Below are 144179 nucleotides of genomic sequence, written 5' to 3'. Positions count from 1 at the left end.
TTAATTTAATTGTAGTGTAGTGTTAGGTGTAATTGTAACTTAGGTTAGGTTTTATTTTACAGGTAAATTTGTCTTTATTTTAACTAGGTAGTTATTAAATAGTTAATAACTATTTAATAACTATTCTACCTAGTTAAAATAAATACAAAGTTGCCTGTAAAATAAGAATAAACCCTAAGATAGCTACAATGTAACTATTAGTTATATTGTAGCTAGCTTAGGGTTTATTTTATAGGTAAGTATTTAGATTTAAATAGGAATTATTTAGTTAATTGTAGTAATTTTATTTTGATTTATTTAAATTATATTTAAGTTAGGGGGTGTTAGGGTTAGACTTAGGTTTAGGGGTTAATAACTTTATTATAGTGGCGGTGACATTGGGGGCGGCAGATTAGGGGTTAATAAATGTAGTTAGGTTGCGGCGACATTGGGGACGGCAGAGTAGGGGTTAATAAATATAATGTAGGCGTCGGCAATGTTGGGGGCGGCAGATAAGGGTTTCATAAGTATAATGTAGGTGGCGGCGGTGTCCGGAGTGGCAGATTAAGGGTTAATAACATTATGCAGGTGTCGGCGATTTCGGGGGCGGCAGATTAGGGGTTAATAAGTGTAAGATTAAGGCTGTTTAGACTTGGGGTTCATGTTAGGGTGTTAGGTGTAGACATAAATGTATTTTCCCCATAGGAATCAATGGGGCTGCGTTAGGAGCTTTACGCTGCTTTTTTGCAGGTGTTAGTTTTTTTTTCAGCCGGCTCACGTTTTACCAGCTCACTGCTAATGTAAGCAGCGCTGGTATTGAGGTGAGATGTGGAGCAAAATTTTGCTCTACGCTCACTTTTTTGCGGCTAACGCCGGGTTTGTAAAAACACGTAATACCAGCGCTTTCTGTAAGTGAGTGGTGAGCATAAACTGCTCATTAGCACCGCACCCCTGTTAACGCAAAACTCGTAATCTAGGCGTTAATTTACCACTGCTCCATTACTCCATTTACTAAATCCAGATTATCAATACATACTGGAAGTCAATGCCTCTGATATAGGTTTTGGTGCCATTCTTTTACAACGCACTGATATATGATCCACCACACACCCTGTAGCATATTACTCAAGATCATTAAATGCTGCAGAAAAGAATTATTCCATGGGGAGAAATAATTACTGGCAATAAAATTTGCTTTGGAGACTTGGAGACATTTACTGGAAGGAACTAACAAACCATTCATTATATATACCGAACATAAAAATTTAGAGTATCTTAAAAAAAACAAAAAACCTTGTCTTCCAGACAAGTCAAATGGAGCTTGTTCTTTGATTGATTTGATTATATCATTACCTACAGGCCTGGAGCAAAAAACATTAAGGCAGACTCTCTTTCAAGACAGCAAGAACAGCTTCAGGATATTCAACCCTCAACCACCATTATACCCAGAGAACGTATAATCGGCTTTATTTCTTCTCGTGAAAAAGAAATATTATGTGCACTAGAATTTGATTAAAATACTCCATTACCTAAACTTACCCATGGGAACCGAATGTACATATCACCTTCACTCAGGATTGAGTTACTCAAACACTATCATGATGCTCCTTTATCTGGACACATCGATATTACTAAAACATTGGACTTAATCAAGAGGAATTACTGGTGGCTTAACCTAGTTAATTCAATCTATCAGTATGTAAAAACTTCTGATGTTTGTCAGTGGCGTATTTAGGTTTTGTGCTCTCCTAGGCACTCAAAATTCTGCTGCCCCTACCCCCTTAACTCCCAAGGTTTAAGGCCTTTTTTTACCTAAATATTTTTTGCTCAGTAATGTGAATTTTTGTTTTCATTGCATTTCCAAAGTAAATGTTCACCAGGGCTTGCAGAACACTTGCATACACATGCATATAGACACACACACAAACATAAACACACACAGAAACAGATATACACACACATATCTATCTAATCTATCTATTGCTGCAAAAAACTAATTTTTCTTGAAACAATACTTCCCCAAACACAAGTGCTGAGTGCTAAAAGCCAATATAACAAAAGGAAATAGCTAGCTAAATAAAAGCTTAATAAATGAAAGCTTCAGAGTAACTTTTACATAAACTGTAAGGTCATTAGGAAAATCTCCCATTATATACCTGTATAATACTTCTAAAATAACTGTAAGCTTCTTACAAATACAGGCACAAAAAATGTGCTGCACCCCTCCCATCTGCTGCCCTAGGCAAGTGCCTGGTTTGCCTAGGCCAAAATACGCCTCTGATGTTTGTACAAGAAATAAACTGGATCACAAAAAACCTTTAAGTTACCTTATTCCAATGCCAATCCCAGATATCCCATTGACAGTTATTTTGATGGACTTTATAGTGGAAATTCTACCCTCCAACTCTCATAACACCATATTGGTGGTCGTGGATCACTTTACAAAATTCACTTATTTCATTCCTCTCCAACAACTTCCTACAGCTACAAAAAACTGCTGAAGTTTTTCTCTCCAATATCGTTAGACTACACGGTCTACCTTCTACCATAATATCCGATAGTGGGACACAATTTTCCTCCAAATTCTGGAAAGAATTATGCAAAACAGTTAAAATTAACTTCAAGCTAACTAGTACCTACCATCCACAAACTAATGGTTTGACAGAAAGAGTAACTTAAACCTTTGAACAATACCTTCGCTGTTACACCTCTCATCTTCAAGAAGATTGGTTCCATTTACTTACCGTGGCCTGAGTTTGCATTTAACAATTCCATTAGCATATCCACTAAAACCACTCCATTCTTCGCAACTTATGGATATCATCCTACTACTCGTCCACCTCTTACCACTAGTATGAATTCACCCTCTTTTTCGACTTTATTGGAAAATATCACTGATGGATTCACCATATTAAAGAACCACTTATCAAAAGCCCAAACAAAACAAAAACACTACTATGATCAACATTGTAGGCCTGCACCTGCATATAAACCAGGTGATCTTGTTTAGCTTTCCACAAAAAAATCTGAAAATGGAGGTGCAATCTAAAAAACTGGCTAATCAGTTTGTTGGACCATTTCCTACTAAGCAAATTATTAACCCAAATGCTGTTGTTCTTGAATTACCCAGCTCCTTCAAAATTCATCCAACTTTTCACGTCTTTCTAGTTAAATCCTGTTTTAAGGATGATAACCCAAACCAACAGAAAATGCCTCAACCTCTTCTACTTATTGATAATCAACTTGAATTTGAAGTAGCTAAAATACTCAACTCTCGGATCCGATATGGGAAATTACAGTATCTGGTACATTGGCATGGTTACGGAACAGAAGCCGACTCTTAGATCCCACACACTGACGTGCATGCCACACGACTCACCTTGGCTTTTCATAGACTACATGCCAAGGCTGGAATCCTCTTAGATGATTCATGAAGGGAAGCATACTGTCATATTCCTGAATTCTAAGCCTATACCTTTAAATTATAAAAACCCCTTCCTACTCAAGTCTGGCTATTTAAGCTTCAACAAGCACCTGTTACTGTTGCTTGTTGATTGCAAGTTGTATGCTGTCCCTCAGTCTGAAGTTGCAGATACTCAGTAAACTACTGCTGCTTGGTTTTTCATCTACAACCTTCCTAATTACCTCTTACTGCTTGCAGTCATTCTGAGCTGCTGTCTTTAACTCAGAAACTCTCAGTATAACTTTTGGCATATTTTCCTCTTCTGTAAACACAGATAATTTCTCCTGTTTCAAGTTTCTCTCAGTTGGATATAGTTCCAGCCATTTTGCCTTTGGATCCCTCCGCCTCACTCCCTCTCTGGATAACAGATTTAATCCTTCTTCTCTTTGTGATCAGGCTGCTTGTTTTGTGTAACACTCTGTTCACAGCAAAACACAGAAACTTCTAACAGAACCTAAAAAGGTATTTAAGCATTGCACTATGTCACAGCCCAGCCAAAAGAGGGAATGAAGAGGGGGCCGAAGAACAGAAGTTGTAGGATTATAAATCTTTTATTATAAAATATATATACACTTTTGCTTGTACCCTAATATATTTTTCATTGCACCATTCTTAAAGTCTGAAATTTACCATGACTTTAACTCACCACTTGTAAAATGAGTGAAATGAGGGCACCAATAGTGCTGTCTGTGCTATCCATTAAGGATATGCATTTGTAATATTTGGCCTGATCCAAATGCCAAAGATGGCGGCCGCAAGCTGCATTTGCCAGTTTTCATAGCCAGATTTATTTTTGTGAAAATGCAACACACTAAGATCTGGATTTGCATGTAATGTGTAAAAATCAACTATCATCTGTCACATGACTCACTACAGAGTTCCAAACTGCCTCTGGAAGCAACGGGAACTGTGCATTGGGAGATTCCATGGCTGAGCAGCTTTACACAAGCCTCACATTAACATGCACAATGTGTAAAATCCGCTGCCACTGGACTTTTAAGTGATGAATCTTGCTTCACTTTCTGGCAGTCTGATGAAAGAATATGTGTGTGGCAATTGCCAGGAGAATGCTTCCTACCGGGGTGCATAGTCCCTACTGTATGATGAAGGGATAATGGTCTGTGGCTGTTTATCGGGGTTTGGGCTAGGACCCTTAGTTTCAGTGAAAGGTCATCTTAATACTAAAGGATACAAAGATATTTTAGACAATTGGGTGCTCCCAGCTTTGTGGCAACAGTTTGGGGAAGACCCTTTCCTGTTCCAGCATGACTATACCCCTGTGCACAAAGTAAGGTCAATGAAGACAGGGTTTGACAAGTTTGGGGTGGGGAAATTTGAGCAAAATGCACAGAACCCTGAACTCATGCCCCCTGAACACATCTGGGATAAATTGGAATGCCAATTGCAAGCCAGACCTTCTCATTCAACATCAGTGACCTGACCTCACAAATGGTCTTTTTCCTGAATAGGCAAAAATTCCAACACCTTCCCAGAAGAGTAGTGGCTGTTATAGCCACAAAGGAGGGCCAACTTCATATTAATGTTGGAATGGGATGTCGAACAAGCTCATATAGGTGTGATAATCAGGTGCTTACATACTTCTGCCCATAAAAAATACTGATATAAGCACCTATTAAACTTAATATTTGTATCCATTATTTAATTTTTTATATGAAAATATTTACATTTTAGCATTGGTTATTCATTGTAATGCATGATCATAAATCATTCAGAAAAGTATGCCAAAAATTATGGTTTGAAACCCTAATGTTTTAATTTTCTATATAAAAGTACTTTTTTTTGCCACCAATTTTCCTACTATCTTGATTTTAACTTTGATAGAGAGTTTCTCCCTCAAAGAAAGAATAGAATGCATGTGTTTTGGGTAAAGCACCTCATTCTGTAGGATTATGTCCTTTTTTGCTTTCTATGTAAAGCCTCTGTTACTTTTCTGCTAATTGTCCCACTTATTTTGCCACCAATTCTCTCGCTTTCTTTCTTATCAATTTTCCTGCTTTCTTTCTTATAAAGGAACTTTTCCCCAGCAAGGTCTCTAGCAAACCTTCCCTGTTTACAACAAATAAAAATGCTAACATTACTAATACAAAAACATGTAAATTAGACACTGTATTCAAGAGCAAATTGTTGACATGTCCCTATCTGGTTGAACGACATAAGCTTCTGAATTCTAAAAACATATTGGTGTATATATTAATTCATTGTTGTCCTCAGATGTTGTAATTGATAAATGTAATGCATTAATAAATGCTTAACAGATAAATAAATCTTCCTCAGAATTTCATTTTAACCTTTCAAATCAAGACAATGACAATAGCCCACAGAGGAATAATATTGCAGACAAGTAAATTCCCTAAAAATGTGAATATTTTAATTATTCATGCCCGATACTGAGGAAGAACATTTAGAAAATTCTTTGGGGATGAAAGACAAGGGACCAAAATAAAGACAATACAGCTTTTAACTATAATATCAAGCAAAGATTGTTGTTCTATAAATCAACATTTATGATTCTCAGCTGCTACAGATTACAGTCTGACATTTCAAGCTACATAATTCAAATTTACTTCATTGCAGGCTATCAATTCACATACATCATTCTCAAAGTCAAAGAAAGCACGAGTTTAAATGCCACCAGTACTTTTTACTCTCCATGCAATATTGATCTGCAGACAGTTGATGCAAACAATTACTAGTATATCAGTATAAAAGCAAAACTAAAGAATATCTTAAAGTACCATTAAATATAGTAGACGTGCATACGTATTAGCAAGTGCATAATAAAAAGACAATGCAATAACACTTAGGGGTCAATTTAACACGGGCCAAATGGCCCTGCTTCCCCTTGTTCCCGCGCGAGCCTTCAGGTCTAAAGACCGCTGCTTCATAACTTGTCCACTGCCTCTGAGGCTGCAGTCTTCAATCCGCCCTATCCTATAGGATGTTAATGACTTGTTAGTTGCTAAAGATGGCATATAGTGATGTTGCGAACCTAAAATTTTCGGTTCACGAATGGCGGACTCGAACTTCCGGTATTGTTCGCGAACCCGCGAACCGCGCGAACCGCGCGAACCGCCATTGAATTCAATAGGCAGGTGAACTTTAAAACCTACAAGGACTCTTTCTGGCCACAATAGTGATGGAAAAGTTGTTTCAAGGGTACTAACACCAGGACTGTCGCATGCTGGAGGGGGATCCCTGGCAAAACTCCCATGGAAAATTACATAGTTTATGCAAAGTCTGCTTTTAAGCCATAATGGGCCTAAATCAACTAACATTCCCAAAGTGGCTGTCTCAAAACATCCCGGACAGAAGATAGATTGATAGATAGGATAGATAGATATACATAGATTTATAGTTAGATAGAATCGATAGAAGAGAAATAGATAGATTTGTTAGATATATAATTACCCTAATAAAGTCTAATAATTAAACATGCGTTCTTGGACCCAACTAGCTTGTGTTAATTAGTACTTTTCTTAGCACTTTAATCCCTGTTCCCCCCCCCCCCTATCGGGGGTGTTCTATATGGCCTGCCTGATTACCCTGAAACAATATAATAATAAGACATGCGGTCTGGTACCTATTTTAACTAGGTTGTGTTTTAAGTACTACCATTCTTAGCACTTTAATCTCTGTAACTCCCCCTATTTGGTGAGGTCTATACGGCCTGGATGATTACCCATACAAAATATAATAATAAGACATCTGCTCTTGGTCTGCGACCCATGGTAACTATGTTGTGTTAATTAGTAATGTCCTTCGCATTTTAATAGCTGTTACTCATACTCACCCTATCAGTGGAGGTCTATATGGCCTGCATGATTACCCTTACAAAATATAATAACCAAACATATGCTCTGGGACCCATGGTAAGTAGGTTGTGTTAAGTAGTACTGTTCTTTGCAGTTTAATACCTGTTACAACACCAAATGGTGGCAGGTCTATCTGGCCTTCATGATTAGCTGCACCCAAACCCAAAAAAAAGCTGAGTGGTCTTAGACTAACACCCATGGCTAACTCGGTTGTTTCAATTAGTACTATTCTTAGCACTTTCATCCCTGTTACGGGTGGTCTACATGGCCATCATGATTAGCCGAACAAAATACTACAATCCAACCTTTGCTCAGTCTTCATAGGCCCTTGATTGGCTGTATTTTGATAGTACAGTTCTTATTATTTTTATAGCTGATACAACACTGAATGGTGGCAGCTCTATATACCCATGGCTAACTCTGTTGTTTCAAGTTCTACTATTCTTAGCTCTTTCATCTCATCCCTGTTACTTTCAGGACTCTCAGTGGTGGTGGTCTACATGGCCATCATGATTACCCTCAACAAAAATATAACAACAATACGTGCATGCAGGGAACCATGGTAAGGTTACTTCCTTTCGCAAAATCGAGTATAACAGTTGCAGGCAGAGGTTCTGACCCTGCATTATGGCTGCACCTCTCCCTAAAAGAGGCATGCGTTACAGAGTCTGTGGGCATGTATGCAAAGAGCTGGCCTGCCTAAAAAGAGGAGCAAGGCTGTACAGGTTGTTCTCCTTCAGCCGTTTTATACGCTGTCCCACGGCCACGACCCTCAACAACCACAACAGAATGAAGCACCACATATGCCATCCTTTTGAACAACAGAGTACAGGTATGGCATTGATTTTAGTGCAATTCAAGGACACTAGGAGACTGAATACTGACAGTATTTAGTAACTATACTGTGACAACAATTAGGATTGGTGTAAATAGTTGGCAAGACGGCCTGGCACAAAAGGCTGGCAGGCAAGAGGTAGATGCAATTCAAGGACACTAGGAGACTGATTACTGACAGTCAAAACAGTGATGATTGACCATTTTGGCAATACTGTTAAAAGAAATAGTATTGCTGGCAATAATTGGCTAGGTGGGCCTGGCACACAGCAGGCTGCAAGGCAGGAGGAAAGTGCAATTCACTGGCACCAGCAAACTGAGGATTCCCAACAAATATTAACCAAAATTTAAATTTTTAATTAATAAGAATACTGTGACAACAAATATGATTGGTGTAAATATTTTTCAAGTAGGCCTGGCACACAGGCTTGGAAGGCAGTAGAAAAGTGCAATTCTAGGGCACGAGCAAACTGAGGATTAAGATCAACAATCAAATTTTTTTTAATTTTAATTAGTAACTATACTGTGACAACAATTAGGATTGGTATAAATAGTTGGCAAGACAGCCTGGCACAAAAGGCTGGCAGGCAGGAGGTAAATGCAATTCAAGGACACTAGGAGACTGAATATTTGCAGTCCAAAAAATTATGATTTTTATTTTTTTATATACTGTTACAAGAATTATGATTGGTGCCACTAATTGGCTAGTTGGGCCTGGCACACAGGCTGGCAGATATGAGTCGTGGATGGTAGGTAGGGCAGCAATTTAACACAGTATGCTGTGTAAGTGACAAAAACACAGGCCTGATAGAAAATTAAGTTAGATTACACTAGCAAAATATTTTAAAATTTTAGATTTTAATATTAAAATAATGTTAAGAAGTGCAATGCACATATGAGTGGTCGCACTGGCTGGCTGCTACGTAGGGCAGCAATTAACAACAGTATGCTTTGTAAGTCAGATAGACAGTTAGACACAGGCCTGATAGAAAATAAAATTAGATTACACTAGCATAATGATTTAAAGACTTTTTTTGGCAATTTAAAGAAAAAAGTTAAGCACATAAATATGAGTCGTGGCTGTCTAGCCTTGGAAGGGCAGCTATTAAAAACAGTAGGCTCTGTAAGTCAGATACACACACGCCTGATAGAAAATACTATTAGATTACACTAGAAAAATGATTTAAATTATTTTTTTTGGGGGGGAATTAAAAAAAGGTTAAACACATATGAGTCGTGGCTCATAGACTAGGGAGGGCAGCAAGTAAACACTATCAAACAAATTTAAAAATTTATTTTTTTAAATTTAAATTAAGGTGAAGAAGATATGAGTGCTGGGTGGATGCCTGGCACAGACCAATTAACCAAAAAACTGAAAAAAAAATGAGGTATATTAATGCTGAGTGAGCCTGACAGACACAGGCCTGATAGTAAATGTAATTAGATTACACTAGCAAATTTTTTTATTTTTTTTAAAATTTAAAATAATGTTATAAACGGATATTAACACTGGTGGCTGGCACAGAGCAATGAACCAGAGTATATGCTGTGTGACACAGGCCTGATAGAAAATGAAAAAAAAATGACACTAGCAAAATAATTAAATTTTTTGGTTAGTTAAATTTAAACTAATGTTGTTAGGGAGATATCAGTGGTGGCAGTAATCCCAGCAGCATATGCTGTGAGCCTTAAACACACAGCCTGAAAGCCAGGCAAATGCTAATAAAAAAAAAAACGAAAAAAACAAACAAACAAAAAAACGGCACGAAATATAGCCCAAAAAAGGGCTTTTTGGGGTGCTGTGCTTGCAGCAGAGATGAGTGGAGTCCTTCTGGACTGTAAATACACTAGCCTAGCTATGTTTTTCCTATTAATGTCAGGAGCAAAAACACAACACGTCCTCTCATTAAGAAAGCAAGGTCGTTATGAGTCTAAAATGGCGGATTCCGAGTAGTTGGGAGGGTCTGTGAGGGAGTGTCTGATGTTGATTAGCTCTAATGTGTCAGACGGCTGTGACATAAAGGGTCAAAGTTTCCTCAATGATGACACATAGGGGCGGATCGAACATCGCCATGTGTTCACCCACAAACGCGAACGCGAACAAGCTATGTTCGCTGTGAACCGTTCGCGGGAGAACAGTTCGGGACATCACTAATGGCATACACTTGCAGGGAAGAAGATAACAGTCATCTCACACAGGAGGAACTCCAACTCATCAGATGTTAAACACTTTATATAAAATCTAGAGCCTAGTCTCATCTTGGCAGGAACAGTCCAGGTTCAACACTGTGAAGATACTCAAAACTGAACAAAACTTTCAGTCTGCATCTATCTCTGCCTGCATGGTGTCAGAGAGACAGTACTTGTGACTTGCCCGCAGCTCTTTGCCCCCTTCAAAGAACTAATTTTCTATTAAGAGACTGTGCATAATATATTAACAAGCAGAGATGTTCCTACTTTTCTGCAAATTATTTATTGAATTAGTCATAATAAAGTTAGTGTCTCGTAGTGCTATACAATACTGCAATCCTGCAATTAAATGTGTTCTCTAAAAGCAAAGTTTTAATATGAAGTGCTAATACATTAACTGTTTGTTTGAATAATTATGCATCAGTAGAGGAAGCAGACATATATCTACATACAAACACTATATACATATACATATGTATTTATGACATATATAGAAGTGCATTGGAGCCCTTTGCAGATAAAGGGCCATAATACTCATATGCTAAATCACTTGAAACTGATGCAGTATAACTGTAAAAATCTCACCTGAGCATCTCTATGTAAAAAAGGATGATATTTTACCTCACAATTTCCTCAGCTCAGCAGAGTAAGTTCTGTGTAAAAAGTTATACTCAGCTGCAACCCAGCTGCAGGTAAAAAATAAATAAAAAAGGAAGAAATGAACAGCAGCCAATCAGCATCAGCAGTGCTGAGGTCATGAACTCTTTTACTGTGATCTCATGAGATTTGACTTAACTCTCATGAGATTTCATTGTAAATTCCTTACACTGAATAGGGAAATAACATGAGAGTGCACGAGGCTCATCCCTTCGGCTGTCCCGGGACAGACATACTGATATGCTGCTTAGAAATCCTTTACAACGGGATGTGGCTACTGAGGAACTTTTGAGGTAAAATATCTTTCTTTTTTACATAGAGATGTTCAGGTGATATTTTCAGGAAGCCTGATGAAACAGCCATTGGCTGAGAAACACGTCGCCTTTGTTTTAATATTTTAATAAAGTAATTTTTACTTTGAACACTTGATGCCTCTTTCTGGGATCTGGTTCCTGAGCTGGGGGTCCCTTTGGATTTTTCCTGACTGAGTTCTGATCTTTGGACCACTGCTGTATCCTGAGTGCCTATAACTAAGTCTATTGGGTGGGTGAATGCATTGACGCCAGTCTGCTCCTATAGCATCAATGGAGATGCTATCAATATTGTGAGTACCATTCTCATTTTTTGGTTTTGATTAATCATTGCCCTTACAATACTAGGCCATATAGGCACCTGTGTCTCTCTTATCTTTTTAATATAGACAACACATCTTATGCGGGAGGCTTGGTCTTCTGGGTGACTGTAATAGATCCCAGACTGTCTCTACAGCACTGAGTGAGGTGCTTTCTCAAATGTGAGTTTATTTCTTGCATCAACTACTTTATTTTGGATCAAACAATATTGGGCCATGTGGCGCATCTGTCTCCTCTTGTCTTTGTAGATTGCTGCTCCTGGATCCCGGCCTGGATCTCCACAGATAGCTGCCTATTATTCCCAACTAGAGACTCTCTTTATTTATTTAAATATCATGTCAATTTTAACTCTGTTATATATTATTACTATTGCTGATCTGACTAATATTACCATATCACATTTTTCAGGGGTTTCATTTGATGATTTACATTTGTTGATCTTTAGCTATATGAAGGAGATATACATATTGTCTTTTGTATATTATATACTTTTTTACACTTATATCTGAGATTGCCTTAATAATAATTATCACACATGCTCTATTGCTCATACTGCACCAACTCCTCTCCATCTCTTAGTGGTGCTTTAAAAGATATTAAGGATTGATAGACCTTTATCATTCCCCACCTTATCCCCTGTCTCTTACACTCTAGTTATCAATTACTGATATTTATAGGGTGCCCCCTCTTCTGTATGTTGTTGTTTTGTTCATGTGGTTAAATCTGTTATTTTAAATGAGCAAAATGCTTTTTGCGGCAAGCAGGAAAGACTTCTAAATGTAAAGTTTTACACTGTTTAATAGCAATGCAGCAATGTCATTGTCAGCTGATTGATTCCTGTGTCAGCCAATAAGTATGTCAGCTTCACTTTTGTTCTTGACAATCCTGACCCAATTTAAAAATGTTTATTTGGCTAGTAGCAGTAGCACTAACTTATACTTTAACTTTATTTAAGTGCAAGCTGCTTTCCACCAGATCATCAGCTTTTTGTTAAATTCCGAATGACTCATGACTAGACATACAGTGAAACCCCTTTTTTCATGATGTATGATTTGTCTAAAACACATTTTTTTGTCTGTACACATCTCTTACAGGTAATATTCCATCAATTAATGAACACTACTGAAAATATATTATAAAAATATGTTTATAAAAATGTGTTAATAAAAGGTTATTGAATATATATTTGGTGATACCTTGTATTTCATTAATAGTATGATTTTTCAGTGCCTGGCTTGGAGAATTCTTCAAAATTAATTGTAGCTGAACATGTCAAATGCAATTCTTTTCAGTCTCTTAACTTACTAATATAATTAAAAATACATATTGAAATTGTATTTCTATTGTAACTTGTTTAACTTCCAGAGAAAGTATTAACATATTGCCTCAAAATGTGCCGCAACTCTTTCTGGCAGCCAGTAGGTTAAAAAAATCAATTGTGAAATCTCTTCTCTTGTAAGTTCTCTAATGAGGCACTAATTGAAATGTAATTAAAGAACCTTGGCTTATAAGGTTACAAATTAGATTTGCATTGGAGAGCTGTCAACTTCGAGGCAAAGAAAACAAGGAGACTGGGCATTAAATGAATACAAAAAACTGGTTGCTTATTGCCATCATGGTGTGCTGAAAGCATTTTATCGATTAAAAGAATATTTTTTCTCACTAGGTAAAAAACGAAGAAACAAAAAAAAAACACGTATCAAGGAAACACAGCTTTTTTTGGTAGTGTTTATTTAGAATACAGTTTATTTTAGCTGTGTTCATAAAAGGGAACTGATATATCTTAAAACAATCCACATTAGACAAACCAATTATTATATACTGTGTAATTCTTGTCTGACTGATTGAACAACTACATACATGTTTTGGACAGATCTTTTCCTTGCACTTAATTTTATTGTGAATTTTTTCTAATATACAAAATCAACATAACAATAAAATAAGTATAAAAATCAAATGCAAATTACAGTAATCCGTATCCAAAATCCAAACATTATCTTATAAGATTAATATATGAGTTATCTTGAAAAAAAACCCTAATATTTGATCTAGCGCAAACGTCCAAAACCAGGAGAGTCCACCAAGCGTGTCAGGAATCTGAAGATTTTGTATCTCTAAAAAGAAGCTGACAGAATCATACAGTTCACAAATCAACTTCATCAAGTATTAGGATAGTTTTGTTGTTTAACCACATGTATCCAGTTATATTTCTTCCAATAGGGGAGGGAAGATATGATTCAAGTAAAATTCCATTTGCCTAGACAACGATAGTTAAAATAGAAGTACAGCTGTATTTTTCTAGACAGATTAAAAAAAAGATACAAGTATTTGTTAGTGTAAGCACAATATAGCTTCTAGTTTCGCTTTTATTTATTCAGGGAATCAATTGTTACATAGGTACAGAGAAAGCATCATATCACACATAATGCTGTCATTCCAATTAACAGTGATAACGACATTTGGTAAGAGAAAGATCCATTTTTATGTTCTTTTTGATCCAAAAATGTAAACAAATAACCGAAAATACAAACTAAAGTTCACACAGTTATGAAGTTTAAAGCTTGTTCCGTATTGTTATGAATAGAATACCCACTTGTGAAGAGGGTGAGACAAAAACTACTCACATTAAGGTGAAGAGGCAAAGCAGGGAAGAAGGGGAGGGGGAGAAGGGGAGCTAGGAGGGATAGGGGTTGAGGAGAGGAGGAAACCAGACCTTCAGTTCGCTATTAGAACCACATCCACCGTGTTGAGTTTATATATATGGCATGGGTACAATAATTTCGGGCCTTTCTATCTGGAAGAATTCACTCTAATTGGTTTGTAGGGATTACTCCCAGATAAACTTAATCTCAGGGAAAGGGGTTCTTTTATTGAGTTTATGATGTCCGTATTCTTCCAAACCTAAGAGCTCCTGCATTCTATCTTTCCACATCCTCACTGTAGGGGTCAGATCTGTTTTCCAATGTCTGCCTATAAAGGATTTAGCTGCATTCAGCCCTATTTATAATACGTAGGTCCTCAGCTTACATGAGATTTTTGGTAAGTCATTTAGTAAAACTGTTCTTGGGGATAGTTCAAAGTCGGAGTTGAGAATTGACTCCACACTCCACAAAAAAGGCTTTATTTTAGGGCACTGCCACCATATATGTATTAAAGAACCACAGCCTCCACAGCCCCTCCAACATATCCTGGAGGCTCCCAGGTTAATGGAAGTTAGACGGTATGGAGTCAGGTACCATTGGAGAAGTAATTTGTAGTTCATCTCGAGTAGCTGTGGAAAGGTCAAGGACCTACGGGTCTGATTGAATATTTAATCCCACTCTTTACCCTCGATATTTACGCCCAAGTCACGTTGCCATTTGTATGTGTAATCTGGCAATGAGGCTTTCTTAGGGACTAATAGTAGGTTCCTTGCTAAGGATAGAGGGTGTTTGTTTGCTGTGTTATTCACACACAGGGACTCATATGGAGTCAGTGGGCGAAGGAGGTCATATTTATGGGAACTCGTGTTGATATAATGATTAATTTGGGCATATTTGAGCCAGTTAGTGAACTTTCCACCACCAATTTCTCTAAGGTTCTCTCTCTCCCTTAATTTCCCACCCTCCAGGAATCTGAATAGGAAATGTGTATGATCCCACTCCTGTAATCTCTTATATCCCCTGTCAAAGCCGTCTACCATTTCAGCATTAAGGGGGATGGGGAAGAGGGGTGGAGCGTTTGGTTGTGATATTGCGGCCTAAGGCCGCTATTTGGTCCCAAATCGAGAAAAGATGCTTATGTATTTCTAATTGAGAACACTGGGGAGGTCGCAGATCTCTCAGCACCCAGCACAATGCTCCCACTTAAGGCACCCGCCACAGGTGTGAGTCTATAGCTACCCAGGCCTTGGAATCATCAGACCCATGCCTGTCAAAGACCCTCTGAAAAGTCACTGCTACGTAGTAGTCCTTGATATTAGGGAGACCCACTGTCAGGGTGCCAGGAATCAGACTGAGACGAGAAGTGCAAAAATAATCACACCTTTATTAATAGCAAAAAATAATAAAAAGTCCACAAGTCAAATAACAAGCCAGGAGTCAAAACCAGAGCTGGTAGTCAGACGAGCCGAGTCGGGAGCCAAAGCGAATAGTTAGACGAGCCGGAATCAGGAACAAGGAAAACAGCAGAGTCAGGAACAAGCCAGGTATCAGGAACCAGGAAGAATGTCAGGCAGCCAGGTAATACACAGGAACTCTCACAAACAGGTCTGAGACAATGCAAAGGCAAAGCATACTGAACAGAGGCCCTTTAAATAATAAGTGATGATATCACAATTCTGAGACTGCATCCTGTCTCACATGGATGATGCACACCAGTCTGGCCATAAAAGGAAGTTCAGGAATTGAGCAGCATCCCCCACAATGCACCATAGTCAGGAAGAGAGGTGAGTAAAATGGCTTCCAGTAGCACATGGCAAACACAACTGGGAAAAACCCTGACACCCACCCCGCACCAGTCCGTTGGTCTGTATAGTGTTTTCTTATTTATACAAGGTTTGTGTTTGCCCCAAATATAGGAATTAATTGTTTTTTTTTTTGTAGCTGGACAATATGCCTGTTGGGAAGATGTACTGGAAGAACCTGTAAGGGATAAAGAAGCTTCTAGTTTTTCAGTTACATAGACCTTTAGGTACTAATATGATTGCTCTAATCTTATGTCTGTATATGAAAGGTCACCAGTTTCTACATATACTAATTTAAGAGACTCTAGACCCCATTTATGAAGCTTTGTATGCAGCTTGGGGGCCATTTTGGAGCAGCCTTACCCATATAAGCCTGCAAGTGAAAGTTAAAGGGATATGAAACACAGAAAATGTATTTTGTAATTCGGAAAGAGCATACCATTTAAAAAAAGCTTTCAATTTACTTCTATTATCAAATTTGCTTAATTTCCATGATATTCTATGTTGAAGAGACACCTCGGTAGGCATTTGGAGCACTACATGTCAGGAAATAGTGCTGCCCATAGTGCTCTTGCAAAACTTACAAAACGTCTTACAAAATTGTTGCCATATATTGCTTCAGAAATGAGCCGGCTTCTTAACATACGTCCCTGCTTTTCAAAAAAGATACCAAAAGAACAAACATAGAAAAATTGATAATAGAAGTAAATTAGAAAGTTGTTTAAAATTGCATGCTCTATCGGAATCATAAAAGAAACATTGTGGGCTTCATATCCCTTTAAGAGTTAAAGGGACAGTCAAGTCCAAAAAAAAACTTTCATGATTCAGATAGGGCATGTAATTTTAAACAACTTTCCAATTTACTTTTATCACCAATTTTGCTTTGTTCTCTTGGTATTCTTAGTTGAAAGCTAAACCTAGGAGGTTCATATGCTAATTTCTTAAGCCTTGAAGGCCGCCTCTAATCTAAATGCATTTTGATAGTTTTTCACCACTAGAGGGCATTAGTTCACGTGTTTCATATTACCATGGAGACAGCTTTGATTGGCTAAAATGCAAGTCTGTCAAAAGAACTGAAATAAGGGGTCACTCTGCTGAGGCTTAGATACAAGGTAATTACAGAGGTAAAACGTGTATAATTATAACTGTGTTGGTTATGCAAAACTGGGGAATTGGTAATTAAGGGATTATCTATCTTTTAAAACAACAAAAACTCTGGTTTTGACTGTCCCTTTAATAAGCACTGGTTGTATAACCAATGCTTCTCGGAGATTGTGGACATCAGACAATTTGGACTTGTTCATCCAGAATGACTGACAAGCTCTGCTCTTGTGCAATTGGTTACACAAGAGCAGGTGGCGGGGTTGCACTAGCGATTGCTTGTTCAATCTTAAATTCCAGAAGCCAATGCTGCTTAGAAGGCCCTGAAGACATGTGAACAGGTTCTCTCCTTTAGAACCTTGTCCTTACACAGTATACTAAATCTGGACCTGTGTACTTATAAAGAAACAAACCTGATGTCTTACTTATTATCCACTGATTACATCCAAGTCCAAAGCAAAAGTGCTATTAAGATTCACACTGACCAATTTATGTATCATGTTCATATGTTTTGGATCATTGTTTGACCATTTTTAAAGGTATATAATTATCTTTACCCTTAATATATTTATACCCTAAGATGAGCAAACAAAAAGCAATTCCCATCAAAGATCCATCACACGATTAAAAACACAATTAGCAGTTACTGTTTAACTAACAAATTATAGTATCTTTTGCACAAAAGAAGTCATTTTACTTTCCTTTATTGTTACTATTCTGACTTCAGTATAAAAAAATAAAAAGTACAAAGGTGAAGTCTTTATTCACTTGTCATAGAAAAGTTTTTGGTGATAAATAGCTAAATCAGACTAATGATGTTATTGTTTCTAAATCTAACAAACTGTGTTAAAGAAAGATTTGAATTCAAGCATTATTAGGGTGACCATATTGCCGCTTTTAAAAGGGGCACATAGGAAAAATACATCTGTCAGGGTTCTTATACAAAACATTTCTTTAAACAGCCCTGAAAACAGCTCTGACATATGTATTTTTCATACGTGTCCCTTTTAAAAGCAGCAATATGGTCACCCTAAGCAATATGGTAGCAAAGTTTCTAATTGGTAAAACCACCAAATTTCTTTCTATAGCAAGAAGCTACGGTAATCACCACTCTCCTCAGTCTTGGTACAGAATCAGTGGGTAAACATCTCAATAAGCTAACTGGATTTTCTACTTTAGCATTCTCTATAGCAGAAGTATATATCCTTGTTTTGCTGCTATGAACACCTTTGGCAGTTTGGGGAGTTCCATGGTTCCCTTCTGAGATTGACATCAACACACATATTAATGTTACAAAAGGCCGCACTGCTTTACAGATAGTTAAGAATTTGTTGTAAGCATTGCCACAATAGCAGTATGTTTTAAAGGTGTCTACATTGCTTCTGAGATTGCATCCAAAATGTTCTATAGAAATTAAATCCCTGTTAGACGGCATTCTCACCAAGAGGCATTTTACTATACTTCACTGTGGAAGGTTTTGGTCATCGGACACTGGTGGAATGTTATAAGCAGTATCCCGATGTACAGCAATGTGTGAACCAAAACTTAACCTTTTTTGTTACAATAAAATAGTAAAACTAGTACATGGAGTAGTAACCCATATGAGCAGAGCAAATGTCTATATATTGTACATGTGTATATAGTTGGATGCATATATATATATATATATATATATATATATATATATATATATGTATTATACTGTAAAATACTATATTCTGTATTTTTACTATGTTCTTTATATAGATAAACTGTTTATTTATGTTTTTTAACTTTTTTTTAATAGTCACTACAATTGTACACTGCACTAAACATGTTTAGTTTAGACTGCTATATTATACTATATTATTCAGTGCTGAGTAAATTTACTTTGATACATTTCTGATATGGAGATTGCACTGTTCCAAATGTGTTCTATTTAACAACATGATTGGTGCAGAGTGATTATAATAGAAATCTATCAAAGTAAGTTTATACAGCACCAAATGTGTTGTAACAAACAACGTGTTTCATACAGTGCAATAACGATATTGAAACAAAATCACATACAGTACAGTGTGAACCTCATAGCTGCTACACAAATACAATATAAAAAATGTGGTCAATACCAAACAAAACAAAAAAGTTTCACATAGTGCAAAGCTGAAAAAAAAGTACTTTAGTAAAATGAAAAAGCTGAAGATGATGGCATGTATTTATCAAGCCGTCAACCGCAAATATGCTGGAATTCCGCAGCGTATTTGTGGCTAGCCTGATTCGCCTTAGTTATCAAACCCTACAGACCGCCAAAAGTAGAATTTGGTGACGTAACATATGATCCGCCGGACTCAGTCCGACACAGATCAATGCTTACGTCAATATAGATGTTCCGAACGCAAGTTCGGCACAATCTGACTACTTTTGGAAGTTATCAAATATCTGCCAGGTACGCTCGGCACTATTCCGGTGCAACGTACCTGGTTTTCAATCCGCTGCCCTGGAGGCGGCGGATGCCATAGGAATCAATGGGAGTCGGAAAGCAGCGAGAGCTTATGTTCGCTGCTGCCCGATATCCCATTGATTCCTATGGGAACGTTTACACCTAACACCCTAACATGTACCCCGAGTCTAAACACCCCTAATCTGCCCCCCCCTACACCGCCCCCACCTATATTATACTTATTAACCCCTAATCTGCCACCCGACACCGCTGCCACCTAAATAAAAGTTATTAACCCCTATCCCGCCGCTCACGGTCCCCGCCGCAACTAAATAAACATATTAACCCCTATCCTGCTGCTCCCGGACCCCGCCGCAACTAAATAAACATATTAACCCCTAAACCGCCGCTCCCAGAGTCCACCGCCACCTACATTATACTTATTAACCCCTAATCTTCCACCCCCTACACCGCCGCAACCTACATTATATTTATTAACCCCTAATCTGCCCCCCCTACACCGCCACCACTATATTAAATTTATTAACCCCTAAACCTAAGTCTAACCCTAACCCTAACACCCCCTAACTTAAATATAATTTATATAAATCTAAATAAATATTACTATCATTAAATAAATTATTCCTATTTAAAACTAAATACTTACCTATAAAACAAACCCTAAGCTAGCTACAATATAACTAATAATTACATTGTAGCTAGTTTAGGGTTTATTTTTATTTTACAGGCAACTTTGTATTTATTTTAACTAGTTAAAATATACATGTAAAATAAAACCTAACCTAAGTTACAATTACACCTAACACTACACTATAATTAAATGAATTCCCTAAACTAATTACAATTAAAAAAAATTATCTAAAGTACAAAAAAACCCAAACATTAAATTACAGAAAATAATAAAATAATTAAAAGTTTTTTAAACTAATTACACCTAATCTAACCCCCCTAATAAAATAAAAAAGCTTCCAAAATAATAAAAAGCCCTACCCTATACTAAATTACAAATAGCCCTTAAAAGGGCCTTTTGCGAGGCATTGCCCCAAAGTAATCAGCTCTTTTACCTGTAAAAAAAGTACAATACCCCCCCAACATTAAAACCCACCACCCATACACCCAACCCTACTCTAAAACCCACCCAATACCCCCTTAATAAAACCTAACACTAACCCCTTGAAGATCACCCTACCTTGAGAAGTCTTCACCCAACAGGGCCGAAGTCCTCAAAGAAGTGGTCCTCCAGACGGGGCAGAAGTCTTCATCCAAGTCGGGAAGAAGAGGTCCTCCAGACGGGCAGAAGTCTTCATCCAGGCGGCATGTTCTATCTTCATCCATCCGGCGCGGAGCGGCTCCATCTTCAAGACATCCGACGCGGAGCATCCTCTTCAAACGACGTCCAACTGAAGAATGAAGGTTCCTTTAAATGACGGCATCCAAGAAGGTGTCCCTTCAATTCCGATTGGCTGATAGAATTCTATCAGCCAATCGGAATTAAGGTAGAAAAAATCCTATTGGCTGATCCAATCAGCCAATAAGATTGAGCTTGCATTCTATTGGCTGTTCCAATCAGCCAATAGAATGCAAGCTCAATCCTATTGGCTGATTGGATCAGCCAATAGGATTAAAGTTCAATCCTATTGGCTGATTGGATCAGCCAATAGGATTTTTTCTACCTTAATTCCGATTGGCTTAATTCTATCAGCCAATCAGAATTGAAGGGACGCCATCTTGGATGACGTCACTTAAAGGTACCGTCATTTAGTGTTAGTCATCGGAAGGAAGAGGATGCTCCGCATCGGATGGCTTGAAGATGGATCCGCTCCGCTCCGGATGGATGAAGATAGAAGATGCCGCCTGGATGAAGACTTCTGCCCGTCTGGAGGACCTCTTCTGCCCGGATAGGATGAAGACTTCGGACTCTCTGGAGGACCACTTCTGCCCGGTTGGGTGAAGACGTCTCAAGGTAGGGTGATCTTCAAGGGGGTAGTGTTAGGTTTTATTAAGGGGGGATTGGGTGGGTTTTAGAGTAGGGTTGGGTGTGTGGGTGGTGGGTTGTAATGTTGGGGGGGTATTGTCTTTTTTTTTACAGGTGATTACTTTGGGGCAATGCCCCGCAAAAGGCCCTTTTAAGGGATATTTGTAATTTAGTATAGGGTAGGGATTTTTATTATTTTGGGGGGCTTTTTAATTTTATTAGGGGGATTAGATTAGGTGTAATTAGTTTAAAAAATTTTTTTTCTGTAATTTAGTGTTTACTTTAATTTATTTAATTTAATTGTAATTAATTGTAGTTAGTTTAGGTAATTTATTTAATGATAGTGTAGTGTTTGGTGTAATTGTAACTTAGGTTTGGGTTTATTTTACAGGTAAATTTGTAATTATTTTAACTAGATAGTTATTAAATAGTTAATAACTATTTAATAACTATTGTACCTAGTTAAAATAAATACAAACTTGCTTGTAAAATAAAAATAAATCCTAAAATGGTTACAATGTAACTATTAGTTATAATTGTAGATATTTTAGGGTTTATTTTATAGGTAAGTATTTAGTTTTAAATAGGAATAATTTATTTAATTGTAGTAATTTATTTTGATTTATTTAAATGATATTTAAGTTAGGGGGGTGTTAGGGTTAGACTTAGATTTTGGGGTTAATACATTTAATATAGTTGCAGCGACGTTGGGGGCGGCAGATTAGGGGTTAATAAATGTAGGTAGGTGTCGGCGATGTTAGGGACGGCAGATTAGGGGTTAATAAAATGTAACTAATGTTTGCGAGGTGGGAGTGCGGCGGTTTAGGGGTTAATATATTTATTATAGTGGCGGCGATGTCCGGTCGGCAGATTAGGGGTTAAAAAATGTGTTTGCGATGTGTGTGTGTGTGGGGGGGTCAGTTTAGGGGTTAATAGGTAGTTTATGGGTGTTAGTGTACTTTTTATCACTTTAGTTAAGAGTTTTATGTTACGGCGTTAGCCCATAAAACTCTTAACTACTGACTTTTAAATGCGGTAGGAGTCTTGACAGGAGAGGGTGTACCTCTCACTTTTTCCAAAACTCGTAATACCGGTGTTAGGCAAATCCCATCAAAAAGATAGGATACGCAATTGATGTAAGGGGATTTGCGGTATACTCGAGTCGCGGAAAAAAAGTGAGCGGTACACCTGTACCTTCAAGACTCGTAATACCAGCGGGCGTTAAAAAGCAGTGTTGGGACCTCTCAATGCTGCTTTTTAAGGCTAAAGCAAGACTCGTAATCTAGGCGAAGATATTTAAACTAATTACACCTAATCTAATAGCCCTATCAAAAAAAAAAAGCCCCCCCAAAATAAAAAAAACCCTAGCCTAAACTAAACTACCAATAGCCCTTAAAAGGGCCTTTTGCGGGGCATTGCCCCAAAGAAATCAGCTCTTTTACCTGAAAAAAAAATACAAACAACCCCCCCAACAGTAAAACCCACCACCCACACAACCAACCCCCCAAATAAAACCCTGACTAAAAAAACCTAACCTACCTTGTTAAAATAAATACAAACTTGCCTGTAAAATATTTTGTTTATTTTATAGGTAAGTATTTAGTTTTAATAGGAATTATTTAGTTATTAATAGTAGGTTTTCTTTAGATTTATTTTAATTATATTTAAGTTAGTGGGTGTTAGGGTTAGGGTTAGACTTAGGTTTAGGGGTTAATAACTTTAGTATAGTGGCGGCGATGTTGGGGGCGGCAGATTAGAGGTTAATAATATTTAACTAGTGTTTGCTATGCGGGAGAGCAGCGGTTTAGGGGTTAATATATTTATTATAGTGACGGCGACGTTGGGGGCAGCAGATTAGGGGTTCATAAGTATAATGTAGGTGTCGGCGATGACGGGAGCGGCAGATTAGGGGTTAATAAATATAATGTAGGTGTCAGCGATGTCAGGGGAAGCAGATTAGGGGTTAATAAGTGTAAGATTAGGGGTGTTTAGACTCAGGGTTCATGTTAGGGTGTTAGGTGTAAACATAAATTTAGTTTCCCCATAGGAATCAATGGGGCTGCGTTATGGAGCTTTACGCTGCTTTATTGCAGGTGTTGGGCTTTTTTGCAGCCGGCTGGCCCCATTAATGTCCATGGGGAAATCATGCACGAGCACGTACAACCAGCTCACCGCTGATTTAAGCAGTGCTGGTATTGGAGTGCGGTATGGAGCACAATTTTGCTCTACGCTCACTTCTTGCCTTTTAACACCGGGTTTCTGAAAACCTGTAATACCAGCGCTGTAGGTAAGTGAGCGGTGACAATAACGTGCAAGCTAGCACCGCACCCCTCATAACGCAAAACTCGTAAACTCGCCGATAGTAATTGCTATTAAAACTTAAAAACTCAAAAAGCCATTATATTATGAGTAATGGTAAATATTTTGGTACCCCCATTGTGTAAATAGAAAAAAAACCTTTTAAACATACATCAAATGACATTGTATTTTTTCAGGTCTTTTTCTTTTTTGATAAATCACTGATGAAACAAAATACTTTTGTCTGCTGATAGATCACTTTTTATGATGGCTGAAAGATGGTTTTGCTTTTTATTTTTTATCAAACACATAAAATAAAAATGAAAAGATTTTGAATTTATGATGTGTACACAATATTCCTTAGTTAGTATAAATTAGGTTAGGTTTTTCTTTACATGTAAATTTGTATTTATTTTAGCTAGGTAGTTATTAAATAGTTAATAACTATTTAGTAACTATTCTACCTAGTTAAAATAAATACAAACTTGCCTGTAAAATAAAAATAAACCCTAAGCTAGATACAATGTAACTATTAGTTATATTGTAGCTAGCTTAGGGTTTATTTTATAGGTAAGTATTTAGTTTTAAATAGGAATTATTTAGTTATTAATTGTAGGTTTTATTTAGATTTATTTTAATTATATTTGTTAGGGGGTGTTAGGGTTAGGGTTAGACCTAGGTTTAGGGGTTAATACATTTAGTATAGTGGTGGTGACGTTTGGGGCGGCAGATTAGGGGTTAATAATTGTAGGTAGGTGGCGGCGATGTTAGGGGCGGCAGATTAGGGGTTAATAATATTTAACTAATGTTTGTGAGGCGGAAATGCGGCGGTTTAGGGATTAATATGTTTATTATAGTGGCGGCGACGTTGGGTGCGGCAGATTAGGAGTTAATAGATGTAGGTAGGTTGCGGCGACATTGGGGGAGGGAGATTAGGGGTTAATAAATATAATGTAGGTGTCGGCGATGTTGGGGGAAGCAGATTAGGGGTTCATAAGTATAATGTAGGTGGTGGCGATGTCCGGAGCGGCAGATTAGGGGTTAATAAGTATAATATAGGTGTCGGCGATGTTGGGGCAGCAGATTAGGGGTTAATAAGTGTAAGATTAGGGGTGTTTAGACTCAGGGTTCATATTAGGGTGTTAGGTGTAAACATAAATTTAGTTTCCCCATAGAAATCAATGGGGCTGCATTACAGAGCTTTACGCTGCTTTTTTGCAGGTGTTAGGCTTTTTTTCAGCCGGCTCTCCCCATTGATGTCCATGGGGAAATCGTGCACGAGCACGTACAACCAGCTCACCGCTGACTTAAGCAGCAATGGTATTGGAGTGCGGTATGGAGCACAATTTTGCTCTATGCTCACTTCTTGCCTGTTAACGCAGGGTTTATAAAAACCTGTAATACCAGCGCTGTAGGTAAGTGAGCGGTGACAATAACGTGCAAGTTAGTACTGAACCCCTCATAACGCAAAACTCGCAATCTAGCCGATAGTATTTTACAGTTTAATTCATACATATAGGAAGCTAAATACAGATTTATTCATGTCCTAGTTTTACTACTGTATAAAAGAGGTTGTGTTTGGGTTGACATATGTATATTGTATTGTCATTCAATAATGTCTAAAACGATCATTTACATCTTCAGTGCAGGTGTCAATGCTGCTTTTAAAATTCCACCAGCGTCACAGAAGCATCGCCTGCCACAGAGAAGTATAGTAAAACGCCTCTTGGCGAGATGGCCTCAAACACTGATTTTAACCCTTTCTAAAATATCACTATTATCAGAATGCTTTTATAATCAGGCCCAATGTGTGAAGATTGCGTTCATAAAAACATTTCTGAAAGTTACTCATCTATTACATTTATACAGCCTGGTGAATCTGAGATAACAGAAAGTATGGGATTTACTTGATATTGTGCATTTGTAGCTTGTCTTTGTAGGTAAAATAGAATATTTCATATATTTGGTTACAGAAAATTAGTTATAACCTCTGCTACTGGATTGTTTAAAGGGACACTGAACCCAAATTTATTCTTTTGTGATTCAGATAGAGCATGACATTTTAAGCAACTTTCTAATTGACTCCTATTATCAAATGTTGTTTATTCTCTTGGTATCTTTATTTGAAATGCAAGAATGTAAGTTTAGATGCCGGCCCATTTTTGGTGAACAACCTAGGTTGTCCTTGCTGATTGGTGGATAAATTCATCCACCAATCAAAAACTCCTGTCCAGAGTTCTGAACCAAGAAAAAAAAGCTTAGATGCCTTCTTTTTCATATAAATATAACAAGAGAACGAAGAAAAATTAATAATAGGAGTAAATTAGAAAATTGCTTAAAATTGCATGCTCTATCTGAATCGCGAAATAATTTTTTTGGGTCCAGTGTCCCTTTAACAGTGATTTGTGTAGGCATAATATATCAATGAGCTTACTGAATATCCACTTGCATAAAAATTTTCAGACTCACATATTCACTCTATTTGTATCGTAGAGTACGGTCATATTCTATTTTAACTAGCATCATAGTCATGGTGATTGGATATTTATTTGCTCACATGTATCTTGTGAAAGGTCATATCAGGGGGGCAACACATTTGAAATCAAACAATAAAGAATATGGCAGATTGATCATTTTGAGTTTATTGGTGTTGTTTGTCTTAGTAATATAAATTTTGTAAAATGTAAAATTGTGTTTCTATGCTACCTGTGCAATCCAAAAATTCAGTGGCATTTGGATTAAACAGTGTGGGTCAGCATATGCTATATAGATTAAAGTGCTAATGCCTCAAATACCCATTAGACCATTACACCATTACACTATTTAGCCATAGGGGCAACAATGCTTAAAACAAAAAACAAACAAAAAAAAACCAAAGACTAATTCCTTTATTAATAAGACAGTGACAGTATCAAGTGACACTATTTTTTCCAATTTGTTGTGAAAATGTATAATTTCTGATAGACCAATTTTGCTTACAATCTACTAGACATGTACGTGGGTAAAAATTTAGTCTCACCTGAAAGATTTGTTTCAGACAAAACTTTTCACAATGCAATCAGTTTGGAGTAACATTGGATTTGGATTTGTTACCTTTATTTCCAATGGGAACATCTAAAAAAAAAGACGATTAATATTAAAACAAAATCTTACATTATAGGATTCGAACAATTAAAATAACTTATTTTTCAATGTTAAAAAGAACATACAATTGTATGACTAAAACTCAGCATTTAGTGCTTGACTGCCTGTCCCTAACGTCACTCATTAGTAATACTATGGCAGGATTGGACAGGGGACAATGGATAAATGATTGGTATGACCCCCTGTACACCATTACAAAACAAAGGTGCTTATTAACCAAACAATATAACTCCTTCCCCCCATTCCTGCACTTTTTTTTGTTGCCAAATGACATGAACGAATGAACTAATTGATTTTGTCACACAATTATTTGTTTTTCGTCCAAAAAATTATTTGGCTATTCATATATCAAATACTCAACGAATCTGCAAAATTCAGAGGGATTTGCATTCCATTGAAGACCGAATGCTCATCTCTGCAATCTACCTTTAATGTAAATTAGGATGATACAATCTGTGTTTATGGGATATATGCACATAGGGCCCAATTTTTTAAATCTCTCTGGTAGTCTGGGAAGATTATCTAAGAGGTCTCATCAGTACTGTAAGGTTAATAATAAAATTAAAAAAAAAGACAGGTAAATTTTAGATTGTGAGCTGTTTATCTTGCTAAGTAGGCTTTTGGATGTGAAGGTGAGAGAATATAATGCTCTTTCTCCATAAATGAATGGGAAAGAATGTTGTGTTAAAAACATAAATTTGTTTCTTAAATTTGTAAGTTTCTTTTTTTGTGTACAATATTCAATTTAGAACTGAATTGCTTGTCTCTGCAACAGCTAAATAGAAAAATAACTGATAGAAATGAGGTGACAGACATACACTAAAACTATTACCATTATGTCAGCCAGTATTAATCTTAGTCTTCATGAATAGTCTTCTTTATTTATTTTAGTAGATTTCACAATAGTAATGACAAGATTATCAATCTTTTGTTCCCTGCTTGAGCATTTTTCCCTTCGTAAACAATGGAGACGTATGACAGCAGTTTTTTTTTTTTTGCAAACCAATATAGAAAAAAGCCTGAGGTAATTCAATCTCAAAAATTAATGATAAGAATTATATTATTTATATAGTTCTTTTCTCCCCATGGGAACTCAAAACACTTATTTAATGGACAGCCTCAGATGTAACTTATTATCGCTAGCTGATAAATAATTGCTGATATTATTACTTAACTTAATGGTACTCAATTTACTGCTATTGGAAGATTAACTACCAGGAAAGGAAAAAAAAAAAGAAACAAGAAAAAAAAGAAAGGAAAATTATTTTGTTAGTATTCTAAGCTTTATTAACCTTAAATTGACATTAAACCCCAAAACATCAATCATGGTTCAGATAGAGCATACAATTGCAAACAACTTTCTGATTTACTTTTATTCAGCTTCATATATTGTTTATAGCACTTGCACTATCATTAGCACGCCACTTGTAATTTGTCCCTTTAACTTTTAAAAACTTTAGGGAAGTTTATTTACAAAGGGAGCTTGTTTATGGGCCTATTTTCCAAACTTGTCCTCCTAGGATGCACCTAATGACTTATTAAAGGGACAGTCAAAACCAGAATTGTTTTTGTTTTTAAAAAATAGATAATCCCTTAATTACCCATTCCCCAGTTTTGCATAACCAACACAGTTTTAATAATACACTTTTTTACCTTGTATCTAAGCCTCTGCAAACTGCCCCTTATTTCAATTCTTTTGACAGACTTGCATTTTAGCAAATCAGTGCTCACTCCTCAGTAAATGCTTGTGCATGAGCTCAATGTTATCTATATGAAACACATGAACTAACGCCCTCTAGTGGTGAAAACTGTCAAAATGCATTTATATTAGGGGCGACCTTCAAGGTCTAAGAAATAAGCATATGAATCTCCTAGGTTTAGCTTTCAACTAAGAATACCAAGAGAACAAACCAAAATTGGTGACAAAAGTAAATGGGAAAGTTGTTTACAATGACATGCCCTATTTGAATCATGAAAGTTTTTTTTGGACTTGACTGTCTCTTTAATTCAGTAAATTTATAAGTTAATAGAAAACAATTAGAAAGATTGTCATAAGGCAGAATGTTCTGACAGAAGATCAACTGACTTGAATTATAAATGGTGTGTATTTGAATCTCATAGAATTGATAATTAGAATTATCAAAAAATATGTTTGTTAAAAATAGCATATGCACTAATTTTGCCATAATAATGAGCATATCTCAATCATATAATGAAACTAATCATTGTATAGCAGATGAGCAAAGGCTTCCACAGAAAATCACACCTATTGGCATTTCCTCTAAAGCACGGGATTATGGGTGAGGATATGTGAATAATCTTCACAGTGCGTATTACTATATTGATGGCAGAGTTTTTTTTCTAATCATGTTCCTCACCATTAATTATTTTAAGAATGCCACAAAATTGAACGGCGATAGCGCAACGGACTCTGCCAACCTAGCTTTGGCGGTCACAGTGTAAGCACAATAGAAAGTGGTTGGAGCGTCATTCGGTGCTAGGTAACGGCATTCCGTCTCACACACCAATATAATAACAATGTAACAACATGTTGCCGCACCTCCAAGGCGTCCCAGCAGCAGATAAATTCAACCCAAAGCAGGAGAAAGATAAAACCTAGGGTGAGATTACATGTATGGCGTAGGTTTCAGCGGAACTGCTAAAACCCCCGCCGCCCATAAATTCACCTTGCACATCGGGTGAATCACATATATGATGCCGTCAGATGATAAACTGCCTTAAGTCAGATAAACTGGCGATGTTCAGAATTGTGCAGAAAATACACATTTCAAAATGTTGTATTGCGCGTAAAAGTCTAACCCGCCTCCCAAAAATAAACATAATAAACAAATAAACAACATGTCAAAACCCCTATATCCGCCATCCCTCCCACATCACAACTAATAATAAAGGCCCAGATCACGAGTTTTGCGTTATAGGCTGTGCGGTGCTAACGAGCAGTTTTCCCTTACCGCTCACTTACCTACAGCGCTGGTATTACGAGTTTTCAGAAACCCGTTGTTAAAAAGCAAGAAGTGAGAGTTGAGCAAAATCTTGCTCATTACCGCACTCCAATACCAGCGCTGCTTAAGTCAGCGGTGAGCTGGTGTAATGTGCTCTAGCACGATTTCCCCATAGGAATCAACGGGGAGAGCTGGCTTAAAAAACACCTGCAAAAAAGCAGCGTAAAGCTCCTTAACGCAGCCCCATTGATTCCTATGGGGAAATACATTTTATGTCTACACCTAACACCCTAACATGAACCCTGAGTCTAAACACCCCTAATCTTACACTTATTAACCCCTAATCTGCTGCCCCCGACATTGCCGACACCTAAATTATAATTATTAACCCCTAATCTGCCGCTCCGGACACCATCGCCACCTAAATTATTCATATGAACCCCTAATCTAGTGCCCCCAACATCGCCGAACCCTACATTATATTTATTAACCCCTACTCTGCTGCCCCCAATGTCGCCGCCACCTACCTGCACTTATTAACCCCTAATCTGCTGCCCCCAATTTCGCCGCCACTATATTAAAGTTATTAACCCCTAAACCTAAGTCTAACCCTAAACCTAACACCCCCTAACTTAAATATAATTAAAACAAATCGAAATAAATATTCCTATCATTAACTAAATTATTCCTATTTAAAACTAAATATTTACCTGTAAAATAAACCCTAAGATAGCTACAACATAACTAATAGTTACATTGTATCTAGCTTAGGGTTTATTTTTATTTTACAGATAAGTTTCTATTTATTTTAACTAGGTAGAATAGTTATTAAATAGTTATTAACTATTTAATAACTACCTAGTTAAAATAAAGACAAATGTATCTGTAAAATAAAACCTAACCTAAGTTACACTAACACCTAACACTACACTATAATTAAATAAATTAACTAAATTAAATACAATTACATAAATTAAATTAGCTAAAGTACAAAAAAAACAAAACACTAAATTACAGAAAATAATAAACAAATTACAGAAATTTAAACTAATTACACCTAATCTAATAACCCTATTAATATAAAAAAGCTCCCCCAAAATAAAAAAAACCCTAGCCTAAACTAAACTACCAATAGCCCTTAAAAGGGCCTTTTGCTGGGCATTGCCCCAAAGTAATCAGCTCTTTTACCCTTAAAAATAAAATACAAACAACCCCCCCAACAGTAAAACTCACCACCCACACAACCAACCCCCCAAATAAAATACTAGCTAAAAAAAACTAAGCTCCCCATTGCACTGAAAAGGACATTTGGATGGGAATTGCCCTTAAAAGGGCAGTTAGCTCTTTTGCAAGCCCAAACCCCTAATCTAAAAAATAAACCCACCCAATACACCCTTAAAAAAAACCTAACACTAATCCCCTGAAGATCGACTTACCGGGAGACGTCTTCATCCAAGCCGGGCGAAGTGGTCCTCCAGACGGGCAGAAGTCTTCATCCAAGCCGGCCGAAGTGGTCCTCCAGAGGGGCAGAAGTCTTCATCCAAGCCAGGCAGAAGTGGTTCTCAAGACGGGCAGAAGTCTTCATCCTGACGGCATCTTCTATCTTCATCGATCCGGCGCGGAGCAGGTCCATCTTCTAGAGCATTCTCTTCATCCGACGACTAACACAGAATGAAGGTACCTTTAAGTGACGTCATCCAAGATGGCGTCCCTTAGATTCCGATTGGCTGATAGGAGTAGAAAAAAATCCTATTGGCTGATCCAATCAGCCAATAGGATTGAGCTTGCATTCTATTGGCTGTTCCAATCAGCCAATAGAATGCAAGCTCAATCCTATTGGCTGATAGGATTGAAGTTCAATCCTATTGGCTAATCCTATCAGCCAATAGGATTAAGCTCGCATTCTAATTGCTGATTGGAACAGCCTATAGAATGCGAGCTCAATCCTATTGGCTGATAGGATTTTTTCTACCTTAATTGCTTGTCTCTGCAACAGCTAAATAGAAAAATAACTGATAGAAATGACGTGACATAAACTAAAACTATTACCATTATGTCAGCCAGTATTAATCTTAGTCTTCATGAATAGTCTTCTTTATTTATTTTAGTAGATTTCACAATAGTAATGACAAGATTATCAATCTTTTGTTCCCTGCTTGAGCATTTTTCCCTTCGTAAACAATGGAGACGTATGACAGCAGTTTTTTTTTTTGCAAACCAATATAGAAAAAAGCCTGAGGTAATTCAATCTCAAAAATTAATGATAAGAATTATATTATTTATATAGTTCTTTTCTCCCCATGGGAACTCAAAACACTTATTTAATGGACAGCCTCAGATGTAACTTATTATCGCTAGCTGATAAATAATTGCTGATATTATTACTTAACTTAATGGTACTCAATTTACTGCTATTGGGAGATTAACTACCAGAAGGAAAAAAAAAAGAAACAAGAAAAAAAAAAAAAAAGGAAAATGATTTTGTTAGTATTCTAAGCTTTATTAACCTTAAATTGACATTAAACCCCAAAACATCAATCATCGTTCAGATAGAGCATACAATTGCAAACAACTTTCTGATTTACTTTTATTCAGATTCAGATATTGTTTATAGCACTTGCACTATCATTAGCACGCCACTTGTAATTTGTCCCTTTAACTTTTAAAAACTTTAGGGAAGTTTATTTACAAAGGGAGCTTGTTTATGGGCCTATTTTCCCAATTTGTCCATCTAGGATGCACCTAATGACTTATTAAAGGGACAGTCAAAACCAGAATTGCTTTTGTTTTAAAACATAGATAATCCCTATAATTACCCATTCCCCAGTTTTGCATAACCAACACAGTTTTAATAATACACTTTTTTGCCTTGTATATAAGCCTCTGCAAACTGCCCCTTATTTCAATTCTTTTGACAGACTTGCATTTTAGCCAATCAGTGCTCACTCCCCAGTAAATGCTTGTGCATGAGCTCAATGTTATCCATATGAAACACACGAACTAACGCCCTCTAGTGGTGAAAAACTGTCAAAATGCATTTATATTAGGGGCGGCCTTCAAGGTCTAAGAAATAAGCATATGAATCTCCTAGGTTTAGCTTTCAACTAAGAATACCAAGAGAACAAACCAAAATTGGTGACAAAAGTAAATGGGAAAGTTGTTTACAATGACATGCCCTATTTGAATCATGAAAGTTTTTTTTGGACTTGACTGTCTCTTTAATTCAGTAAATTTATAAGTTAATAGAAAACAATTAGAAAGATTGTCATAAGGCAGAATGTTCTGACAGAAGATCCACTGACTTGAATTATAAATGGTGTGTATTTGAATCTCATAGAATTGATAATTAGAATTATCAAAAAATATGTTTGTTAAAAATAGCATATGCACTAATTTTGCCATAATAATGAGCATATCTCAATCATATAATGAAACTAATCATTGTATAGCAGATGAGCAAAGGCTTCCACAGAAAATCACACCTATTGGCATTTCCTCTAAAGCACGGGATTATGGGTGAGGATATGTGAATAATCTTCAGAGTGCCTTACCTTTTTGCTTCCAGTTCCGATTTACATTTTTTCCCCTCATGCCAGAACAATGCTACTCTAGGAAGCTTTAAATCATAGAAAATGTAGAAAAAAACAAAACAGCACAAGAAGTCTTGTTAGACTCAAAATAAGTTATGATAAGTGAAACTGACAAAAAACCCTCCTTTGTGCATAAAGTTTTATACAACAGATCACTGCGTATTACTATATTGATGGCAGAGTTTTTTTTCTAATCATGTTCCTCACCATTAATTATTTTAAGAATGCCACAAAATTGAGCGGCGATAGCGCAACAGACTCTGCCAACCTAGCTTTGGCGGTCACAGTGTAAGCACAATAGAAAGTGGTTGGAGCGTCATTCGGTGCTAGGTAACGGCATTCCGTCTCACACACCAATATAATAACAATGTAACAACATGTTGCCGCACCTCCAAGGCGTCCCAGCAGCAGATAAATTCAACCCAAAGCAGGAGAAAGATAAAACCTAGGGTGAGATTACATGTATGGCGTAGGTTTCAGCGGAACTGCTAAAACCCCCGCCGCCCATAAATTCACCTTGCACATCGGGTGAATCACATATATGATGCCGTCAGATGATAAACTGCCTTAAGTCAGATAAACTGGCGATGTTCAGAATTGTGCAGAAAATACACATTTCAAAATGTTGTATTGCGCGTAAAAGTCTAACCCGCCTCCCAAAAATAAACATAATAAACAAATAAACAACATGTCAAAACCCCTATATCCGCCATCCCTCCCACATCACAACTAATAATAAAGGCCCAGATCACGAGTTTTGCGTTATAGGCTGTGCGGTGCTAACGAGCAGTTTTCCCTTACCGCTCACTTACCTACAGCGCTGGTATTACGAGTTTTCAGAAACCCGTTGTTAAAAAGCAAGAAGTGAGAGTTGAGCAAAATCTTGCTCATTACCGCACTCCAATACCAGCGCTGCTTAAGTCAGCAGTGAGCTGGTGTAATGTGCTCTAGCACGATTTCCCCATAGGAATCAACGGGGAGAGCTGGCTTAAAAAACACCTGCAAAAAAGCAGCGTAAAGCTCCTTAACGCAGCCCCATTGATTCCTATGGGGAAATACATTTTATGTCTACACCTAACACCCTAACATGAACCCTGAGTCTAAACACCCCTAATCTTACACTTATTAACCCCTAATCTGCTGCCCCCGACATTGCCGACACCTAAATTATAATTATTAACCCCTAATCTGCCGCTCCGGACACCATCGCCACCTAAATTATTCATATGAACCCCTAATCTAGTGCCCCCAACATCGCCAAACCCTACATTATATTTATTAACCCCTACTCTGCTGCCCCCAATGTCGCCGCCACCTACCTACACTTATTAACCCCTAATCTGCTGCCCCCAATTTCGCCGCCACTATATTAAAGTTATTAACCCCTAAACCTAAGTCTAACCCTAAACCTAACACCCCCTAACTTAAATATAATTAAAACAAATCGAAATAAATATTCCTATCATTAACTAAATTATTCCTATTTAAAACTAAATATTTACCTGTAAAATAAACCCTAAGCTAGCTACAACATAACTAATAGTTACATTGTATCTAGTTTAGGGTTTATTTTTATTTTACAGACAAGTTTCTATTTATTTTAACTAGGTAGAATAGTTATTAAATAGTTAATAACTATTTAATAACTACCTAGTTAAAATAAAGACAAATGTATCTGTAAAATAAAACCTAACCTAAGTTACACTAACACCTAACACTACACTATAATTAAATAAATTAACTAAATTAAATACAATTACATAAATTAAATTAGCTAAAGTACAAAAAAAACAAAACACTAAATTACAGAAAATAATAAACAAATTACAGAAATTTAAACTAATTACACCTAATCTAATAACCCTATTAATATAAAAAAGCTCCCCCAAAATAAAAAAAACCCTAGCCTAAACTAAACTACCAATAGCCCTTAAAAGGGCCTTTTGCTGGGCATTGCCCCAAAGTAATCAGCTCTTTTACCCTTAAAAATAAAATACAAACAACCCCCCCAACAGTAAAACTCACCACCCACACAACCAACCCCCCAAATAAAATACTAGCTAAAAAAAACTAAGCTCCCCATTGCACTGAAAAGGGCATTTGGATGGGAATTGCCCTTAAAAGGGCAGTTAGCTCTTTTGCAAGCCCAAACCCCTAATCTAAAAAATAAACCCACCCAATACACCCTTAAAAAAAACCTAACACTAATCCCCTGAAGATCGACTTACCGGGAGACGTCTTCATCCAAGCCGGGCGAAGTGGTCCTCCAGACGGGCAGAAGTCTTCATCCAAGCCGGCCGAAGTGGTCCTCCAGAGGGGCAGAAGTCTTCATCCAAGCCAGGCAGAAGTGGTTCTCAAGACGGGCAGAAGTCTTCATCCTGACGGCATCTTCTATCTTCATCGATCCGGCGCGGAGCAGGTCCATCTTCTAGAGCATTCTCTTCATCCGACGACTAACACAGAATGAAGGTACCTTTAAGTGACGTCATCCAAGATGGCGTCCCTTAGATTCCGATTGGCTGATAGGAGTAGAAAAAAATCCTATTGGCTGATCCAATCAGCCAATAGGATTGAGCTTGCATTCTATTGGCTGTTCCAATCAGCCAATAGAATGCAAGCTCAATTCTATTGGCTGATAGGATTGAAGTTCAATCCTATTGGCTAATCCTATCAGCCAATAGGATTAAGCTCGCATTCTAATTGCTGATTGGAACAGCCTATAGAATGCGAGCTCAATCCTATTGGCTGATAGGATTTTTTCTACCTTAATTCCGATTGGCTGATAGAGTTCTATCAGCCAATCGGTATCTAAGGGACACCATCTTGGATGTTAGTCGTCGTGTGAAGGGACGTGTCGGAATCTAAGGGACGTGTTAGTCGTCGGATGAAGAGGATGCTCCGCGTCGGATGTCTTGAAGATGGACCCGCTCCGCGCCGGATGGATGAAGATAGAAGATGCCATCTGGATGAAGACTTCTGCCCATCTGGAGGACCACTTCGCCCGGCTTGGATGAAGACGTCTCCCGGTAAGTCGATCTTCAGGGGGTTAGTGTTAGGTTTTTTTAAGGGTGTATTGGGTGGGTTTTATTTTTAGGTTAGGGACTTTGGGCGGCAAAAGAGAGAACTGCCCTTTTAAGGACAATGCACATCCAAATGCCCTTTTCAGGGCAATGGGGAGCTTAGGTTTTTTAGATAGGTTTTTATTTGGGAGGTTGGTTGTGTGGGAGGTGGGTTTTACTGTTGGGGGGGTTATTTGTAATTTATTTTTTACAGGTAAAAGAGCTGATTACTTTGGGGCAATGCCCCGCAAAAGGCCCTTTTAAGGGCTATTGGTAGTTTAGTTTAGGCTATGTTTTTTTTTATTTTAATAGGGCTATTAGATTAGGTGTAATTAGTTTAAATTTCTGTAATTTGTTTATTATTTTCTGTAATTTGTTTATTATTTTCTGTAATTTAGTGGTTTTTTTTTTGTACTTTAGCTAATTTAATTTAATTTAATTTAGGTAATTGTGTATAATTTATTTAATTTAGTTAATTTATTTGATTATAGTGTAGTGTTAGGTGTTAGTGTAACTTAGGTTAGGTTTTATTTTACAGGTACTTTTGTATTTATTTTAGCTACGTAGTTATTAAATAGTTAAGTTAATAACTATTTAATAACCATTCTACCTAGTTAAAATAAATACAAACTTGCCTGTAAAATAAAAATAAATCCTAAAATAGCTACAATGTAACTATTAGTTATATAATAGCTAGCTTAGGGTTTATTTTACAGGTAAGTTTTTAGTTTTAAATAGGAATAATTTAGTTAATGATAGGCATTTTCTTTTAATTATATTTAAGTTAGGGGGTGTTAGGGTTAGATTTAGATTTAGGAGTTAATAACTTTAATATATTGGCGGCGACGTTGGGGGCGGCAGATTAGGGGTTAATAAATGTAGGTAGGTGGCGGCAATGTTAGGGACGGCAGATTAGGGGTCAATAATATTTAACTAATGTTTGCGAGGCAGGAGTGCAGCGGTTTAGGGGTTAAAGGGACACTAAACCCAAAAATGTTCTTTCATGATTAGAGAATACAATTTTACACAAAATTCCAATTTACTTCTATTATCTAATTTGCTTCATTCTTTAGATATCCATAGTTGAAAAAATAGCAATGCACATGGGTGGGCCAATCACACGAGGCATCTATATGCAGCAACCAATCAGCAGCTACGAAGCCTATCTAGATATGGTTTTCAGCAAAGTATATCAAGAGAATGAAGCAAATTAGATAATAGAAGTAAATTAGAAAGTTGTTTAAAATTGCATGCTCTTTCTAAATCATTAAAGAAAAAAATTTGGTTTTCATGTCCCTTTAATATATTTATTATAGTGGCGGCAATGTCCGGTTCGGCAGATTAGGGGTTAAAATTTTTCTTTTAGTGTTTGCGATGTGGGAGGGCCTCGGTTTAGGGGTTAATAGGTAGTTTATGGGTGTTAGTGTACTTTTTAGCACTTTAGTTAAGAGTTTTATGCTACGGCGTTGTAGTGTAAAACTCACTTTTTGGCAGACTCGTAATACCGGCGCTATGCAAGTCCCATTGAAAAAAGAGGATACACAATTTACGTAAGTGGCCAAAAAAGTGAGCTGTACACCTGTACCTGCAAGACTCGTAATACGTTAAAAAGCAGCATTAGGACCGGCTAACGCTGCTTTTTAAGCCTAACGCAAAACTCGTAATCTAGCTGTATATGATTAATCCCTAATCCGCCATTCACCCACAACGCAAATAAGATAATTAAAGTAGTAACCCCTAAATTGCCAACCCCCACAATGCCAACTACCTAATTACACTATTAACCCCTAAACTGCCAACCCCCCACAACGCAAAGTATCAATATAATCACTTAGCCCCCAACCTAATACCCCCTAATTTAACCCCAAATAAACTACCATTACCAAAAATAAAAAAAGACTATTTTCCTAAAAAAAATAATTAGCAAAATAAAAAATTCTTACTTCCTATTAAAATAAAAAACCTAACATTACAGTAAAAATAAAAAAGATACCTAAGATTACATAAAAATTTAAAATCTAATATTACCAAAAATAAAAAAATCTAAGATAACAAAATAATAAACCAAATTTTTCAAAATAAAAAAATAAAACCTCATCTAATACCCCTATAAAAACAAAAAAGCCACCCCAAAATAAAAACACCCCTTAATCTAGCACTAAACTACCAATAGCCCTTGAAAGGGCCTTTTGTAGGGCATTGCTCTAAAGCAAACAGCTATTTTACCTAAATAAAGTACAAAGTACCCCCTATTTTAATTGGCAGCAAAATAGCTGATTTTCCTTTTAAGGGCATTGCCCATACAAATGCCCCTTTGGGGCAATGGGTAACTTAGGTTTTTTTTATTTTTGGGGGTTGGGTGGGGGTTAAAAGTGTTTACTTTTAGGGGGTAATTTTTACTTTATTTAGGTAAAAGAGCTGTTTGCTTTAGGGCAATGCACCACAAAAGGCCCTTTAAGGGCAATTTGTAGTTCAGTGTTAGATTAGGGGGTGTTTTTATTTTGGGGAGGCTTTTTTGTTTTTATAGGGGTATTAGATGAGGTTTTATTTTTTTATTTTGTATATTTTGGTTTATTATTCTTTGTAATATTAGATTTATTTTAATGAAAGTTTTTAATGAAGGTTTCTTTTTTAAATTTTTACTGTAATGTTAGGTTTTTTATTTTAATAGGAAGTAAGGATTTTTTTATTTTGCTAATTATTTTTTTAGGGAGATAGTCTTTTTTATGTTTGGTAATGGTAGTTTATTTGGGGTCAGGGGGTGTTAGGTTAGGGGGTTTAGTGATTAGATTGATACATTGCGTTGTGGGGGTTGGTAGTTTAGGGGTAAATAGTGTAATTAGGTAGCTGGCGTTCTGGGGGTTTGGCAGTTTAGGGATTAATATTTTAATTATCTTATTTGTGTTGTGTGTAAATGGTGAATTAGGGGTTAATACTTTAATTAGCTTACCCCATTGATGTCGATGGGGGAAAGATTTTTTTTTTAACCCTAACACCCTAACATAAACCCCTAGTCTAAACACCACTAATCCGCTGCCCCCATTATCGCCAATACTAAATAAAGTGATTAACCTCTAATCTGCCGCTCCCTGACATCGCCGACACTAAATAAAGTGATTGACCCCTAACCCGCCACTCCCTGACAACGCCAACACTAAATAAAGTGATTAACCCCTAATCCATCGCTCCCCGACATCGGCGACACGAAATATAAGTTATTAATCCCTAAATCACTGCTTCCTGTCATCACCGCCACTAAATAAACCTATTAACCCCTAAACCTCCGGCTTTCCACATCGCAGCCACTAAATAAACCTATTAACCCCTAAACCTCTGACCCCCACATCGCAAAACACTAAATTAAACTATTAACCCCTTAACCTAATACCCCCCTAACTTTAAATTAAAATTACATTATATATTGTATTTAAATAAATAAAAACTTACCTGCGAAATAAAAACAAACCTAACATTAAACTATAAATTAACCTAACCTTACTATTCTAATAAAATTAAAAAAAATCACAATTAAAAATCCTAAATTACAAATTAGAAGAAAACTAATCCTATGAAAAAATAAAAAAAAATCTAACATTACAAAAAAATAAACACTTAAATTACAAAAAATAAAAAAACACTAAGAAAAATACAAAAATAATAAACAAAATGATCAAAAATAAAAAAATTACACCTAATCTAATAGCCCTAAAAAAATATAAAAGCCCCACCAAAATAAAAACACCCCCTAGATTTTTGTAGGTCATTGCTACCTAGATGAAGATGGATATTCGAACTTCAGGAACCGTGAGTTGATTTTATAGGATTCGTGTTAGTTTTTTTTTTTTTTTTTTTTTTGGGTGTTTTTTTTTTAGATTAGGGCTTTGGGCAATTGTAAAAGAGCTGAATGCCCTTTTAAGGGCAATGTCCATACAAATGCCCCTTTATGGGCAATCAGTAGTTTAGGTTTTTTTTTAAAGTTAGTTTTTTTTATTTTGGGGGGTTGGTTGGGTGGTGGGTTTTACTGTTGGGGGGGACTTTGTATTTTTTTCAGGTAAAAGAGCAGTTTAATTTAGGGCAATGCCCTACAAAATGCTCATTTAAGGGCTATTGGTAGTTTATTGTAGGCTAGGGGGTGTTTTTATTTTGGGGGGCTTTTTATTTTTTTATGGCTATTAGATTAGGTGTAATTGTTTTTATTTTCTATAATTTTGTTTATTATTTCTTGTAATCTTAGTGTTTTTTATTTTTCGTAATTTTAGTATTTATTTTTTGTTAGATTTTTTAATTTTCGTGGGATTATTTTTTTTTTTAAATTTGTAATTTAGGATTTTTAATTAGTATTTTTTTTTTATTTTATTTTAATAGTAAGGTTAGGTTAATTTATAGTTTAATGCTAGTTCTTTTTATTTCATAGGTAAGTTTTTATTTATTTAGTTATATTGTAATTTTAATTTAAAGTTAGGGGGTGTTAGGTTTAGGGGTTAATAGTTTAATTTAGTTGCGGCGATATGGGAGGCCGGAGGTTTAGGGGTTAATAGGTTTATTTAGTGGCGGCGATGTCGGGGAGCGGAGGTTTAGGGGGTTAATAACTTTATTATAGTGGCGGCGATGTCTGGAACCGGCGGTTTAAGGGTTAATAACTTTATTATAGTGTTGGCGATGTTGGGGAGCGGCAGTTTAGGGGTTAATATATTTAAATAGTGTTGGTGATGTGGGTGGGAGGCAGATTAGGGGTTAATAAATTTATTTAATAGTCACGATGTGGCTGGGCAGCCGATTTAGGCGTTAATAGGTAGTTTATGGGTGTTAGTGTACTTTGTAACATTTTTGTTATGAGTTTTGTGAAACATTTTTGTTACACAAAATCCATAACTACTGGTCTCAGATGGCGGTGTGGATTGTGTCGGCATAGGCTGTAATGCAATAATTTTAGCCAGACCGCACAACCTGTAATATCGGCACTATGGACATCCCACACTCAAACGTAATTTTTTTGAGTGCAGAATGGACGTTGCGTTACAGGCTAAAATGCTTGATGTATAGCTATACCGACACGACTCGCAATATGCGTTCCTGGCCATTCCAGTGTAATGACAATTTTTCAGTGTTAAAGTTGTAACGCAAAACTTGTAATCTAGGTGTTTATTAGTTAGATTGCGATGTGGATGAATGGCGGATTAGGGGTTAATCCCTTTATTATGTACTTTGCGATGTGGGGTTGGCAGATTAGGGGTTAATATATTTTATTTAGTTATTTCGGTGGGGGGATGGCGGATGAGACATACATATTGCGCATGCGTTAGGTGTTTGTTAAGACTTTCAGGGAGTCACGGTGCATAAATATTCAGCGCAAGGCTTGTTGTGCCTGCCTATGTGTGGCGAGGTGAAAATTAAGTAAAATTTCTCAATTTTTGCTGCGTAAGTCCTTGCGCTAAATATGTGATACCTACTTGCGATGCCGGTTCTATGTTAGTTTATGGGAGTAAAAATAGCGGGCGACGGGTGAAATATACGTGCCACATTTATATGCGGCACCGTATATGTAATAGCAATAAACAACTAAAAACTGCTAAGGCCAGATTTTGCAGGTGACACCGCATTTGTAATCCCACCCCTAACCTTTTATTCATCCATTAACCCTTTGAGTGCTAAGCACTTTCCCATCTGGGTGCTAAGCTGTTTTAAGTTTTTGTTTTTTTATGATTTTTAATTTTTTCCTTCCCCCCGATCCTCAAGACTTACATAGTTCGAAAAGTTAGGCGATTACCTTTCCAACGGTGGGACTTGGGGTCTAACTGCTTAGATGCCTGAGATACAGGCTTCTAAGCAGCATGCCCCCTGCTCCTATATTAACATTGTGAATTTTGCCCGTGACATCACCACACATATCGGGAAGCCCAGGCGATGCCTGTCCATATGCAGGCCCGATTGCCAGGGTAGGAGCAGGTGGGAACCCCCAGATATCCCTCAAGGTGGGAGAGTGCTAGCGATGTCTCTGAGTCGCCGTTAACACCAGAGTGGGAAACTTTCTGCGACAGCTCAGAGCCGTCGTTAGCATAGCAATATATATCCGGCATAAAACCATAATAAGTCAAAATGCAGTAGGGAAGAATGAGACTCCAGCCATGAGCACTTGTTCACTGCCCTACAGAGTCACAGTCTCTCATGCCTTTTATATGGCAGATATAAAGAAACATGTTAGAATTTGATAAATGTTTATATATACATAATATTCCGTAAAAATGCACAAAAAGAATGCACAAAGGAATTGCAAAGCAATAACAATTAAGAAACTGAGTGTGTGTAAACAATACGTTAGTCAACTAAATATAACTATGGGATGGGTTTAGGTTTAAAGGGATCTTTTTTGTAAACGAGCGTGAATCTTGATTGTGCTCGAGCGAACACGTTTAATTTCAACTCGTAATACACACAATATTTCTGTTGCACGCAACAAGCTGAGAAAAACCTGATATCGCTTGCGTGCTGCAGTTAGTGTGCCACTCGTAATCTAGTCCATATTTTGGTTGTGGTGTCAGAGAACAAAACCAGATATTTCATATACAATAGTAAACCTAAAAAATCATTTGCTGGTGTAACAATTAATTGGAAGCACATTAAGGGAAAAACAATTGTACTGTGTACTGCCCCTTTAAGTACATTTATAGGGTGACACATTTTCATAATTATATTGGGCCCAAAAAGACTGGGACAAATAACTTTTGTATCCCTGTAAACTTAGTAAATATCAGTGCTATCTTTATTGTGGCTGTACATCCTCAGATATTCTCAAAGAGATCATATCAGGTTCAATTGGAAAGCAATTGGGAAATAAGTTATTAATGAACACAACGTTGTTTGAGATGATCCTTAAACATCAGGATCATAAAGGCATGGAATATCAAGAGCATGGCAATCTATAGTCTCTTTAAGTTCATCCCGTTTAAAATTTTATTTCAGGGTTATCGAATGAATGATATCTCATCAGCAGTTAAGAATCCTTAAAGGGACAGTACACTGTAAAATTGTTTTTATGTTAATGTATTTCCAATGACTTGTTATACCAGCTGCAGAGTATAAAATGTATGAGAAATTGCATTTTCAGGTTTATTTGTGTATATGAAGTAGCTGGTTTTGTGCTTTTAAACCACAGCCTATTACAATGGGCTGAGATTCAGGTAATATCATATATCATTATGTTATCACTTTGTGTACACACACTTGCTTCCTTATCTAATATTTGCCTGGAAAGCTAAAGCTCAATACATAGAGAGAGCAATGGAAAATTATCATATTATTACTTAACTATCCTGCACCCCACTGGGAGTGTCATTTTCTATGCTGGCTATGTTTACTTAGGCTATTCAATAGCTGAGTCTCCAGTATCAAAACTTTCAGTATAGGTTGGGATACTACAAGCTAAATCAGCTATTTCAAATAAAGTAAAGGAGCTACTTGTAAACAATTTAATACACTTCAACAGATAAAATGGATCATTGGGAACAATTTAAATGGGAGAAAATTTGGGGGTGAACTGTCCCTTTAATGCTTGGGGCTTAGTATTCATACACTACAGTGCCACAGCTAAGTCGATAAGGGACTTACACAGAAAAATTATAGCAGATATTTAAAGGAAGAATCAAATGTGTAGTGTTTATAAGGTCAGGAGCAATAAAACTAAATGTCTTCATTTTGAAAAATAAAAATGAAATACCTCTTCTTGACTACCACTTCAGGAAAGAAGAATACCCTCAAAACCTATTATTTAAAGGAGATTATACCTGAAAGTTTTCTAAAATATTTTTGTGTTTAAAAATTGAAACAAAAAGATGCTTAATTTATTTTGAAATAAATCTAGCAGTTTTAGTTTTCCCTTCATACTGATGCTGATTGGTTGATGTGTACTTCCTGCAAATGCTGAAGAAAATATTTGTATGTACAGTGTTCCTTTAAGTTCATTGGATGGTCCAGTGTTAAAACCTGTTTTTGTAGGTGCTTGTAGCTTGGACTGTAAACACATTACTTTTGTGGGTACCCTCTGTGACTACAACATTTTGAAATTAAATTGGTTGAGCATTTAAGTGTTAAGTGTTAAAAATGTTTTCAATAGTGATGTTGCAAACCTGAAACGTCATATCAGGGGTAGTGATGTCGCGAACATAAAAATTTGGGTTCGCGAACAGGTGAACCGGGCGAACCGCCATAGACTTCAATAGGCAGGCGGATTTTAAAACCCACAGGGACTCTTTCTGGCCACAATAGTAATGGAAAAGTTGTTTCAAGGGGACTAACACCTGTACTGTGGCATGCCGGAGGGGGATCCATGGCAAAACTCCCATGGAAAATTACATAGTTGATGCAGAGTCTGGTTTTAATCCATAAAGGGCATAAATCACCTAACATTCCTAAATTGTTTGGAATAACGTGCTTTAAAACATCAGGTATGATGTTGTATCGATCAGGTAGTGTAAGGGTTACGCCCGCTTCACAGTGCACAGTGTACGTGATATACCTGCCCTGACCATGCTTTGCAGACCAGGTATCAGTGGTCAGATGGACCCTTGCCCCAACACTGTGTGCCAGACATGCCATTATAGCAGACTTATATGGCTTTGGCGTTGCTTTTTGGTAATTAGAAGGCTGCTAAATGCCACTGCGCACCACACGTGTTTTATGCCCAGCAGTGAAGGGGTTAATTAGGGAGCATGTAGGCAGCTTGTAGAGTTAATTTTAGCTTAAGTATAGTGTAGTAGACAACCCAAAGTATTGATCTAGGCCCATTTTTGTATATTTAATGCCACCATTTCACCGCCAAATGCGATCAAATAAAAAAAAATTGTTCATTTTTTCAAAAACTTTAGGTTTCTCACAGAAATTATTTACAAACAACTTATGCAATTATGGCATAAATGGTTGTAAATGCTTCTCTGGGATCCCCTTTGTTCAGAAATAGCAGACTTATATGGCTTTGGCGTTGCTTTTTGGTAATTAGAAGGCTGCTAAATGCCACTGCGCACAACACATGTTTTATGCCCAGCAGTGAAGGGGTTAATTAGGGAGCATGTAGGGAGCTTGTAGAGTTAATTTTAGCTTAAGTGTAGTGTAGTAGACAACCCAAAGTATTGATCTAGGCCCATTTTGGTATATTTCATGCCACCATTTCACCGCCAAATGCGATCAAATTTAAAAAAAACTTAAATTTTTTCGCAATTTTAGGTTTCTCACTGAAATTATTTACAAACAGCTTGTGCAATTATGGCACAAATGGTTGTAAATGCTTCTCTGGGATCCCCTTTGTTCAGAAATAGCAGACATATATGACTTTGGCGTTGCTTTCTGGTAATTAGAAGGCCGCTAAATGCTGCTGCGCATCACACGTGTATTATGGCTAGCAGTGAAGGGGTTAATTAGGTAGTTTGTAGGGAGCTTGCAGGGTTAATTTTAGCTTTAGTGTAGAGATCAGCCTCCCACCTGACACATCAGACCCCCTGATCCCTCCCAAACAGCTCCCTTCCCTCCCCCACCCCACAATTGTCCCCGCCATCTTAAGTACTGGCAGAAAGTCTGCCAGTACTAAAATAAAAGTTTTTTTATTTTTTTATTAGCATATTTACATATGCTGTGGTGTAGCATCCCCCCTTAGCCCCCAACCCTGATCCCCCCCCCCCCAAAACAGCTCTCTAACCCTCCCCATCTGCCTTATTGGCGGCCATCTTGGGTACTGGCAGCTGTCTGCTATTATTTCACAGTCAAAAAAGTGTTGTTTTTTTTTAAATGTACACTACTGTTACACCAGATATGAGTGGTGGCACTGGGAAAGTGGGCACAGTATACGCTGTGAGCCTGACACACACGCTGGCAGGCAGGCAACTGCAATTAGATTACACAGGAAAAAAAAAAAAAAGCAGACTGATGTTCTAGCCCTAAAAAGGGCTTTTTGGGGTGCTGTCCTTACAGCAGAGATCAGATGAGTCCTTCAGGACTGTAGTGGACACTGAATACACTAGCCTAGCTATCGATTTCCCTATTAAATCAGCAGCAGCTACACTGTCCCTCCTCTCACTAAGAATGCAGCTTCCGAATGAATCTAAAATGGATCCTGTCCAGGAGGTGGGAGGGTCTGGGAGGGAGGGTCTGCTGCTGATTGGCTGGAATGTGTCTTCTGACTGTGAGGTATAGGGTCAAAGTTTACTCAATGATGAGGAATAGGGGGCGGACCGAACATCGCATATGTTCGCCGTCCGCGGCGAACGCGAACATGCTATGTTCACGGGAACTATTCGCTGGCGAACTATTCGCGACATCACTAGTTTTCAATGTTAAAAGGTCATGAAACCCAATTTTTTTCCTTCATGTTTCAGATAGAGAATACAATTTTAAACAACTTTCTAATTTACTTCTATTATCTCATTTTTTCATCCTCTTAGTATCATTTGTTGAAGGAGCAGCAATGCACTACTGGTTTCTAACTGAACACACAGTGAGCCAATGACAATCGGTATATATATATATATGCAGCCACCAATCAGCAGCTAGAACATAGATTCTTTGCTGCTTCTGAGCTTGCATAGATTAAGCTCTTCAGCAAAGGCTAACAAGAGAAGGAAGCTAATTAAATAATAGAAGTACATTGGAAAGTTGTTTAAAATTGTATGTTCTATCTGAATCATGAAACAAAAATTTTGGGTTTCATGTCCCTTTAACCCCTTAACGACTGAGGACGTGCAGGGTACGTCCTCAGAAAAAAGGCAGTTAATGCCTGAGAACGTACCCTGCACGTCCTCAGTGTGGAAAGCAGCTGGAAGCGATCCTGCTCGCTTCCAGCTGCTTTCCGGTTATTGCAGTGATGCCTCGATATGGAGGCATCCTGCAATAACCTTTTTAAGTCATCCGGTGCAGAGAGAGCCACTCTGTGGCCCTCTCTGCACCGGAGATCGGTGGCTACCTGCGTTGGTGGGTGGGAGCCGGACCGGGAGGCGGGTGGCGGCCATCGATGGCCATGTGGATGTGAAGGGGGGCGGGATCGTGGGCGGGGGTGGCTGGGGGCGCGCACGGGCGCGCGCGCGTTCACGGGAGGGTGGGGGCGGGCGCGTGCACGGGGAGGGAGCGGGTGGGAACCGCTACACTGCAGAAAATGGGAAATAAAAAATATATCAAAAAATAAAATTTTAAACAATCAGCAAGGTGGTGGGGGTTTGTCTGTGGGGGGTGGGTGGGGGGGAAGCTACACTACAGAAAAAACAACCCAAGATGGCCCCCAATAAGGCAGAGGGGAGGGTTAGAGAGCGGTTTTGGGGGGGATCAGGGAGGTTGGGGGCTAAGGGGGGGATCCTACACAGTAGCATATGTAAATATGCTAAAAAAAATTTCATTTTTTTTTAAAAAACCCTTTTATTTTAGTACTGGCAGACTTTCTGCCAGTACTTAAGATGGCGGGGACAATTGTGGGGTGGGGGAGGGAAGGGAGCTGTTTGGGAGGGATCAGGGGGTGGGATGTGTCAGATGGGAGGCTGATCTCTACACTAAAGCTAAAATTAACCCTGCAAGCTCACTACAAACTCCCTAATTAACCCTTTCACTGCTAGCCATAATACACGTGTGAGGCGCAACAGGATTTAGTGGCCTTCTAATTACCAGAAAGCAACGCCAAAGTCATATATGTCTGCTATTTCTGAACAAAGGGGATCCCAGACAAGCATTTACAACCATTTGTGCCATAATTGCACAAGCTGTTTGTAAATGATTTCAGTGAGAAACCTAAAATTGTGAAAAATTTTACGTTTTTTTTAATTTGATCGCATTTGGCGGTGAAATGGTGGCATGAAATATACCAAAATGTGCCTAGATCAATACTTGGGGTTGTCTACTACACTACACTAAAGCTAAAATTAACCCTACAAGCTCCCTAAAAGCTCCCTAATTAACCCCTTAACTGCTGGGCATGATACACTTGTGGTGCGCAGTGGCATTTAGCGGCCTTCTAATTACCAAAAAGCAACGCCAAAGCCATATATGTGTGCTATTTCTGAACAAAGGGGATCCCAGAGAAGAATTTACAACCATTTATGCCATAATTGCACAAGCTGTTTGTAAATGATTTCAGTGAGAAACCTAAAGTTTGTGAAAAAATTTGTGAAAAAGTGAACAATTTTTTGTATTTGATCGCATTTGGCGGTGAAATGGTGGCATGAAATATACCAAAATTGGCCTAGATCAATACTTTGGGATGTCTACAAAAAAAAAATATATACATGTCAAGGGATATTCAGGGATTCCTGAAAGATATCAGTGTTCTAATGTAACTAGCGCTAATTTTGGAAAAAAATGGTTTGGAAATAGCAAAGTGCTACTTGTATTTATGGCCCTATAACTTGCAAAAAAAGCAAAGAACATGTAAACATTGGGTATTTCTAAACTCAGGACAAAATTTAGAAACTATTTAGCATGGGTGTTTTTTGGTGGTTTTAGATATGTAACAGATTTTGGGGGTCAAAGTTAGAAAAAGTGTGTTTTTTTCCATTTTTCCTCATATTTTATCATTTTTTTTATAGTAAATTATAAGATATGATGAAAATAATGGTATCTTTAGAAAGTCCATTTAATGCCAAGAAAAACGGTATATAATATGTGTGGGTACAGTAAATGAGTAAGAAGAAAATTACAGCTAAACACAAACACCGCAAAAATGTAAAAATAGCCTTGGTCCCAAACGGACAGAAAATGGAAAAGTGCTCTGGTCACTAAGGGGTTAAGTTAGGGACACTGAATCCAATTTTTTTCTTGTGTGATTCAGATAGAGCATGCAATTTTAAGCAACTTTCTAATTTACTCCTATTATCAATTTTTCTTCATTCTCTTGGTATTTTTATTTAAAAAAACAAGAATGTAAGTTTAGATACCGGCCCATTTTTGATGAACAACCTGGGTTGTCCTTGCTGATTGGACAGCACCAATAAACAAGTGCTGTCCATGGTTCTGTACCACAAATTGGCTGGCTCCTTAGCTTAGATGCCTTCTTTTTCAAATAAAGAGAACAAAGAAAAATTGATAATAGGAGTAAATTAGAAAGTTGCTTAAAATTGCAGGTTCTATCTGAATCACAAAAGAAAAAAAATGGGTTAAGTGTCCCTTTAAGTTAGGGAAAAGATTAGCCTCACCTATGGCAATTACTGTGCCAATGTTTTTATGTTTTGCAGATAGTTTTGTTCTCTGTTTCTTGGTGGAAAAAAATGGCGTTTTAAAAAATAATTTTACATTATTAAACAGTTTTGTCCAGATTACAAGTGGAGGCTATTTAACGCTCAAGCCTTAACTGCGCTAGAAGTAAGTTTTTTGCACGCATTGGGTTGTGTCGTATTAGGAGTTGAAAGTAAACGGTTTTCACCAACCTGACGAGCACAAAAAGACAAACTTAGAATATTGTGTATGATAACCTAATTCCCCATAGGATTCAATGGAGTAAAAAAGAGGAAAAAACCTTATACCCTACTCACGCACAAACCTGATCGCATATTTTCAAGTGCACGAACCCAACATGAAAATATGAATATTTCACATTCCAATGTTCTTCACATACTAAAATATGTTCTATTTATTCATAAATACATATTTATATATATATTTCTGATGTTTTTTTGCACAAATATATATTTATACCTATATTTATAGATGATTATATATAGGTAAAGATATATACAGATATGGAATTTAAAATATTTACAGTAAATACACAGCATAACACTTTATTAAATATGAATATTGCATAAATATGTTTTTTCATGTTTTAATCTTCTTAACTCCTTAACGACACACGTTGTACAGGGTACGTCATAGAAAAACTGGTCTTTAAAGACCAACAACGTACCCTGTACATCGTCAAGGGTTTCATGCGGCTGGAAGCGATCCTGATCGCTTCCAGCTGCTTTCAAGGTATTGCCGTGATGCCTCGATATTGAGGCATCACTGCAATACCTTTTTTTGCACACCGATGCAGAGAGAGCCACATCGGCCAGCGATGGTGCAGATCGTTAGTGGGTGGGAGCCATTGCAGGGAGGCGCGTGGGTGGCCCATCGCTGCTGAACTTCAAGACATCAGTTGTAAGTCACTGTCGGGTGCGCGGGAGGTGAGGGGTGACTGCGCGCGAGTGTGTGCGCGCGCCTGCGATCAGGTCCAATTATAAAAAACTAAAGTAGTGGGAGAGAGTGCTGGGAGAGGGTGGTGGGTGGCAGAAGAGGGGGGAACACTTTTTAAAAAGGGATTTGGGAGGGTATGGAGGGGGGCAGCTATACAACAGAAAAAGTAGGTTTTATTTAAAAAAGCCACATTTGTTTGCAAAGTGGGTACTGGCAGACAGCTGCCAGTACCCAAAATGGTGGCAATTAGTTAGTGGGGGGAGGGTTAGAGAGCTATTTGGGGGGGATCAGGGAGGTTGGGTGCTAAGGGGGGATCCTTCACAGCAGAATATATATATATATATATATATATATATATTTAAAAAAAAAGCCATTTATTTTAGTACCGGCAGACTTTCTACCAGTACTTAAGATGGGGGGAACAATTGTGGGGAGGCGAGGGAAGAGAGCTGTTTGGGAGGGATCAGGGGGTGGGATGTGTCAGGTGGGAGGTTGATCTCTACACTAAAGCTAAAATTAACCCTTCAAGCTTCCTACAAGTTACATAATTAACCCTGTCACTGCTGGGCATAATACAAGTGTGGTGCGCAGCGGCCTTCTATTTACCAAAAAGCAATGCCAAAGCCATATATGTCTGCTATTTCTGAAAAAAGGGGATCCCAGAGAGACATTTACAACCATTTGTGCCATAATTACATGAGCTGTTTGTAAATAATTTTAGTGAGAAACTCAAAGTTAGTGAAAAAGTTAACAATTTTTTTTATTTGATTGAATTTGGTGGTGACATGGTGGCATGAAATATATCAAAATGGGCCTAGACCATTACTTTGGGTTGCCTACTACACTACCCTAAAGCTAAAATTAACACTACAAGCTCCCTAATTAACCCCTTCACTGTTGGGCATGATGCATGTGTGGTGCGCAGCGGCACTTAGCGTCCTTCTAATTACCAAAAAGCAATGCCAAATCCATATATGTCTGCTATTTATGAACAAAGGGGTTCCCAGAGAAGCATTTACAACCATTTGTGCCATAATTGCACAAGCTGTTTGTAAATAATTTCAGTGAGAAACCTAAGGTTTGTGAAAAAGTTAGTGAAAAAGTGAAAACATTTTTTTATTTGATCGCATTTGGCGGTGAAATGGTCACATAAAATATACCAAAATGGGCCTAGATTAATACTTTGGGTTGTCTACTAAAAAAAATATATATACATGTCAAGGGATATTCAGGGATTACAGACAGATATCAGTGTCCAATGTAACTATCGCTAATTTTGAAAAAAAAAAAATGGTTTGGAAATAGCAAAGTGCTACTTGTATTTATTGCCCTATAACTTGCAAAAAAGCAAAGTACATGTAAACATTGGGTATTTCTAAATTCAGGACATTTAGAAACTATTTAGCCTGGGTGTTTTTTGGTGGTTGTAGATGTGTAACAGATTTTTGGGGTCAAAGTTAGAAAAAGTGTGTTTTTTTCCATTTTTTTTTATAGTGAATTATGATATGATAAAAATAATGGTATCTTTAGAAAGTTCATTTAATGGCGAGAAACCCCCCCAGTATATATTATATGTGGGTACAGTAAATGAGTAAGAGGAGAATTACAGCTAAACACAAACCCACAATTTTTCTTTAATGATTCAGATAGAGAATACAATTTTAAACAACTTTTTAATTTACTTCTATTATCTAATTTGTTTTATTCTCTTGCTATCATTTGTTGAAGGAGCAGCAATGCACTACTGGTTTCTAACTGAACAGCACAGTATAGGTCTGTGTGAATAGCGCACAACTCACCGCTCCAGATTAGAATGCCTGAGGGGGTGGAGATTCTGGTCTTCCTGTCGGCTTAATTGAGAGTGGGTAAGAATTGCAAACTCAGAAAGTCCCGTTATGCAGCCCCAAGACAAGTCTGCCAACTTATCAGGTAAATACAAAGTAATCCAGAGATAGGGCGCACCACAGAGACAGTCAGTTCATGTAGATAAAATCTTCAGTTTATTAGGCACAACGTAAAAAACATAAATGGGCTCACAGGCCCAACAGGCTCACAGGTAAAAACAACACAGGTGTGTCAGTTAGTCTTGCAGACATGTTTCGTGAGCATGCTCACTTGTTCACTGCATGTAGAGCTAGCCTGACACACCTACACTTATACCACAGATTTAAAGGTACAGTATGATTATAGTGTGGTATAATAGACATTGGGCCATATCATGTAAACAGGGCTTTTTAAACGGCTGCAACAAAAAATCTGGAATTAGCTCAAAATGATCTGTATATATATATAGAAACAAATGCAGTTATAAGATCCAACAATAACATTATTTTAGTATTTTACAACAACAATATGTTGTTAAAGGTTATTGAGCTCTCCATAGTATACATGCCAATATCACATAGCAATTATAGATACAGCCTCATTAAAAGGAGAAAAACTTTTTTGAATGATAGTTTATATTTGAAAAACTTAATTTTTTAATTTTACAGCTTAAGGCTTTATGTAAATTTTGTTTTACTTGATACAAAATGTACAATTAGAGATTTAGTGAATTTGAAACTATGTGTTTCATTCAAAAGAACCAGCTAGTCAAAGAGGGGAGGAGCACACATAGACCAAATGTAATTCCATATAGAAAAGAGACACAACCCTTAAGTAAATAGATCAAGATCCCTTCTCATATTCAACCCTTGGGGGTTACTAGTCTTAAGCGAGAAGATCCAAAAGACCTCTCGCTTATTCAATTTATCTTCCCTATTACCCCCTCTCCTCCAATAGGGCACATGATCAATCCCTTGCAGTATTAGACTTGACATGTCAGAGTCATGTAGACTCTTAAAATGTCTAGATATGGGAGTGGAGAACAAGGTGAGTGCAGAAATATAGCGCTAATAGCTAAAGTAGACCTAGGCCACTCTAAGACAGTCCTCCCTGGATTGTCACAAGTATACAAAATAGAAAGAATAAGAGGGCGCTAAAGCTAAGATCCCACCACACTTAGTCAAAAATAGTAAAGACAACAGAGGACAAATTAATCACTTTACTTCACAATATTTAAATACAGTTCATATAACAATAGAAAATATAGACAAGAATGACAAGAAAAAAGGGACGTCTCCCTTAATAAAAATGGAAATAAACTGGATTACCACCTTTAAGAAGATAAAAATATAAAAATATGTACTGGAGCTTATTAAAATATGTTCATATATTCAATGAGCGTTATTCATCCAGTGAGATTGGCTACACTTTAGTGAGTAGCTACACTTTTGAAACAATGTTCCTTATATTGGCTGATGAAGGAAAAGACGTATTACTGTCCATCAAATGGTTATAACATAGAGAAATTGTATTCTTATTCCTTGTGTGACTCTCTATGATATAGTTCAAACAGTCAAAATACACACCTTAGAGTAAAGATGAATAGCGATCTTTTTAAACTCACACTGTCGGATATATGTCCAGGTAAGCGGTATCCTCCAATGTTATGTTGCTCTTTTCACTTGCTGGAGCTGAACCCGGTCAGTGTGTATGGAAACTGCTTGTCACTCCGATTTCTTATGTGTTTGGTTTTTGATTCCGAAGGTGAGAGATGAAATCCGCAGGCCCGCACTTAGCGTGAATCACGCGCGGGTTGGAAATTCTTGAACTAGGTACCTTTTTTGTTTCTCTATTTTAATGCTGCAGGTTTTTTCCTTGGTCTGATTTTCAACCTTCTTAAAGGTGGTAATCCAGTTTATTTCCATTTTTATTAAGGGAGACGTCCCTTTTTTCTTGTCATTCTTGTCTATATTTTCTATTGTTATATGAACTGTATTTAAATATTGTGAAGTAAAGTGATTAATTTGTCCTCTGTTGTCTTTACTATTTTTTACTAAGTGTGGTGGGATCTTAGCTTTAGCGCCCTCTTATTCTTTCTATTTTAGATATGGCAGTGTCAGATTTTTCATCTTTCCCTGAACGTAAATGTTCCAAGAACCTGTCCTTGATAGGGTGCTTTGTTTTTCCCACATATTGAATATTGCAAATATTGCATGTTAGTAAATAATCAACATGGGAGGTGTTGCAATTGATGTAGACATTTATCTTATGAACATTTTGTGTAGTACTTTAATGAAAATTGTCACCCTCTGAGATATGTTCACATGTCATACAATCCTTTTGTCTGCATCTATAGAAGCCCTTTTTTCCTCTTAGCCTTTTGGGTATGAAGTTAATTCCCTGTTGCAGAATTGGATCAGTGTATAGGATAGGAACACTTTTCCTTACTATATCACAGATTTTATAAAAGTCTGTGCTATAGGTGGTTATAAATTTAGGTGCAGTGGTCATAGATTGCCTGTTTTCTTTCTTTCTATATTTAAGGAAGTGCTCCCTAGGTATACCCTTTAAGCTTTCTTTAGCTGTATCCAAAATTTTGTCAGTGTAACCTCTTTGTTTCAATCTCTTGGTGATTAGCTTACTATTTTCCTCAAATTGTTCTTCATTAGTGCAGTTTTTCCTAGCTCTAATGTACTCTCCCTTCGGTATGCCCCTTAGTACATGTTTGGGGTGGCAAGATTTAAATGACAGGAGAGTGTTGCCTGGAGTAGGCTTCCTGTATAGGCTGGTTTCAATTCTGTCTTCATTTCTATTGGCAGAAATGTTTAAATCTAAAAAGTTGATGGTTTCTGCACTATTCTCTCCTACAAATTTAATCCCATCTGTATTTTGATTAAAAAATTCACAGAAAAAGTCTGCTTCTGACGCACTACCCTCAAAAATAAAGAACAGGTCATCAATATACCTATAGAAATGCTTAATTTTACTCCTAAAGGGATTCCTCTCTCCAAAGACGTGGAACAGCTCCCACCACCCCATAAAGAGGTTGGCATAGGAGGGGGCAAACTTAGCTGTTCCACGTCTTTGGAGAAAGTACTCAGTGCCAAACATAAAAAAATTATGCGTCAAGAGATATTCAATAGCTCGCAAAATAAAGGTTTTAGTAGCTGAATCATATTCACTATAAGTGTCAAGAAAAAAATTCTATGGCAACCATTCCTTTGCTGTTTTGAATACAGGTGTAAAGAGAGGTGACATCCACCACTAAAAACCTGAAGCTAGATTCCCACTTCACTTTGTCTAATTTGGTTAAAATTGCAGTTGTGTCTTGTATGTAAATTAGAAGTCCCTTCACTAAGGGTTGTAGAAAAGTGTCTATCAGGTCACTAAGAGGTTCATTCAGGGAACCAATCCCGGCAATGATGGGACGCCCTGGGGGTGAGACTGGATTTTTGTGTATTTTGGGGAAATAATGGAAGATGGGGCAACAGGATGAGAAGGTATAAGCGCATCTTTAGTAGCAGCACTTATTATATTGTTATGCTTAGCAAAGAGAACAATACCCACCAATTCATTATTGTACAGTTTTGTGGGATTAGTCTGTAATTTGCTATATACCTCTTTATCATCAAGTTTCCTCTTAGCCTCCACTATGTAGTCTGTTTTATTAAGGACGACTACATTACCCCCCTTATCTGAGGGTCTAATGAGAATTGACTCATTATCAGATAGACTTTTCAATGCATGTTTTTCACTAGATGTTAAATTAGAAAAAATGCTGGTTTTCTTTGAATTTTTTTCACTAAGCACAGTGAGTTTTTCCTCAATCGTTTTTTGAAAAATATCCAAAGCTTTTGGACGTGCATGTACAGGGTAAAAAGAGCTTTTCTTTTTTATATGATCACATTTGACTTCTGATTCTTTAATACGATCATAGTTGGATGTGTCACCTTCCCCCATTAACTCATTCAAATCTTTAATGGTACACAATTCAGAAAAAGAAAAAAAGGTTATCAATGGTATTATGACTTGTTACTTTATTGGTCTCAGTTTTGTTCAGCTCCTGCTCACTCATCCCATAGAAATGTTTCTGTAGAGTGAGTTTACGCACACATCGATTTACATCTAAAACAGTTTCAAATAGGTTAAAGTGTGCGGAGGGAACAAAATTGAGATCTTTTGATAAAAGAGAGATTTGTGTGTCACTTAAAGAGACAGTAGAAAGATTTATAACATTTAAATTCAGGTCTGTTGTTTCACTTTGTGTGTCACTTAAAGAGACAGTAGATAGATTTATAGCATTTAAATTCAGGTCTGTTGTGTCTGTCCCTGTGATCTTGTCACATATTTTCTCTGGAAGGAGTTGCCTCTGTATCCCTGATTGGTCTGACCGGATTTGTTGGGCTTTATGTTAGATTTTTTTCTTATTTTTGCCTCTTCTGCCTCTATGGGTTTTTTTCTTGCTGTTCTGGCAATTGTACCTTCCCCGTTTTTTGACTTCACACTGGTTCCTTCTTCTTGCTCCAAATCTTGTAGTGAATGGAATACTGCTGTATCACATTCTTCTGTATTATCATTATCCGATGAGTCTATCTCATATTCAGTATCTGAGAAGGTGACAGATTTCTCTTTTTGTTTACCAGATCTCTTCTTATTAAAATTCCTTTTATTAGATTTCTGTGTCCTTAATTTATTCCTTGAATACTCCTCATATGACCATTTGTATACTTGATTTAATTCATAATCCTTTCTGTCTCTTGACATTTTGTTAGATTTAAAATGCCAGAGTTCCTGTCTAAAATTGATCATACTCTGTTCAAATTTTTTATTGTATTCTTTAAATTCTTTCTCGCTTTGAAATTCTCGCAGTTGTAATTGCACCTCTTTCATTTCTTGCAACAAGTCCTTCCTTTGTTTTCTTTTAAAATCTATTAACAGATCAATTAATGCAAAGGAGCAGGTGTCCAAGATGTTATTCCATTTCTTAATAAATTCAGTGTCATATGTTATAAATTATGGAAATTTTTTAACTCTTAAACCCCTTGGAATGCGTTTGTCATTTTTATAGATCAAAAAAGATTAGCGGCTAGATTTAGAGTTCTGCTGCCAAAGGGGTGCGTTAGCTACGCGTGCTTTTTTTCCCCCGCACCTTTTAAATACCGCTGGTATTTAGAGTTCACAGAATGGCTGCGTTAGGCTCCAAAAAAGGGAGCGTAGAGCATATTTACCGCCACTGCAACTCTAAATACCAGCGGTGCTTACGGACGCGGCCAGCTTCAAAAACGTGCTCGTGCACGATTCCCCCATAGAAAACAATGAGGCCGTTTGAGCTGAAAAAAAACCTAACATCTGCAAAAAAGCAGCGTTAAGCTCCTAACACAGCCCCATTTTTTTCCTATGGGGAAACACTTCCTAAGTCTGTACCTAACACCCTAACATGTACCCCGAGTCTAAACACCCCTAACCTTACACTTATTAACCTCTAATCTGCCGCCCCCGCTATTGCTGACCCCTGCATATTATTATTATTAACCCCTAATCTGCCGCTCCGTACACCGCCGCAACCTACGTTATCCCTATGTACCCCTAATCTGCTGCCCCCAACACCGCCGACCCCTATATTATATTTATTAACCCCTAATCTGCCGCCCCGCTATCGCTGACCCCTGCATATTATTATTAACCCCTAATCTGCCGCTCTGTACACACAGCCGCAACCTACGTTATCCCTATGTACCCCTAATTTGCTGCCCCTAACACCGCCGACCCCTATATTATATTTATTAACCCCTAATCTGCCGCCCCCAACGTCGCCTCCACCTACCTACACTTATTAACCCCTAATATGCCGACCGGATCTCGCCGATACTATAATAAATGTATTAACCCCTAAACACTAACACCCCCCTAAGTTAAATATAATTTAAATCTAACGAAATAAATTAACTCTTATTAAATAAATTATTCCTATTTAAAGCTAAATACTTACCTGTAAAATAAATCCTAATATAGCTACAATATAAATTATAATTATATTGTAGCTATTTTAGGATTAATATTTATTTTACAGGTAACTTTGTATTTATTTTAACCAGGTACAATAGCTATTAAATAGTTAAGAACTATTTAATAGCTAAAATAGTTAAAATAATTACAAAATTACCTGTAAAATAAATCCTAACCTAAGTTACAATTAAACCTAACACTACACTATCAATAAATTAATTAAATAAAATACCTACAATTATCTACAATTAAACCTAACACTACACTATCAATAAATTAATTAAATACAATACCTACAAATAAATACAATGAAATAAACTAACTAAAGTACAAAAAATAAAAAAGAACTAAGTTACAAAAAATAAAAAAATATTTACAAACATTAGAAAAATATTACAACAATTTTAAACTAATTACACCTACTCTAAGCCCCCTAATAAAATAACAAAGACCCCCAAAATAAAAAAATGCCCTACCCTATTCTAAAATTAAAATAGAAAAGCTATTTTACCTTACCAGCCCTGAAAAGGGCCCTTTGTGGGGCATGCCCCAAAGAATTCAGCTCTTTTGCCTGTAAAAAAAAACATACAATACCCCCCCCCAACATTACAACCCACCACCCACATACCCCTAATCTAACCCAAACCCCCCTTAAATAAACCTAACACTAAGCCCCTGAAGATCTCCCTACCTTGTCTTCACCACGCCGGGTTCACCGATCGATCCAGAAGAGCCTCCGATGTCTTGATCCAAGCCCAAGCGGGGGGCTGAAGATGTCCATGATCCGGCTGAAGTCTTCATCCAAGCGGGAGCTGAAGAGGTCCATAATCTGACTGAAGTCTTCTATCAAGCGGCATCTTCAATCTTCTTTCTTCCGGATCCATGTAGTTCATCCCGCCAACGCGGAACATCCATCTTCACCGACGTCTTCCCGACGAATGACGGTTCCTTTAAGGGACGTCATCCAAGATGGCGTCCCTCGAATTCCGATTGGATGATAGGATTCTATCGGATTGAACTTGAATCTGATTGGCTGATTCCATCAGCCAATCAGAATTTTCCTACCTTAATTCCGATTGGCTGATAGAATCCTATCAGCCAATCGGAATTCGAGGGAGCCATCTTGGATGACGTCCCTTAAAGGAACCGTCATTCGTCGGGAAGTTGTCAGTGAAGATGGATGGATCCGCGCTGGAGGTCTTGAAGATCAGCCGGTCGTCATCGGATGGAAGAACATAGAAGATGCGGCTTGGATGAAGATGTTTGCCGGTCCGGATGTCCTCTTCTGCCCGCTTGGATCAAGACTTCAGCCCCGCTTGGGCTTGGATCAAGACATCGGAGCCTGGACGGATCGCTGATACCCGGTGTGGCGAAGATAAGGTAGGAAGATCTTCAGGGGCTTAGTGTTAGGTTTACTTAAGGGGGGTTTGGGTTAGATTAGGGGTATGTGGGTGGTGGGTTGTAATGTTGGGGGGGGGTATTGTATGTTTTTTTTCCAGGCAAAAGAGCTGAATTCTTTGGGGCATGCCCTGCAAATGGCCCTTTTAAGGGCTGGTAAGGTAAAAGAGCTTTTCTATTTTAATTTTAGAATAGGGTAGGGCATTTTTTTATTTTGGGGGGCTTTGTTATTTAATTAGGGGGCTTAGAGTAGGTGTAATTAGTTTAAAATTGTTGTAATATTTTTCTAATGTTTGTAAATATTTTTTTATTTTTGTAACTTAGTTCTTTTTTATTTTTTGTACTTTAGTTAGTTTATTTAATTGTATTTAATTGTAGGTATTGTATTTAATTTATTTATTGATAGTGTAGTGTTAGGTTTAATTGTAGATAATTGTAGGTATTTTATTTAATTAATTTATTGATAGTGTAGTGTAAGGTTTAATTGTAACTTAGGTTAGGCTTTATTTTACAGGTAATTTTGTAATTATTTTAACTAGGTAGCTATTAAATAGTTATTAACTATTTAATAGCTATTGTACCTGGTTAAAATAAATACAAAGTTACCTGTAAAATAAATATAAATCCTAAAATAGCTACAATATAATTATAATTTATATTGTAGCTATATTAGGGTTTATTTTACAGGTAAGTATTTAGCTTTAAATAGGAATAATTTATTTAATAAGATTTATTTTATTTCGTTAGATTTAAATTATATGTAATTTAGGGGGGTGTTAGTGTTAGGGTTAGACTTAGCTTTAGGGGTTAATACATTTATTAGAGTAGCAGTGAGATCCGGTCGGCAGATTAGGGGTTAATTATTGTAGGTAGGTGGAGGCGACGTTGGGGGCGGCAGATTAGGGGTTAATAAATATAATATAGGGGTTGGCGGTGTTAGGGGCAGCAGATTAGGGGTACATAGGGATAACGTAGGTTGCGGCGGTGTACGGAGCGGCAGATTAGGGGTTAATAATAATATGCAGGGGTCAGCGATAGCGGGGGCGGCAGATTAGGGGTTAATAAATATAATATAGGGGTCGGCGGTATTAGGGGCAGCAGATTAGGAGTACATAGGGATAACGTAGGTGGCGTCGGTGTTCGGTCGGCAGATTATGGGGTAATATTTGTAGGTAGGAGGCGGCGACGTTGAGGGGGGCAGATTAGGGGTTAATAAATATAATATAGGGGTCGGCGGTATTAGGGGCAGCAGATTAGGGGTACATAGAGATAACATAGGTGGCGGCGGTGTGCGGTCGGCAGATTAGGGGTTAAAAATTTTTAATAGAGTGGCGGCGATGTGGGGGGACCTCGGTTTAGAGGTACATAGGTAGTTTATGGGTGTTAGTGTACTTTAGAGCACAGTAGTTAAGAGCTTTATAAACCAGCGTTAGCCCAGAAAGCTCTTAACTACTGACTTTTTTCTGTGGCTGGAGTTTTGTCGTTAGATTTCTAACGCTCACTTCAGCCAAGACTCTAAATACCGGCGTTAGAAAGATCCCATTGAAAAGATAGGATACGCAAATGGCGTAGGGGGATCTGCGGTATGGAAAAGTCGCGGCTGCAAAGTGAGCGTTAGACCCTTTCCTGACTGACTCCAAATACCAGCGGTAGCCCAAAACCAGCGTTAGGAGCCTCTAACGCTGGTTTTGACGGCTACCACCAAACTCTAAATCTAGCCGTTAATATCCAGGTCCAGCTTTATATCTTTTTTGCGTAAAGAATCAATCTAAAAAAATAAAGTGTCAATAGTGTGTGCAACCTCTTCATATACATCGTTGGATTCCTCATTAAAATCCCTTAATACATAACAGTCTGTTTCTTCGTTATCCATATTATATAGGTAGAGTAGATAGTCTCAAGTAAAACAAACGTACAATGATATGGTCCAATAACTGTAAGCTTATTGTATTCTTAAATAACGTTAGTGCCTCTTTATCAAAACAGTCTTAAGTAAATATATAGCAAACAAACCCACCTCGTCTTCAACCGTATACCCAGATAGTGCAGTGAGTGTAATTTCCGGATCAGAATAGATTTCAGCGTGCAAGTCTGCCAACTTATCAGGTAAATACAAAGTAATCCAGAGATAGGGCACACCACAGAGACAGTCAGTTCATGATCTATTTACTTAAGGGTTGTGTCTCTTTTCTATATGGAATTACATTTGGTCTATGTGTGCTCCTCCCCTCTTTGACTAGCTGGTTCTTTTGAATGAAACACATAGTTTCAAATTCACTAAATCTCTAATTGTACATTTTGTATCAAGTAAAACAAAATTTACATAAAGCCTTAAGCTGTAAAATTAAAAAATTAAGTTTTTCAAATATAAACTATCATTCAAAAAAGTTTTTCTCCTTTTAATGAGGCTGTATCTATAATTGCTATGTGATATTGGCATGTATACTATGGAGAGCTCAATAACCTTTAACAACATATTGTTGTTGTAAAATACTAAAATAATGTTATTGTTGGATCTTATAACTGCCTTTGTTTCTATATATATATACAGATCATTTTGAGCTAATTCCAGATTTTTTGTTGCAGCCGTTTAAAAAGCCCTGTTTACATGATATGGCCCAATGTCTATTATACCACACTATAATCATACTGTACCTTTAAATCTGTGGTATAAGTGTAGGTGTGTCAGGCTAGCTCTACATGCAGTGAACAAGTGAGCATGCTCACGAAACATGTCTGCAAGACTAACTGACACACCTGTGTTGTTTTTACCTGTGAGCCTGTTGGGCCTGTGAGCCCATTTATGTTTTTTACGTTGTGCCTAATAAACTGAAGATTTTATCTACATGAACTGACTGTCTCTGTGGTGCGCCCTATCTCTGGATTACTTTCTAACTGAACACATGGGTCAGCCAATGAATATCGGTATTTATATGCAGCAGCGACCAATCAGCAGCTAGAACCAAGGTTCTTTGCTGCTCATGAGCTTGCCTAGATAAACCTTTCAGCAAAGAATAACAAGAGAAGGAAGCAAATTAAATAATAGAAGTAAATTAGAAAGTTGTTTAAAATTGTATTCTCTATCTGAATCATGAAAGAAACATTTTGGATTTCATGTCCCTTTAAGGGAAATAAATTGAAAAATGGCCTTGTCCTTAAGGGGTTAACTGCAAAGGGCTCAGGAGACCAGCAGCGTTACACAGCTGAAGATTGCATACATGTGCCCTTTGCAGTTAACCCCTTAAGGACAAGGCCATTTTTCAATTTATTTCCCTTAAAGGGACATGAAACCCAATATATATATATATATATATATATATATATATATATATATATATATATATATATATATATATATTATTAGTGTCATTATGAGTATTACTTTAATGTGTAATGTATTTTTTATGTGTTTTGTGACCCCCTTTTTGTTTTGCAAAACAGTTAGCCACAGCTCTGAGGATGCACTAACTCGGCCAGCGTTTTTAGGACTACAGACCTAAAAAATGACATTGCGACCGAAGCCCAAAAATCAAGGATACAGGTCAAGTCTCTCACAAGGTATAGATAGTTGACCTCGTCATCTGTCACTTTAACATGTATGCAATCTTCAGCTGTGTAACGCTGCTGGTCTCCTGATGCAGCCTATTGTATGCAAAAGTTAATCGGTCTCTCAGAGGCACCGGCTCCTGGACTGTTTACCAGGATCCTTGGTGGCCTCACTGCAACCACCAAACCACCCAGAACTGCTCCGGTTTTGGCTATCTCCAACAAATGAGTCGGCCTAGTTACTAGTATCTGGAGCAGGTCTGCAAAGGCTTCACTCAGCCGTAGTTTGAGGCTTCAGAATTGGTCTTTAATTAGATGGGTGAAATGTATTTCCCACCTGCCCAAGGATGCCATAGCATACATTAAGCAGATATTGCCTGATTTATCCCCCATCAGTATAGCCAGGGATAATAGTAGGTATTATGTGTGATAATTATTCAATGTGATGTCAGTTCAAGAGCTAAGTTGAGGTTTAGCCTTAGAAGAAATAGCAGTCTGAGACTACTGTACCCAGGTCACCCGGGGCGTGCCAATGTCTTAAAGGTAGGCTGCTGCCAGAGGCCTTGACGGTCCAGATCAGCACTCTGAGTTCATAATCTCAGCAAATTTGGTACTAATTAGCTCCAAAAGTATAATACAGTTATTAATGATCCTGGCATCCAAGGATGCTGCAAATATCTGGAAATAATGGTCGGATTGTCCAACTCTCACCCAGAGCTTCTGATATTTTGACCTATGATGGCCGCTGCCCAGACATGACAACAATAATTAATTTTCTTAATTGGTTATATAACAATGAGGAATGTGTTATCTTTACATTTATATAAAGTGTGGATCAATTATTTAGAAATCAATTATTTAAACATTACACTTTTAAGTATCCGAACCTGGGAAATTGTGTCTGAAGTCCATTGAAAGCCTCTAACAGGGAATACCTTGTTACATGCAATGATTTGCCATCCATTCTACGTTGGCGGCAGACAATAAACTAATCAACAAGCAAATCAACTGGTAATTTTGTGTCACCTACACAAATACAATGCACTATATGGTCGTCATGGTTATCACATAATGTTATATACAGATGTGGCAAAAGTTCTTGTAAAGCTTGTGAAACTGCGGAATTGGGAGAACATTTCCAGTCATCAGTGGAAAACTTACCAAAAATAAGTCCTGTATAAACTTTAGGTCCACTTATGTAATTGGTGTAATCAATCAGAGGGCATCATTCACAACATTAAAAGAGGAACGTCAACAACACCTGTGATACAACACGTTGGTAATGAAAAAAGAACCTCTTTTGAATATCCAGAATATATATCCTCTCTTTTAACTAGGAGCTTATCTCTATCATCTCCCCTTTTGAGAACGGTTATTATTTGGTCAGCTATAAAATAAAAAATAACCGCTCCCAAATGGGGAGAAGATAAGCTCCTAGTTAAAAAAGAGGTATTCTGAATATTCAGACTTCAAACAAGAGTACCTAAAGAACTTAATTCATAATAGCACTAAACAAAGAACACCACAAAGGGTGTATCAATAGGGGGCGCCTATGTAGTAAAAAATAACAACTAATGTTAAATTGGAAACATATAAAATAAACCTCTGTAATGTTAAAAATGTATAAAAAGTCAATGTGACAATCCTAAAAATAAAAATAAAAATAAAAAAGGAGAAAACAGAAATAACCAAGTGAGAGTCCGTATGTACTATCTTGAAACACTCAGGCTGCAACACTTCACATCAGTTTCTAGAAGATAAAAGAAACAAGGGGCGCCACATAGCGTAATCTTGTAATCAATGTACATGCAAATTGCACAGAAAAAGGGAAACACACTTTTGTAGGCACCAATCAGCAGTGCAGTACAGGCAGGCTGGAGCTCACAGTCCCCAGCTGACTGAGCTCCTGATTACTGCAGGGCTTTTTTTTTAGACTGAAGATACCACTTAAATGTGGTGTAGAAGTGAACTTCACAAACAAGAAAGCAAATTTAAACCATCTCCTTCTGGGAGCTCATCCGTAATAATATAAAAATAGATAGTGCTCTGTTTCAATGCTTTATTAAGTTAAGTTAGAGTTGGTAAGGAAAGAAAGTATATCTGAAACCTTACTACATTAATTATGAGTAACATGGGAACAAAGTTATAGAGTGTGAGGTATGTTCAATGACAATATTATATATGAAAGAAATAAAGGAAGAGAACAGCGGTACATACAGAGCACTCATTATAAACATATAAGAGAGGGAGGTAACCTCTCAGACATAACGTTTAATAATATACAAATAAAAATAATGGAAAGTGTGGTCTGTGCAATAAGACTTAGATGAAAATACCACTAAAGGTAATGAGTCCCAACAGCCTCAGCAATCAATAAGAAGGCAAAGTAATTATAGATACTGAAGTGACCAAAATAATAAGCACCAGATCACCAAATCACAATCGACACTGATAATTAACTAGAAAATAGAGGAGTGATCCTCACCACAATTTATCTAAATAAAGTGTACGCTTGTAAAAGGAGGGTAACCACTATGACATTGCAAATGCAAAATGAGAGCAAATATGGGATAAAAATAGGAGAGGCTGGAGGGATTCAGTAGATCATATGCCTGATGTGCATTTCGCCTAAAAACTGCTTTTTCAAAATGTGCCGCTGTTCTTTCCTTTTATTTCTTTCAATGCTTTACTATCCTTGCAATGCTTTCTCAGTCTAGTTTGACTGTTTCTTCAGGCATAAAAAAATAACTGATCCCAAAAGGGGAGGTGATAGAAATAACCTCCTAGAATAAAAGAGAGGTATTCTGGATATTCAAATTTTAAACAAGAGTACCTAAAGGACTTAATTCAGAATATAACTTAATACATTTTTGGTACTGAAGTCTTGATTTGTATTAGAACTGAGGTTTCTTTCTTAATTGACATGTTTTCCCATGGCATCATATAAGTCAGGATATATGTTAGGGTAATGCAGTTTGGAACTCTGTAATGAGTGATATAACAGGTAATGGGTGATTTTTATCAGGTACCAGTTTCAGGACTCAGTAGTCCCTCTGCTTGCATGGTCTACCACTTTGTGGCTCGTGGTGCTCCTAGATGGCTATTGATCGGGGCAGATCCAGTAGAGCAGAAATTGCCTAACAGTCATGCTTTGCGCTTGAGTAATCTATAAACATTTGAACTGTACTATTTTTTGGTCGTTACTATAGCCTATATATGGATGAACATAGATCCTTATGAGCTACCCATGATAACCTATAGCCGCAATGAATTGCGGTGTCATCCACTGGCAGAGGTGTTGTTCATCTATAAGTTATTGATGCCTTATTTATATGTAATGTCACTTAAATACGTATTGTGTGCTTCCTAATAGTATCATAGCAGTGCATAGATCCTTACATGGATTACTAAGGTGGCTGATTCCTACAGATAGTGGGGCCACCCTCTGGTAGAGGTGTTGCAGGTTCCCTAGCCTTTGTTTCTAAACCTGTTAGTAGTGAGCTGGCCCTGCTTTTAATTGTGTGTTGTACAGATTTCTCTAGTGGTGGCACAGGTGTGGAGAGTCACATATCTGACACTAAAAATAAAAGAATTCTGATTAATAAATATGAGGTGATATGTTTTATGATATGAGATGATGTGCTGAAAATTCTTTCTGTTTTGAGATATGTATAATATTTGTTTCTCATAGTCTTTATTTATATATATATATAAAAATATGGTACCAATCAGTTGAACAAGCCCACCATATTCGCCAACTACCTGGGTGCAGATATGAAATATCATATATTGCAAGAAAGAAATGCACTCTCAAGCATGAATTAATCTACTGATTGCATGTATCCATGCAGGATTGTATTAATACAACTAACAATATAGTGCTATTTCTTAAAGGGAACTTAAAAGGAACTTGATGATCCTGTTAGGACATGTACCTCTATTAAGGCTATGGTGGATATTGTTCTTTTTTATAGGAGTTAGTTTCTATTATTTGGGAAAGTTTCTAGTAGGTTTTTGATGTGCACGGAGTATAATATAATAGGTTTGCGCAAATAAATTTTTTTTCTTTTTTTTGTATAAAAGAGTGATTAATCCCTGTTTTTTTTTATAAGAAATCATATGAATTGGTTTCGATCTCTTTTTTTCCATTAAGTTATAATTCATTTTTATTAAAGGACCTGCCCCAAACTATTACATTTAAAATGGTTTGCATACAGCTATAATTTTTTCATATTTAAAATAAATAAATAATATATATATATATATATATATATATATATATATATATAAATAAAACATAGTAATTGCTATTAAAACCTAAAAACTCAAAAAGCCATTATATTATGAGTAATGGTAAATATTTTGGTACCCCCATTGTGTATAATAGAAAAAAAACCCTTTAAACATACATAAAATGACATTGTATTTTTTCAGGTCTTTTTCATTTTTGGTAAATCACTCTGATGAAACAAAATACATTTGTCTGCTGATAGATCACTTTTTATGATGGCTGAATGATGGTTTTGCTTTTTATTTTTTATCAAACACATAAAATAAAAATGAAACGATTTTGAATTTATGATGTGTACACAATATTCCTTACATTCCTGAAGGACATTCTGTGATTAACTAAACCTTATAAATAGTTGACAAGTTTATTGTTCAAAGCAAACTTTTATTTTTTGTAGTTACCTCAGAGGAAAATTCTGTCATCCATATTGCAATAACTGAATCATTTAAGATTGAAGCTTTAGATTCTTTTTGTAATGTCTTTTGAAGAATTTAGAGCATCTTAAAGTGTTACTTCAAATGGACTGACAAATGCCTAATTATTACTGATTGCCAGTTTATATTCAGGACATACTGAGAATAGATGTTGTTTGCAATATTCATTATCAGATATCAGTTTTCATTTACATACATAATGAGGTATTTCAAATAAGAACGCCACACGTACATTTTTTTTACACTATCAATCAATCTTATGTTGTGCATATATTACATTTTGGAACTACCACATGAAATATCTTTACCAGGAATCTTTCTTTTGTTAAAACATTATTTTATTTCTTCATATAAGTTTTTCGAGCAGCTAACATCACATATACGATAAAAACTACATTTTTATTACAGGTATTGGATTAGCTTTATTGACTGAATTTCCTCAGCAGGGATGCTGGAATCATTTAGAATTCATATGTGACTGTGGGAGCACTAAAATTGCATCTGGAGGCTATTGTAGTACAAATTAAAAAAACAACAACAACAAAAGTCTTTTAAAGTAAAATAGACATTTACTGTCGCACACAAAATAAAGACTCAGATTCTATGGGAGCATACAGAAAATCAGTACCATGCATTTTGTGAATTGTTAGTGTGAATTGCTGGTAGAAAATATGAAAAGGCGGATAAAAACATTTTGCAAGACGAATATTTTTAACATATATATCATGCTTTCCTAATAAATAGAAAAATAAATAGAAAAAAATCCCAGCAAATTCTTTTCCCAGGCTTTGAAAGAGAGATATAAACATAGAAACATAGAAAAAGTTTGACTGCAGATAAGAACCTTAAGCCCAGAAAGTCTACCCAAAATGTCCTAAAAGTATAAACGTATCTAGTTCATAGGATAGCCTTAAGCCTATCCCAGGTATTCTTGAAGTCTCCCACAGTGTTTTTGAAGTTTCCTGCCTCTAATGGAAGTTTATTCCATGGGGCCGATTTATCATTGCTCAGCGGATCATGTCCAACAGACATTGATGAATGCCAACAGCGTATTTTTCATTGCACAAGCAGTTCTTGTGAACTTCTTGTGCAATGCCGCTTACCTGCAGATTCGCAGCCAATTGGCCACTAGCAGGGGGTGTCAATAAGCCCGATCGTATAGGATCGGGCGGATTGATATCCGCAGCCTCAGTGCAGGTGGACCAGCTATGGAGCAGCAGTTTTAAGACCGCTGCTTTATAACTGCTGTTTCCAGCGAGCCTGAAGGCTCATGCAGAAACAGGGGCATCCATGAATCAATCACCTTTTCTGTATAGAAGCACTTCCACAAATTACTACTGAATCTACTACCCTTCAGCTTGAGATCATGACCCCTTGTTCTTGCATTTATCTTTTTATAAAAATACTCATTGCCTCCGCATTGCTAAGCCCCTTAATATACTTGGACGTTACTCTCATATAACATGTTTCCCTTCTCTCCTCTAAGCTATACATGTTTAGGTCATTGAGACTTTCCTGGTAAGTTTTGCATTTAGACCATGTAACATTTTAGTAGCCCTTCTGTGCAAAGATTCCAGTTTGTTTATATCCTTCTGGAGCTATGGCCTCCAGAACTGAACACAATACTCAAGATGAGGCCTAAATAATGATCTGTAAAGTGGCATAAGAACTGTACTATTGCTGCTGCAAATACCTCTACCAATACATCCAAGCATTCTACTGGCCTTACTCACTGCAGTACTACATTGTTTACTACATTTTAAATCGTCTGAAATAATAATTCTCAGATCCCATTCTTCATTTGTAACAGTGACTAAAGTGTCATGGAGTCTGTAATTAATTAATTGTATTTTTCTTTCCTTAATGCATCATTTTGCAGTGTTAAACTTTAGATCCCAGTCATTTATCCAATCCTCCAGTTTTTTTTATATCACTTCTCATTTGGGGTCTGATGATTTAAACTTCTCCGCTCTGGTGAGATGATCTGATATGTCTTGTTAGTAACTGAAGATCCCTCAAAAACTTTAAAAAGGCCAATATTTTTTTTCTGGAGAGTTGTTTATCTCTCTTTGTAGAGTTCTGGATGTGAAGGATAGACACATACTTTGCCACAAAACCACTGCTGTCCATCTTAATAAATTGTTTTTAAATTGACATATTTGGGGTTGGCATTGTCCTTAATAGCTGAGGGGCTTTTAATTTGACTTTATTTATTTAAATTTTTTGGTGTATTGAGAAACACTGCCTTAGATACAACAGACAGCCGATGTACAGGGGACATTATCACTATAGTGAGTATGTATGTTTGCTGAGTTACTGATTTGGCTATTTTTTTATTAGTGTAAAAAGTGCTTATTTTTATTGTTGTTTCCTTACATTATCCAATATGGCAGTGTGTAATTTATTGTTAAGTGTAGTCAAACTTGAAAATGTTGTAAAGGTATTAACACATATGGGTATATTTATCATAGTGCGAGCGGACATGATATGATGTAGCGTATCATATCTGCTGCACATCAATAAATGCCGACAGCATACGCTGTCTGCCCTTATCATTGCACCAGCGGTTCTTGTGAACTGCTGGTGCAATGCCGCCCCTGCAGATTCGCGGCCAATCGCCCGCTAGCAGAGGGTGTCAATCAACCCGATCGTATTAGATCAGCTTGATTTCTGTCCGATGCCTCAGAGCAGGCGGGCAAGTTATGGAGCTGCTTCATAACTTCTATTTCCGGCAAGCCTGAAGGCTCGCGCGGAAACAGAGGCATCAAGCTCCATACGGAGCTTGATAAATCGGCCCCATATACACAACCTCACACTCGGACATTTCTCTTGCATAGATTAGAAAAGTAAGGTGTATATACCATGCAATAAATAACCTGAATGGGACGGCTAATGAAATCCCTCCAAATAGGTGGTGCTAGACGCAGACATTGACAATGTAATACAAAATGGAAAACAAAAGTAGCATCCTTTAAGCACTCTGGAGGAACACAAAATTAGATTACTCCAAAAGAGAGGACACATAAAGAAAGGGAGGGGTTCCCAATCCTCACAACAATATGATGGGAAAAAACTGAAAATTAAAACTTAACATTTATTATATCATAAAAAATAAAAAAAGAGAAATATAAAACCACATTAAAACACTTAGAAAGAGAAAAATAATATACAGGGACATGATAGGTCCAATTCATGGTATTGTATCAATTCACGCAGAGAACACCTATACAGTCAAATAGAAGGCCTAATAGCAGAAAGGTTCAAAGAAGGAAATTATCCCTATTATATAGTGCAGCACGAAACAAAAAAAGCCCTAATGAATAGTCTACTGGTGACTATAATATCTCCCTTAGGAGAACCACAAAAAAGGGATTGGCAAACTGCTAATCTCACGTGTTGCTCCTACACAATTATTTAAAAACACTTGGTATTCCTGTCCTAATCTGGTACTACAAAAACATCTAGTATAGGGTAAAACCTATAGAGCAAATCAAGTATAACTGCAATACAATACTAAAGGCCCCTGGCTAGGACCTAATCAAGTCACAAAACGCCTGATGCACGTTTCGCTTCCTGCTTTGTCAAAGGCAATTTGTTTGTGATGATTTTCTAGTTTAAATAGGCTCTTTCAGCCAATCATTTCATTTTGCCGGGAATACACCAATCACATTCCCAATATTCTTAACCGTCACAATCAGCTGTTAATTAATTGCTTCAAATCCGTTTAAATGCTTATGCACTTAAACATACGTTATTCGTAAATCTGCTGCCAATAATCTACATAAAAGGCAGAGCAAGATCGTTAGTGTTATTCAGATTCTATTGCTCCAACATTAACATGTTTAGATTCATAAAGGATACATAGTATTGGTCAATCTAGCTCTGTGTTTGAGCCAGTCATGTGCGTTGTAGGTTATTCACACCTCCATATACCTCGTGCATCAGATTATTTAGTAGAAGCTGAGAGACAGTTCAACTCCCCTAAATATGTCAGATCCGTCTGCTATTTGCTATTGGCCAGAAGAAACAAAGGCGTGTTTCCTCCGGCCAATAGCAGATGGACTAGCAGACCAGACATCTGATGGCACTGGTGGACTAATTCACATAGACCACAGCAATTCATCACAAAAATACTCATATAATGTTGCGGATCACATCGGGGCGATCTGCATACCTAGGGTTGACTCCCATTAGTATAATATTTGGCTTTGCTCATTCAACATATAATAAAATTTTGGATCCGTTCCATACATAGGCAACTCCTCTGTTATAGACAAGAAAAGGCCACTATTACACTATGCATCCAACTAGCACTAGCATAACTGCCACAGCAAAACAACACAAAAAGCCCTGTTCACACAATCTCCCGTAGATGTTATCACAGCACATTACAATACACCAGTATATTCTCAGTGATCTCAACCGTCACAGTTGGTTGTCAATTAATTACAAGAGATTGAGTTTTACATAAGTCAGACATTCTTAAGTAGTATTCATACATGTGGAGTTAGACATGCTTTATTCTTAAAGGGACATTCAACACTGCCCACAACATTAATCTATGTTGAAAAACTAAAAATAAAAATCAAGCTGCACCGTGCCCCCTTTCTCTTACTTCCTGCCTTCACTGTTGAATCCTCTACAATCACTTCCAAATTGGTGTCCTAACATGGCTTCCTAACTCCCCCTACCATGACGTATTCACCTTCTTTTTCAAACCAGCAGCCAATGATAGCCCATTCCTCGGACTGCAATCCAAGCGTGTTCACGGCCGTTAGCGCATGCGTGATACACTAGGAACACTAAAAGCGGAACCATAATAAGCCAATTTGTTTCCGTTCTGCTTATATTACGCATAGTACTCTGAAACAAATTGGCTTATTATGGTTCCGCTTTTATGAAAATAAATGTGATGATTCAAACGAGAATCAATAAATAAAAAGTTCATATAAGGATATGTGTATTCTTGTTGAGACTTCTGTGACTCTTTGTATCCTTGGAGTTTCTCAAAGAAAAGGAGAAAGAAATAGCAACATAGTGTAATTCTGTGATGATTATCAGAAATGTATCCAACTTGTGGCCAAATGCCTACTCACATGAACTTGAGCTTACGACCAAGCTCAGGGAAATGCGCACACCCACTTTATACTGATGGGTAAACAGTACTCTCACGGCAATGCAATATATAAAAGATTTATTTAAAATACAGTAAAAAGCGTCACAAATGCTATACAAAACACCTTATACAGAGGTTAATAGAGCCATATATATGGATATTTGCTCACAAAAGTCAACTCCACTGCAGGATGCAAGCGCATACAGGCAGCAGAAACTTAACCGCTGCATAGATCAACCTGACCCCAGATGGGAGTGGCTCCTCCTACCAGTGTATCAGCAAGTGTACAGATGCACAGGAGAGTAAAAAAGTTCCAAAAGTTCAGACGATCGTTTCGCTTAACAAGCTTTTTCAAGGAGATGAAGTGCGCATGTCCGTGTAGCCTTATATACCGGTCTTTAGATTTAGAACGGATATCCGGATTCTTCTGTTGCCATTTTGGAAGAGGGCATGAATGTCCTCCAGTCTTTTGGTTGTCTTATATGGATTTGTTATATGCTTACAGCCATTAAGGAAAATATTGCCACATTCACAAATATATACTAATATATTGCGTTGCATATTGAAGAATATAATATAACAATATTGCGTCTTTACAGTCATACATAATTTGTAGCATCACAATTTTGTTTAATAGTACAATCTACATATGGCTATATCTGAAACACCATTATTATCTGTTCCTTTCACCATTCATGAAAATATGCCTGTTTTATTCTTATTTTAATGTATGTGAATTTACTTACGCTAGCACAGAGTATACTATCTTAACTCAAACACCAGAATACATATCTCAGACCTAAACTCTATTACAAAATATGAGAAATTGATCCTAATAAGTTTATTACTGTCTACTCATGTTCTTAACGAATAGTCTACAATTAATTACATACCATCAGTCATTAGTTGTTTAGACTATCTATAGTCAATAGTTCTTCTTCCTCCCTGCTCTTTTATCCAACATTTATTTTTTATTTTTATTTTTTATTCTTGCCCCAAGTTATAGAATTGTTTTTTATTTTTTGCCTTTATTTTATTGAGGTAAGAATGGATGTCACCTATGTTTAGAATGTTATATGATATTATCATTATGATTTAGATAGAACTTAATATTGCAAGAAGTGATGTAGTTCTTTGTTTAAACCATTAGGTATAAAAGTATCCATAGTGTGTATCCATTTTATTTCTAAGCATCCCAGTTGATTCTGTGTATTGCGCATGCGCTAACGGCCGTGAATGCGCTTTGCATTGAAGTAGGAGAGATGGGATATCACTGGCAGCAAGTTTGAAGAAGAAGCTCTATACGTCACGGTGGGGGGAGTTAAGCAGCCATATTAGGACAACAATTTGGAAGTGATCGTAGAGGATTCAACAGTGAAGGCAGGAAGTAAGAGAAAGGGGACACGTTGCAGCTTGATCTTTATTTTTAGTTTTTCAACATAGATTAATGTTGTGGGCAGTGTTGAATGTCCCTTTAAACCTGCTGCTTATCATATGTAAAGAGAACAGAGTATCATTGTTTCTAAGTGTGTATTTCGTATTCTTTTGCTCCGATATCACTATGTGTACATTCATTAGAGATACATGCTATTGGTCTATCACGTTCTATATCTAAGTCAATCATTGACATTTCTGATTGAGCACTCCCCCATATACCACGTGGAGTGCATCCATTTCTAAGTAGAGTAAAAGAGAGTGTTAATACCACTCCCCTGTCTACGTCAGATACATCTGTTAGTCGATATTGGTCTGATAGAAACAAAGATGTTCTCTCTTGGCCAATAGCAGATAAGTTAACAGACCCAGCATCTTTAAGGCAACAGTTATGCACAGACCGAGATAGTATAAATGTCTTCATATGATGTTACAAACCATATCGGGGTGATCTAAAATAGTGTTCCATGTAATTAATTCCATACATAATAAAATCGGTGAGCAATATAAATTATCCAACTAATATGTAGTTAAATCTGTTCAATTCATAAACTATTTCTTTATTCTCAAAGGGAGAGGTGACCATTACAAGGAGTGTTTATCTAGTACTCACATAGCAAATTTTACATAAAAATGGTATATATATTCAATCTCCTTTTAGAATTTATCTCAGCATGATTTAAAATAATCATAGTATTAACATATTAAGCAGAAATGATCCCACGTTATTGATAAGAAAATCCTAGATATGTTTCCTACATACGACATCTCACTCGCTTTCAATTATTGGTTAGATTGGGAAGAGGGAGTTTTTTTTCCAGCCAGTAACAAGTATCCTAAACAGTTTAAAATCTATCAGCATCAGTTCAGCCAGGTTGCAATCATGTCAGTTTGTCACATACCTATTCATATGCTACGGCAAAGCCGCATAAGAGTAAAATACGTATTAAGGGCTAGCCCATAAAAGTGTTATGCATCTTATCACATTACACATATTTACAAAAATGGTGATGGTATCTACCCAAAGGGAGAAATAAGTGGCCATAGTAATATATGTGCAACTGATACTCACTAAGTTGTTACTACAAAATCATACAGAGGTGCTGTTATATTTTAGATAGGAGCAACGTTTGTGTTGTCTCAACATGGTCAAAAGAATGTTATCATACGTGCATATGTATATACAGTATTCATGAGTTAGAATCATATTAAAGCATAAATTGACCCTAAGAAGTCCATAGATAACTTTCTATTTAGTTTTGTCTGAATAAATTGATAATCCTTGGTAACCAGAAAATAAGTCCAAATATTGATATCCCAGGGGAGATGTTATAGTAGTTTAGGGATGTATCGGAAATGCCTATTAAGGATAGATAATGGATAGATAATATTTTCATCCTTTAGGATGGTTGGTCAATATAAGCACAGTTATTATTAGTTAAGCTATATATTCCTTATGATATAGTATGTAATTACACCTAATAATAAGAATGAACTATATACAATTTGTTCATTCATACCATTGGGAATCAGAGTATTAAGATAGAAGATCCATTTACTCTCAGCTTTCAATAGTTCCTTCTGGAGATCCCTCCTTCTGATCCCCAGGCAGACCATCTGAAGGATTCAACATTTAAGATCGGGTTTACCCTGGTGTTTGTTCAGAAAATGTCTGACTACAGATGTCAGTTTTTTGTTCTTCTCTTTATCTTTCTCTGCATTTTTAATGTTACAGATATGTTCCCATATGCGAGTTCGTAACTCGTGTGTGGACATGCCTACATGTCTTTTGGAGCAGGAACATTCAAAACTTGTCCCTTAGCATTTTGGATCTCTGCCAGCTCACAGCAATTTTATCCCCAATTATATCTGATATTTCATCATCTGATTTTAGAATAGATATATGTCTGTTGAGGATATTTAAAATGTCTTTGTGTCACTTGTTGTAGGTACTCACAAATCTAAAAGGTCATTGGCCTATGTCCTTTTTTGGTTTGGTAATGAGGAGATTGTCTCTGTCCGTATGTATTGCCCTTTGGTATGCTTTCCTCATTACTTTAATGGTATTATCTCTCTTTTAGTCTTAGTCTCAGTTCTTTGGCTCTCAGTCTGAATGAGCAATTTCTCCTTATACGTAAGAATTCTCCCACGGGTATTGCTTTTTGGTATTATCATGATGAGAGCTGGTGTAGTGTAAGAACATTAGTTGCTGTTTGTTCCCCCCTCTCTCTCACACTGCCCCCTCTCTTTGTTACACTCAGTGTTCCTGTATTCCTTCTAAGGTCACATTTTGTGAGTAGCCCAGCTGTGAAACATTTAATAAGGGAACTATACCTTGCAGTCTGTGTTATGTTGTGTTTACTAACTGCAAGGTATGGTTCCCTAGTTAATTGTTTCATTGCTGGACCGCTCATGAATGTGGCCTTAGAGGGAACAATTCTCACACTGTCCCCCCCCCCCCACTCTCTCTCTCTCTCTCTCTCTCTCTCTCTCTCTCTCTCTCTCTCTCACAGTGCCTCCCCTTTCTCTCACACTCTTTCCCTCTCTTTCTCACACTCTCTCTTACACTCTCACATACAAAAGGCACTTACACATACTCCTACATAGACACACATTCTTAGACAGGCATTTGACATTTTCACTAATATGAATAAAACACAAACTTTATCTTTAAACCAAGACTGTGTTATTTTTATTCACATATACTTTTTACAGTTTTAGAGTTTTCCACCTTATCATGCAAAACAGCTCAATATCTTCTTATAGCTGATGATTACTAAACATCTGTCTTATCCCCCTCAAACTTTATGCAATTTTCCATCACACCCTTGGACCAACCACCTCTTGCAAACATCTAAGATATCTTCACCCTTATATGAGAACTCACAAACTAATATAACTATCTATGTACAAAACGCTCTCACAAAGGCAAGCACACACACTCCCACACAAAAGACACTCACTCTTACACACAAAAGACACACTAACGCACACAAGACTACACAGCATATACATATACACAAACATGCATTAGACACACTAGACCACAGATACATATGTACATAAAAACATCATAACATTTTACTAAAATAGGTGGTATAGACCCCCTAAAAAAGGAGACCTATATACACCACTCAAGGTTATTTAGTGCAGTAAAGATATTTTAATATAATTGTGTTCTTAATAATATGTAGTGTTTGTAGTGTGACTTTTAAACATGATCTTTATTGATAAACAGTTAAAAAATGGGACAAAATAAATAATAACAGTCTTTAACACAATACTATTGATGCAATATTAATAATACAGCCTGCGTTATGCTAGCTATATATTATCCCTAACAAAATGACCAGTAAGGGGACAAAGAGTAATATATTTATTGTGACATGAACCTTATAAGTACCAAGTGTAACGATAATTATATATAGCTAGCATAACACAGGCTGTATTATAGTAAATACATATATACACATATAAATACATAAATACAAACGTACACATACATAGACATATATCTATATATAATAAAAACTAGAATGTCTGGTGAAAAGAATGTCCTCAGACAAGACCCAAAAATCGCTCACACTCAAGGAATTCCTATTACTGCGATATATTAGTTTTAGATGTTAAAAATCTTTAATATATCCAGTGGGTAAAAGCAGCCAGTCCCAAAAGAAAAATGAGATAAGTCCCTCAGACTCAGTGGCGTATTTAGGTTTTGTGCTGCCCTAGGCACACAAAATTCTGCAGCCCCCCCCCCACCCCCCTAGGTTTTAGGCTTTATTTCAAACATAATATTTTTGGGTCAGGGTATAATTTGACTTTTATTTAGAAAATGTTCACCCCAGGACTTGCATGTTGTGTGTGTGTGTGTGTGTGTGTATGGCTCAATTATTTATGTAAGGGACAGACTAGGTATAACATCCACATTCCACATCATGTGTGAATTAGATGCTGCAACACCTGAAAACTGATATCAGAACCACTTGAAAGCAAACAATACATAGAATGTACAAAATAAATCAAACATTCCAAAATGCATAAACTAATAAGAAAGTCTATGCACAAAAACCGGTGCCGGTCACTGCCAATATTAGCACAAATCAATGAGAGTGCACAGATAGCTGCAGAATACAGCTGGCATAAAGGACACAGATAAAGTCAGCTACACCCAACTGAAACCTGGACCCCCCAGAACACACCATGGAGGTGAAGCCAGGACAGATAATAACGGGGCTCTAAGCTTTCAATCTCTGGTCTAATGCGCAGGATAGACTAAGCATAAATTAGGGACAACGATACAGCAATAGAATAAACGAGAGATGAAGCCGAGTACACTACACCTCTACTATCCCTAGGACTCCCTCCCTTGTAATAACCAAAGGAGCTATACCTGGGTAGTAAATGTACTTGGGGATCTAAGTGTCTCAGTTCTCTCTAGTTCATGCAAACATATAAGCAATCAAAATGTCCTAGGGATAGTAGGGGTGTAGTGTACTCGGCTTCATCTCTCATTTATTCTTGCTGTATCGTTGTCCCTAATTTATGCTTAGTCTATCCTGCCTGCGCATTAGACCAGAGATTGAAAGCTGCTTAGATCCCTGTTACTATCTGTCCTGGCTACACCTCCATCCATGGTGTGTTCTGGGGGGTCCAGGTTTCAGATGGGGACAGGCGCAGGCCTCAAGCCTAATGTGTCATGCTCATACACCAGACTAGCGCTTGTGGTTATACCCGGTCCCTCCTGCTTACCTGGTGGCATCAGCCACATTCCTAACGAAGAGGAAAGAGTTGGGTGGACTGGCCGCGAATAACTAGATATGACGCGGCAGGAGCGGGACAGCCGTGAATCTCAGACAGGACTGTCAGGATATTGGTTTCAGTCTGGCCTCAGGGAGGTGACAGTGGGTGTGAGATGAGGGCCCAGTAGCCATATTTGGCTTTGGCAAAGCTTGAAACAGTTGTTCAAGTTAATTTTTTTTAATTTAATGACCGCATATTCAGTGCAGCCACGGCAAGTGCCGCCCCCCAAAAGCTTATGCCCTAGGCACCGGCCTTGTTGGCCTATGCCTTAACACGCCCCTGCTCAGACTTGTCTATAAAATAGAGATACAAAAGGATATGAGATGGTGCTAAATACAGTTCACACCCAAGGGCTGTATATCACTAAAAATTATTATTACTTGTCAATAGCTACTAATGACTGACATATATTATATACTATGTTATGTATATATAAAACCACCTAAAAGCATATATAATCAATACAATCTAAAAATAAACCCAAATAATATTAAAATCAAAGTATGAGTCCTTTTAAAAAGTTCTTAAAAGTTCTTAATCCTAGTGAGTGAAATACGTCCAAAGAAAGTGTTCCTGCACCCAATCAGATGTGCACTTACTTTCAGAGACCTCAATTGATATGAGTTAAGTGGATGGTATGTATAACCGATCACCTCCCAGAGTATGGATCCAGTAGTTTGTATGTCACAAACATCCTCAAGTTTTGCTGTTTGTAGTGTGAGAAACTTCCAATCACCCTCCAATGGCAATTCCCTCAGTATTCAGATCGTTTCATTGACTGGGAAAAAAACACAAGCCACAAAGGGCTAATAGTGTTATACCATTTTATTAAAGTGCAAAACAAAAATAAATACGTATGCGATGGTGTATATTTTTATAATTGGTATTAAGAATGTATATACACAACTTGTATGGGGTTCCCGTGTTTCTTTGGAGCATAAGAGGAGGGAATCATCGGCACGTCTGACATATGGTGGCTAAGTGCATTGGGTCACTTTACGTAATTACACACAAGCCGATGACGCCATTTCCGGTACGCTCACGGAAACACGGGAGGACCCATTCAATTTTGCAGCCTTGTAGCGGCAGTTAAAAGATGGAGACGCCGCATTTGTGGATACCTTTGATGAAGAAGGGAAAGAGTACACATACCCTTCAAAACGCGTAAGGTTAGGTGTTTTAGGCTGAAAGACTCCCCCTGATAGGGATCTGTACGTTTTTATTTATCAGATTGCTGGCTTCCCAGTGCATGTACCCAATTGACTAATTGCCGTATGGGGACACTGTGCTGAACTCTTATAATAGGATACTGGTAATCTGTTGGAACCTGAAAATATATCGGGAATACATGCTGTGTTTATACCTCATATCATTGAGGTTGTTTATTGTGAGTTTGTTATTCATTTGTGTGCTTTTGTTTTGCACTTTAATAAAACGGTATAACACTATTAGCCCTTTCTGGCTTGTGTTTTTTTCCCCTGTCGATGAAACGATTGAATACTGAGGGAATTGCCATTGGAAGGTGATTGGAAGTTTCTCACACTACAAACAGCAAAACCTGAGGACATTTGTGACATACAAACTACTGGATCCATACTCTGGGAGGCGATCGGTTATACATACCATCCACTTACCTCATATCGATTGAGGTCTCTGAAAGTAAGTGCACATCTGATTGGGTGCAGGAACACTTTCTTTGGACGTATTTCACTCACTAGGATTACGAACTTTTAAGAACTTTTTAAAAGGACTAATACTTTGATTTTAATTTTATATGGGTTTATCTTTAGATTGTATTGATTAGGGGTCCGACAGGAGTAGCTCTGTCTCTCCTTGTTGTTCTATGTTTAACCGCTTACCAGGTTTATTTAATGACCTGTTTAAATACTAATACTCAGACCACTACTCTCTAAGCCTTCAGTCTTAGCTTTACTGTTAAATGTAATACAGCCCTCGGATTGTAAGGGCTTAGTCTATTTTTGCTAGACCTCTGATTGCTGACTGTTAGATAATATAGCAGATATCTATTTCAGCACCTTGATATTTAAAATTTACTAGGTTTAAGTGTTTTTAATTTATTTTGCCTTAGCTATTGTATGCATGTTTGTTCCTAGTTTATACAATAAAAGATAGAATGAATGAATGTGATGGAACTTTTTAACTGATATTTTGTTATGTATCCTACTGTAATAGATGCAGAGTTTATTTTCAATTAACATTTGTGGAGCTTACTTCTATATACTATATTGTATTCTCTTTTACAATTAGTTTAACTCGTTGAGCTATTGACAAGGTGTGAACTGTATTTAGCGCCATCTCATATCCTTTTATCTGTATCTATCTATCTATCTATCTATCTATCTATCTATCTACATATACACACACACACACACATACATTTACATCTTTAGACATGTATAAGTATGTATCTATATGTTAAAGCCTAACTTTTTTTTTTAAACACCTGCGATCTCATAACTTTTTGTGCAATAATTTATTAAAAATAATTTTTAGCTAGCTTAGGGTTTATTTTACAGGTAAGTATTTAGTTTTAAATAGTAATTATTTATGTAATGATAGTAATTTTTATTTAGATTTATTTTAATTTTATTTAAGATAGGGGTGTTAGGGTTAGACTTAGGTTTAGGGGTTAATAAATTTAGTATAGTGGTGGCAAAGTTGGGGGCGGCAGATTCCGGGTTAATAGTATTTAACTAGTGTTTGTGATGCGGGAGGCGGGCGGTTTACACTTATTAACCCCTAATCTGCCGCCCCCAATGTCGCCGCCACCTACCTACACTTATTAACCCCTAATCTGCCTCCCCAATTTCGCCGCCACTATACTAAAGTTATTAACCCCTAACCCTAACACCTCCTAACGTTAATGTAATTAAAATAAATCTAAATAAAACCTTATTTTAATAACTAAATAATTCATATTTAAAACTAAATACTTACCTGTAAAATAAACCCTACACTAACTACAATATAACTAATAGTTACATTGTAGCTAGCTTAGGGTTTATTTTTATTTTACAGGGAAGGTTGTATTTATTTTAACTAGATAGAATAGTTAGTAAATAGTTATTAACTATTTACTAACTACCTAGATAAAATAAATACAAATTTACTTGTAAAATAAAACCTAACCTGCCTTACACTAACACCTAACCTTACACTACAATTAAATCAATTACATTAATTAAATATAATTACCTAAATTACAAAAAAACCCCCACTAAATTACACAAAATAAAAAAAGAAATTATCAGATATTTAAACTAATTACACCTAATCTATTAGCCCTATCAAAATAAAAAAAGCCCCGCAAAATAAAAAAAAAACCCTAGCCTAAACTACCATTAGCCCTTAAAAGGGCCTTTGCGGGGCATTGCCCCAAAGAAATCAGCTCTTTTACCTGTAAAAAAAAAAATACAAACAACCCCCCAACAGTAAAACCCACCACCCACACAACCAACCCCCCAAATAAAATCCAAACTAAAAAAACCTAAGCTCTCCATTGCCCTGAAAAGGGCATTTGGATGGGCATTGCCCTTAAAAGGGCATTTATCTCTTTTTCAAGTGCCAAAACCCCTAATCTAAAAATAAAACCCACCCACTAAACCCTTAAAAAAAACCCTGAAGATCCACTTACAGTTTTTGAAGACCCAACATCCATCCTCAACGAAGCCAGCAAAAGTCCTCAACGAAGCAGCAGAAGTCTTCATCTAACCGGGCAGAAGTCTTCATCCAACCAGGCAGGGGTCTTTATCCAGACGGCATCTTCTATCTTCATCCATCCGGTGCGGAGCGGCTCCATCTTCAAGACATCCGGCGCAGAGCATCCTCTTCAATCGATGTCTTCTTGCAGAATGAAGGTTCTTTTAAATGACGTCATCCAAGATGGCATCCCATGAATTAAAGGTGAAAAAATCCAATCAGCCAATAGGATTGATCTCGCATTCTATTGGCTGATTGGAACATTTTTTCACCTTTAATTCCGATTGGCTGATAGAATTCTATCAGCCAATCGTAATTTAAGGGATGCCATCTTGGATGACGTCATTTAAAGGAACCTTCATTCTGCAAGAAGACGTCGATTGAAGAGGATGCTCCGCGCCGGATGTCTTGAAGATGGAGCCACTCCGCGCCGGATGGATGAAGATAGAAGATACCGTCTGGATGAAGACTTTTGCTCGGTTGGATGAAGACTTCTGCAGCTTCATTGAGGACTTCTGCCGGCTTCGTTGAGGATGGATGTCGGGTCTTCAGTAACTGTAAGTGGATCTTCAGGGGGTTAGTGTTAGGTTTTTAAGGGTTTATTGAGTGGGTTTTATTTTTAGATTAGGGGTTTGGGCACTTGAAAAAGAGCTAAATGCCCTTTTAAGGGTAATGCCCATCCAAATGCCCTTTTCAGGGCAATGGGGAGCTTAGGTTTTTTTAGTTAGGTTTTTATTTGTGGGGTTGGTTGTGTGGGTGGTAGGTTTTACTGTTGGGGGATTGTTTGTATATTTTTTTTACAGGTAAAAGAGCTGATTTCTTTGGGGCAATGCCCCACAAAGTCCCTTTTAAGGGCTATTGGTTGTTTAGTTTAGGCTAGGGTTTTTTTTATTGGGGGGGGGGCTTTTTTATTTTGATTGGGCTATTAGATTAAGTGTAATTAGTTTAAATATCTGATAATTTCTTTTTTTATTTTGTGTAATTTAGTGTTTTTTTTTGTAATTTAGGTAATTGTATTTAATTAATGTAATTGATTTAATTGTAGTGTAAGGTTAGGTGTTAGTGTAAGGCAGGTTAGGTTTTATTTTACAGGTAAATTTGTATTTATTTTAGCTAGGTAGTTAGTAAATAGTTAATAACTATTTACTAACTATTCTATCTAGTTAAAATAAATACAAACATGCCAGTAAAATAAAAATAAACCATAAGATAGCTACAATGTAACTATTATTATATTGTAGCTAGTTTAGGGTTTATTTTACAGGCACGTAGTTTTAAATAGTAATTATTTATGTAATGACTAGTCCTAAAGCCCATTCACACAGGCCATTTTTGCAGTACAGCGGTCCCACCCCTTGCGCTCTCTCCCTCCCCTCTCTTTTGCTCTCTCTCTTTCTCTCCCCCCTCTCTTTTGCTCTCTCTCCCCCCTCTCTTTTGAGCTCTCCCCCTCTCTTTTGAGCTGTCTCTCTCCCCCTTCTCTTTTGAGCTCTCTCCCCCTCTCTTTTGCATTCTCTCTCTCCCCCTTCTCTTTTGTGCTTTCTCTCCCCCTCTCTTTTGCGCTCTCTCTCTCCCCCTCTCTTTTGCGCTCTCTCTCTCCCCCTCTCTTTTGTGCTCTCTCTCTCCCTCTCTTTTGTGCTCTCTCTCTCCCCATCTCTTTTGCGCTCTCTCCCCCATCTCTTTTGCACTCTTTCTCTCCCCCGTATCTTTTGCGCTCTCTCCCCCTCTCTTTTGCACTCTCTCCCCCCTCTTTTGCACTTTCTCTCCCCTCTCTTTTGCGCTCTCTCTCCCCCCTCTCTTTTGTGCGCTCTCTCTCTCTCCCCCCTCTTTTGCTCTCTCTCTCCACCCTCTCTTTTGCTCTCTCTCTCTCCCCCCTCTCTTTTGCTCTCTCTCTCTCCCCCTCTCTTTTGTGCGCTCTCTCTCCCCCTCTCTTTTGCACTCTCTCTCTCCCCCCACTTTTGCGCTCTCCCTCTCCCCCTCTCTTTTGCGCTCTCTCCCCCTCTCTTTTGCGCTCTCTCCCCCCTCTCTTTTGTGCTCTCTCTCCCCCTCTCTTTTGCTCTCTCTCTCTCCCTCATCTCTTTTGTGCTCTCTCTCCCCCTCTCTTTTAAGCTCTCTCTCCCCCATCTCTTTTGTGCTCTCTCTCCCCCTCTCTTTTGTGCTCTCTCTCTCCCCCATCTCTTTTGTGCTCTCTCTCCCCCTCTTTTTTGCGCTCTCTCCCCCCCTCTCTTTTGCGCTCTCTCTCCCCCTCTCTTTTGCTCTCTCTCTCTCCCCCATCTCTTTTGCACTCTCTCTCCCCCTCTCTTTTGGGCTCTCTCTCTCCCCCATCTCTTTTGCGCTCTCTCTCTCTCCCTCTCTTTTGAGCTCTCTCTCTCCCCCATCTCTTTTGTGCTCTCTCTCCCCCTCTCTTTTGAGCCCTCTCTTTCCCCCCTCTCCTCTCTCTCTCCCCTCCTCTCTCTCTCTCCCCTCCTCTCTCTCTCTCTTCCCCTTCTCTTTTGTGCTCTCTCTCCCCCTCTTTTGCTCTCTCTCTCTCCCCCCTCTCTTTTGCTCTCTCTCCCCCCCTCTTTTGTGCTCTCTCTCCCCCCTCTTTTGCTCTCTCTCTCTCCCCCCTCTCTTTTGCACTCTCTCTCTCCCCCTCTCTTTTGCGCTCTCTCTCTCCCCCTCTCTTTTGCGCTCTCTCCCCCTCTCTTTGCACTCTTCCCCCTTTCTCTTTTGCTCTCTCTCTCTCCCCCATCTCTTTTGCGCTCTCTCTCCCCCTCTCTTTTGAGCTATCTCTCCCCCATCTCTTTTGTGCTCTCTCTCCCCCCTCTCTTTTGAACTCTCTCTCTCCCCCTCTCTCTCTCCCTCCCCTCTCTCTCTCCACCCGCTCTCTTTCTCTCTCCACCCCCCTCTCTCTCTACCCCCCTCCTCTCTCTCCACCCCCCTCCTCTCTCTCTCCCCCTCCTCTCTCTCTCCCCTCCTCCTCTCTCTCTCCCCCTCTCTCTCCCCCTCTCTCTCTCTCCCCTCCTCTCTCTCTCTCCTCCTCACTCTCCCCTCCTCTCTCTTTCCCCATCTCTCTCTCCCCCTCTCTCTCTCCCCCCCTCTCTCTCTCCCCTCTCTCTCCCCCCTCTCCTCTCTCTCTCCCCCTCTCCTCTCTCCCCTCCCTCTCTTCTCTCTCTCCCCCCTCTTCTCTCTCCCCCCCTCTTCTCTTTCTCTCCCCCTCTCTCCTATCTCTCTACCCCTCTCCTCTCTCTCTCCCCCCCCTCTCCTCTCTCTCTCCCCCACTCCTCTCTCTCTCCCCCACTCTCCTCTCTCTCTCCCGCCCTCTCCTCTCTCTCTCCCCCCTCTCCTCTCTCCCCTCTCCTCTCTCCCCTCCCTCTCCTCTCTCCCCCTCTTTTCTCTCTCCCCCCCTCTTCTCTTTCTCCCCCTCTCCTCTCTCCCCCTCTCTCCTCTCTCTCTACCCACTCCTCTCTCTCTCCCCCCTCTCCTCTCTCTCTCCCCACTCCTCTCTCTCTCCCCACTCTCCTCTCTCTCTCCCCCTCTCCTCTCACTCTCTCCCCCCTCTCCTCTCTCTCTCCCCCCTCTCCTCTCTCTCTCTCTCTCTCTCTCTCTCTCTTCCCCCTCTTCTCTCTCTCCCCCTCTCTTCTCTCTCCCCCCTCCCTATCTCTCTCCCCTCTCCCCTCCTCTCTATCTAACGCCCGCGCCCAGCCACGCCCCATTCACATCCGGCCACGCCCCATTCACGACCATTCACACTGACCACGCCTCCCAATCATGCCCGGTCACGCCCACTTCTACCCCAGATCAGCCAGGGAGTAGGACTCAAAGGCCAGGTGTGTTTGTCCTCGTGCTGTCTCTACTGCGCATGACAGCTTCGGACAAACACACTTGGCCTTTTATATAATAGGATAGTAATTTTTATTTAGATATATTTTAATTATATTTAAGTTAGGGGGTGTTAGGGTTAGGTTTAGACTTAGGTTTAGGGGGTAATAAATTTAGTATAGTGGTGGCGAAGTTGGGGGCGGCAGATTATAGTTTAATAAATGTAGGTAGGTGGCGGCGATGTTAGGGGCGGCAGATTAGGGGTTAATAATATTTAACTAGTGTTTGTGATGCGGGAGTGTGGCGGTTTAGGGGTTAATATGTTTATTATAGTGGCGGCGATGTTCGGAGCAGCAGATTAGGGGTTAATAATTTTATTTTAGTGTTTGCGATGTGGGAGGGCCTCGGTTTTGGGGTTAATAGGTAGTTTATGGGTGTTAGTATACTTTTTAGCACTTTATTTATGGGTTTTATGTTACGGCTTTGTAGGTAAAACTCATAACTACTGACTTTCAGTTTACGGTATGGATCTTGACGGTATTGGCTGTACCGCTCACTTTTTGGTCTCCCAGGCAGACTCGTAATACCGGCGCTATGGAAGTCCCATTGAAAAAGGACTTTTTGAAAGCTTGGTAATTATGTTGCCTTACGGCCAAAAAAGTGTGCGGTACAGAAATACCTGCAAGACTCGTAATACCAACGGTAGTGAAAAAGAGCCTTAACGCTGCTTTTTCACTCATACCGCAAAACTCGTAATCTAGCCGCTTGTTAGTTGTCAAAAACAGCAAAATGATCTGGGCAACAACTGTGTGACAGCTAAGACAGAGAATAAAACAGCACCAACAAATAGTTTACATGCCCACATTTGTATGACTGAATTATGCTAAAATATTGTCAAGCATTACAAGAAACCTTACCAGTATTATAATCTGATTAAAGGAAACCCACATGGCGGGAGGCTTTACACTGACCCTGCAATCACCTGATGCACATTATCTTCTCTGATAGGAGGAAGTTCCTACTCACCCTGAAATTGCCAATACTGGTTGGAGGAGAGGATATGTACACTCACAGCAAATCCCTCATCCTGATACTACATTACAAAGCACTATTCCCCCAACACTTTCCAAAAAAAAAAAAAAAAAAGCACAATGTTTGGACCCCACAGAGCAGCCCTGATACTGTGATATGGATATAGGATGCACTGCACAAGTAGTCACAGGCTTTAGTTTACAGTGACAGCTGCTATAAAAATAGATGTTCCAGCTCTAACATGGTGCAATATATACAGGATGCTACAGATGAATTTACAATGTCAGCAGTTTCCCTGTTTGAAAAGTTTTTTTTTTTTTTTTTTTGGAACAATAAAGAATCAGGGCGGCATCAGTTCCATCATTAGCAATTGATGAGCTTGCTCTAAGCGTGGAGCAGCAGTTAAATGACATGTCACATGCTTACTGCAGTCTATATGTTGCTCTACGTATATGTATATATAAATATAAGCTTGAGAGCCTTTCTACCTGCAGGCCACTTAGTATTTAAAGTGAACTACTACTGATTGTGCTCAAGGGCAGGGCATTTCTCTCCTTTTGTATAACTGAATTATCGCACCTACAACTGTTATTTACCCCTACTGTACTTGTTTGTGTATTACTGTATTCCTGTAATGTTTTTATTCTTTGTATAGTGCTGCGTAATCTGTTGGCGCTTTATAAATAAATGATAATATATATATATATATATATATATATATATATATATTAATATACTCTACTCTCAGTCACAAACCCCTCCTATACTCCTGCTCTAAATAGCATGCTCTATCAAAGTACTAACTCCCTCTTAAAGTACTAGGGTGCACCCTCCCTCACTTGAGAACACTATTCAAAAAAATAAATATATATATTAATATATATATAATTCATTTTTTTAAAGTTCATTCCTCCTGAGCTGTGTGCAGTTTCAAAAGGCATGTGCGTTATGTTGGGAAAAGATGTGCGCACACACAAGCACACACCCTAGAGGGAACGGTGGGACTTTGGGGTATATCAAGTCCTTTTAGCTATGGAAGTCAATAATTGAAAAATAACCTTGCAAATTTGTCATTAACCCCTTAGTGACCAGATGATTTTTAAATTTTCTTACCGTTAAGGACCAGGGTTATTTTTACATTTCTGCAGTGTTTGTGTTAAGCTGTAATTTTCCTCTTATTCGTGTACTGTACCCACACATATTATATACCGTTTTTCTCGTCATCTTTCTAAAGATACCATTATTTTCATCATAACTTATCATTAACTATAATTTTTTTTTATAAAATATGATGTAAAATTGAAAAAAAAAACACGCACTTTTTCTAAATTTGACCCCCAAAATCTGTTGCACATTTACAACCAACAAAAAACACCCATGCTAAATAGTTTCTAAATTCTCTCCTAAGTTTATAAATACCCAATGTTTACATGTTCTTTGCTTTTTTGGCAAGTTATAGGGCAATAAATACAAGTAGCACTTTGCTATTTCCAAACCATTTTTTTTTCTTCAAAATTAGTGATAGTTACATTGTAACACTGATATATGCCAGGAATCCCTGAATAACCCTTCACATGTATATATTTTGTTTTAGTAGACAACCCAAAGTATTGATCTAGGCCCATTTTGGTATATTTCATGCCACCATTTCACCGCCAAATGCGATCAAATAAAATAAATTGTTAATTTTTTTCAATAACTTTAGGTTTCTCACTGAAATTATTAACAAACGGCTTGTGCAATTATGGCAAAAATTGTTGCAAATGCTTCTCTGGGATCACCTTTGTTCAGAAATAGTAGACATTTATGTCTTTGGCATTACTTTTTGGTAATTAGAAGGCCGCTAAATACCGCTGTTCACCACACTTGTATTATGCTCAGCAGTGAAGGGATTAATTAGGTAGCTTGTAGGGAGCTTTAGTGTAAGAACATTAGTTGCTGTTTGTTCCCCCCTCTCTCTCACACTGCCCCCTCTCTTTGTTACACTCAGTGTTCCTGTATTCCTTCTAAGGTCACATTTTGTGAGTAGCCCAGCTGTGAAACATTTAATAAGGGAACGATACCTTGCAGTCTGTGTTATGTTGTGTTTACTAACTGCAAGGTATGGTTCCCTAGTTAATTGTTTCATTGCTGGACCGCTCATGAATGTGGCCTTAGAGGGAACAATTCTCACACTGTCCCCCCCCCCACTCTCTCTCTCTCTCTCTCTCTCTCTCTCTCTCTCTCTCTCTCTCTCTCTCACAGTGCCTCCCCTTTCTCTCACACTCTTTCCCTCTCTTTCTCACACTCTCTCTTACACTCTCACATACAAAAGGCACTTACACATACTCCTACATAGACACACATTCTTAGACAGGCATTTGACATTTTCACTAATATGAATAAAACACAAACTTTATCTTTAAACCAAGACTGTGTTATTTTTATTCATATATACTTTTTACAGTTTTAGAGTTTTCCACCTTATCATGCAAAACAGCTCAATATCTTCTTATAGCTGATGATTACTAAACATCTGTCTTATCCCCCTCAAACATTATGCAATTTTCCATCACACCCTTGGACCAACCACCTCTTGCAAACATCTAAGATATCTTCACCCTTATATGAGAACTCACAAACTAATATAACTATCTATGTACAAAACGCTCTCACAAAGGCAAGCACACACACTCCCACACAAAAGACACTCACTCTTACACACAAAAGACACACTAACGCACACAAGACTACACAGCATATACATATACACAAACATGCATTAGACACACTAGACCACAGATACATATGTACATAAAAACATCATAACATTTTACTAAAATAGGTGGTATAGACCCCCTAAAAAAGGAGACCTATATACACCACTCAAGGTTATTTAGTGCAGTAAAGATATTTTAATATAATTGTGTTCTTAATAATATGTAGTGTTTGTAGTGTGACTTTTAAACATGATCTTTATTGATAAACAGTTAAAAAATGGGACAAAATAAATAATAACAGTCTTTAACACAATACTATTGATGCAATATTAATAATACAGCCTGCGTTATGCTAGCTATATATTATCCCTAACAAAATGACCAGTAAGGGGACAAAGAGTAATATATTTATTGTGACATGAACCTTATAAGTACCAAGTGTAACGATAATTATATATAGCTAGCATAACACAGGCTGTATTATAGTAAATACATATATACACATATAAATACATAAATACAAACGTACACATACATAGACATATATCTATATATAATAAAAACTAGAATGTCTGGTGAAAAGAATGTCCTCAGACAAGACCCAAAAATCGCTCACACTCAAGGAATTCCTATTACTGCGATATATTAGTTTTAGATGTTAAAAATCTTTAATATATCCAGTGGGTAAAAGCAGCCAGTCCCAAAAGAAAAATGAGATAAGTCCCTCAGACTCAGTGGCGTATTTAGGTTTTGTGCTGCCCTAGGCACACAAAATTCTGCAGCCCCCCCCCTAGGTTTTAGGCTTTATTTCAAACATAATATTTTTGGGTCAGGGTATAATTTGACTTTTATTTAGAAAATGTTCACCCCAGGACTTGCATGTTGTGTGTGTGTGTGTGTGTGTGTATGGCTCAATTATTTATGTAAGGGACAGACTAGGTATAACATCCACATTCCACATCATGTGTGAATTAGATGCTGCAACACCTGAAAACTGATATCAGAACCACTTGAAAGCAAACAATACATAGAATGTACAAAATAAATCAAACATTCCAAAATGCATAAACTAATAAGAAAGTCTATGCACAAAAACCGGTGCCGGTCACTGCCAATATTAGCACAAATCAATGAGAGTGCACAGATAGCTGCAGAATACAGCTGGCATAAAGGACACAGATAAAGTCAGCTACACCCAACTGAAACCTGGACCCCCCAGAACACACCATGGAGGTGAAGCCAGGACAGATAATAACGGGGCTCTAAGCTTTCAATCTCTGGTCTAATGCGCAGGATAGACTAAGCATAAATTAGGGACAACGATACAGCAATAGAATAAACGAGAGATGAAGCCGAGTACACTACACCTCTACTATCCCTAGGACTCCCTCCCTTGTAATAACCAAAGGAGCTATACCTGGGTAGTAAATGTACTTGGGGATCTAAGTGTCTCAGTTCTCTCTAGTTCATGCAAACATATAAGCAATCAAAATGTCCTAGGGATAGAAGGGGTGTAGTGTACTCGGCTTCATCTCTCATTTATTCTTGCTGTATCGTTGTCCCTAATTTATGCTTAGTCTATCCTGCCTGCGCATTAGACCAGAGATTGAAAGCTGCTTAGATCCCTGTTACTATCTGTCCTGGCTACACCTCCATCCATGGTGTGTTCTGGGGGGTCCAGGTTTCAGATGGGGACAGGCGCAGGCCTCAAGCCTAATGTGTCATGCTCATACACCAGACTAGCGCTTGTGGTTATACCCGGTCCCTCCTGCTTACCTGGTGGCATCAGCCACATTCCTAACGAAGAGGAAAGAGTTGGGTGGACTGGCCGCGAATAACTAGATATGACGCGGCAGGAGCGGGACAGCCGTGAATCTCAGACAGGACTGTCAGGATATTGGTTTCAGTCTGGCCTCAGGGAGGTGACGGTGGGTGTGAGATGAGGGCCCAGTAGCCATACAGTTGTTCAAGTTAATTTTTTTTTATTTAATGACCGCATATTCAGTGCAGCCACGGCAAGTGCCGCCCCCCAAAAGCTTATGCCCTAGGCACCGGCCTTGTTGGCCTATGCCTTAACACGCCCCTGCTCAGACTTGTCTATAAAATAGAGATACAAAAGGATATGAGATGGTGCTAAATACAGTTCACACCCAAGGGCTGTATATCACTAAAAATTATTATTACTTGTCAATAGCTACTAATGACTGACATATATTATATACTATGTTATGTATATATAAAACCACCTAAAAGCATATATAATCAATACAATCTAAAAATAAACCCAAATAATATTAAAATCAAAGTATGAGTCCTTTTAAAAAGTTCTTAAAAGTTCTTAATCCTAGTGAGTGAAATACGTCCAAAGAAAGTGTTCCTGCACCCAATCAGATGTGCACTTACTTTCAGAGACCTCAATTGATATGAGTTAAGTGGATGGTATGTATAACCGATCACCTCCCAGAGTATGGATCCAGTAGTTTGTATGTCACAAACGTCCTCAAGTTTTGCTGTTTGTAGTGTGAGAAACTTCCAATCACCCTCCAATGGCAATTCCCTCAGTATTCAGATCGTTTCATTGACTGGGAAAAAAACACAAGCCACAAAGGGCTAATAGTGTTATACCATTTTATTAAAGTGCAAAACAAAAATAAATACGTATGCGATGGTGTGTATTTTTATAATTGGTATTAAGAATGTATATACACAACTTGTATGGGGTTCCCGTGTTTCTTTGGAGCATAAGAGGAGGGAATCATCGGCACGTCTGACATATGGTGGCTAAGTGCAATGGGTCACTTTACGTAATTACACACAAGCCGATGACGCCATTTCCGGTACGCTCACGGAAACACGGGAGGACCCATTCAATTTTGCAGCCTTGTAGCGGCAGTTAAAAGATGGAGACGCCGCATTTGTGGATACCTTTGATGAAGAAGGGAAAGAGTATACATACCCTTCAAAACGCGTAAGGTTAGGTGTTTTAGGCTGAAAGACTCCCCCTGATAGGGATCTGTACGTTTTTATTTATCAGATTGCTGGCTTCCCAGTGCATGTACCCAATTGACTAATTGCCGTATGGGGACACTGTGCTGAACTCTTATAATAGGATACTGGTAATCTGTTGGAACCTGAAAATATATCGGGAATACATGCTGTGTTTATACCTCATATCATTGAGGTTGTTTATTGTGAGTTTGTTATTCATTTGTGTGCTTTTGTTTTGCACTTTAATAAAACGGTATAACACTATTAGCCCTTTCTGGCTTGTGTTTTTTTCCCCTGTCAATGAAACGATTGAATACTGAGGGAATTGCCATTGGAAGGTGATTGGAAGTTTCTCACACTACAAACAGCAAAACCTGAGGACATTTGTGACATACAAACTACTGGATCCATACTCTGGGAGGCGATCGGTTATACATACCATCCACTTACCTCATATCGATTGAGGTCTCTGAAAGTAAGTGCACATCTGATTGGGTGCAGGAACACTTTCTTTGGACGTATTTCACTCACTAGGATTACGAACTTTTAAGAACTTTTTAAAAGGACTAATACTTTGATTTTAATTTTATATGGGTTTATCTTTAGATTGTATTGATTAGGGGTCCGACAGGAGTAGCTCTGTCTCTCCTTGTTGTTCTATGTTTAACCGCTTACCAGGTTTATTTAATGACCTGTTTAAATACTAATACTCAGACCACTACTCTCTAAGCCTTCAGTCTTAGCTTTACTGTTAAATGTAATACAGCCCTCGGATTGTAAGGGCTTAGTCTATTTTTGCTAGACCTCTGATTGCTGACTGTTAGATAATATAGCAGATATCTATTTCAGCACCTTGATATTTAAAATTTACTAGGTTTAAGTGTTTTTAATTTATTTTGCCTTAGCTATTGTATGCATGTTTGTTCCTAGTTTATACAATAAAAGATAGAATGAATGAATGTGATGGAACTTTTTAACTGATATTTTGTTATGTATCCTACTGTAATAGATGCAGAGTTTATTTTCAATTAACATTTGTGGAGCTTACTTCTATATACTATATTGTATTCTCTTTTACAATTAGTTTAACTCGTTGAGCTATTGACAAGTAATAATAATGTTTTAAGTGATATACAGCCCTTAGGTGTGAACTGTATTTAGCGCCATCTCATATCCTTTTATCTGTATCTATCTATCTATCTATCTATCTATCTATCTATCTATCTATCTATCTATCTATCTACATATACACACACACACACATACATTTACATCTTTAGACATGTATAAGTATGTATCTATATGTTAAAGCCTAACTTTTTTTTTTAAACACCTGCGATCTCATAACTTTTTGTGCAATAATTTATTAAAAATAATTTTTAGCTAGCTTAGGGTTTATTTTACAGGTAAGTATTTAGTTTTAAATAGTAATTATTTATGTAATGATAGTAATTTTTATTTAGATTTATTTTAATTTTATTTAAGATAGGGGTGTTAGGGTTAGACTTAGGTTTAGGGGTTAATAAATTTAGTATAGTGGTGGCGAAGTTGGGGGCGGCAGATTCCGGGTTAATAGTATTTAACTAGTGTTTGTGATGCGGGAGGCGGGCGGTTTACACTTATTAACCCCTAATCTGCCGCCCCCAATGTCGCCGCCACCTACCTACACTTATTAACCCCTAATCTGCCTCCCCAATTTCGCCGCCACTATACTAAAGTTATTAACCCCTAACCCTAACACCTCCTAACGTTAATGTAATTAAAATAAATCTAAATAAAACCTTATTTTAATAACTAAATAATTCATATTTAAAACTAAATACTTACCTGTAAAATAAACCCTACACTAACTACAATATAACTAATAGTTACATTGTAGCTAGCTTAGGGTTTATTTTTATTTTACAGGGAAGGTTGTATTTATTTTAACTAGATAGAATAGTTAGTAAATAGTTATTAACTATTTACTAACTACCTAGATAAAATAAATACAAATTTACTTGTAAAATAAAACCTAACCTGCCTTACACTAACACCTAACCTTACACTACAATTAAATCAATTACATTAATTAAATATAATTACCTAAATTACAAAAAAAACCCCCACTAAATTACACAAAATAAAAAAAGAAATTATCAGATATTTAAACTAATTACACCTAATCTATTAGCCCTATCAAAATAAAAAAAGCCCCGCAAAATAAAAAAAAACCCTAGCCTAAACTACCATTAGCCCTTAAAAGGGCCTTTGCGGGGCATTGCCCCAAAGAAATCAGCTCTTTTACCTGTAAAAAAAAAAATACAAACAACCCCCCAACAGTAAAACCCACCACCCACACAACCAACCCCCCAAATAAAATCCAAACTAAAAAAACCTAAGCTCTCCATTGCCCTGAAAAGGGCATTTGGATGGGCATTGCCCTTAAAAGGGCATTTATCTCTTTTTCAAGTGCCAAAACCCCTAATCTAAAAATAAAACCCACCCACTAAACCCTTAAAAAAAACCCCTGAAGATCCACTTACAGTTTTTGAAGACCCGACATCCATCCTCAACGAAGCCAGCAAAAGTCCTCAACGAAGCAGCAGAAGTCTTCATCTAACCGGGCAGAAGTCTTCATCCAACCAGGCAGGAGTCTTTATCCAGACGGCATCTTCTATCTTCATCCATCCGGTACTGAGCGGCTCCATCTTAAAGACATCCGGTGCAGAGCATCCTCTTCAATCGATGTCTTCTTGCAGAATGAAGGTTCTTTTAAATGACGTCATCCAAGATGGCATCCCATGAATTAAAGGTGAAAAAATCCAATCAGCCAATAGGATTGATCTCGCATTCTATTGGCTGATTGGAACATTTTTTCACCTTTAATTCCGATTGGCTGATAGAATTCTATCAGCCAATCGGAATTTAAGGGATGCCATCTTGGATGACGTCATTTAAAGGAACCTTCATTCTGCAAGAAGACGTCGATTGAAGAGGATGCTCCGCGCCGGATGTCTTGAAGATGGAGCCACTCCGCGCCGGATGGATGAAGATAGAAGATACCGTCTGGATGAAGACTTTTGCTCGGTTGGATGAAGACTTCTGCAGCTTCATTGAGGACTTCTGCCGGCTTCGTTGAGGATGGATGTCGGGTCTTCAGTAACTGTAAGTGGATCTTCAGGGGGTTAGTGTTAGGTTTTTAAGGGTTTATTGAGTGGGTTTTATTTTTAGATTAGGGGTTTGGGCACTTGAAAAAGAGCTAAATGCCCTTTTAAGGGTAATGCCTATCCAAATGCCCTTTTCAGGGCAATGGGGAGCTTAGGTTTTTTTAGTTAGGTTTTTATTTGTGGGGTTGGTTGTGTGGGTGGTAGGTTTTACTGTTGGGGGATTGTTTGTATATTTTTTTTACAGGTAAAAGAGCTGATTTCTTTGGGGCAATGCCCCACAAAGTCCCTTTTAAGGGCTATTGGTTGTTTAGTTTAGGCTAGGGTTTTTTTATTGGGGGGGGGGGCTTTTTTATTTTGATTGGGCTATTAGATTAAGTGTAATTAGTTTAAATATCTGATAATTTCTTTTTTTATTTTGTGTAATTTAGTGTTTTTTTTTGTAATTTAGGTAATTGTATTTAATTAATGTAATTGATTTAATTGTAGTGTAAGGTTAGGTGTTAGTGTAAGGCAAGTTAGGTTTTATTTTACAGGTAAATTTGTATTTATTTTAGCTAGGTAGTTAGTAAATAGTTAATAACTATTTACTAACTATTCTATCTAGTTAAAATAAATACAAACATGCCAGTAAAATAAAAATAAACCATAAGATAGCTACAATGTAACTATTATTATATTGTAGCTAGTTTAGGGTTTATTTTACAGGCAAGTAGTTTTAAATAGTAATTATTTATGTAATGACTAGTCCTAAAGCCCATTCACACAGGCCATTTTTGCAGTACAGCGGTCCCACCCCTTGCGCTCTCTCCCTCCCCTCTCTTTTGCTCTCTCTCTTTCTCTCCCCCCTCTCTTTTGCTCTCTCTCTCCCCCTCTCTTTTGAGCTCTCCCCCCTCTCTTTTGAGCTGTCTCTCTCCCCCTTCTCTTTTGAGCTCTCTCCCCCTCTCTTTTGCGTTCTCTCTCTCCCCCTTCTCTTTTGTGCTTTCTCTCCCCCTCTCTTTTGCGCTCTCTCTCTCCCCCTCTCTTTTGCGCTCTCTCTCTCCCCCTCTCTTTTGTGCTCTCTCTCTCCCTCTCTTTTGTGCTCTCTCTCTCCCCATCTCTTTTGCGCTCTCTCCCCCATCTCTTTTGCACTCTTTCTCTCCCCCGTATCTTTTGCGCTCTCTCCCCCTCTCTTTTGCACTCTCTCCCCCCTCTTTTGCACTTTCTCTCCCCTCTCTTTTGCGCTCTCTCTCCCCCCTCTCTTTTGTGCGCTCTCTCTCTCTCCCCCCTCTTTTGCTCTCTCTCTCCACCCTCTCTTTTGCTCTCTCTCTCTCCCCCCTCTCTTTTGCGCTCTCTCCCCCCTCTCTTTTGTGCTCTCTCTCCCCCTCTCTTTTGCTCTCTCTCTCTCCCTCATCTCTTTTGTGCTCTCTCTCCCCCTCTCTTTTAAGCTCTCTCTCCCCCATCTCTTTTGTGCTCTCTCTCCCCCTCTCTTTTGTGCTCTCTCTCTCCCCCATCTCTTTTGTGCTCTCTCTCCCCCTCTTTTTTGTGCTCTCTCCCCCCCTCTCTTTTGCGCTCTCTCTCCCCCTCTCTTTTGCTCTCTCTCTCTCCCCCATCTCTTTTGCACTCTCTCTCCCCCTCTCTTTTGAGCTCTCTCTCTCCCCCATCTCTTTTGCGCTCTCTCTCTCTCCCTCTCTTTTGAGCTCTCTCTCTCCCCCATCTCTTTTGTGCTCTCTCTCCCCCTCTCTTTTGAGCCCTCTCTTTCCCCCCTCTCCTCTCTCTCTCCCCTCCTCTCTCTCTCTCTCTCTCTCTCTCTCTTCCCCTTCTCTTTTGTGCTCTCTCTCCCCCTCTTTTGCTCTCTCTCTCTCCCCCCTCTCTTTTGCTCTCTCTCCCCCCTCTTTTGTGCTTTCTCTCCCCCCTCTTTTGCTCTCTCTCTCTCCCCCCTCTCTTTTGCACTCTCTCTCTCCCCCTCTCTTTTGCGCTCTCTCTCTCCCCCTCTCTTTTGCGCTCTCTCCCCCTCTCTTTGCACTCTTCCCCCTTTCTCTTTTGCTCTCTCTCTCTCCCCCATCTCTTTTGCGCTCTCTCTCCCCCTCTCTTTTGAGCTATCTCTCCCCCATCTCTTTTGTGCTCTCTCTCCCCCCTCTCTTTTGAACTCTCTCTCTCCCCCTCTCTCTCTCCCTCCCCTCTCTCTCTCCACCCGCTCTCTTTCTCTCTCCACCCCCCTCTCTCTCTACCCCCTCCTCTCTCTCCACCCCCCTCCTCTCTCTCTCCCCCTCCTCTCTCTCTCCCCTCCTCCTCTCTCTCTCCCCCTCTCTCTCCCCCTCTCTCTCTCTCCCCTCCTCTCTCTCTCTCCTCCTCACTCTCCCCTCCTCTCTCTTTCCCCATCTCTCTCTCCCCCTCTCTCTCTCCCCCCCTCTCTCTCTCCCCTCTCTCTCCCCCCTCTCCTCTCTCTCTCCCCCTCTCCTCTCTCCCCTCCCTCTCTTCTCTCTCTCCCCCTCTTCTCTCTCCCCCCCTCTTCTCTTTCTCTCCCCCTCTCTCCTATCTCTCTACCCCTCTCCTCTCTCTCTCCCCCCTCTCCTCTCTCTCTCCCCCACTCCTCTCTCTCTCCCCCACTCTCCTCTCTCTCTCCCGCCCTCTCCTCTCTCTCTCCCCCCTCTCCTCTCTCCCCTCCCTCTCCTCTCTCCCCCTCTTTTCTCTCTCCCCCCCTCTTCTCTTTCTCCCCCTCTCCTCTCTCCCCCTCTCTCCTCTCTCTCTACCCACTCCTCTCTCTCTCCCCCCTCTCCTCTCTCTCTCCCCACTCCTCTCTCTCTCCCCACTCTCCTCTCTCTCTCCCCCTCTCCTCTCACTCTCTCCCCCCTCTCCTCTCTCTCTCCCCCCTCTCCTCTCTCTCTCTCTCTTCCCCCTCTTCTCTCTCTCCCCCTCTCCTCTCTCTCCCCCCTCCCTATCTCTCTCCCCTCCTCTCTATCTCACGCCCGCGCCCAGCCACGCCCCATTCACATCCGGCCACGCCCCATTCACGACCATTCACACTGACCACGCCTCCCAATCATGCCCGGTCACGCCCACTTCTACCCCAGATCCGCCAGGGAGTAGGACTCAAAGGCCAGGTGTGTTTGTCCTCGTGCTGTCTCTACTGCGCATGACAGCTTCGGACAAACACACTTGGCCTTTTATATAATAGGATAGTAATTTTTATTTAGATATATTTTAATTATATTTAAGTTAGGGGGTGTTAGGGTTAGGTTTAGACTTAGGTTTAGGGGGTAATAAATTTAGTATAGTGGTGGCGAAGTTGGGGGCGGCAGATTATAGTTTAATAAATGTAGGTAGGTGGCGGCGATGTTAGGGGCGGCAGATTAGGGGTTAATAATATTTAACTAGTGTTTGTGATGCGGGAGTGCGGCGGTTTAGGGGTTAATATGTTTATTATAGTGGCGGCGATGTTCGGAGCAGCAGATTAGGGGTTAATAATTTTATTTTAGTGTTTGCGATGTGGGAGGGCCTCGGTTTTGGGGTTAATAGGTAGTTTATGGGTGTTAGTATACTTTTTAGCACTTTATTTATGGGTTTTATGTTACGGCTTTGTAGGTAAAACTCATAACTACTGACTTTCAGTTTACGGTATGGATCTTGACGGTATTGGCTGTACCGCTCACTTTTTGGTCTCCCAGGCAGACTCGTAATACCGGCGCTATGGAAGTCCCATTGAAAAAGGACTTTTTGAAAGCTTGGTAATTATGTTGCCTTACGGCCAAAAAAGTGTGCGGTACAGAAATACCTGCAAGACTCGTAATACCAACGGTAGTGAAAAAGAGCCTTAACGCTGCTTTTTCACTCATACCGCAAAACTCGTAATCTAGCCGCTTGTTAGTTGTCAAAAACAGCAAAATGATCTGGGCAACAACTGTGTGACAGCTAAGACAGAGAATAAAACAGCACCAACAAATAGTTTACATGCCCACATTTGTATGACTGAATTATGCTAAAATATTGTCAAGCATTACAAGAAACCTTACCAGTATTATAATCTGATTAAAGGAAACCCACATGGCGGGAGGCTTTACACTGACCCTGCAATCACCTGATGCACATTATCTTCTCTGATAGGAGGAAGTTCCTACTCACCCTGAAATTGCCAATACTGGTTGGAGGAGAGGATATGTACACTCACAGCAAATCCCTCATCCTGATACTACATTACAAAGCACTATTCCCCCAACACTTTCCAAAAAAAAAAAAAAAAAAAAAGCACAATGTTTGGACCCCACAGAGCAGCCCTGATACTGTGATATGGATATAGGATGCACTGCACAAGTAGTCACAGGCTTTAGTTTACAGTGACAGCTGCTATAAAAATAGATGTTCCAGCTCTAACATGGTGCAATATATACAGGATGCTACAGATGAATTTACAATGTCAGCAATTTCCCTGTTTGAAAAGTTTATTTTTTTATTTTTTTTTTGGAACAAGAAAGAATCAGGGCGGCATCAGTTCCATCATTAGCAATTGATGAGCTTGCTCTAAGCGTGGAGCAGCAGTTAAATGACATGTCACATGCTTACTGCAGTCTATATGTTGCTCTACGTATATGTATATATAAATATAAGCTTGAGAGCCTTTCTACCTGCAGGCCACTTAGTATTTAAAGTGAACTACTACTGATTGTGCTCAAGGGCAGGGCATTTCTCTCCTTTTGTATAACTGAATTATCGCACCTACAACTGTTATTTACCCCTACTGTACTTGTTTGTGTATTACTGTATTCCTGTAATGTTTTTATTCTTTGTATAGTGCTGCGTAATCTGTTGGCGCTTTATAAATAAATGATAATATATATATATATATATATATATATATATTAATATACTCTACTCTCAGTCACAAACCCCATGTAGACACCCCTCCTATACTCCTGCTCTAAATAGCATGCTCTATCAAAGTACTAACTCCCTCTTAAAGTACTAGGGTGCACCCTCCCTCACTTGAGAACACTATTCAAAAAAATAAATATATATATTAATATATATATAATTCATTTTTTTAAAGTTCATTCCTCCTGAGCTGTGTGCAGTTTCAAAAGGCATGTGCGTTATGTTGGGAAAAGATGTGCGCACACACAAGCACACACCCTAGAGGGAACGGTGGGACTTTGGGGTATATCAAGTCCTTTTAGCTATGGAAGTCAATAATTGAAAAATAACCTTGAAAATTTGTCATTAACCCCTTAGTGACCAGATGATTTTTAAATTTTCTTACCGTTAAGGACCAGGGTTATTTTTACATTTCTGCAGTGTTTGTGTTAAGCTGTAATTTTCCTCTTATTCGTGTACTGTACCCACACATATTATATACCGTTTTTCTCGTCATCTTTCTAAAGATACCATTATTTTCATCATAACTTATCATTAACTATAATTTTTTTTTATAAAATATGATGTAAAATTGAAAAAAAAAACACGCACTTTTTCTAAATTTGACCCCCAAAATCTGTTGCACATTTACAACCACCAAAAAACACCCATGCTAAATAGTTTCTAAATTCTCTCCTAAGTTTATAAATACCCAATGTTTACATGTTCTTTGCTTTTTTGGCAAGTTATAGGGCAATAAATACAAGAAGCACTTTGCTATTTCCAAACCATTTTTTTTTCTTCAAAATTAGTGATAGTTACATTGTAACACTGATATATGCCAGGAATCCCTGAATAACCCTTCACATGTATATATTTTGTTTTAGTAGACAACCCAAAGTATTGATCTAGGCCCATTTTGGTATATTTCATGCCACCATTTCACCGCCAAATGCGATCAAATAAAATAAATTGTTAATTTTTTTCAATAACTTTAGGTTTCTCACTGAAATTATTAACAAACGGCTTGTGCAATTATGGCAAAAATTGTTGCAAATGCTTCTCTGGGATCACCTTTGTTCAGAAATAGTAGACATTTATGTCTTTGGCATTACTTTTTGGTAATTAGAAGGCCGCTAAATACCGCTGTTCACCACACGTGTATTATGCTCAGCAGTGAAGGGATTAATTAGGTAGCTTGTAGGGAGCTTTAGGGAGCTTGTAGGGTTAATTGTAGCTTTAGTGTAATGTAGTAGACAACCCAAAGTATTGATCTAGGCCCAATGGTATATTTCATGCCACCATTTCACCACCAAATGCGATCAAATATATAAAATTGTTAACTTTTTCACTAACTTTAGGTTTCTCACTGAAATTATTTACAAACAGCTTGTGCAATTATGGCACAAATGGTTGTAAATGCTTCTCTGGGATTCCCTTTGTTCAGAAATAGAAGACATATATGGATTTGGCATTGGTTTTTGCTAATTAGAGGGCCGCTAAATGCAGCTGCGCACCACACTTATATTATGCCCAACAGTTAAGGGTTTAACTAGCTTGTAGGGTTAATTTTACCTTTAGTGTAGAGATCAGCCTCCCACCTGACACATCCCAGCCTCTGATCCCTCCCTGACCCCCCTCAAACAGCTCTCTTCCCTACCCCATCTCACAATTGTCAACGCTATCTTAAGTACTGGCAGAAAGTCTGCCAGTATAAAAATAAAGGTGTTTTCTTTTTTTTTTTTTTTATATATATTTTATCTGAAGTGTAGGATACCCCATTACCCACCAACCTCCCTGATCCCCCCCCACAAACAGCTCTCTAAGCCTTCCCCCTCGACCTATTGGCCACAATCTTAGGTACTGGCAGCTGTCTGCCAGTACACAGTTTACTAAAAAAAATTGACCTTTTTTTTCGAAAACAAAATAAACACTCCATTTTCTGATCCCTTTCCCCAGGGCTTTCCTCCCGAGCCCCGCTCCCTCGCACTCTCCCGGACACTCAGGAACAGGATCCGGAACTCGCACCAGCGTTGGGCCGCCCACCCACCTATATATTTTATCTGAAGTGTAGAATGCCCCATTACCCACCAACCTCCCTGATCCCCCCCACAAACAGCTCTCTAAGCCTTCCCCCTCGACCTATTGGCCACAATCTTAGGTACTGGCAGCTGTCTGCCAGTACACAGTTTACTAAAAAAAATTGATCTTTTTTTTCTAAAACAAAATAAACACCCCATTTTCTGATCCCTTTCCCCGGGGCTTTCCTCCCGAGCCCCGCCCCCTTGCGCGCTCCTGGACACTCATGAACAGGATCCGGAACTCGCACCAGCGTTGGGCCACCCACCCACCTCCCTGCTATGGCTCCCACCCACCAACGATCGGCACCATCGCTGGCCGATGCAGAAAGGGCCACAGAGGGGCTCTCTCTCCATCGGATGCTTAAAAAAGGCTATTGCAGGATGCGTCAATATCGAGGCATCGCTGCAGTAACCTGAAAGCTGCAGGAAGCGATCATGAAGCGCTTGAAAACCCTGAGGACATACAGGGTACATCCTTGGTCATTAAGTGACAGTTTTTATAGGACATACCCTGTTTGTTTTTGGTCCTTAAGGGGCTTTTTTATTCATGAAAGTTTGCATTGCAGCAGTTTTGTTAAAATACTTACCTTTTTCTTCTTCCAAGCCAGACCAGCAATCACCCACCAGCTTCTCATGCTGTAATTAGCACAGCAATGACAAAACCGTCTTCCAATCACGGCGTGGCATTAGGAAATATTTTCTCTGGGGGGAAGCCATGATTGGAGGAAGCCGGTTTCCTCATTGCTAACGTAAGTACAGAGCAGCGGCGGGCAGGGGATCACTGGTCCGGCTTCGAAGAAGAGAAAGGTAAGTATTTTAACATAACCAATGCAATGCAAACTTTCATGAATAAAAGTGCCCCTGTTTTTAATAGTATTTTTGAGTCATGAAAATTTACATTCACTTTCAGGGGTTAATTTATTATTGTCCGAAATGGGCCAATTCATCCTGTTTCTGTGCGAGCCTTCAGGCTCGTCAGAAACAGGAGTTAAGAAGCAGCGGTTAATAGACCGCTGCTCGTTAACTCATACGCCACCTCTGAAGCGGCGTACAGCAATCCTCTCGATCCTATACGATCGGGCTGATTGACACCCCCTGCTAGTGGCCGATTAGCCGTGAATCTGCAGGGTGTGGTATTGCACTAGAACTGCTTGTGCAATGCTGAATACGCGCAGAGTATGTTGTCCGCATTCAGCGATGTCTGGCAGACATGATACGCTACAGCGTATCATGTCCGCCAGACTTTAATAAATTGACCCCAAAGTATCAAGAATTTGGATTGTGATCAAAAAGTACTAGAACATGTTATGAATAGGTCAATTGTCATTACAGGGAGTGCAGAATTATTAGGCAAATGAGTATTTTGACCACATCATCCTCTTTATGCATGTTGTCTTACTCCAAGCTGTATAGGCTCGAAAACCTACTACCAATTAAGCATATTAGTTGATGTGCATCTCTGTAATGAGAAGGGGTGTGGTCTAATGACATCAACACCCTATATCAGGTGTGCATAATTATTAGACAACTTCCTTTCCTTTGGCAAAATGGGTCAAAAGAAGGACTTGAAAGGCTCAGAAAAGTCAAAAATAGTGAGATATCTTGCAGAGGGATGCAGCACTCTTAAAATTGCAAAGCTTCTGAAGCGTGATCATCGAACAATCAAGCGTTTCATTCAAAATAGTCAACAGGGTCGCAAGAAGCGTGTGGAAAAACCAAGGCGCAAAATAACTGCCCATGAACTGAGAAAAGTCAAGCGTGCAGCTGCCAAGATGCCACTTGCCACCAGTTTGGCCATATTTCAGAGCTGCAACATCACTGGAGTGCCCAAAAGCACAAGGTGTGCAATACTCAATGACATGGCCAAGGTAAGAAAGGCTGAAAGACGACCACCACTGAACAAGACACACAAGCTGAAACGTCAAGACTGGGCCAAGAAATATCTCAAGACTGATTTTTCTAAGGTTTTATGGACTGATGAAATGAGAGTGAGTCTTGATGGGCCAGATGGATGGGCCGTGGCTGGATTGGTAAAGGGCAGAGAGCTCCTGTCCGACTCAGACGCCAGCAAGGTGGAGGTGGAGTACTGGTTTGGGCTGGTATCATCAAAGATGAGCTTGTGGGGCCTTTTCGGGTTGAGGATGGAGTCAAGCTCAACTCCCAGTCCTACTGCCAGTTTCTGGAAGACACCTTCTTCAAGCAGTGGTACAGGAAGAAGTCTGCATCCTTCAAGAAAAACATGATTTTCATGCAGGACAATGCTCCATCACACGCGTCCAAGTACTCCACAGCGTGGCTGGCAAGAAAGGGTATAAAAGAAGAAAATCTAATGACATGGCATCCTTGTTCACCTGATCTGAACCCCATTGAGAACCTGTGGTCCATCATCAAATGTGAGATTTACAAGGAAGGAAAAAAGTACACCTCTCTGAACAGTGTCTGGGAGGCTGTGGTTGCTGCTGCACGCAATGTTGATGGTGAACAGATCAAAACACTGACAGAATCCATGGATGGCAGGCTTTTGAGTGTCCTTGCAAAGAAAGGTGGCTATATTGGTCACTGATTTGTTTTTGTTTTGTTTTTGAATGTCAGAAATGTATATTTGTGAATGTTGAGATGTTATATTGGTTTGACTGGTAAAAATAAATAATTGAAATGGGTATATATTTGTTTTTTGTTAAGTTGCCTAATAATTATGCACAGTAATAGTCACCTGCACACACAGATATCCCCCTAAAATAGCTATAACTAAAAACAAACTAAAAACTACTTCCAAAACTATTCAGCTTTGATATTAACGTGTTTTTTGGGTTCATTGAGAACATGGTTGTTGTTCAATAATAACATTAATCCTCAAAAATACAACTTGCCTAATAATTCTGCACTCCCTGTAAACTGATAAATAAAATGTTGCTGATGAAAATTGCTGATTATGATTGTGTTGAAATATGTGGCGGACTAACATGGTGATAATCATAAAATTACAGATTGTGATTAACAGGAAAGATAATTAAAAGACAGATGTAGAAAAAACTGTTTGTACAAATTTCTAAAAGTACAAAACATATTATTTGCTATTATGCCTTGTAAACTGATCAGCAGTTGCCATTTGTCATTTTCAAGTAATGGATATTTTTTTTATAATCATCTGATTGCAGAAAACATTATCAAAGAAGGGCTTTAAATGGACAAATCCCATTACATATACGGACAAGCGTTTATTAAACATTGTACCATATATTTGGAAAGAAAATTATTAAATTAAAGGGACATTAAACACCTCAAGATAGTAATATAAATTGTTTAATTACATGTATTAAAACAACTTTTCAATATATATATATATATATATATATATATATATATATATATATATATATATATATATATATATATATATATATATATATATATATATATATATATAATATTTTGTTCTCCTTTCCTGTAATTTAATTCTGAATATTGTAGACTTTCCAATTCATGTTAGACATGGAAGTGCAGACACAGCTGTATTCCACACAGTCACTGGTAAGCACACTCTAGTAAGCCATTTATAACCATTCCTGATTGGCCTCAACAGAAAAGGTAATCTAGATTACAATATGGTGGCCCCCACTGTTTTATGGACATTGACTTTACTCTTACTTTTTCAATATTTAAACAGCACATTTTTAAAAATACATGTACAAATTATTCTCAGGCTAATCTTTGCTCTGAATACATCAGTTAAGCAATGATCTATTTAGGGTTTAGGGTCCTTTTAAAACTGTTTTGATTAATATAGAATTGCATGATTGGGCACAACTTAAATGGTACAAATCATAACATCAAAATATTTTTTTGTAATAAAAGTGCAAATGTCTTTTGAACAGTAGCCTAATTATAGAAAAATAATTGAAAAAATTGCTTATAAAACATATACATAAAGGGAATGGGATATGAAACCTATAGTTTTTCTTTCATGATTCAAATAGAGCATATGATTATAAACAACATTCCAGTTTACTTCTGTTGTCTAATTTGCTTTGTTCTCTTGGTATTCTTTGTTGAAAAGCATATCTAGGTAGGCTCAGGAGCAGCAATGCAATGCTTCTTTTCATTGACTCACCGTATATCAGCTGTCTCTCAGTAATGCATAAGTCAACAAAGGATACCAAGAAAATGAAGGAAATTTGATTATAAATTAATTAGATTTTTTTTAAAATTGCATGCTCTATCTGAATAATCAAATATTTTATGGGGATTTCATATACCTTTAAGTATAAATCAAATATAATGGAAAAAATACATAATCAAACTGTTAGCATTAAAATAGGAATAAACACAAAATATTAATAAAGATGTCCAAATTAATAGTCTAAAATAATGAAAGATAGCTAATAAAACACAGGTCAAGCTGCAATTTTTTTTTACTATACATCTAGGGTTGTTACCCAGCCAGTATTTTATTGACGTGGCCGGTATTTTTAAAGTTCACGTCAAAGTTGGAAATAAAGATTAAATACAGATACCAAGTCTTCTTCTAAGTCTGTTGGCATTTAATTATAAACCAATGATTATTTAAAATCAGTCCCAGCAGCTTCCGTTCCTGATTTATCTTGTATAATTATTTATGCAAATATATGCTAATGAGCACGGCCAGTATTTTTTCCCACAACAGGTGGCAACCCTATATACAATCACTCCCTCTCTTGTAAAATCATGTGGTAGAGGTGGGTGGAACACTTATGGTTAGGTCAGTGAAAGGACACAGAGAATAAACTGGCTATTTACAATATGATTTTGAATGAACAACATATTGACACAAACATATGGCAAATCTATTAATGCTCTGCACCTTTATTATGATGTATACTCTCATATTCATATGTCTCCTGTTGCAACTCCATAATGTCACCACTCACCAGTAGTGGTAATGTCAAAATCAGAGTTGTCCAATCAGTATTGCATATATCTTTAAGCTCATATCTCTACAGGAGACAAAATACATTTTAAAGTGACACAAAAGTGTGTAATTTTAATAGACATTCTGAATTACTTCCATTATTGAATTGTGCATAGTATTTTTATATATACACTGTATGAGACATCAGCCCTTACTGAGCATGTGCCAGACAGTGTATAGTGATTGGTTGATAACTGTCACATGATACATGGGGCAGACATATTGAAGTAAATTTTGAATGAAAGTGCCCCTGTTTTTAATAGTATTTTTAAAAACCGGGCACTGATTCATGAAAATTTACATTCACTTTCAGGGGTTAATTTATTATAGGTATGAAAAGGTTACTGCTGGCCGGCCAGCTCCCCCTGTCCAACTAGACCTATTTCAAATCCATATCAACCAGGGACTGAGGACCTACTTTTCATTTCCGAGTAGGAAATCCATGGTTCCCATATCTGGAAGAATTTGTCCTTAGAACCAGACATCTAGTATATATATATATATTCGATTTTGTTTTCCAAAATCTTGAAATCTACAATGGAAGTATTCCAAAATCTTGCAATACATAGTTTTGCAGCAGTGCAGACATTAAATATCAATGTATTTATGTGTTTAGGTAGGGAGTTGATTGGGTAATGTAATAATGGGGTGTCTGGAGAAAGCTGGATTTCTGAGTCGAGAACCCTAGATAATAAATCTGAAGTTTTTTTCCCAAATGTGAGTTAAATGAGGGCATAACCACCACATGTGAAAATACGTCCCTACACTTTGACAGCCTCTATAGTACTGTTGTATCTTCGGTACTCCTCGGGGAGTAAATGTTAATGGAGTCTGGTGCCATCTGAATACAGTTTTCAATTAATTTTCCTTCAGGTGAGTGCAGCAGCTAAAAGTGGGGGCTTGTTTTAGTAGTTTTAACCATTGTGGATGGGTTAATAACCTATTTAGATCAGATTCACATTTTGTCATAAACCCTGGTTTTGGGGGGTAGGGGGGCTATTAATGAGTGGGTATAGTAGGCCAATGGTTCCCTTTATTTTATGTTTGGTTAGACAAATCCTATCTAAACAAGTGTCTGTGGAAGTCGTGTTTTTCCCTAAGGTTTTTATTGTATCTTCGATTTAAGCTGTAGGTAGTGGTACCAGCATTTATTATCAGAGGGGTTCAGTTCCAAATAATGTGGGTAGGTAAGTATAGAATTACATTTAATGATATCTGCTATTCTATAGAGACCTCAATTAGCCCATTTATCGAGTAAAAATTGGTTTTCAGAGGAGGTTAATGACGATAAAGGAACTGGTTTACGACAAGTTCCACTGAGAGATAATTTTCTCTCAAGTAAATTCCATATATGAATTATGTGAGCTATAGTTAAATATGTTTTCCAGGAGGAGGGGTGATCCCCTTTATCAATCCATAATAGATGGTCTATGGAGAAGAGGGACAACATTTTAGTTTCCAAAGAGACCCACAGAGCACCCCCCCCCTCGTTATGCCAATGTGGCTTTTCCTAATCTGGCTGAGTAGTAGTATGAAATTAAGTCTGGAGCTCCCAGACCCCCCTACCTTTTCCCCAAATAAAATTTATAAGGTCTTTCTGCACATTTTTAAGTTCCAGAATTTTGATAGTTATCGGGAGGGCTGTAAAGAGATAGAGGATTTTCTGTAAGATTGTCATCTTAAGGGCCGTGACTTCCTTATTGTTAAAATAAGGGGCTTATAGTTAAGGGTATACAGGTCTCTTAAATTGCTAGAGACATTGCTTTAAATGTATTTAATACTTTTCTTTGCCCAAATGAAGTCAAAGTTAAGTTCAATTAGTTTTTTAGTATGTGGGGGATCAGTATTCCAATGCCTTCACATTTTTCCTTGATTAATTTTATATTCTGAGATTTCAGAGAAAGAATAAATGACGTTATAAAGAATTGGTAAAGAGATAAAGGGTTTTGTGAGTGTGAGAATAAAATTGTCTGCAAACAGGAAAGTTTATGCGAGGTGTCACTGACTGTTATTCCCAAAATATCCGGGTTACTGCGTATTTGGGTTGCTAATGGCTCAATGCAAAGGGCAAACAGGAGAGTGGAAAGGGGACACCCTTGTCTAGTTCTTTTATTTATGTCTATGTTATTGGACTTGTATCCCACAATTTTAACAAATGCCGTGGGGAAGAATAAATAGCTCGTATTGCTGTTAAAAAAATTCCCTTAATTTCAAAGTGTTGTATCGCTTGTATAAGGTATGTCCAATTAACCCTATTAAATGCCTTCTCTGCATCCATAGCTAGGTGCAGAGAAGGCATTCCACTATGTGTAGAAATGTTAATTAAGTCAATGAGTTTGTGAATGTTATCCGGGGTCTACCGTCTCAAAATAAATCCCACCTGATCCAAATCCACCAGACGTGGCAGTAATTTACATCCTGATTGATAAGAGAGGTTGGGCGATAATTTCCACATTGGAGTATACTTTCTCCCAACTTGGGGACTATTATGATTCTAGCCGTCAATAAATAAGGCGGGAGGAATACAGGAGCAAACATTTTGTAATAGCTGCTCGAGAATTCGTCAGGACCCGGAGCTTTAGATATTTTTAGTTTCTTAATAATTCCCAAAACTTCCTGTGGGGAGACATCTGAATTGAGAGAGTCTGATTCCTCCTGTATTAAAGAGGGGGAGGGGCATTCCGAAAGGACGGAGTGTATCTTAGATTGGAGTAATTTGTTAACAATATCTATAGGGATGTTATATAATTTTTGATAATATTTAGTGAAAGTTTCAGCTATTTCTATGGGATTGTTGGTAGGAGAACCGGTTTGTGTTTGTTTCTGTGAAACAGCAAAACTCTGGTTATATCTCTAAGTTTGTCAGCTAGTAGCCTATCTGGCTTATTTGCAAACACAAAGTACTGGGAGTCTACCTGGTGGATGGAGCGTTGAGCATTTTCAGTAAGGATTTTATCTAGTTTGGCTTGTTTGTTTACCAATTCTGGTGATTTGGGGGAGCATCTGTGTTAAAAATCTAGGTCTTTAATTTCTGCTTTTAATTTGGAGAGGAGTTGATTGTTATTTTTCCTGACAATACTAGCGTCTTTAATAAGGGCTTCTCTATTATATGTTTTATGAGCTGTCCATTCTATGAGGGGGTTATCTGTAGTGTTTTTAATAATAGACATGTATTATTGAATATGTTCAGTGATCTGTTGGAGGATTAAACTGTCTTTTACTAACATTTGTATGTCCATGATCTGTGTCTGTTGGGGTTTACTAGTTCTGTTACGGTCGTTTTGACCAGTGAGTAGTCTGACCAAGTACAACTTTGTATATGAGATGACAGCAAGAGAGGTTTCAAAAATTTTCTAATTGTCATGGTATATGTGAGGTTAATAAATATATATATTTTAATCATATATCTCCAGATTAATAAATCTGTATTTTTGATCAGACATTTCACTGATCAGAAAAAGAAAAAATGATTAATTCCTCTCAGACAAACTGACTTCAATCATGTTCAGCTCTTCCCCCATTTAGTATGCAGACAGGATGTCTCCAAAGGCTTGAGCATAACCTTTGAAGCCCCCTCCTGCTGTGTAAAAGGCAGCACTTTGATACATAGAACAGGACACAGGCCCATATATATGGATTTCCTCCAAGAGAAATGCTGATCCGTCTGAAGAAATGTGAGAACTGCAAACATTTTTCAAGGGGAACTGATAATTAGCACAAATTTGTTTTGAGTGACTCAGGCTATGTGGCTGATAACACCAGAATACACAGAGAAAACACAGACAAATGCTAAGGTGTTACTCTGAACATACAGCACACAGTAAAGACACATGGCTTACATTATGATTTGAAAACAACTGTAGTTACATTTCAGCATTATAAGAAAATATATATATTTTTAATGGATATGTGACAGTCTTTTATATGATAATAAATATAAACACATTGTATTAAATAGATAATTGCTGCAGGGGATATTTATATAGGAAATAAATTCAGATATACATAGAAATGATATATATGTTTTAAAAACATAAAAGATCTTACTTAGCCTCTGTGTTTTTAAGAATATAAATAAATACTTATGGACCATAGACATATGAATGCTTGGATCATCTCTAATAATTATTTCTATTTTTATTGCAGACAACCATTGATCATGAGCATCAATCTATGCACTTAGAAAGAGATGGAATGCCTGAATGAAATGAAATGTCATATCATATAAATGTGAAACAAATGTTTATAAAGTTTTAAATACATCTTTTAAAATATAGTGAGATGAAGATATGGAAGTTACTTTGATGTGATATGACTATGAGATATACATTTTCTGTAAGGCTAAATGAAATATAAATTATTTTAATATAATGCTAGATGTATTTGATGTTTCATATCAAAACGATCAGGAAATTAATCAGACGCTGCTCCATCTATGATTGATGCTGAGAAAGGTTAATACAAGAAATTATGGCAGCTATTACATAGTTTAAAGAAATATTTCACTGTCTAAAAATGTTTTAGAAATGTTAAGGATGAATTTGTTTTATGCTATCTGCTACCACCGAAGGGCCGATACCGGTATAGCAGTTGAGATTTAACTGCTTAAAGGATGCGTTTCCATGGTGACCAAGGGCCAATCCAAATAGACATCCCACCTAACCAATGGGATGGTCAGATCTCGTAGGGCCACTCCCATGGTTTTATCAATGAATGAAAAAGTTATTTAAGTGAATGCATGAAGAAGAAATGGGACAGATTTTGCTGACTTGAATGATACACTGCTGGGCGTCCAAAATACATTCATTCTAAACAAGCTAATCTACCTTTTTCTCAGTGATTGCAAAAATTTACTTATATATTTTCTGAGATGAAACAAGGAATCCTTGGTAACTGAACTATCTATTTTGGTAACGTATATATATATATATATATATATATATATATATATATAAAAAGAAAGAGGGTTGCAATTAATATTTTAACACAGATATATGCATAATAGCTGTAGTTTATATTCAGTCTGTATATTGTTAAATACATATCCTTGATGCTAAATTGTTTTATCTATACAACTGTAGAGTTATAACTCAGAATTGGGTCTTTACATAAATAATACATACAATTTCTGATGTTTTTAATAGAAGTGTATATTGTACTATTGCTTAAATTAACACTGTAAATCATATTGCTGAATGTTTTGTAACTGCTATTTTAGATCTCATTGTAATATTTTAAATGCAGCTCTGAATGAAAGATTGGTTTTAAAGTAAATTGGCATGAGCTTTGCATAGCCTATTTTAAATAGTTTTTGTTTTAACGCATATAATATTGACTCATATTCTAATCATTACAAATATTTACGTATCAACATGTTCATAGTTATTTACTAATAATAAAGAATTCAGATATTTAGATTAATTTTATTGTCTTAGCAAATGCATGTTTGATTGCAGGTTTAGTTTAAAGGAAGATTGTTAAATATATTCCCTGCCATATACTTACACATTGTTTAGAGAATACTGCTAAGATTTTCATAAATATACTGACATATTGTATGGAGGCATTGCGCAAAATATTATAAGTAATTATCATATTGATATAGTATATTTGTGGTAAATAGAAAATATTATAGAAGAGAGAAAAAATTTCATATTTCGAATTGATATTTTGAAAATATAGGTTTTTTTTTGAAAATTGAAATATTGATTTTTGTGTTCAAGATTAATATTAATATTTTGAAATATTATTAAAAATTAATTTTTGAAAAATTGATAAAAATATTAATTTTTCATATTAAAAAAAAAAATTGATCAAAAAAAATAAATACATTTTTCATATTTCAAAATTCATAAAAATATAAATTTTTCATATTTCAAAATTCATAAAAATATAAATTTTTCATATTTCAAAATTCATAAAAATATTAATTTTTCATATTTCAAAATTAACTGAAATATACATTTTTCATATTTCAAGATTAATAAAAATATTAATTTTGTCATATTTCAAAGTTGATATTGATATTTTGAAGATATAATTTTTTTTATCTCTCTCTCTTATTGGTCAAAATTGTATTAGCGTTTTATCTTATTAAGTACAAACACTAAAATAACGATGTCTTCAGCAAAAAGTAATGCTAGCGTTTATGTGCAAGACGAAATTGTGTCCTCACCAATGTCCTCCGTCAATGAAGTGATTCAGAAAAAAACGCTCAAATTAGACGCCATGAATCACATCATGACTAGACTTGATATTGGGGACGATGTCTCCAGGTATATTAATGAGTGTAAAGATAAGGTCAAAGATTTAGTTAAAGATATGTGGTTTGAAGATGGGGAATTATACCAAATGTTACTGCAACTTAATAGATGCACGGAACTTAGGGGGCGTGATGAATTAATTTTCGAAACTTGGCCGATCCTAATGTATTTGAGCTGTGAAATGTCTAACCAAATGGCAGGACAGAACAGACAATTAGGGCGGCTAAGGGATGAAAATAATTCATTACGAGAATTTCAAGATGCCTTTATTCAGACAAAGACAGAGGTTTTCCATATTAGCCAAAAGGCTTCTGATTTAGATAAATATAATCAGGAACTAATGGCTGATTTGAAAACTTTCGAAGAAGAATATCAAAAGTGCCAAGATGAAAATAAAACTTTAAGAGCTAGATATCATGAGGCTGAAAAAGCATACGAGCATGCAATAAATAAATTACAGAGACAAATTAGCAGCTATAAGGACTAGGACAGAAATGATAGTCAAGATCCCAGGCGGGAGGATAGACAAAGATACCCAAACTATAGCCCTAATTCAGGCCCAGCGATAACTTTTTCCCCTAGACAACTACATAACTCTGGGGGACCAGAAAATTATTACGCTTCAAATGAAAGGCACTCTAGCTCAAACAATAAGTCCCCAGTAAGGTCCAGTGATATACCAAATAAAGTGTATGACACCCCCACAATAATTAAATTCCTAAAGAATACAGTACGCCCATTTTCTAAAGGGGGGGCCACTTCCATAATTGACCACTTAGAGGCCTTTGAAAACGCATTATCTATAATGAGTGTTACAAGTGAGCAATTAAAAATTGAATTTCTACCCTGGGTATTTGAAAGTAAGCATCACAAATTCTTTGCTTCACTAAAGGATATGAATATTCGTTCCTGGAGTGAAACAAAACGACAATGCAGAAAAGAATTCGGACAACATCGCACTAAAACGGCAGCGAGAATAGCTGTATATGGTTTAAAATGTAGTGCGAATCAAAGTCCAATCGAGTTCCTTTCTGTATTGAAGAATGCGTACAGCATGGCTGAAGATGATCCCATATTTGAAGGTTCAGAGTTTGTGAATATATTTTTTGAAGCGCTCCCCACACCCATCAAAATCAACTTAGCTAGAGATTTTGAGGAGAACTGTTCATTGGAATGGCTGATCAAAGAGAGTACAAAGTTATACTCTATTCAGCAGTCCAGTGAACAGGGGGATAAAAGGGAGAAAAAGCCCAATCCTAAAATAGTGGCCGAAACTAGGGTGTCACCTGAACCCCTAAACTTGGAATTTAAAAAGAAAACCTATGCGGAAGTGACCAGAGAAAACGGGCCATCTCCACAGAGGTTTAACTCTACCCCTCCCCCAACACGGGATGAGACGCTGAGAGACTATAGCCAAAGCGGGGGACATACTCAGGCGAATAATTACGCCCAAAGAGAATACCCACAGAATAATGGGTATCCCCGCAAAGGTAGATACAATAGACGGCGAAGGTATTCTCAGGATAACCAGACACCCCAGGTATATAATGCTCCCCAAGGTACTAATACTGAGCAAGCTGAACCCCAGGGGCAACCACGCCAGAATAGAAATAGCGGCCCTGATTCTGAGGGTACCCAATGGTCCAAGAATCATTACAATGGGACACCAGGAGATAGACCCAGGGGTAGAGGTAACTTGTACAATCAGGTAGATATGCTGTTTACCCAGTTAAATCGGTTGAGCGAACAAATCGCTAATATGAGTCAAAAATCTATGGCTCAGCAACCGAACAATACTTTTTTAGGGGTACAGCCAGTGGTCAGCAGTGGACCACAGGCACAGTCATAAATACTGCAGCATCACCTGAGGGGGAGGGGAGAGATATACAAAATGAAATAATAAATGTCAATGATACTAATCATGTTCTCTCCCCACAGACCGAAAACAGACAACTTAGCTGTGATGACAGGCAACCTCATCCGGGAAAAATTAACGAATCTCTTCTTTTGCAGCACTCTCTTAACCTTATTTCCACAGATGCAGTACAAAAGAATCCAGCCGACCCTGTCATAGAGGAAACAGGTAGGTATGAAGCTTCCTCTACACAGGAATACGTGGTGAATTCAGGTAACACGTGGCAAAGCCCACAGATGTATGAGAATGCTAATTTTATGTGTGAAATGGTAGAAAATGCAGGAAGATATTATGTATTAGTTGAGCTGCAAGATTCAGTCTCCAACCCTATCATGGGATTAGTCGACACTGGATCTCAGGCAACTATTTTATCCCACAGGTACTACACACAGCTAAATGAGCTAACACCCCACAAACCTAAGATAAAAGAATTTGACGGTTCTCTAATAGGAGTTGGGGGTGATTCTCTAAAAGTCTACGGTACGGCCTGGTTAAAAGTTAAATTGGGGAACAGGGTCATAAGACACCCTGTCATTATAGTGGATCTGCCTACTGATCGTTTAATTATTGGTAGTGATCTCCTGAAGCGATTAAGCACCATAATTGATTGCATAAATAATGTAATTTGGTCACAAGTTAAAAGGCCTATAAATTATGAAAAATCTGGTATATATCGCACCCGACGTAGCTGTCACGTGGTGGAAGAGAAACCAGATGCTGTGGAGGTTCATTTCAGGAATAACTCTATACCTGAAATCACTATTCTACAAATAGATGATCAGACTCCTTTTAGTGGCTCTGATGGTAATACTTTTAAAATATCGCCTGGAAAGATAGCGAATATTTCCCTAGATGGCGATGTATTAACCATATCACTCCACAAGGGGGATCATAAAATCCCTAAGGGGGAAGGCCACGCTCAATACCTCACAGGGATTGAGAGAATTAAAGAGGATCTATTTATCCCTATACAAGTACATGACCTTGGTAAAACCAAGTATGCTAAAATAAATTTAAAACAGGAAGCTAGCTATATAAGCGAAGGTTTATTAGCGCAAATAGCTGAACCTAAAGTGATTAAATATCTTTCTCCCCAAGACCACTGTATCAACGGCCTGGATGACAGGTCTGAAAGCTATAACATCACAGCTAAGTGCTTATTATCTATCTCTATTGGTAATAAGGCAGTGAAGCACCTGTTTTTAGTTTTAAATACTCCCCATAATCAAATATACATTGGCAATGATATCTTACATAGATATGCCATACAAATAGATTTGATTAACTCTTGCCTCTGGAGCAGGTTAAAGGGGGACCCTAAAGTATTTCAGGATGAAAATGCAGCCCTGAAATCAAACCAGCAATTGCCATATGCTGTGAATATGCAGGTATCTAGCGATGTTATAATTCCTGCTGGGGCTGATAAATTTATTTTACCCTTACAGGTAAAGAGAGGTCAGAAATTAAAAACTTCTGAAACACTAATTTGCCTCTCCCATAGAATACAAAATCTGGGTGTCACAGTAACCTACACTCCTATGGTGAATATTGGAACTGTTCCAATACATATTGTTGTGCATAACATGACCCCACAGGATATAACATTATCCAAGGGAACTACCATAGGATATGCACTGGAATCAAGTTATTACACTTTTGGATTCCAGAATAATGTAATTGGGCTAATACCTGAAGGATATTTAACTGAAGAACAATTAATAGAACAATCCTTTGCATCTATGCCAGAGGGTCTATTTAATATTCAGTCTATTTATCCCTTCAGCTCAGAGGAAGGGATCTGTAAAATTGAAGAAGCCTCTCTAGTGTTTGATCAGCCAATCAAACAGCAAGATTACCCCAATACCCAGAGTCATGGGAGCAATGTAAACTATAATCAAGGGGATCTCACCTCTAGGTTGGAAGAAGCCTATGAAATAGGACAGCCTGAAATCTTTCCAGGATTTCAGCAAATAGTCGAAGAGCAAATATCCTTAGCTAATGGCTGTTCCAGCGATGATGAACGCCAACAGCTGCGAGAACTCCTAATGGAGTACAAGGATATTTTCGCTAAGGATTCTTATGACTGTGGTACTACAGACTTGCACATTGCAAGGATACAAACAGATCCTAATGCGCCACCTGTATTTGTCAAACAATACAGACTTCCCTTAGCCTCATATGATTCTCTTGCAGAGATCATAAGGAATTTGGAAGAAAGAGGTATTATCAGACAGGTGCACAGCTCTTATAATAATCCTATTCTAGGTGTCCTTAAGCCCAATGGACAATGGCGTTTGTGTGCTGACTTAAGACAGCTAAACAAACGAGTATACATGTCTGGCTGGCCTGTACCATACATTGACCAGTGCCTAGCACAAATGCAGGGATCCAAAATATTAACTGCCATTGATTGTGCACAGGGATATTGGACCATAAAGGTACATGAAGAGGACCAATATAAGCTAGCATTCTCCTTCCAAAAGGTTCAGTATGCATTCCAGAGACTTCCATTTGGATACATAAATTCTGAACATGAATTTGCTGTATTCATGCATAAGGCTATGCCTGATGCACTGGAAAGGGGGACCTTATCTTATGTTGATGATGTTTTAATCAAAAGCACAGACTTTGAAAAACACATCGCAGAGCTTGAACACGTCCTCAGCCAACTTAAAAGGGCAGGTGTCAAATTATCCCTGCAAAAAGCTCAATGGTGCCGCACTCGTGTAAACTTCTTGGGACATGAAGTTACCTCTGATGGATTAAATCCCCAGAAGAAAAAGGTGAAAGCGATAGTGAATTCTAAAAACCCAACTAACTTAAAGGAATTGAGATCATTCCTGGGTATGACAAATTATTCTCGCAAATTCATTGATAATTATGCGGAATTAGCTAAACCACTACTACTTCTCCTAAAGAAAGAGGTGAAATGGCACTGGAGTGAGTCTCAAGAGACAGCCATCAGAGAGCTGAAGAGAAAACTCACTCAAGCACCTTGCTTAGCGTACCCTGAAGGTGGTAAACCTATCTTCTTAGAGACAGGTTACACAGATATAAGCATGAGTGCTGTTTTATACCAAAAGCATGATAATTTGAACAAAGCCATTGCTTATGCGAGCAAAAATCTATCCCCAGTAGAAATAAAATTTAGCGATTGCGAAAAAGCCCTCTTATCTACTGTATGGGCTCTACAAAATTTCCGCAGCTATATACAGGGCGAGAAAATTATTGTAGAAACGGCCCACCAGCCTTTGCTATATTTGCGAAGTGAGAGAATAAGAGATGGGAATTTGTCTAATAGCCGCATAACAGAGTGGACTCTTTCCTTGCAAGGCTGGCCATTAGAAATTCGCTACAAGCAGAATAAAAAGAATCCAGTCGCACAAGGGCTTGCTGAGCTCCACGACTGTACTGCTAGAGATCATGGGGAAGAATTATCAGAAGATGATATTCTGGAGGAACAATTGCTTTCCCCATATAAAATGTACAATGAGGACCATTGTCAAACATTACCTTGGGTATATGTTGATGGTTGTTCTTACCATGCCACTATTGATAATGAGCGCAGATTAGTCGCTGGCATTGGTATAACTGGGGCAAATGGATTCCCAAATATATCTATAGGTTTCAACATTGGACCAAGATCCAGTCAGGTCGCAGAACTAACTGCTGTTTTCAAAACCATTGAAATGGCTATTGAACATGGTATTCATGAATTTGTGATAATAACTGACTCAAATTATGTGCGTGACAGTTTTGTTGAATACCTGCCAACTTGGAAAAGAAATGGCATGCAGAAAAGCAATAACAAACCAGTCAAGCATGGCAAGTTGTTCTGCGAGATTGATAATCTGGTGGTATCCAATGATTTAACCATACACTGGAAAAAGACCAAGGGTCATTCCAGAGTTCTAGGTCCTGATAAGGAAGGCAATGACCTTGCGGATTCATTAGCCAAACAAGGAGCCATAACTGGAGAACTCCTTAATATTGACCACTTAATGGGTGCAATTCAGGTAGAAGCCATTACCAGAAACCAGGCAAAACAACAGAGTGAACCTAACTTGGTACAATGGAGTCAGGATTCTCCTAGTGAGGACCTGATCACTAGTCAAAAAGAAGACCCCATTGTAGGCATCTTCTATAAACACATAGAAAATCCTGAAAGCAACCCCATCTCAAAAGATGATTGTATTGGCAAAGAAGATCTTAGAATCTTAATAAAATCTAGATCACAATTCAAGTTACAGGATGGTTTGTTAATTAGAACCTCCAAAACTGGCATCCAACAGTGGGTAGTACCCACCAAGTTCAGAGGTCTAATGCTTCAACATGCCCATGATGCTCCCACATCTGGACATCGTGGTGCCAAACTCACATACGAAATATTGCGTGGTTATGCTTTTTGGCCACACATGTTGAAAGATGTTCAAACCTACTGTCAAGGGTGTTTAATCTGTCCACAGTTCCAACCCACTGCACCAACTTATAGAGCGCCATTGCAGAAAAGGGGGATGGTAATGCCATGGTCAGATATACAAATCGATTTTATTGGCCCGGTAACAAGATCATCAAGAGGTAACAAATACATGTTAACCGTAACATGCCTGTTCACTAAATGGGTAGAGTGCATTAGTGCACCTAACAATAGTGCTGAAACATGTGCAGCATTGCTCATCAACCATGTATTTTCCAGATTTGGTTTGCCCCAAAGAATCGAATCAGATCGGGGAACCCACTTCACTAGCGAAGTGATGACCAAAATGTGGAAAATACTAGGGGTAAAAAGAAAGCTCCATATTGCTTATAGAGCTGCCTCAAGTGGTGGTGTAGAGCGGTACAACCAGTCCATTGTTAAAATACTCAAAAAGTTTGTGAGTGAAACAGGTAAAGACTGGGATGTAAAACTACCTCTAGTCTTAATGGCATTAAGGGCAACTCCAAGTAGTGCTACCAAAATGTCACCTTTTGAGCTGATGACTGGTAGAAGAATGGTTCTACCCCAGCATCTGCTGTACCGTACATCAGACCAAAACTTGATAAACGCTGCCAATACACATCAATATGTGGAGAACTTAAGAAAACACCTGCAATATGCCTTTGCATTTGCTCAAAGGAATTTAGAAAGAGCCGCAACTGCCACTAAAACCTATTATGATCTCAAAACGTCCAAAAAGGAATATGAAATAAATGATAAAGTTTATCTTTATAACTTTGGAAGAGATCAGGTTAGGGAGAAGAAATTTCTTCCCTCATGGAAAGGTCCTTTAGTCATTACTGACAAAATATCTCCAGTGGCCTATAAAATAAGGATCCCCAAAAATGAAAGTTTCATAGATAAATGGGTCCATATCAATCAATTGCGGGCATGTCATCCCAGATCCCAACTACAAGTCATAGAGGGAGAATGAAGTATCATATCCCCAAATGAACTAAAGACATACTGTAGTTTAAAGATGCCTAACTGATAAACATGAAAGCTCAAAATAACAAACTTTCTTCATAAGAGACTGTCTATGAGGTATACGGTTGATCCTCATCAAATACCATTGACTTTAGACCAATTTAAATACATGTGTCCTACATCTATTTAAAATTGGAAGGGGGATTATGTCATGGTATATGTGAGGTTAATAAATATATATATTTTAATCATATATCTCCAGATTAATAAATCTGTATTTTTGATCAGACATTTCACTGATCAGAAAAAGAAAAAATGATTCATTCCTCTCAGACAAACTGACTTCAATCATGTTCAGCTCTTCCCCCATTTAGTATGCAGACAGGATGTCTCCAAAGGCTTGAGCATAACCTTTGAAGCCCCTTCCTGCTGTGTAAAAGGCAGCACTTTGATACATAGAACAGGACACAGGCCCATATATATGGATTTCCTCCAAGAGAAATGCCGATCCGTCTGAAGAAATGTGAGAACTGCAAACATTTTTCAAGGGGAACTGATAATTAGCACAAATTTGTTTTGAGTGACTCAGGCTATGTGGCTGATAACACCAGAATACACAGAGAAAACACAGACAAATGCTAAGGTGTTACTCTGAACATACAGCACACAGTAAAGACACATGGCTTACATTATGATTTGAAAACAACTGTAGTTACATTTCAGCATTATAAGAAAATATATATATTTTTAATGGATATGTGACAGTCTTTTATATGATAATAAATATAAACACATTGTATTAAATAGATAATTGCTGCAGGGGATATTTATATAGGAAATAAATTCAGATATACATAGAAATGATATATATGTTTTGAAAACATAAAAGATCTTACTTAGCCTCTGTGTTTTTAAGAATATAAATAAATACTTATGGACCATAGACATATGAATGCTTGGATCATCTCTAATAATTATTTCTATTTTTATTGCAGACAACCATTGATCATGAGCATCAATCTATGCACTTAGAAAGAGATGGAATGCCTGAATGAAATGAAATGTCATATCATATAAATGTGAAACAAATGTTTATAAAGTTTTAAATACATCTTTTAAAATATAGTGAGATGAAGATATGGAAGTTACTTTGATGTGATATGACTATGAGATATAAATTTTCTGTTAGGCTAAATGAAATATAAATTATTTTAATATAATGCTAGATGTATTTGATGTTTCATATCAAAACGATCAGGAAATTAATAAGACGCTGCTCCATCTATGATTGATGCTGAGAAAGGTTAATACAAGAAATTATGGCAGCTATTACATAGTTTAAAGAAATATTTCACTGTCTAAAAATGTTTTAGAAATGTTAAGGATGAATTTGTTTTATGCTATCTGCTACCACCGAAGGGCCGATACCGGTATAGCAGTTGAGATTTAACTGCTTAAAGGATGCGTTTCCATGGTGACCAAGGGCCAATCCAAATAGACATCCCACCTAACCAATGGGATGGTCAGATCTCGTAGGGCCACTCCCATGGTTTCATCAATGAATGAAAAAGTTATTTAAGTGAATGCATGAAGAAGAAATGGGACAGATTTTGCTGACTTGAATGATACACTGCTGGGCGTCCAAAATACATTCATTCTAAACAAGCTAATCTACCTTTTTCTCAGTGATTGCAAAAATTTACTTATATATTTTCTGAGATGAAACAAGGAATCCTTGGTAACTGAACTATCTATTTTGGTAACGTATATATATATATATATATATATATATATATATATATATATATATATATATATAAAGAAAGAGGGTTGCAATTAATATTTTAACACAGATATATGCATAATAGCTGTAGTTTATATTCAGTCTGTATATTGTTAAATACATATCCTTGATGCTAAATTGTTTTATCTATACAACTGTAGAGTTATAACTCAGAATTGGGTCTTTACATAAATAATACATGCAATTTCTGATGTTTTTAATAGAAGTGTATATTGTACTATTGCTTAAATTAACACTGTAAATCATATTGCTGAATGTTTTGTAACTGCTATTTTAGATCTCATTGTAATATTTTAAATGCAGCTCTGAATGAAAGATTGGTTTTAAAGTAAATTGGCATGAGCTTTGCATAGCCTATTTTAAATAGTTTTTGTTTTAACGCATATAATATTGACTCATATTCTAATCATTACAAATATTTACGTATCAACATGTTCATAGTTATTTACTAATAATAAAGAATTCAGATATTTAGATTAATTTTATTGTCTTAGCAAATGTATGTTTGATTGCAGGTTTAGTTTAAAGGAAGATTGTTAAATATATTCCCTGCCATATACTTACACATTGTTTAGAGAATACTGCTAAGATTTTCATAAATATACTGACATAATTAATATATAGTCGATCCTAGAGGACGATTTGTGAGCATGTGAAAAAAGTGTAGTTCCTAACCTGTCTGTTTTAAACTCTCCAACTGTCTAGGAGGTTGTGGTCAAGCAGAAAGTCACTTAAAATATTACTCTATTTCCCTTTTGTCCTGGAGCCACATCCGACCTATCTAGTGTTTTGTCTAGTACTAAATTACAATCTCCTCCAATTAATGATCTATATTGTTTCCAAGAGGCCAACAATTGGTTTAATTTAACAAAAAACAGGGCAGGGCTATATGTTGGGTCATAAATATTCCCAATAAAAACTGGGGTACCAGATAAACTGCCTCTAAGAATGAGAAATCTACCTAAAGGGTCTTTAATCACTTCCTCCTCCTGGAAATTGAGAGAGATGTGGAGTAGGATCGAAACTCTGCAATGTTTTTTTTTTTTTTTTTATCAGTGGCATGATATTGTTGCAGGTATTCTTTATCCCATGTCTTAGGAGTTTGTTCTCTGGCTCTCCTGTAATAATATAATGTGTGCTCTAATTGATTTATATTCCATCAGAGCTTTTTTCCTTTTAATGTTAGAGTGGAGCCCTCTAACATTATGGGTAACTATATTTATGGACATTGAGGTGTTTTAGTAAATTGATTACTTGTATGCATCATTGTGTGAGTATTTGTAAAATTAAAAGAAACTTACCCCACAGAAGAGAGCCGGCATCAACCCTTCCCCAGAATCTATTGAGATTTGCTATTATAAAAGAAGCCGTTTGGCTATTTAACACACACAAAAAAGAACTGTTAACCAAAGAATATAACATAGTAAGTTAGACTGAGTTAGTCTCTTAATGGTCATGTACTGTAAAAAGAAAACAGGTAAGGAAACAAAAACCGAAAATGCATAAGAATAACATACATTTACATCTGGATCTTGAGGAAGACATGTCTCCAATGGGTGCAACCCAACTTTCCAAATAGGACAATATCAACTATGTCAAAAAATTATGAAAACCGGAAACAGAAACATTATGGATTAGTTCTTTCCTTTTCTTATATAGTTTTTTCCCATCATCCTTCCCCCCCTTTTCTTAGAGGGAATATAACTGATCTTTCCTAAATTTTGCTTCTGGGGATTATTTTCAAATAAAGTCCTTCCAAAAAAGTTCATCTTTTGGAGGAGGCAGATAGGAATTCATGGTGATTTGGACTTGAGCTTCCATTCTGAGTGTTTTTGATATGACCTCCCTTTCCTACTTCTGATCATTCCCTGGTGAAGTTGCTTTTAGAAGGTTTTGCCTGTTTGGGTTGATCAGTTAATTGAATATTAATTGAAAGCTTTTTCATGATCTCAATTCCTTCTTCGAGACAAGAACAGGAGTAGAGTATCTTGTTGTATAGAAAGGAGAGTTTAAATGGGAATGCCCAACTGTAGCGGATTTGTGCCTTGGTTAATGCCATAGTTACTGGTTTGAGAGCTCAGCATTTCTTCAGCATAACCGGGGAGAGGTCACAATTTGATTTAATTACCTTCAAACTCAACTTGTTGGAGTTTTCTGGATTCCTGTAGGATTTGGTCCTTAATGTGATAGTAGTGCATCTTAACTATTAAAACTCTTGGATTAGAGGGTATTGGTGGTTTAGCCAGGGATCTATGCGCTCTATGCATCAGGAAGTTAGATTCTTCAATGAATGGCAGAAGCTGGCGGAAGAGATTAGTAAGTAATAGCGTAAGGTTGGAGTAGGACTCCGGGAGGTTTCTTATCCGTATGTTGGATTTCCAGGATCTATTTTCCATATCTTCCAATTGTAATTCCAATGTTTGGATTTGTGTTTGATGACTTTGGAGTTGGTTTTGTAAAGATGGGATTTCTTCAGATAAGTCGTCTACTTTAGTTTCTAAGTGCTCTGTTAGGCCTCCTATCTCCAGGATATTATGTTTGATTTAGGAGAGAGCTGATTTAAATTCCTCTTGAAAGAGTGCCTTAATTTGTTTGAGTAGATCAACTTCAAGTGACATGGGTTCTTGTGAGCTGTCATCTGCAAGATCAGCAGACTCTGGAGGTTCTAATGCTAGGTTCTTCTTTCTCAGTCGTGATTTGCTTAGACAGTCTTTTACAGATTGATTTCTGCTTTTCCTGACTGGAAGAGGGGTCTCCATGATTATGATGGAGAGAAGTTCAGGGATGTAACTTGAGACCCTATACAGGGATGGATTTAGTACCAAGGCACTTCAAATATTTCTCCTAAATGGGCTTGCAGAAGTATTTAGAACACTGTTACTGGTTGAAATTGTGCAGTTATACCATAGCAGACTTTGTTAGATGGGCATAGTGTCACTGAGTTAGGGTGCACCCAAAGGATTATCTATCTTACCACCCCATTTGTGGCATGTTGTTTAGCTTTGACTAGTGTTGTTGCAGGGTAAGTAAGTAAAAGTAGGGATTCTCTGCAGAACTGGGTCCTCACTGCAGTGAGAGAATTAAATTAAAGCTTTGAGCACAGAAGGATTGCTATCTTCAAATAAGGAAAAAAAGCTGTGGAGAAAACAGGGGGCCTTTCCAAATGATCAGTCCATGGACCTACATTGAAGTAGCAAGCTTGAGGGGGGTGTTCAGGCCCCTTGAGTTATTTCAGGCTTCAGTAAATGAGCGGGGTGTTAGCTAGGTGAGGGACCCTCTTTTATTCTCTTTTCATTGTTGAGGAATTGCCCCCCAACTACCTATGTAAATAGAAAGAAAAAATCAGTCGCTGGGCCAAGATGGCTGGTTCCTGCTCCGATTTTGCTGATAAGTGAATGTGTAGTCCACCCTCAATGTGGGGTGTATCCAAATTCCATCTAATTTTAAGTAAAAAGGTTCTCCTTATTTTTTCCCTATGTGGGGGAACAATTTTCAGGAGAGTATTGACTTTCTGGGGATGTGTGTCTAGTAGTCAATTATTTCCTGCTTGGATAAGTGCATAGTAGGGTTATGACAGGTTGCGAAGGGATGACTCCCCTCACTTTCTTAGGATTTCTTCAATCCCTATTAACAGTCCTTAAGTTCAGAGATTTCCAACTTTGGGAGGATTCCTCTCCCTCCGAGCCAGAACACCTACCTGGAACTTATATCGAGTGACAGTCGTGACTGGTAATGGTGCGTCAAACTTTTCTGGCCCTTTATAGAAGGTACGTTTAACTATGTTTTTGTTGCTCAGGATCTCCCATAGATGCAGTTATTTGAGCTGTTGTGTAGAAGATTCCAACTTCGGATCGGAGCCCCAACCCTCTGAAGTAGGCCACAGTTCTAAGTCAAGTGGTAGGCTGCAACCGCGGCAGCCGGGAACAGGATTAAGTCTCTTCCTTGTCATCTGGCTCCAGAGAGGAGCCCTGACCCTCTGGAACAGGCTATCCAGCAATTAGATAATCAGTGATGGTATTTATTCCTGGATCAGCAGTGGTTGTGGGGCCGCATTTGTGGCAACAAAGCCGGATCTGATGTTAGGCCGCGGCCGCAGCAGACGTGATCAAGGATAGTTCTCTGTAGATTTACCTGGTTCTGGATAGGAACCCTGGCCCTCTGGAGCTGATCTTGGAGTTATTAAATGAACGCGACTTCAGGTTTAAATGAGGTTGTTCGCACTCAGTTCTATATATATATATATATATATATATATATATATATATATATATATATATATATATATATATATGACACACAATTAGCAAACTCACTGTAATTTCTTATCTTTCTATTTTGCTTTTCTGCTTCAGGGAAATGCTCCAGCAGAGAAATGCTTTTGTTTACAATTTGCAAAATAAAAAAAAATGAAAAATTGCTGTTATTCATTCTTGCAGTTATTAATTAATTTTGTCCTCTAACATTTTATAGCTCACCAAGGTTTATATAAAAAAAATCGACTAAATTGTGTTTTCATCTTATTACACATATTACGCAGTATAGGAATGCAAAGTGTTCTATCTGAATGTACTGTAATTTTCCAGTAAGATTCATTCTAAAATTGCCGTTGATGTTCTTGTGTCGTTGCCACCTGCTGGTTCATGTTTTAAAAGGTAATTATATGACCTTCAGAAAAGAGATACTGTCTCCATTTTGTATAGGCAGGAATAATTCTTCTTCTTTTTTTTTTTAAAAAAAAAAACAAATGATTTCCATAATACATACATTTTCCTTATCATTAAGCAACATCAGTTCCTTGGTTCTCCGTAATGATGTGTTTCTAGATTACAACTGCAATAATTTTTACCTCCAAAGTGCAATTTTTATTGGGAATAAAATCAAATTTAAATATGAGGAGAAACTTGTGCAATAAAATGTGAGATTTAAAATATAAAATAAAAATAAATATACAGGGTTTTCATATATATATTTATATTTATATATTGCAGTAGAGCTAGCACTCACAGTTCATAGAAAGCAAAAACCAGGGAATACAGCCAATAGGAAAGAGCACTAAGTCCTCGAAAAGGCATTTTGGTAGTTTTTACAATCTTTTCACGGATGTTTAGAAACAGTGTATTATCTTGCACATGTGCAAAACTTTCTGAAATGGCAACAGGAGACATTGGAGAGGTTTATTAACATACATGGTATCAATTCATCAATACTCCATTGATCCCTATTGTAGAGGCTGTATACATAGGACAGGGCATAAGTTTATATATGGGTACATATACATATATATATATATATATATATATATATATATATATATATATATCTCTTGTTAAGTGTATCCAGTCCACGGATCATCCATTACCTATGGGATATTCTCCTTCCCAACAGGAAGTTGCAAGAGGATCACCCAAAGCAGAGCTGCTATATAGCTCCTCCCCTCACTGCCATATCCAGTCATTCTCTTGCAACTCTCAACAAAGATGGACGTAGTAAGAGGAGTGTGGTGTATTATAGTTAGTTTTTTAACTTCAATCAAAAGTTTGTTACTTTAAATGGTAACGGAGTGTACTGTTTCATCTCAGGCAGCATTAGAAGAAGAATATGCCTGTGATTTCTATGATCTTAGCAGAAGTAACTAAGATCCACTGCCGTTCTCACATATTCTGAAGAGTGAGGTAACTTTAGAGGGGGAATGGCGTGCAGGTTTTCCTGCAATAAGGTATGTGCAGTTAACATATTTCTAGGGATGGAATTTGCTAGAAAAATGCTGCTGATACCGGATTAATGTAAGTTAAGCCTTAAATGCAGTGATAGCAACTGGTATCAGGCTTATTAACAGAGATACATACTCTTATAAAAATGTAATATAAAACGTTTGCTGGCATGTTAATCGTTTTTATATATGTTTGGTGACAAAACTTATTGGGGCCTAGTTTTTTTCCACATGGCTGGCTTGATTTTTGCCTAGAAACAGTTTCCTGAGGCTTTCCACTGTTGTAATATGAGTGGGAGGGGCCTATTTTAGCGCTTTTCTGCGCAGCTAGAATTACAGACTGAGACACTCCTTCCTTCTGCATGATACAGGACATCTCTGAAGGGCTCAAAAGGCTTCAAAAGTCGAGTTTGAGGAGGGTAACAACAACAGTAGACTGTGGCAGTTGTTGTGACTGTGTTTTAAAAACGTTTTTGTAATTTATTATCAGATAAAGAAAGAGGCATTCCTCAGTTGCGTACAAGATCTCCATGTAATGGGAGTGATCCATCCAGTTCCGCGGACGGAACAAGGACAGGGGTTTTATTCAAATCTGTTTGTGGTTCCCAAAAAAAGAGGGAACCTTCAGACCAATTTTGGATTTAAAGATCCTAAACAAATTCAGAGTTCCGTCATTCAAGATGGAAACTATTCAAACCATTTTACCCATGATTCAAGAGGGTCAGTATATGACCACAGTGGACTTAAAGGATGCCTACCTCCACATTCCGATTCACAAGAATCATCATCAGTTCCTGAGGTTTGCCTTTCTAGACAGGCATTACCAATTTGTAGCTCTTCCATTCGGGTTGGCTACAGCCCCGAGAATTTTTACAAAGGTTCTGGGCTCACTTCTGGCGGTCCTAAGACCGCGAGGCATAGCGGTGGCTCCTTACCTGGACGACATCCTGATAAAGGCGTCAAGATTTCAAATTGCCAAATCTCATACAGAGATAGTTCTGGCATTCCTGAGGTCGCATGGGTGGAAAGTGAACGAAGAAAAGAGTTCTCTATCTCCTCTCACAAGGGTTTCCTTCCTAGGGACTCTAATCGATTCTGTAGAAATGAAAATTTACCTGACGGAGTCCAGGTTATCAAAACTTCTAAATGCTTGCCGTGTTCTTCACTCCATTCCGCGCCCCACGGTGGCTCAGTGCATGGAAGTAATCGGCTTAATGGTAGCGGCGATGGACATAGTGCCATTTGCGCGTCTGCATCTCAGACCACTGCAATTATGCATGCTCAGTCAGTGGAATGGGGATTACACAGATTTGTCCCCTCTACTAAATCTGGATCAGGAAACCAGAGATTCTCTTCACTGGTGGTTATCTCGGGTCCATCTGTCCAAGGGTATGACCTTTTGCAGACCAGATTGGACAATTGTAACAACAGATGCCAGCCTTCTAGGTTGGGATGCAGTCTGGAACTCCCTGAAGGCTCAGGGTTCATGGACTCAGGAGGAGAAACTCCTCCCAATAAATATTCTGGAGTTAAGAGCAATATTCAATGCTCTTCTAGCTTGGCCTCAGTTAGCAAAACTGAGGTTCATCAGATTTCAGTCGGACAACATCACGACTGTGGCTTACATCAACCATCAAGGGGGAACCAGGAGTGTCAGAAGTCTCCAAGATAATTCGCTGGGCAGAGACTCACTCTTGCAACCTGTCAGCAATCCATATCCCAGGTGTAGAGAACTGGGAGGCGGATTTTCTAAGTCATCAGACTTTTCATCTGGGGGAGTGGGAACTCCATCCGGAGTTGTTTGCTCAATTGGTTCTCCGTTGGGGCAAACCAGAATTGGATCTCATGGCGTCTCGCCAGAACGCCAAGCTTCCTTGTTACGGATCCAGGTCCAGAGACCCAGAAGCGGCCCTGATAGATGCTCTAGCAGCGCCTTGGTTCTTCAACCTGGCTTATGTGCTTCCACCGTTTCCTCTGCTCCCTCGGCTGATTGCCAAGATCAAACAGGAGAGAGCATCGGTGATATTGATAGCACCTGCGTGGCCACGCAGGACCTGGTATGCAGACCTAGTGGACATATCATCCTCTCCACCATGGACTCTGCCTCTGAGACAAGACCTTCTAATACAAGGTCCTTTCAATCATCCGAATCTACTTTCTCTGAGACTGACTGCATGGAGATTGAACGCTTGATCCTATCAAAGCGTGGCTTCTCCGAGTCAGTAATTGACACCTTAATACAGGCACGAAAGCCTGTCACCAGGAAAATTTACCACAAGATATGGCGTAAATATCTTCATTGGTGTGAATCCAAGAATTACTCATGGAGTAGGGTTAGGATTCCTAGGATATTGTCCTTCCTCCAAGAGGGTTTGGACAAAGGATTATCAGCTAGTTCTTTAAAGGGACAGATTTCTGCTCTGTCTATTCTTTTACACAAGCATCTGGCAGAAGTTCCAGATGTTCAGGCATTTTGTCAGGCTTTAGTTAGAATTAAGCCTGTGTTTAAACCTGTTGCTCCTCCATGGAGCTTAAACTTGGTTCTTAAAGTTCTTCATTCTATTGATATCAAACTTCTATCATGGAAAGTTCTTTTTCTGATGGCTATTTCCTCGGCTCGAAGAGTCTCGGAGTTATCGGCCTTACATTGTGATTCTCCTTATCTGATCTTTCATTCGGATAAAGCTGTTCTGCGTACAAAACCTGGGTTTTTACCTAAGGTGGTTTCTAACAAGAATATCAATCAAGAGATTGTTGTTCCATCATTATGTCCTAATCCTTCTTCAAAGAAGGAACGTCTTTTGCATAATCTAGACGTAGTCCGTGCCTTGAAGTTTTACTTACAGGCTACTAAAGATTTTCGTCAAACATCTAACCTGTTTGTTGTTTACTCTGAACAGAGTTCAGAGAGAGGTCAAAAGGCCTCGGCAACCTCTCTTTCTTTTTGGCTTAGGAGTATAATCCATTTAGCCTATGAGACTGCTGGACAGCAGCCTCCTGAGAGGATTACAGCTCATTCTACTAGAGCTGTGGCTTCCACCTGGGCCTTTAAAAATGAGGCCTCTGTTGAACAAATTTGCAAGGCTGCGACTTGGTCTTCGCTTCATACTTTTTCCAAATTTTACAAATTTGATACTTTTGCTTCTTCGGAGGCTGTTTTTGGGAGAAAGGTGCTACAGGCAGTGGTTCCTTCCGTTTAAGTTCCTGCCTTGTCCCTCCCATCATCCGTGTACTTTAGCTTTGGTATTGGTATTCCATAAGTAATGGATGATCCGTGGACTGGATACACTTAACAAGAGAAAACATAATTTATGCTTACCTGATAAATTTATTTCTCTTGTAGTGTATCCAGTCCACGGCCCGCCCTGTCTTTTTCAGGCAGGTCTAAATTTTAATTAAACTACAGTCACCACTGCACCCTATGGTTTTTCCTTTCTCGGCTTGTTTCGGTCGAATGACTGGATATGGCAGTGAGGGGAGGAGCTATATAGCAGCTCTGCTTTGGGTGATCCTCTTGCAACTTCCTGTTGGGAAGGAGAATATCCCATAAGTAATGGATGATCCGTGGACTGGATACACTACAAGAGAAATAAATTTATCAGGTAAGCATAAATTATGTTATATGTATATATACTGTATATATATATATATATATATATATATAGACAAGAAGTAGAATACACCAACCCAAGATGAAGGTGTAGGCTATTTAGATATGAAAGCGCAAAACTATATTCGTATAAGCAATTAATGTAAATAAATAAGATAACCAAATAAGAATGATATTATTATTAATATTGCAAAAATTGATAATATTCAAAACTAATGGAAATCATTAATTATAACATATGATGAGTATCAAAGAATAGCTGCCAAGAGGTAAGATAAGACAGAGATGGTGAGTAACCTTTTCCAAGAAACTAGGGTGATAAATGTAAAAGAAGGGTAAACTGACTTAATACCTCAGCACTATAGAATGACACTACATCAAACTAACTTGTTTTAAAATGAAAGATAATAATATAAATATGTATACAAATCTTGGCAATACAAAATAACAAAATATATAGATATACACTATCTGGATCTAAAGAGGAACGTAATGGCAAAGAAAAAAGCATGTATATTGAAAACGCAAATGGATACGGGTTTCAACGGGAAACAAGTGCATATAGGGGACAGCAGTAGTACATATATGCAACTTAGTAATGGTATTAAATTAATAAATATAATAAATATAAAAACACTCAACGGGACTATTAATCACACAGCTGAAAACCAAGATACCCTATATATGATGACAAAAAGGGATGATCAAATCCTGGTAATAATATAATAAAATACTAGTAATATATGTGCTTAGAGCGTATGTCTGTTACTCAGCTGTATGACAGAAAAAATTGGACCACACAAAGTGGTAGTGTGTCCGAAAAAGAATGAGGTGCGCCTATTCTATACAACTCCTAATAAGATGAATAATTGGATCTTAATCTGGTATAATATGAAATTATTATAAAAATTGTAATATATTATAAAAATATAATAATATAATAATCAAATTAATAAGAATTAATAATAATAATAATACTATCCTTACAAATGGTATAACATATTCCCTTGCAGATATGTACCAAATCAACAGCAAGTATATAGTATAAACTTATGAATATTATTAATTATATATCCTTAAACACAGTCCTTAGTGCAAGTAGTATGAAATTGAATGTCCATAGATGCCGATGATGTCACAATTCGAGATATATGATGATCCGAAGGGACCCAAGAGGATAGCAGCTCTCTCAACAAAAAATGACAATATCCCTTGTCCTAGAAAAAAGACAAAGAAGAGGCGCTCTGGTGCAGATTATCCTAAATTTATCGATAAGTTATAATAGAACCCTGTGGAAATCAATATTTTTGTATATAAATAGACCTATATTCTTAAGATGTTAATAGTACTCATGGTTCATGGTATAGATTAAATAAATTAATATTGGACTTCTAAAATAAATAAAAAAATATAATAAATATATAAACACAAACATGATTGTGATTGAATTCATGGCTAATAATCGTCTTACTGTGTAGGACATAATGCGTGCAAGTGATGTTATGCTTGTATTCCTCTTTTGTAAATATCTTCATAAGGATCTTAAATCATAATATTTGCGACCCCACAATTTGTTTTGCCCCATTTTTACAGATAATATTCACAAGGAGCAGGCAGATAGAGACACATACTGAATAACCCAAAGTTTATCTAGAAAGTTGCCAGATCTACATTTAGGGATGCCTAGTCTTCAATTTATCAATCCAGTATGCCTCTCTCTGTCTGAGCCTCAGGAATCTATTGTACAAATGAGATGGAGAAATTTCCTCTATAGGTATAATTGTATAACAGTTTGGATTCCCTTTATGTTTTTTATAACAATGTTTAATGACAATGTGTGATTTCTTGTTTTTTAAGATGCTGCAATAGTGCTCTGACCAACGATGACTCAGGCGTCTGATGGTACGGCCAATATATTGAACCCCACACTCGCAAGATATCAAATATATTACATAGTGTGAGGCACATGTCATCACGCTCTTTATTTTATACGTTTTTTTATCTATATGAGAGTGAAAAAAGAGTGTGCTATGACCTATATGGTCACACATTTTACATTTGGAAATTCTACATTTATAAACTCCCCTGTCCTTTGTTGAAGAATTGGTATTTTTTCTCTTATTTAATTTATTGGTAATATTGCGTATTTTATTTACTTTATGTTTAACAACCTTACTCGGTGCCAAAATATTTTTAAGTTTAGGGGCCTTCCTGTAAACAATAGATGGGCCATCACCGATTAAATCATTAAGAATTGGATCTCTCTTTAGGATTCTCCAATGTTTTTGAAAAATTTGATTTATATATTTATAATTACAATTGTATTGTGTAATAAATCTTATCTCAACAGGTTTCTCAATTTCTGGTCTTGTTTGTTGGATATTTTTGGTCTGGATACAATAATTTTCTCTATTTTCATTTCTGGCTCTTTGATAACTAGATTCTATGTGATCCACTGGATAGTATTTTTCTTTTAATCTCTCTTTGAGAATAAGGCTCTGCTCATCATAATCTAATAATAAACTACAATTTCTCCTTATTCTCTTGAATTGCCCATATGGGACATTTTTTTTACAGGGATAATGGTGGTTGCTGGAGAAATCTAAATAGCTGTTGCTATCGACAGCTTTGAAATGAGTGGAGCTGTCTATTCCACCCGATCCATTGAAATGCAGACATAGGTCTAGAAAGACCACACTTTCTGGGTGAATGCAACTAGTAAATTTGAGTCCTATATCATTTAAATTAAGATGGTTTACAAATTGTAATGCTTTTTCTTTAGTGCCATTCTATAGAAATATTAGATCGTCTATGAATCTGCCATAGAACACCAGGTTCAACCCAAATTCTGATTGGTAGATATATTGATTTTCAAAGCTCCCCATATATAAATTTGCAAAACTAGGGGCGAACCTGGTGCCCATGGCAGTTCCTTTCACCTGCAAAAAATATTCATCTTGAAATAAAAAATAGTTATGTTGTAAAAAGAATAATATTAGTTGTAGGATAAATTGTTTCTGTAATGGTGGAATATACATATCTTCTTCTAAAAAGACTGATATTGCGTTCACACCCTGGTCATGAGGAATATTGGAATAAAGCGCCTCATAATCACAAGTGATCCAGAGGTAATTATTAGTGATAGGAATATATTTTAATTTGTCTAGTAAATCTGATGAGTCTCTAATGTATGATTCAAGATTGATAACGTACTTTTGGAGAAAAAAATCGATATAAGCAGATACATTCTCAGTGAGACTACCTATGCCCGCTATTATCGGTCTGCCCGGAGGATTAACCGTATCCTTATGAATTTTGGGCAGGTTGTAATAGAAGGCACAGGTAGGCTCCCTGGGAATTAAAAATCCTCTTTCTCTCTTGGACACTATACCCTCTTGATGAGCAAAATTGATTAAACCCGTTAAAGTTTTTAAATATTTTGGTGTTGGATCTTCTTTTAAAGAAGAATAATAAGAATTGTCCTGTAGATTTCTAGTCGCTTCTTTGATGTAGTCATTATAATTCTGAAGGACAATACCGCCCCCTTTATCGGCTTGGCGGATTATCAGTTCTGTGTTATTTTTTTAAGGCCTCTAAAGCTTTGATCTCATTGGGATATAAGTTATGATTAGAGATGTTTTTCAGAAGTTGCTCTACTTCTTCTAAAACCAACTCCTTAAAAATTTCTATGTATGTATTATTTGAAATCTGTGGGTTAAAATTAGACTTATTTTTAAAATTTGTTTGGATGTAACCCTCACTCAATTGTTCCAAGTGTTTCTGGTTAGTACGTGGGAAAACCAGAAGTTATTCTAGTCTCCATAGTGTCTGTGAGTATAGGTAATACATTAGATTCTTTTATGCTTTTCTCTGCAAAATATTTTTGCATAGTAAGTTTCTGTGTGTATCTATTCAGATCAACAAACAAGTCAAAAGTATTGTGAGAGTTTGAAGGGCTAAAGGATAATCCTTTTCCCAATACTCTAATTTCATCATCTGTTAGATTGTGAGATGATAAGTTGTAAATACCCTTTTTTAATCTTTGTAATCTTGTTTTTTTGATGGTGGACCTATGCCCTCTGCACCCCCGTCTATGTATGGTCTTTTTCCTTTTTGTGATTGAGTGTGTGTGGTGATTGGTTCTAAATAGCTGGCTATTTTCCTCTGTGACCATGATTGTGGTCTCTGTCGCTGTTCTAAAAAAACAGCATTGTCCATACCATTTAGATGAATATTTTCATTACAATTGTCATTCATTATTGCCAAATGTTGTTGTTCTCCTCATATTAGCTCCAAGAGGAGCAAGGGGCTCATTCAAAACTTCGAATCTATTAGAGGTTGGGACATTAGCAGAAATAGAATGATCATATAAATCTCTTCTATTAAATTTACGTCTGTTGTCAGTGTCAAACTGTGGGTTTGAATTATTGTAACATAGTGGTATATTGGAATTATGATTTGTTCTCATAGAATGTGTGGGGTTGAAAGAGTGATGATTAGAAGAATCATTACCTTGTTGGTGTGAATGGGTATAATTGGTATAGGTACTGGGATGATGGTGCATCCTATTAGATTGTGTTGTATTATTACTCCTATTAGAATTGCCACTATTTCTAAAGTGATTCCCTCTATCCACAACTGTCCATTCACTAGTTCTGGAACTATTTTCACTATTATGGTGTTTATTTACTTGTTATATATGTGATGAGTTTACAGGTGCTGAGGTGTTTTCTGTATTTTCTTTGTTAGATTTGTTGAAAGAGTGAGGGCTATGTCTATTATTAAATCTATTTTTGTTCTTGAATCTCCCATGGTTATAAGTATGTATTTCACCTCTATTATAATCCCCCTCATCTCGTAATAGTTTTCTATTTTTATTTTCCAAAAGTTCTCTTTGGTAACTGTCTATTCTCTGTAATGTTAGTTTGTTTAACTCCTCATATTCAGTGGATGTTTTAAATGGTTCTATATGTAGTTGTAATTTCTCAATTTCTATTGTAACTTTAGCTACTAGAGCTTCCCTGTGTGATATTAGGATTTTCATTAGACGTATTGAACGATCCCCTAGGGCAGAGCTTTCCAAACTTTTCATGTTGGTGACACACTTTTTAGACCTACATCATTTTGTGACACAGTAATTCAGTTGTACTAGCAAATAGGAGGTTAAACTAACTTGTTTTAAGAGATACAGACACATAAATTATATAATAACAAAATGTATTTACAAGTAACAGTAGGTATGTGCAAGAATTAAACAAAAGTTTAACACCAATAGCTACTTACTAATTTAATGGGATGAACACAGTTTCTGAATATTTGGTGGAATATTAGATAAAGACACTCGCATTTTATCATCAAGCATTTTAAGCTTCCACTTCCTATCCATATATCAAGAGCAGGAGCAGCATTGCACTACTGGGAGCTAGCTGCAAAAAAAACAAAACACTGACTTCAGCTAAGCGTTTAAGCTGCTGCCCTCTGCGAGTCCAACTGACTACTGCTCGCGCTGAAAAAACACTGCTGTCCCACTCACTGACTATACATGCAGTCACGAGCCGATTGAAGAGACTACATATGCAGTCAGGAGCCAATGTACTGACAAAGCTGCCAATGGGAATAATTTCACTTCCCATTGAGCTGCGCCAATAGGTTAAGATGATCTGTGATCCACTAGGTATCAATCATGTGTCAACCATGTGATATGTGTAGCAGGCAGGCGGAAAGTCGGAAATAAAAAAATAAAGTAAAATAAATTAAAAGACAAAAAATGTAAAAGAAATTAGTGCTGAAGCAGGGACACACCTACACACTGCCACCGACACACTAACGTGTCACGACACACAGTTTGGAAAGCACTGCCCTAGGGCTTCTTCCCATTTAGATAATAATTCTGTGTCATCTTTAAACAAACAATTTTTAAAAATTCTTAATCCTCTAGGGATTTGCTTTCTTTCTATATATTTTCTTAACATTTCGGCATCCCACCAATGTCTGCACTCAGTGTTAATAAGCTCTTCCAGTCTGGAAAATGAAGAGTGTATTGACAAGCTGTCTAGATTGGTATTCTCACAGAGTGCAGGATTGGTGGGAGAAACAGATGATACTAGTGTTAGTCTCTTATTAACTCGTTCATTAACTGAGAACATAATGGCAGCAATATGACCTCTAGTTGGTGTATATGTATGACAGAAAAAATTGGACCACACAAAGTGGTAGTGTGTCCGAAAAAGAATGAGGTGCGTCTATTCTATGCTACTCCTAATAAGATGAATAATTGGATCTTAATCTGGTATAATATGAAATTATTATAAAAATTGTAATATATTATAAAAATATAATAATATAATAATCAAATTAGTAAGAATGAATAATAATAATACTATCCTTATAAATGGTATAACATATTCCCTTGCAGATATGTACCAATTCAACAGCAAGTATATAGTATAAACTTATGAATATTATTAATTATATATACTTAAACACAGTCCTTAGTGCAAGTAGTATGAAATTGAATGTCCATAGGTGCCGATGATGTCACAATTCGAGATATATGATGATCCGAAGGGACCCAAGAGGATAGCAGCTCTCTCCACAAAAAATGACAATATCCCTTGTCCTAGAAAAAAGACAAAGAAGAGGCGCTCTGGTGCAGATAATCCTAAAAAGTATGTATCACAAACTCAGTACTCACAAGTGTGTTTGCACATGCAGTGCAATAATTGACAAGCCGAAGCTTCAGAGCCGCTCGGCTGACTCGCTCAGGTCCGGTCAGCTGCTAGCAGCAGTCATGCTCCAATAAGTATAGGTATAAACCTGTAATGTAAAGGAAGAAATGCGCCCTTGGAGCAGATTACCCCGACCAATGCCGGACGAACAACAGATAACGATGAGCTTATACTCACAAGCGGAGTTGCACAATCAGTGCAATATCGGGCAGACCGAATCTTTAAGAGCCGTTACTCAGCTGAGCTATTTCACAATTGAAAACATACAAATATACAGTTCATATGAATAACGATGAATCTCCTTGAGCAATTATAAAGTTCATTTGGATATCAATATAGATCTTCAGGTAAAGACCCCCTATTGGGTATTCACTTACTGGAAGTAACCTCAATCATATGAGGTAAGACAGGCACGAGTAGGCAGATAAAGCTGTATCCAGGAATGAATCCGGTTTTCAGTATCTTGTATAATCTGTGTCTTTATAAGCCGGCCGGATACTCCAATGTTGTATAGGTAACTTGAAAATATTCGGCACTTGAAATGGATAATGCTAATGGATCCCAAGTGTAGTTTTCCTCATAAGGGATTATCAGATATAAAAAAAAGTATTCTTCTTAATGTAGTAGGGAAGTTGAATATCAGATATATGGTGTCAAAATAATAAAACAGTAAAAAACATTAATAATAGCAGACAATATCAATGTCAGTGATGGCAATGGTTAAAAATAATAAAATAAATATTCCAAGATTATTGTGATAGTCTTTGTACCAAAATGTTGTAGATCCCAAACGGTATGGCAACACTCTGTCAAAGGATGGCTATCCTGAGGTGTAAAATCTAAAAAAGAATAAAAAACAGAGGCGCCAACATGGCCTAATATCGCCCAAACAATATATAAAATCAACACATGAGAATGTGAATACTCACAAACAAAAAGCACCCGATGGTGCTAGTAGAGCAGGCTGGAAACTTAGCAGTGATCCAGCACACTGAAACCTTGGCACAGATACAGTCCTGATTCCTCTGGATATCCAGCATTCAGGTTCCTATATATGTATAAGAAGACAAACCAACATGGTCCAATATCGTCAGGACAAAGAAAAGATTGGCCCCAACCAACCACTTACTAGAGGGTAAACACCAGCAGGTGCCGAAGCAGCAAACTGGAACCAAATCGTCGCCCAGTAGACTATAGTACAAACGATCCTCAGCATACACCAGGAACAGTAATGAGATATTGCAAGAGGTGATATAAACCAAAACAGCAAGTGTATATTAAAAAATTAAAATTCTTTATTAATACAGCGACGCGTTTCTCAGCCTACTCAGGGCTGTTTCATCAGGCTATAACAAGCATTGTAATACACTTGCTATTTAACAGAAAACTAAAAAACAGGAAAATCTTGTGATTGGATAATCAGTTCAATTGCTGCACCTGTCTATAATCACCTAAGTGTGGTTGTTAAGGTAACCATGGTAAACACATATAAAGAGAGAAAAAAATATCTAACATTGTAATATCTTATTTAAGACAGTATACATCAACATATAATATAAAGTGACAAATGCATAATAAATATGCCAAAGTGAAAGATGTATAGATACATATACACAAAAATATATATACATATGACCTCCTGTGTCTGGTTCACATCCATTAACATATAAGTAAAAAAAACACAGTAATATAACATCTGACATATACTACAAATATAACATCAGAGAATCGACATAGTGCATCTGGTATGATATCCAAAAATTCATTACATATAAATAATAAAAATGATATTCAGATTGTGTTAAAACAATAATATCCTTTATGGAGATTTCAAACCTGCTACACTTCTAAGGGGTTAATCCTATGTGGTCATAGAGCCGTTGAGGCTGACTTACTGTGTGATCAGGACATCGTGTATAGAGATTTCCTTTGATTAAATGATATTTCATTAAAAGATTTTGCTGTATTTAATTTTGATTTTGGAATTTCTTTGTAAAGGAATTTCATTACAAAATAACAGGTCTTCTGAAACAACATAGCGTGGACACATCATATAGGAGCTGCATGATGCACACTGCCAATAGGTTCATATGAAGGGAGTATAGTGAAATATCCTATCATTGGTGGTTAGCAGTAGACCTGACCAATAGCGCAAAGGGTATAAATAATAGTGGAAAAGTCCTATGCCGAAATATAATATAGAAGAGCGTGCACCACTTCTTGTTAAAACCCTTCCGTATTGGATAAAAGTATCAAGTATTCCGATACCGGATACTCCTGATTGGCTTAACCAAATGTCAATCAAGTCTTGAGAACGTGCAAGTTGGTACGAATATCCTAATCCTGTCAGTAGTGTTTGTTGGGGGTAAGGGCAGATGTGCAGGATAAAGTGAGATAATATCCTATGTTCTGTACCACTTGTTAATGGAGTTTTTTGTCATAAAGTTGTCTTAATTAAAAAAAAAGACTGATGTTAAGATTAATAGAATGTTATATTAATGAAATATATGCTGGAACATAGGGCAAAGTGTGGAATTAAGGTATAAAGAGTGGAAGTTGTGTGTGTATCCAAAACCTGTCAGTGGTGATTATTGGGAGTAAGGGCTGATGTGCAGAATTAATTAAATGATATCCTATATTCTGTGCAACTTGTAGGTGACGTTATTGAGAAATCTTAATAAAAGGAATATTATTGCAATTGGTACAGTGTTAATAACCATATTGGTAGGGTATTTAAAAAATCTTAATGAAAGCAATAATAATAAAATTGGGGCAATGTTAATAACCATATTGGAAGAATAAATGCTGGTGAATAGTGCAGTGTGTGGGATATAAAGTGACGAATGTGAGGTAGAGAAGGTGATGAGAGAGCCAGATAACTATATGTGATAATGTTTAAACTAGAAGTGAATGTGTGTGTATATAAATATTGATGAACCTAAATGTGGATGTGTAGAACTAACTAGTATTGGTATAAGTTGTCAGCTATAGCGCTTTTATATAAATTTATATGTTAATAAGAAAGAGCATTGTTGTATTAAGTACCATCACTGGTAGTATGAATATATGATTCTAGAAGTGAATGTGTGTGTATGTAAATGGTGATAAACCTAGATGTGGATATGTAGAATGATCTAGTATTCATATTAGTTGTCAGCTCTTGCGCTTTTGTATAAATTTATATGTTGATAAGAAAGAGCATTATTATATTAAGTACCAACACTGGTAGTGTAAATATGATTCTTTCTTGAAAGTAACAACATTTTTATCGTAGTGTATCTCAAACTAATAGTGGAATAATAATCAATGGTCCATATCCATAGATTATTAGTGAGATAATAATCATTGTGCAATGTGACTGGTTATGCTTTAACCTATAAAGTGAAGAGTACTATAAAGAGTGAAACATAATTAAAATAATTAGGTATATATATTGAATGGTTAAAGTGATATGTGGGGAGTGACGTACTTCATTAGTAATAAATGGAGTATAGCCAACAAAGTTAACTTGGCATAATACCAAGGACCCCTAAAGAGCATTCGCCAGATACACTATTATCTGGAAAGCAAAGTGATAATGTGAGTTGTGTTGTGTGTAGATCAGGACATCTTTTGAGGCCCATAAACCACACGACATTGGTGTGTGAGATGTATATAGCTATAATGCCTCACCCCATAGTGCACCCAACCTCAAACAGCCCCAGAGATGGTCAGCTTTCCATTGATCGTATCTAAAAAGCTGCCATATCTAAGTTTTCATTGAGTCCATCAGGTTGTAAAGTCCTCAATTTTCTAATCCAGTACGTCTCTCTTTTCCTGAGAGTTGAGAAAGCTTCAGGTGAAGCTCTAGAGATTACCTCTATAGGTGTAATCTTCATTGGATTATTTTCCTGTCTTGTATGATGGGCAAGACAATGTC

The sequence above is a fragment of the Bombina bombina genome, chromosome 3, assembly GCF_027579735.1.
Source record: "Bombina bombina isolate aBomBom1 chromosome 3, aBomBom1.pri, whole genome shotgun sequence".
NCBI classification, from domain to species: Eukaryota; Metazoa; Chordata; class Amphibia; order Anura; family Bombinatoridae; genus Bombina; species Bombina bombina.
Note: the sequence above shows the minus strand (reverse complement) of the source record.